Genomic DNA, 144,179 nt, shown 5'->3' on the forward strand with positions numbered 1-144,179 from the left:
CAAGCCTGCTGATTCTGCTGTCCTGTTGGCCTCGGTGACCTTGGCGGGCGTCCTCTTGCCCGTGGAGCCAGTGCTGGCCCCGCCTGGGAGGGAGCTGCCAGTTCCACAACTGGCATCTCCCCAGTTGTCACAGCCTCACCGGATGCTATGGTCACTGGGAGAGGGGTGGAGAAGCTGCCACCCTCATCTGAGTGCCCTGAGAGGAGCCCACAAAGACAACAGGCAGCTGCTGCACCAACGTGAGGTTGCTTCTGGCCTCCCTTCTCACCATGGATGAATGGGCACCGAGCTGGGAAACTTGATGCCCAGATCATCTCCCACACTGGCACTGACCAGCTGAGATCAATTCCGATGTGAGGGCTTGCTGGTCAGAACGCATCCCCAGGAAGCCCTGATGCGCTTCCTGGAGGAGCCTCTCCACGGGAGTCACCGCTCTCTCCATGGAGGACGCATGACAGTCGGACATGTGGCTCATTGCTTCGGCGATCGTCCCCGTAGACTCCTCTACTACAGAGACCAAGCCAAGCATAGCCTCATGTATCTCCCCCAGATGCTCCCACACACCCGGCCACATTTCCTGCACCTGCTGCATCGCGGACGACTCCAGAGGCATATCATCAGGCACTGACTGAGCATGTGCCTGGTCCCCTGCAGTCCTCCGACTGCTGGTGCCATGGGCACTCTCTGTCTCTGCCAGCTCCTCCAGTGACTGTGAAGTGCCCTCACTGCTGTGCCCTGGGACACTAGCCGATGTTCGAGTTCCCACCGAGGTGCTGGTATCTGCGCTGGTGCCTGCCTCGCAGAGATAGTGTGACGCTGGTGAGACTTCAGGCCCCTCAGGTGTGAGGGGAGCCTCTGCTGTTCTTCCTCCTGGCCCTGCTCCGCTGATGCTGAAAGGAAGAACAAGGACAGTGGATCAGTTAACGTGGAGACAATGTCAATGTGTATCCCTGTCTCCCGGATCATTATGCGCAGATCCTTCCATAAGCAATGGTCAAGCCATGTTGCAAAATTAAATCAATTAACATTCAGCACTGCTATGGCTGTTGGGAGAACAATGCTGACCTCACTGTCGGGCATAAATACTTGGCTGTGGCACCCCAGCCTCACCGATACTAATGGACCTGGGGCATGGCGCCTCTCCAAATCCAGGGCCTCTTGCTCGAAACGGCTAAGAATGGCGACCTGAGCCTGGCTGTCACCAGTCCTCACACACTCTGCCGCGTTATGAGCATTCTTCTCCAGAAAATGAGGGACGAGCATTGATTAGTAAAAATTGCACATGGACTCTCTTCGCGCACAGCCCACCCCAACCAGAGTGGGACATATCAGGGCTCCATAGCCTCCTCACCCCGCTGCTGCCGAACACTCACACAAAGATGCTTGGCCTGTTCCCCACTCCCCCATCCCCTTGGACATATGCTGCCTAAATCACATTCGGCACCACACAGTATATCCTTCCATAGCAAGGAGGCGCAAGCACGTGGAGCACAGAGTGCAGCAGATGGTTCATTGCCAATGCCACCTTGAAGCTCCTCTTCCAGCACTTCATCACCCTGACTTGGACATGTCCTGGAGTTCAAGCACAGCGCCTAGGTGCAGCTCCTCCAGGTTGCCCACACACCAGTCATGTGGGTCTCAGTGTAGCACATGCTGCAGGGGCAAAACACATCTCTTCATCACCCTCTCAGGGTAACCTCAATTTGGGCAATATCTGCTGGCCCACCCATCAAAGACAAATGCCATCAATGGTTCAATGCAGTCACTACACTCAGACTTTGGAGCGGTGGGTGGCAGCAGGAGGGTAAGCCGACCTGCTGGGTTAAATGCCCAATGCCAACATGGTACTCACCCTGTCAGAGCGCAACAAGTCATTGAAGCACTTGCAACACTGGATCAAGGTTCGCCGCCCCACGTCGTGGGAGCTCACCACCTCCGCCACCTCCTCCCAGACACGTTTTGTCATGTGGGGGGGGCCTCCTCCTCCCATTCTGGGGAACCAGCGCCTTCCACCGTGCTGCCACCCCCTCTAGTAGGGCAACAAGGCAGTCATCCGAAAAATGAGGGGCACACCTGGCCTGCCCCAATGGCCTACCCTCTGGACTTGCATGAGCTTCATTGCCCCTCTGCACAGCCCTTCGCCCAGCCATTGCATGCAGCCTTTCCGAGGTCAACCATCAGGAGGGTTCTCAAAATCAGGATGTCGGGCAAGGCTATATCCGACACGGTATAATAAACTTACTGTTGTGTAAAAATTAAAAATTAAAAAAATTCAGGGCCTTGTTCGTAATTCCACTTTTCCTTCCTATGTGTCTTCCTTCGATGGGCTTTCTTCTTGGCAGTGCTTTAATCTCGGCCTTCTTTTCAATTTCCCTATTGGCCAGACTGGGTTCAGGTAAAGGCTCAAATTCAGTGAATTCGGCGGTTGAATCTTCCAGCATTTTCTCATCTGTCAGCTCCTTTGAAAACTCAGGGGTCTCTATTTTTAAAGCTTCTTAGCTTTCACATAGCCGATTCTTCAGTTCTTCCATTTCTTTTTTATATTTGTTAGTTATTTCCTGGAGAATTAAGTATTGTTGTATTTTCTCGGCTTACTTATTCCTCATCTCGCCCAGAGATGTGCTGAATTCTTTCTGTTCTTCCTCATATCTTTTTAGTGGTACAAATTGGGATCTGAGAGAATCTTGCAATATGTAAAAGTCCTTCAGCAGGTTTTCTTTTTCTTTTTGGAAGTTACTGACTTCAACTCGAAATCTGTCCTGAAGCATCACCTCTATGATATCCTTTTGTTGAGTCTTTACATACTCCTTTACCAAACAGTAACATTCTCTGCTTCTGATTGAGATCTCAGTAGTCTCTCAAGATTAATCTCTCTTAACCAGTTTCTTCCGAGGAGATTCAGTCCTCTACCTGCAATCACTATTAGGGGTTGATTAACAGACTGATTTCCACACTTTACTGGAATCTTGCAAATGCTTCTTACTCGTATGTCCTCACCAGTAAACGTCTTTAATTTAGCATCTGAATTTTCCAGATTTAGTGAGTGGTCTCCTCCATTCAGATATTTGAACATATGTTCCTCTATTACTGTCGTGGATGTCCCTGTATCCACCTTCATTTGGATGGGTTCCCATTGTCATGTAGATTGGTTCTGTTTTACCCATTTTAAGTTGTGTAGTGAGTAAATATCTGACTGTTTCTTCTGATTCCCCTATTATGGTAATTTCACGATTTCTACCTTTTTGCTTAAAGTTCTGTCTTAAGCTGTCTTTACAATGTCATATAATGTGCCCATTATAATGGCAGCGGAAACACTCAATTATTTTCAATTGTCATTCACTTGCAGGCTGTCTGGTTCCATTTCTTCCATTATAATTGTGGGTTTCCTCGGTTAAACCATTGCTTTTTGCTGGTCTGTTAATGGTGGCTGTTTCCTGTCTTTCCATGATGCATGCCACACAGAGCCCTCTAACATGGCCTGCTCAGTGCGACCTCATTCCCCAGGTAGTCTCTCACCCTTCCCCTGACAGTCTCTTAAATATGCCCCCTGGACAGTCTTTCACCCTTCCCCCCTGGACCTTCCCCTCCTAGCCCTGCACCCACCCCCCTCTTCACCCTTCCATTCCATCCCCCACTGGTCTTTCCCACCCCTGCCGAGTCCTGCCTCCTTCTCAACCCTCCACGCTGGACCTCCCCCAATCCTGCCTCCCTCTAACCATTCGCCCACCGCCCGCCAAGCACTGCTGCCTGCTCACCCATGCCCCCCAAGTACTTTCCCACTCCCCCAGTCCTGCCTTGGACTCACCCCCACCACCCCCCCATCCCCGCTAGTCATGTCTCCCGTGCCCAGTCTTGGTGCAACTTGTGCTACAGGCACCCGATATATATCAGTGACAGCTTAAAAGAAAGATAAAAGCAGCATCTACTGACCTCAAAGTCGTGGATGAAGTGAAACTTGCCAGGTGTGCACCACTTATATACCGTCGTAAAACAGAACATTCTAAATTATCCATTGGTGCGGAACTTAATTTGGTGGAGGAACATGATTCCAGCGAGTTGGCCTTTTAATGAGATGCTAATGAATGCAAATTGGGTTCCCATAATTGTTCAACGGGAAACTTGAACCACCTTTAACCCTTCTTGAAAGTTGGGAGAACAAAATTCCGAACTATTTTCTCATCATCGGGAAATTGATTTTTTTGATTCATGCTGAATTAAGTGCCCCCGCACGCCACGATTCCCGCTAATCGCCGGTGTGGAATATTCCACCCCACATTTTAGTGCTGTATGAATATTGTTATTGTTGCTGGGATGGGACCCACTGTGGTTGACAGCTTGATGGGTAGAGTCTTCATTTTATTGAGTTATGTTGGCAGCTCCCTACCAAGGGTGGGGAGAACAATCAGGGTGTATACGAATTGCACAAACTTTTAAAAGCCTAAGGGTGGGATTTTCCGGCCCTTCCCATCGGCTGGATCTTCCGGTCCCACCGAGGTCAATGGAGATTCGAATGGCTCGCCACATCCTCCATGGGAGAACACGCCACTGCTGGAAAATCCCAGCCTAAGTAAGCTTAGCTGGAAAGAGTTAAACTAGCCTAAGTTTACAATAAGTGGTGTTTCAATTAAATTCCTATGTTTAGATTAGAATTTGGTTGTATCATTTATGTTTATATATTGCTGAGCGTAGGGATAACTGTCAGATCACTCTGCAAACCTTTGCATCATTGGTTCATCTGTATTATATAAGTAGAATTCCTTGTCGGCTCTCCAGCCTCCACGTCAATTCACTAAGTGAGTTTATCCAATCCACTACCCATAGAGTGAGTAGAAGTCATGTGGCAGAAGATGATACATTCTAGTAGCTGGTGTGTGGAACTAAAGTTATCCATTATGATTCAAAGTTATTGATTATCCAGATGTTTGGCAAAGTTACACTTGGATCTCAAGAGACTTGTAATCCCTTACAGGAGTGACTGTCCTGACAAAATTTATAACATAAAATAGCCTGATTGCTAAAGTCAAGACAATATTATTGCAGTGTCAGACCACCATTTTGGGCAGGTCAAACATTTTGGAGTCTATGTTGTAAATTGTGCAGAATTTATATTGGCAGAGGAGTATTGTGGCATTCAAATTATTTTATTTCAAGAATATTAGAAGCTGTATGCACATTGGCCCTGAATTTGCACAGGGCTGGTCTTGGTGCAGGAGTGGTCATGATTTTCCATTGTAACTTCCACAGTGGTTGGACAAGAACTCTTCACATACTGTGGGCACTAAAGTGTTAATAAGCCTGACAACAACAACTTATACAGTGTTGTTAAACAACCGGTAGTGTGATTTAGTTATCAGTAAATGAAGAAAATAACATCTGTAACTTAACCACTGACTTTTTCAATTTAGAGATAGTACAAGATTGTGATGAAATTGTCAGAATGCTCGACTTGCCGAGCATTTGCTATTACAGATGTTGATATTTTGATATTGATATTTTTGTAGCTTGTTTCTTTAATCCACAGTTTTGAAACAATTTATGTGTTCTCTTTGTTGAAGTTATACCAAAAATAATATTAGAAATTGAGCAACGTGTTTTTAGTGTATCACAAAATGGTTGCTTGGTGGATGGAGAGCTGATGGGAAGAAGGTTAGGTTGTGGACAGACAATGACCAGAAGAGAGAGAACATGCCCAGACATGTAGGTAGAAATGAATCAAACTGCACCTACACACACAGGACCCTGGAACAAAGGACCAGCCCAGTGTGGTTTGAATGCTGCAATCAGGATGCGGGCAGTTGTAATGACCCCAAGGGCCCATCATCTCATGGAGGGGGGGCGGGGGGGGGGGTGGGAACTTGAGGCTGAAAGCACTGTACCAATGAGAAAGCAACATCACTGCAAATGTAGTATGCAAGTCTGACGGAAGGGTATAAGAACCAGGTGTGCAGGAGACTCATGGCTGCAGTCGGAAGAGAGAATAATCTGGTCATCTGTCAGTATGAGTTACAGAACAGGATGGCTCGACCACCCAATCTTATTTGACCCTCAAGAAACCAAGCAATTGGATTGTGAGTATACATTAGCAGATATTTGTATCAGTATTTTTACATTGATATTGATTTAGGTCACTGAAAGCATTGCTTGTAACACTAGTAAAATATAAATTGAGTCATTGATATCCAGAGTAAAACTGTGAACCACAAGTGTTAAGTAGCTGATCCAGGGAAGGTGATAGCATACAATACACAGAGCTGCTTCCTGAGATTGGAGCTCGATTCTCTAACCATACAACTCAAGAATCTATTTGCTTTCTTAGTGGAAATCCCAAAGGCATGGCATAAATGGTTGGTTTTACCAGTCAGTATCCAAGGTGTACACCTGAAACTGATGTAAGTGCATGTGCAAATTAAGGGCTTATTTTCTGTTTCAGGGCCCCTTGAGAAATTGGTTCGTGACTTTTCGCAGCAACTTACAATCGGTTTCTTTGGTTCTCCGGAGTTAAAAGATTACTTAAAAATATTGCTAATGGCTGCAAAGCACAAGTTTAGTTTCATGTTTTCTATTTACCTTCCTGTGGAGCCAGGAGCAGTGCACATTAAAACCATGGGTCACTGTTAACCACTGTTCCTCGCCACTCCCTCCCGATTTCCATCTCCGAGTCATCTCATCTTTCACCGATTGTATAATCCTAATGAGGCCCATGGTCTCATTTGTTGGGTACAATTCAAGTTCTTAGAAAGATTGGTGACCTTGGGTTGATGGATAATAGATGTCATTAATATGGATAATTTCAGCTTTATCAAAGTGGGAAAGGGTATTAATCAATGTGATGCTGACTGCTCATGGATGATTGCATTTATTTTCTCTTGTTTCATATTTTTAGCAATTAATTGTAAATCCTTAGTAATCTAGGTTAGCATAGAAGCATTGTTTGCTTGATCTTGACATATTAATTAACCTATTTTTGATATCTAACTGAATTTTGAGTGTATGCCATTATTCTCATAATTCTCAGGTCTGAGCCAAAAGCAAACAGACTCTAGACTTCAGGCCCTTCAGCAACAGTAAAAATCCTTGGGTTCTATAGATAGACATAGAGCTCAGATCTCAGGAAGTAGTCCTGTGCATGTGTAGTGTTGTGGTCCAACCACAGCTGGAATACTGTGTACAGTCCTGGCCAGACATTGAAGAGACTGCAGTGAAGGGCAGCTGGACTGTTTTGTTTTTCCAATTATTTCTTGAGATATAAGCATCACTGACAAGGGTGCCTTGCTTCCTTGCACTTGTTGAATTATTGGTGAGCTTTCTTCCTGAGTTCCTGCAGTCAGTTTGGTGAAGGTACTCCTGCAATGCTGTTAGTTAAGGATTTCCAGGATTTTGACATAGCAATGATGAAGGAAAGCAATATATATCTGAAATAGGATGGCATGTGATGTGGATGACAACTTAGATGTGACAGTGTTCACGTGCACATGCTGCCTACTTAGCTAGGATTTGGTGCATTATCCATGAGGTGAGGCTACAGCAGCTGGAAATGTTTACACTGGAGGTCCAAGTTGATAAATGTTGAGATGTTTAACATTGTCATGTATTCTACAAAAGGGCATAGTCTTAAACTTACAAGAGGCAAGCAAAGGACAGTTTAGATTTAAATACTTTACACAAAGGATGATGAATTATGAAAAGAAAGAAAAATGGACTGTGAAGTGAAGCAAGTGCGGGTGGATTGCAACAGAAAATGTAAAAGCTCACATAATAGGTTTATTAGCAGAGTTCAACCCCATGGGATTAAAGGCTAAATGACAGCGTCAGTGTAAATTTGGCTGAGGGAAGGAAGTGGTGAACAGCTGTTTTTCAGGCTGGAGAGAAGCAGTGGTGCTATCCAGGGCCGGGATCTTCAGCTCGATGTGCGGACGAAGGCCCGACAAGCCTAAGCGTGAAATAGCGCATGATGACATCAGGCGAGTGTCCCGATTTCATTGCGCACTCAATCAAGAGGCCTATTAAGGCCTATGAATCAATTAGTTAACCTGTATTTTTCCATGCCCGTCCAACATTACGGTTGGTGGGCGGGCGAATCAGCCAGGCGGCCTTGCGATCTTTGAGGATACCTCATCCACAGACGGGATGAGGTTCCCCTAATTAAATAAAAAAAATTTTGGGCAGGATTTTTACAAGTCTCCATGTAAAGGTGGCGTACGTCCACACTGTGTAGACATTTTTTCTAGAATTTTAACATCTTTAATTTTGTTTTTAAAATTCTTCAGCTCCCTGAGGGAGCTCTGTGCCTTCAGGAAGATTTCAATTCGCGCTCCCCCAGGCATGCGCAGGCTTCCGCGTTGGCGCTCCTCCCGCCCCCTGCCCCCGGGAGCACTGAGGTCCTCCTTGCGCGTTTCACGCTGGTTGGCTGCTGATTGGCCAGCCAGCGTGAAATTGCGGCCGGGGCCCGATCGCGGGCGGCAGACTGTTTCGCAGCTGCTCTCGGGCCCGCCCGCTGTGCCCGCCCGACAAAGGGAAAATCCTGTCCCAGGAGTCATTGCTATGACTGTTGCATTTTGATACATATTAATGGCCTGGACTTGAGCCATTACAGGAGCTTCCCTGGCTGTAACTGGATAGAAATAATTGAATCAGGCGAGGCAGTCCTGTTTACCTGAAAAACACAGTAGAGTCTTTGAAGGAGGATGCTGGGCAGAATTTAGTTGTCCTGCCGCAGGTATAAATGGCGGACCCAGGATTGGCTGAACTTCTGCTTGTGGCGGGAATGGCTGGCCAGCCACGATTATGCAGCAGCCAGTCAATAAGCGTAGTTGACACAAAGGACCCGGTCAATGATGTGGTGAGGGCGGACAGGAAGTCACTGAACGAGGCATCAGTTCACAGGGCTGGAGGTCTGGGCACCATTTTTAAACAGCACCCAGACATACATTCAGTGCTTTCGAGCCAACAGCATCTCTTTTGCTAAGTCTGCCACAGGATCCCAGGATTACCATCTTCCCCTCCAGAATCAGGCAGCATATCACTCAGGTTCATGCATCCCTGCAGTTTTCCAGGCTGCTGAGGAACGTGTTGTGTTGTTATGATGATATAAGCACCAATCACTCATAAGGGATTGTGCAAATACATTGTGGGTTCATTTAGTTAGACAAGGCACATTGGAACTTTCATACATAGGCTGAAAGCTTGAAGACGTCAGCAGCAGAGTTCTGTGTGTGTGTGTGTGTGTGCTCTGTTCAAAAGCAAAAGTGAGACTAAGGCTGGGTCAGATGACACAATTCCTTTCTAGTGATGTCATGCTGCTATTCCTTAAAGGTATATTATAACACTCAAGGCTGTCCGGGAATGTCAGGAGGTGCCCTTCCCCACTGATGGAAGGAGGAGGCCCTCCTGCATGGCCAAGGATGCCTGGATGGAGATTCCAGCAGAGGTAAGCAGCCATTGAGTCCACCTGGGTGCACACAAATCCTACTGGAGGTGCAGCGACAGGCAAGGGAACATCTTTCGTAGCTGCCAGAGGCATTGTGTAGATATATGGAGATGATGGAGGAGATTCTGTTTTGAGTTCTGCCATGTCTCAGGTGGGCAAGTGCTTGTTTTCCTCCATGGAGGGGTAGGTGTTCACCATGGAGAGCTAGGCTGAACAGACTAGTTAGTGGCTGCTGGTTCTGTGCTCGGACCTTCGTGCCATCAGTCTGGCCATGGGCTGTAAACAGCGGTGGCCAGGTGGAAGTGGGACAAGGCGCCTGCACCTGCTGCCAGGTGCCCCTCCTTCTCCAGTAATAGTGAAGGTGCCATAGTGCACTGAGAGGAAGGAGGAGCACCAGGCTACCTCTTCTGGGGGCTCCTCTCAGGGGATTCCGAGGGTCAGCAGATGCTCCTCAGCCCCTCTGCCAGCGATCCCAGGGCCTCCACTAACTCAGAGTGACAGGAGCTAAATAGCATGCTGCAGGCCTCAGGCAACCAGAGGTCGGCTGCTAAGACTGGACAACACCAAGTGGGGAATTTGCAGGGGGTGGGCATGGTACTCGGAGCCAGTGACAGCTCAATCCTAGCCCAGCCTCATGGACAGACACAGGCTCTTGGTATCAACTGAGCTTGAATGAAGCAGCATGAGTATTATTAATTTTAATTAAATAACAAGAGCGGACATGATTAAACATATTTTTACGCAGCGAGTTGTGATCTGGAACACACAACCTGAAAGGGTGGAGGACATAGACGCAAATGTAATTTCCAAATGGGAATTGGATCTTTTACGTCTACCTGAGAGGCAAGATATGTCCCAAGTTTAACATCTTATTTGAAAGACTGCATCTCCAATGCGGCACTTCCTCAGTACTGTACTGGTGTGTCAGGCTAGATTTTGTATATGTCTTTGGAGTGGGACTTGAACTGGCAACCTTCTGAATCAGAGGTGAGAATGCTGCCCCTATGCAACAACTGATAAGTAATAGAGCAACGTAAGTGCACATGTGGGGAATTTGCCAAATAAGGCAGTGTGTGGGAATGCACACGCAAATAAACTTACTAGAGAGTGGTGTACCACAACCATGGTGGGCACAAAAGAAATACATGGAGATGGTTTTAACTTTTTTCCACCAGAGAGAGGACCAGTCACTTGTCTCACACCTGCTCAATTTTACTGATGTCAATTGGGCAGGGTGCAAAATGGGCAGTTGACCAAAAGCTGATGCCAACCTGTTAGGAAGAGTTAAAAGCTTCAATTGTGGACAAATGGTTTGACACAAATGATGATGTAAATTTAAATCCGACCTGTCATCTAATTAATTGGATTAATTTCTGCCCATTGTTCGTGAAAACTGTGTCCCAGTCTTTCTGAAAAGCAGGAAGGAACCATATTACCCTTACCACCTTCCACCTTGAAGATCCTTTCTTTTGTCATTTTTCCATTAACATTAAACTAGTAATAACATTATGGCATTTTCAGAATTTTATCCCATATCAGAAACTGCACTTTGCAATGGCAGGTAACATTCTCATACTGCTGAGAGGTAGATAATATTTAAACTCCCAGCAGGAACAAAGATAATTCTTTATTCCCAAATGTGACCCGATAGTAGATGAATCCAGTGCTCGAAACCTATTATAAAAGGTACTTACTGCTCGACAAGTAGCAATAAAAAAAAACACTTTCCAAATACTGTTACTGTGACTGTCAAACAGAAATTACACAGTAAAATAACACACCACACCTTCATTATAAATGAAAAGTTGATCCTTAAGCATTAAATTATAAATAGTGAAGTCCAGAGTTATTAAATGATTAATTCATAAGGCATCCCTGTTCGTCAGTAATCCTGTGGTTGCTATGATAACAGTCACCAATTTTCAACCTTTCTTGCATTAAATATTGATGTTTTCCTGATCTGTATTACTCATGTGAAGGGAGGTGAATTCCAGTGACCAGCTTTCCATTTATAACAAAGGTGCGTTTCATTCTTTTTTAGTAAATTCTGCTTAAAATTCACAGGAGTGATAGTTAGAAAGGGCAAAGTTTTCTTTCCTTTTCGTTTTCCACTTGTCAAACAGTAAGTACCTGTTAAAACATATTTTTGGTACTGGATTTACCTGGCAACATGTCACATTTAAATACTAAAGTGACCTTGCCTTATTCCTGCTGAGACTGTAAATACTGTCCACCATTCAGCAGTGTGATTGTGGTGGGCAGTCCAAGATTTCTGGTAAAATGGATCCCACCAGTTTAAAATCACCTGCGCCTCATGTTGGCAACACCAAGAGGTCTTACCGCTTGCTCTGCTTCTCATTCCAGGTTAAAATCAGGGGTACCACTTCTCAACATTTAAAGCTACTTAGTGTCAGCACGAGTGTCAGCACTTCCAATTTGAGTTTACTAATGCATACCAATCACTTCCTGATATATCTTCCCAAGATTTTTTTTTAGAGATAGAAACATTCTGTTGGGTTGTGAAAGTGCAAGAATACATTCAGATTAATTTGGATGAAGTACTATTCTTAATTTTGCTGCAACAATAATGTAAATGATATGTAAATGGCATCACCAATCGAGCACTTCCAAATGTAATGCAGTTGGTCAAATCTTGCAGGTACTGCCTAATCCACACCCAGCCAAGTCTAAAGATCCAGTCAAAACATCACAAATCAACTTCCAGGCACAGCAAAAGCTAGACGTCAAACTCCTCAAGAACCCTACTATTTCCTTAGACCTTGCTACGCAACTTGATATCGCTCTGCAGTTGATCATCCTCCCACACATAGAGGATGAATGAAACAGCTCCATGATCAGATTTTTAAGACGTCAGAAGATGTCCTGGGCTACTTCAAGCACAAAGATTGAGGCTGGTTTGATAGAATGATCTGCCATCTTCTCAAAGAGAAACAGTTCACACATGCAAGTCTTCTAATAGCCTTACAGTCAACAACCAAGCACCTGAAGTGCTTTATAAACTGAACCCCTCATGGGGCTATTCCAGATCGGGAGCATTTCTCTGGTAATTACTCTCGCTCAAGTTAGAAACATAGAAACAGGAGTAGGTCATTCGGCCCTTTGAGCCTGCTCCGCCATTGAATATGATCATGGCCGATCCTCTATCTCAATGCAATACTCCCGCTCTCCCCCCATACCCCTTGATCCCTTTAGGGTCTAGGAATCTATCTATTTCCTTATTAAATATGCTCAGTGACTTGGCCTCCACAGCCTCTGTGGAAGAGAATTCCACAGGTTCACCACCCTCTGCGTGAAGAAGTTTCTCTTCATCTCAGTCCTAAATGGCCCACTCCAAATCCTGAGATTGTGAGCCCTTGTTCTAGACCCCCCGCCCAGCCAGAGGAAGCATCACCCCTGCATCCAGTCTGTCCAGCCTTTTCAGAATTTTAAGTTTAGAGTTTAAGCTAGCCAGATCTCACGGACACTTGTTTGGGCCTGAATAACTGATCTATCTCTCCTTTAAGGAAGGGGATCAGCACAGAATATTACCTTTTCCAGATAGCCATCTTTTCAGATAGGTTACAAATATCCCTTAAATTATAACGGTCCAAGTGTCTCTCTTCAATAATATGCCTTCCCAATTAAGAGTATAAAGAGAGGGGTTCTTAGAGTTGTATACAGAATACTACGTGAGACGATGTATTTACTAACACATTTATAAGTTTATGAAAGAATCGAACATACAATACACTTTAAGTGGCTAATGTATATTGCAACATTAAATGTAATTTTAAAAATGGAAAACATTGGCCAGAAGTCTCCGCCCCCATTGGCATCAGGCATCATAGCGGAGGTGAGCGGAAAATATGGCCGGAAGGCCAAAAATCAGTTTGACGCTGTTGTGAAACCAGTTTGTGATGGTCCTCTCCGTCTGTTAATGACGGGTTGTGTTTCCCACCGCCACACGTTGGGAACATCTTTTTAATACATCTGCATTTAATTATAAGCCCTGCTCCCGGGAATCGTGCCTCCACACTGGATCATCCGGGCACGGGGACATGATTCATCAGGGCGGAGGGAAGCAGCCACGCGTTAGAGAAAGCTTCTATAAAGTGACAATGTGTCCGCAGCTGAGACAGTTCAGGCGCAGCCACATTGACATGCTTGGAGTCGGGCCTCCAGCTTATCTGCCCACTCAAGCAACGCAGAGGCATGAAAATGCCACCAAGTGCTTCAGAGACTTTCACCCCTTGGGCACAGATGGCAAACCAAGGGGCGCTTTAGTCGACTGCAGAACAATTCGATGCCTGGACAAGTTGTACAGTCTCCTTGCGAAATCTGGTCATGGAGCAAACACTGGTGGAGGCGCTCACAGCCCCTTGCAATGTCATCATTCATGGAGCTCGGTGACCTAGCTGTATGCCTCATGGCTTACAGAGAACAGAGGTGAAGGAAATGAAGGAGAAGAGAACGATGGAGGTGCCTGGCTGGGCAGTGGGAGGAGCAGCACCCTCAGGAAGAAGGGGCAGCTGAGGCTCCCACACATGCTGCTGAAGAGCCATAATGAGACATCGCTGGTCGGCACCTAGCTAGACCCAGGGTCTATAGATGGTCCTTGTCATTCCTGCAGATGACCGAGAAACGGTGTTGCCAATGACTGCACATGTCCAGGGAACTGGTTGGTCACATCTGCCACCTGCTGCAGGATTTGGTGCCACTAGCCATGAAAGTGACTGTGGTGTTCAATTTTTACACCAGTGGCTCCTTTCAGGGCCCCATGGGTGATGCCTGTGGAATATGGCAAGCCTGCACACACAAATTCACCCAAGAGGTCACGCCATCTTCGCGAAGGCACACAACTTTGCGCATTTCGTCTGGAATTAGAAAAGCCAGGAAGGCAGAGCTCTGGGATTTGCCCAGATCTCTGGTTTTCCACAGGTGCAGGGTGCCATCGACTGCACTATCATGGTGCTCAGATCTCCATGGCAACAAGCGGTCAACTATGTCAAACACCAGGCAGGGCCTCCACTCACTGAATGTTCAGGTGGTGTGCGACCAACACAACTGCATCCTACTGGTCTGCGCACGGTTTCCAGGGAGTGTCTACGACTCCTACATTCTCAGTCAGTCTCAGGCCCCTGATGTCTTCCAGGGTCCACAGGGAGTTCCAGGTTTGGCTTCTCGGGGAAAAGGGTTACCTGCATAGGATGTGGCTGATGCTGCCCGTGCGGTGGCCTCAGAGTGCAGCAGAGAGAAGGTACAGCGATGCTCATGCTGCTGCTCGCACTTTGGTGGAGCAAACGATCAGAATGTTGAAGATGTGGTTCCGGTGCCTGGACTGGTCTGGTGGAGCCTGGCAATATAATCCACAGAGGGTGTCGCGCATCATTGTTGCCTGCTGCGCCCTTCACAACCTGGTGCTGCAACAGTGGTGGGGGTGGGGGGGTGTGGGGATAGAGGAGTTGGCTGAGGTGGAGCTGCACATCTCCTCTGATGAAGATGACATTGATGTGGATAAGGGAGAGGAAATTCTTAAAGGTGAGGATACCGGCAATGAGGCCATCACAGTGGCCATATCAGGCAGGTGCTCGGGAGGCCTTCATGGCTGCTAGATACATGGAGGGTGATGACGACATGCAGTGAGGAAACTCCATAGATCCTCACATTGCATCTGTGAATATTTGACTCCTGTCTGGCTGATGGCAGCGCACATACCCTCTGTGATAAGGCTCCTGTTATGGGGGTGCAGAGGATGCCCATAGCCCCTACATTCCAGGAGGATGATGACAACATGCAGTGGGGACACTCCATAGATCCTCACATAGCTTATATGAATGTCTGACTCCTGTTTGGCAGATCGCTGGTGCTCTGTGACCAGGGTCATATCATGGATATGCAGTGGGGAAACTTTAACTTCTCCTAATCCTATGGTGTCCTTTGTGAGCTGAACCCTTCAGGACCACACTGTCACTGGACACAGATACTGATGAGATGGGGTCCAGCCACACCTCAAAGGTGCTGAGAGTACACAGAGAGAATGATGGAACTCTGTGCCACCGGCCCAGGACATTCTGGCAGCAATGACCAGCCAGATTGAGGTGCAGACATGACTGATGTGACCAGTGACTGTGAAGTGCATCATAAGTGTGCTGGGAAGGTTGCATAAGGCACAGGGAAGTGGCCCTGGACTGAGACACCTGCCTTTATCTTGTGCAGGGATCAATGTTTCACATCTGAGTGACACGAACACTGCTCATCAGAACAAGGAACCTTAGGAAAGGAGACATTCTTGGGAGTTTATTTATAATTGTGAACAGTGTGTGCAAGTTTTTAACACCAGTGCCCAGGCTGTGCAACTACATTATCTTCCTAAGCCTGCCGGTACATCTTGGTGCTCCCCCAACATCCACAGCAGAAGTTCAGGCAGCCTGCTGACTGCTGCGCCCTGTCTGTGATGACCTTGTCCCCCTCTGGAGGACCAAGAACTGGAGGACCCTGCCTGCTTTCGAGGTCCTGCTGTGTGGCAGTAGAATACTCCTCGGCCTGTGGAGCTGGAGCTGCTGGGGTCACAGGAAGAGGGGATTTAGATGGGCTCGACACTCCCGGAGTCACCTGGGTGGATGGCCCGGGGTGTGCGCCTCTTGATCCTCCTCCCTATGCGTGCCCAAGGGCCTCTGGCTGACTCCTTGAGGAGAAGGGGAAGCTGGACTGAGATGGAGCTGCCCGGCACCCCTCTCACGTTGACACTGTTTAGTCTCACAGATGGACCCCTCCATTGTGCCTTGCAATCTGAGGAGTGTAGTGGACATCCCTTCCTGATGTTCCCATGCTTGCCTTTGCAGCTGCAGCAACTGAGGTATGACCAAGTCCAGAGGCTCGTCATCTGACTCGGACACAGTAGAATTCTAGCCTCCAGCAGTCCTCCGCGTGCCAGACACCTAGGCAGTCTCTACTGCCACCTGTTATGGATCAGACAGTGCGATGTGCTCACCAGATTGTGGCTCCAATGCTACTCTAGAACTAGGTCCCACCAAGGTGTGTGTCTCTGCGCTGGTGGAGGGTGTGGGTGAGTGCTGTGATGAGTCTTCAATGAGGGTGTCAACAGATTCTTCTTCTGAGGTTTCTTCGGGTTTGAGCCCCTCGGGGTTCTGGACCCCCTCGGCTGCTTCCCAGATGTGCCTGTGAAAGCAAGGAGAAATAATTAGTGGATGGTAGGGGACTGCGGAACAGGGGAAGTGACTCACAGTAAGGTTGTCTGATGGATGTTGGACTGCTGGATCCTCACTTGGTTGGGCACCGCCGACCTCATCATCAGCAAAGGAATGGTCCAGATCATTGCCGGCCAGCTGGGTGACTCTATTTTCAAAGTCTGTGAGGATCTTGATGTCGGGCATTCCTCCAGCAGTCTGTGACCTTTCCCTGTTGTTGTGTGCAAACTTATCTTACATGAATACAGATGGAGAGAGTCTAAGAAGGACACCTGCCAGACCAGATAACAAGGATCCCTGACACGTGTGTGGGTAGTGAGTGATGCCACAGGCAGGGTGAGGACAGGATCCGCAGGGCAGATGAAGGTGTGTGTGTGAGAGAGTGAATGGTGATGTCCCTTGAACTGGAAGTGAATGAGATCCCTGTGGATGTGTGTCTCCCTGCCTGTGACTCCTTGTTCTGATGAGCAGTGTTCTTGTCACTCAGATGTGAAACCTTTCTGCACAAGATAAAGGCAGGTGTCTCAGTCCAGGGCCTCTTCCATGTGCTCTGTGTGGCCTTCAGACCACAGTGATGGTCCAGCCTCACACTCCCTGGGAACATTACTGATGCCTGCACCTCGGCGGTGCTGGTCATTGCTGCCAGAGTGTAGTGGGCAGTCGCAACAGGGTTCTCTCATTCTCTCTGTGTGCTCTCAGCACCTTTAAGGTGGGGCTGGCCCCCATCATATCACATCTGCGACCAGTAATGCTGTGCACCAGCTCCTGAAGGGCTGAGGTGTTGAAGGCGAACACAGCATCAAATGCGTCTAAAGTTTCAAGGCTGCATCTCTGAGATTGCCCTATGCATGGAGCACAAGTGAGCTGACCCAGTGACAGTTGTCATCATCCTCCTGCAATCGAGTGACTATTAGGGCCTCCACTGCATCTCCATGACAGGAGCGTTCTAACAGAGGGTATAGGTGCTGCCATAAACTAGACTGGATTCAAACGTTCACAACTGCGTTGTGAGGATCTATGGGGACACCTCACTGCAGGTTATCATCATCCCCGCAAATCTGGCAGTTTTGAGGGCCTCCCAAGCGTGCCTGCCTTGTCTATCCAGAGCGAGAGCCTCATCCCTGTCATCGTCACCACCGAGGACCCCTCACCCTCATCCCCGTCATCGTCACCACCGAGGACCCACTTACCCTCATCCCCGTTGGCGTCTTCCCCATCCAAGGAGACATGCAGCTCCTCCATTTCCTCGCCGGCTCATCTCCCCGTTGGAGTGCCAGGTTGTAAAGGGACAGCAGATGACGACGATGCGTGAACTCTCTGTGGAATGTATTGCAGCCCTTCACCAGACTGCTCCAGGTATTTTCAGCATCCCGATGGTCTGCTCCACCAAGTTGCGAGCTGCTGCATGAGCCTCATTATAGCGTCGCTCTGCTGCAGGCTGAGGCCACTGCATGGGTGTCGTCAGCCACATCCTCTGCAGGTAACCCTTGACCCAAGGAGCCAACCCTGCAGTCTCTGTGGGCCCTGGAAGACTGCAGGGATCTGTGAACGACTCAGGATGTAGGTGTCGCAACACTCCCTGGAAACCGTGCGCACACCTGCAGGATGCATTTCTGGTGGTCACATACCAGCTACACGTTCAGTGAGTGAAAGCCCTTGCGATTGATGAAGTCCACTGAGTGTAGCGATGGAGACCTGAGTGCCACATGAGTGCAGTCAATCGCACCCTGCACCTGTGAGAATCCTGAGATCAGGGGACTCCAATGGCTCTTGCATCCTGGCTGTCCCGGTCCCGGGCAAAATGCACAAAGTTGTGTGCCATGGAGAAGATGGCATCCGTGACTTCATGGGTGCATTTGTGGGTGGCGGATTGTGAAATCCCACTGAGGTCACCTGTGGAGCCCTGAAAGGAGCCACTGGCATAGAAATTAAGCACCGCAGTCACTTTCACAGCCACTGGCAGTGGATGCCCTCCATGTCCCCTTGGCGCCAAGTCCTGCAGTAAGTGGCAGATGTGAGCCATCAGGTCCCTGGATATGCGCTGTCATCAGCGACACTGGTTCTCAGTCATCTGCAGGCATGGCAGGCGGTGTCTATAGGCCCTGGGTGTCACTAGGCACCAACCAGTCACAGCTCACTGTTGCTCCAGGGCAGTGTGTGCAGGAGCTCCTGCTGCCCCTTCTTCATGAGGTTGCTGCTCTTGCCTTTGCGCAGCCAGGAGCCTCAGTCACTCTCTCCTCCATCTTCTCCGCTCTCTGTAGACCATCGGGCATACAGCTAGGTCACCAGGATCCATGATCCTGACGTGGTCCTCCGGCAGCATGAAAGAGAGAGAGAGAGGTCGTCAGCATGGCTGTACTTAGCAACTTTCCTGGCCCTGTGTGACCGCCCTTTAATGTTTTCCGGAGAGTGCCGGTCACCCCTTGGATGGCCAGAGATGAGTGCGTTGCATGGCTGCCCTGTCAACCTGCAACATGGGGGACACTGGTCCAAACCAGGATGCTGAGATTGTAAGGGGTTGTGAACGCCTCCAGCAGTGACTGCTACATTTTGTTGAGGAGATTGTACAACGTGTGCAGCCCAACTGCTCTGCTGTCCAATAAAGTGGTGGAGGATCGAAGTCTGCGCTAGGGGCAGAAGGGGGGGTGGGGGGGTGTGCTTGGAGCAGAGGGATTGGTGGTGGCTAGTGGGGGAATAAGGTATGGAGCGCTTGGTGGTCCTTTGGTGCCACCATGTTGCTTGCAAGGGCCGGTAGGCTAGGAGCCTGACCCCAATCATATCACTGTGGCTGCGCCTGATCTGTCTCAGTTGCAGAGGCTTGGTCAGTTTATACAGGTTCCCTAATGCGTGGCCACCTCCCCCGCTCACCCTGACCCCCACCTCGATTGACTGTGCGAGGGCTGCACCGCCAGGGCAACACTTGATGTCCCCCACCACCGACAACGTTCGCCTTTGAGGCTGGCCTGCACTTGCCCCGCACCACACCTCCCAGCGCCCCTGAGGCCTGTAAACAACAGGCAAGTTATGGAGAACGCTGTTGCTCACTCACCTCAGCTCCCGCAAAGTGAAGGTTACCAAGTGCATGTAACCTGATTGCTGTTGTGAAACATGTCGGATCAAGACAGAAAGAGGAGATACAAATAAGGAAAGTAAGAAATCCTAAATTATAAAATTTGGCATTTTAAAATTCTCTAACAAATATTTAATACCTGGAGGAATGGGACTCCACAGTTTTAAATTGTTCTATTTCTAGTCCAGAGAGGTTGAGTGGCATTGTTTTAATAATGATCATGCCATTAAATTGATACTTACACTGTTAACTACCAGACTTAAATTTCTGTAGTGAGTTTAATGCACAATTAATGTGCAAATCCAGCAAGTTCTTAAAAATAATGAGGAGGCTAAGGGTGAGATGCTGTCCGTACACAACAAGTAGAGCAGGGTAAATTAACCAGGAAGCCCTGGAAAATTTGAACTTTCGGCATATCTTGTAAACCCACACCAATAATGGCAATACTACTATTTTTGCAGCAAGATACGGGTCCATTCATTTCATTTTTCTTCACTGACTTTTTGTGCGCATCAAAGCAAGGAATGTCAATGTTAGTGAATGGAAACTGTTGTGTCCAATGGCTCGATTATGTGTGTCTGTTTGCTGCTCACTGTGCTGTGTGCTGTGGGTCAAGCCTGTGGGTGTGGTTACAGAGAAATAAACTAAAGAGGAAGCATGGAAAGTTGACATTTAAAAACCACTGCAATAAAGCCACTGTTCACACACGCAGCCTGGCGGGTGCCATCTACGCATATCTCCAAGGTGAAAAACACAATGGAAAAATGTTCATTTTCTTTCACTATTAGCTTAGCAGGAACATGAGCAGATTCAGAGGAAACTTTCCTCTTTGCCATCCCAACGATAGATTTTAATATTATCCTCAGAAGAGCACCCCTGAGTATACCTGCGAATTTCTTTTATCTCTCACACTGACCCCTCACATGAAGTTGCCAACTTAGGACCAATTTGTTGGCAATATTGTGCTCGCGCTTTTTAAGGAATTATTTAACAGTGCCCAAATCACTTTCTGTAGAAAACTCACAGTCAACAGTTTGGAAGAGATTCAAGCCAGGGTGCCACAGGAGAAAGGACGGAATGCAAACCTGCAATTTAATTACCAATCAGGAGGAACAGATTCGAGGCACTGAATGGTCTGCCTCTGTTCCTATGTTTTCTATGGTTGGAATTTTACGACAGCGAGATTTTATGGCCGCATTTTACAGCCCCGACCCCGCCGCGCTGGGGCCATAAAATTCTGGCCTACGTTCCACAACTGAATTTATGAATGGAGTGGCAAAAGTCATGAGTAAGCTAATAAAATCAGCACCAAAAGGGTCAAAACCTGCAATGTGTGCTAGACTAACCCGAAAGGTTTGCACTGCCACAGAACAATACCCACAGACAAAACTTTGCAACAGTGTGGCTCTCATTACCTGATGTTTACCACCTCAGAATTCCAGCATGGAGTCAGACAGCCACTTCAGTGCAGCACTGAGGGTGTGCTGCACTGTCAGAGGATACCAAACGGATCCTATGCAACCTTTTTGTAGAAGAGTTCTCCCCAAGGTCATGGTCAATTCATCAATAATGCCTCCAAACAGATGAATTGGTCCCACAGCACCATGCTGTTGGTGTGATCGTGCTGTAGTTACAATCCTAGCTGATGTTGCAAGTGATGGACCAGTCAGATTCCAGAGTGAAACCTGGCTTGATAGATCGTAACTTTCTTTTGAAGCCATGGAGGCAAGTAACTGAACAAATTCACAGGAATCTGCTGATGAACTTTTAACACAAACAATAAAATACTTAGTAAACAAGAAAAATTAACTATATTGCACCAGACAAAAAGGTGGGAAAGATCTCAGTACAAACACAAAGGAATGATTCAAATATTCACTATTTCTTCACCCCAGCTATACCTTTACAGACACATACAAATTCGGAAAGGTAAAACAGTCTAATATATTTATCTCATGCTCTAACATTCAGGGTAAGTTGGCGGACTGTAGTCAGACATACCACACTCCCAAATAAATGACAGATATGACCAAAGCAGATCCTATGGGTAGAATTTTCCCCTCTCTGGGGGTTGTGCGGGGGTGGGCGCATGTGTGAAACTCTCTGAGTTTCATCCCACTGTGCATAAGTTGACTGCCACGTTTACCTATACCTGTGGCTACACTGTAGAAAATAAAGTATTTGCAACAATGGACATTGAAAAGCAATTACAAATCTTTCTTTTTTTTCCCCCACAGTACCAAATGCTGAGTTCATTTACAAAGGTCAAGTGGTTTATATTTTCAACTAACTTACCGTTGGATATTTAAACTTAATTTATCACTACTGATAAATAAGGATATGGGTGATTCAAACCTGCTGTTTCAGCAGTTTCACAGTAAATTAATGAGATTGTTGCTCATTAACTGCCAAAAGTGACTTTATGCCAGAAAGTAAGCTTTATAATAATTTATGAACCAATAAGACTGTGGCAACATTGCTAGTTTTCAATTAGGCTAGTAGACAGTGTGTTCTACGGTCTTTCTGCTTAGTTGAGATCCATCTTCCTTCTAAAGTGGATGCAAAATAATTGATGGCTCTATTTTGAAGAAGGAACATCCTCCCACCTATTCTGGACAATATTTAACCCTCGACAAACACCTTTGAAACATAGGGGAGAATTTTCTCCCCATCAGGCGGGCCAGTTGGGAGCGGGCACTGCGATCAGCTGCGCGCCGCCATTTTCCATGGGTGGGCCAATTAAGGCCCGCCCAGCGTGACGCGCACCCGGTTAGCTCTCAGGGCTACCTGTGCAGGTGTGCGCAGGAGGGAGAATCGGGGCCTGCGCTCTTTCATGCATGCGTGCAAAAGAGCGCAGAAATCTCCCTGAGGCACGGACCTGCCTCAGGGAGAATAAGTTCAGCTTTAAAGTTTAAAATAAAGAAAGTTAAAAATCAGTTACACATGTTCTCTCATGTGACAGCGTCAGATGAGCTGGGACATGTTTATGAAATATTTTTTTAAAAATTTGATAATTTAATAAACCCTTCATCCCACCCGTGGATGAGGTTTCATGATAAATGCAAAGGCCGCCTGGGTTCTTTGCCTGCCCCCCAACCTTAAGGTTGGACAGACAGCCTTGTCAAATTGGTTAATTAGTTTATTAATAACCTTAACAGGCCTTTGACAGTTCGGCGGTGAGCAGCCGACTCCGGTGCGCGCCCCACCGAACAAAAGGTCAGAATGACATGTGATGACGTCTGGACGCACGTCCAGTGTCACCGCGCGTCTTTTTACATGTCGGCGTGCGGGCCGAACAGAAAATTCTGCCCATAAGGCCTGGTCAACGTTGTTGTTCGTGGGACCTTGCTGTGCACAAATTGCCTGCTGTATTTCCCAAATTGCAACAGTGCACTTTAAAAGTGCTTTGCTCTTTGCAAAGTGTTTTGGGATGTCCTGTGGTTGTGAAAGGTGACGTAAAAATGCAACTTTCTTATTTCTTTCTTTAACCTACCTCAGAGTAGGTCCAGTCAGGAGATAAGTATAAACTGACTATTTTTTGGGAGTGTGGAACAGGCCACTGCTTGCTTGCTCTGTTAGCTGAGTAAGATTACTGAGAGAAGTGCTGCACTTCAAAACAAAGGTAAATGTTTGGAAAGTGTCGAGAACAGGACCAGAGTTGAGAGGTGGGAATAAAAAGGAGCAGCAACCTGAGCCATGAGATCAGCTGCAGAGAGCAGGACCAGAGGCAAGAGGTGGACACTCACAAGAATACCAATATAAGGGGAAAACAACAATTTATACTGTATGTGCAGAAAGTGCTGATTGGTTGGCAAGTGGAGTTGCCATGATGAATGCACCACTGATGGTGACTGACAGTTAACTGCCAAGCATTGTTTGAAATTTAAACCAGACAGCCTGACCTTGATTGGTCCAGGCATTGCCCTGAGGAATGAATCAGCGAATGGCTGCCACTTATTTTGTTTAGCTGAAACAGGCACAATATATGTACATGTTCTTTCAGTCTGCAAAGAACAGGGCTTTGTACTTACATTGTATGTATCTACATCTCTATAAATAGTTGTTTAAAAAACTGATTACATTTATTCAGGCTATCATTAAGCAAGCAAATAAAAAAAAGACAAGAGGTAGCAGGGCAGCGACTGTGTCCAGATTGCAGGGTTTGTGGTTTAGGGCTTTTGAAATTTCAAAGGGCCTGGATGATTGACACCTTTATTAGCCTACAGTCCAGACCTTTTTTCAAGCATAGGAGAAAGCTATTAATGGATTACTTGTTTTTACTTCATACACTCCACTATACACATTGGGGTTCATTGGTTCTAGAAAGTGTACAGTAGCTCAATGGGCATGGAAGTGCCATAGTTTGGCATAGGGGCATTTGGGACCTGAGGTAGTGGGTGGAAGGGTAGAGCTTGGCATCATAGGCATGTGGCGTCTGAGGGGATAGGTGGAAGCATACAGCTTGGCATAAGGGCATGAAGGACTGAGGAGGTGGGCAGGGGCATTTGGAGGCATGTATGGGGCATGGGGAGTATTTGAAGGGCAAAGGGGTGTGAAGGATGAGGCCTGGAGGTCTTTTGTGCTTTTTACTGGGACAAAGTCCCATGTCACTAAGGTCGGCCTTTTTAACAGCCCAACTCCACACCCAGCTGACCATGTGGCTGACTCCACACTGCTTACCGGGTCAGCTGGTCCAACTCCAGGCCATGTATGACCCCCAGAAATGAAGATCCCACCTTTGCGGGTGAGTTGAGCCAGGAATTTTGAAGGATTGAGAAGGAAGCCCCCTCAGACTCTTATTCCTGTGTAGCATTGAAGATTGCTGGCTACCTGTGAGGACAAGCAGAATAACTATAGGGAGGACAACACAATGTAGACCAAGGTTTAGAAGGGTGTCCAAGGTGGGGAAGAGCAGAATAGAAATATGGGAGTGATAAGCTAAAGGATTCTATGATTATGGGAATATGGTGTCCTGTGCAGCCATGAACGAGAAACCCACGGGGAGTTTTGCCAACAGATGCCTAGCTGAGTGATAACGCATGGCAGCTGGAGAGGAATTTGAAAAGGGAGGGGGTAAATCCAGTTGTTTTGTTGGAACAAAGAACAGGTAGGAACAGGGAAGAGAGCCTGCTAAGGGAATATCAGTGTGTAGGAGATAAATAAAAAGCAGGACCTCGAGGGTAATAACCTCTGCATTATTGTCCAAGTCACGTGCAAGTTGGCATAGACGCAGCCAGATCAGGAAACTTAATGCTTGACTAAAGAGCTGGTATGGAAAAGAGGGTTCTCTTTTCATGGGACACTACACCAGTTCTGGGACAGGAAGGAGCTGCACCAAGTGAATGAGCTCCATGGGATGAGACCCATGTCCTAGTGGAAACACTAAATAGGGAGGTGACCAAGGCTTTACACTAGTAAGATGAGGGATGAATGTACAGGAAATGAAATCAGTCATTAAGACAGAAATAGAATCCATATAAGTACAATTAAAAGAAGATAAGAATCAACCACACTAATAGGGATAGCCAACAGCCCACGCAATAGCAGAAGAGAATGAAAGAAAAAGTATGTAAACAAATTAAGGAAATGAGTATAAAACAGAATAATAATCTTGGGGGATTTCAACTACTATGACGTAATTGGCCAGAAGAGATAGTTAAAGCAGATAAAAGAATGGAGTTCCTGCAATGTGCACAAAACTCATTTCTAATCCAATATGTAAGAAGCCCAATAGGGGAGGATTCACAACTGAACCTAATAATGGGGATAAGGAAGTAAAAGTAGAATAACAAGGAGGCGACAGTGACCAAAATATTGCATACTTTTAAGATAATAATTGAGAAGGACATATGAATGATGAAAGCCAGGGTAATGGATTGGAGAAAAGACAATTTAGAGGGGCTGAGAATAGAACTTGGGAGAATAAAATGGGCAATAATATGGGCAAATATTGATGTAGAATAGTTACAAAACATTTAAAATGTGCTCAACAGAAAGAAAATACATGCATTTATGTAGCACTTTTCATGACCACCGGATATTTCAAAGTGCTTTACAACCAATAATGTACTTTTGATGTGTAGTCACTGTTGTAATGTAGGAATCACAACAGCCAATTTGTGGACAGCAAGCTCCCACAAACAACCATGTGGTAAAGACAGATAGTCTGTTTTTGTGATGTTTATTGAGGGATAAATGTTGGCCAGGACAATGGGGATAGCTTCCTCTCCATCAAAGTAGAATCTTTTGTATCCACCCAAACAGGCACACGGGAGCTCGGTTTAATGCCTCAGCCAAAAAAAAGCACCTCTGACAGAACAGTGTTCCCTTAGTACTGCACTGGAGTGTCAGTTTTGATTTTTGTGCTCCAGTCCTGGAAACATAGAAACATAGAAAATAAGAGCAGGAGTAGGCCATTGAGCCCTTCAAGCCTGCTCCGCCATTCATCTCGATCATGGCTTATCATCCAACTCAATAGCCTGCTCCCGCTTTCTCCCATATCCTTTGATCCCTTTCGCCCCAAGAGCTATATCTAACTCCATCTTGAAAACATACAATGTTTTGGCCTCTACTACTTTCTGTGGTAGCAAATGCCACAGGCTCACCACTCTCTGGGTGAAGAAATTTCTCCTCATCTCAGCCCTAAGTGGTCTACCCCATATCCTCAGACTGTGACCCCTGGCTCTGGACTCCCCCATCATCGGGAACATCCTTCCTGCATCTACCCTGTCTAGTCCTGTTAGAATTTTATAGGTTTCTATGAGATCCCCCCTCATTCTTCTGACCTCCAGTGAATATAATCCTAACCAACCCAATCGCTCCTCATATGTCATTCCCGCCATCCCAGGTAAACCTTCGCTGCACTCCCTCTATAGCAAGAACACCCTTCCTCAGATAAGGAGACCAAAACTGCACACGATATTCCAGGTGTGGTCTCATCAAGGCCCTGTATAATTGCAGCAAGACATCCCTGCTCCTGTACTCGAATCCTCTGGCTATGAAGGCCAACAAACCATTTGCCTTCTTTAACACCTGCTGCACCTGCATGCTTTTCTTCAGAGACTGGTGTAGGAGGACACCCAGGTCTCGTTGCACATTACCCTCTCTCAATTTATAGCCATTCAGATAATAATCTGGCTTCCTGTTTTTGCTACCAAAGTGGATAACATCACATTTATCCACATTATACTGCATCTGCCATGCATTTGTCCACTCACTCAGCTTGCCCAAATCACACTGAAGCCTCTCTGCATTCTCCTCGCAGCTCACCTTCCCACCCAGCTTTGTGTCATCTGCAAATTTGGAGGTATTACATTTAGTTCCCACATCTAAATCATTAATATATATTGTGAATAGCTGGGGTCCCAGCACTGATCCCTGCGGTATCCCACTAGTCACTGCCTGCCATTCGGAAAAAGACCCGTTTATTCCTACTCTTTGTTTCCTGTCTGCCAATCAGTTTTCTATCCATTTCAATACACTACCCCCAATCCCATGCGCTGTAATCTTACACGCTAATCTCTTATGTGGGACTTTGTCGAAAGCCTTCTGAAAGTCCAAATAAACCACATCCACTGGCTCCCACTCACCAACCCTACTAGTTACATCCTCGAAAAATTCCAGTAGATTTGTAAAGCATGATTTCCCTTTCATAAATCCACTCTGTTCGATTCTGTCACTGTTTTCCAAGTGCCCAGCTATTCAATCTTTTATAATGGACTTTAGAATTTTCCCCACTACCGACGTCAGGCTGACTGGTCTATAATTCGCTGTTTTCTCTCTACCTCCCTTTTTGAATAGTGGGGTTACATTAGCTACCCTCCAATCTGTAGGAACTGTTCCAGAGTCTATAGAATCTCAGAAGATGACCACCAATGCATCCATTATTTCCAGGGCCACTTCCTTAAATACTCTGAGATGTAAATTATCAGGCCCTGGGGATTTATCAGCCTTCAATCCCATCAATTTACCCAACACCATTTCCCTACTAATACTGATTTCTTTCAGTTCCTCCCTCTCACTAAACTCTGTGTTCCCCAACATTTCTGGTATGTAATTTGTGTCCTCCTTTGTGAAGGCAGAATGAAAGTATGTATTTAGTTGGTCAGCCATTTCTTTGTTCCCCATTATGTATTCCCCTGTTTCTGACTGTAAGAGACCTACATTTGTCTTTGACAATCTTTTTCTCTTCACATACCTTGAGAAACTTTTACAGTCAGTTTTTATGTTCCACGCAAGCTTACTCTTGCACTCTATTTCCCCCCTCTTAATCAATCCCTTGGTCCTCTTTTGCTGAATTCTAAACTGCTCCCAATCCTCAGGTCTGTTGTTTTTTCTGGCCAATTTGTATGCTTTTTCCTTGGATCTAATACTATCTCTAATTTCCCTTGTAAGCCATTGTTTGACCATCTTTCCTGTTTTAGTTTTGCGCCAGAGTGGAGTGGGACTTGAACTTAGAACCTTATGATTCAGAGCTCAGAATGCTACCAACTGAGCCAGAAACTAACTGAGTCCAGGTAAAAATACATTCCACTAAAAAAAACAAGAATAAGCTAAAGACCATGGATGAATACAAGACACAAGTTTAGAATTGATGGTAAAGAATGAGACATGCACTAGTTACATGAACAGCAGAGGGGTGCATGAAAAGGGATAATATTAAGAAGTTAGAATGGAATTAAGACAAAAGAAGTGATTAGGGGAGCAAAGGGGAACTCTGAAATTAAATTGTCAAGGAACATAAAACAAAATCGTAAAGTATTTTACAGGCACATAAATAAAAAAAAGTCAAGATGGGATTAAGGCCACTTAATGATGAACAAGATAATATCACAGGCAACAATAGAGAAGCAGCAGAAATATTAAATGATTACTTTGTTTTAGTATTTACCAGGGAAACAAGACAGTTGGGCATGACATCGCAGGATCAAATTAAAGTTGAGCTAATTGCTGTTGACATAAAAAGTGGAGAAATATTAATAAGCCAATCAAATGTAAAGAGGATAAAACTCTTTGGCCAGAATATTGCATCCCCATTGGTGTCGGGCATCATGGTGGGTGTGAGCAGACAATATGGCGGTAAGGCCAAAAATCATTTCACAACGTCATGAAACCAGTTTGCGATCGTTCACTCCACCTGTCAATGGCGGGCCACATTTCCTGCTGCCAGACATCGGGAATGTCATTTTAATACATCTGCATATCATTAAAAACCCTCTCACTGGAATTATCCCCCCACACTGGATCATCGGAGCACGTTGGCGTGACTGCATGCTGACGTATTTCACAAAAACATATAAAAGGCGTGCGCGTGGCAAGCTGTACTTTGAGGGAACTCCGAGGTGAGTGCACACAACGCAGTGCAGTGCTCGCGAGGGTCATCCATTGGACGGCAGGGTTGAGGCACTGTGCATTCAGGTGAGGGCAGAGGCAAGTCACTTTTTCCTGGCTGGCTGACAGTGTGGTGCTGGGGCATGGGCTGCACTGCATCTGAGGTGAGTTGAAGGGCAAGGCTGCCCGGTCTGATGGTAGTGCACAATCACATACAGGGGTGGGGAAAGGGAAGCAGCTATGCATTAGAGAAACCTTGTATAAAGTGACCATTCCTCCGCAGCTGAAACAGTTCAGGTGCAGCCGCATTGATATGATTGGAGTCGGGCCTCTAGCTTATCTGCCCACTCAAGCAAATTGAAATTGGCATCAAATGCTCCAGAGCTTTTCAGCCCTCAGGCACAGATGGCAAACTAAGGAGCGCTTTAGTGGACTGCAGAACAATTGGATGACTGGGCAAGTTGTACAATCTTCTTGTGAAAGCTGGCCAAGGAGCAGTCACTGGTGAAGGTGCTCACAGCCCCTTGCAATGTCATCATTTAGATTTGGGCCCGTCTCCCCCATGGTTCCAGCTAACAGTGCAGCCTTGCAGTGTGGGTAAGGAGGATGCCTGTGCCTGAGCTGAGAGCACAGCATGCAGTCTAGTGGGCGAAGCTATTGCTAACCAGTCAGGTTGAGTGGGGTGGATGAGGGTGGGGTTTTGGGCAGCCATTCAGTGAACTAAACACTGGCCATTCAAGTGGTGGCCAGCACTGTCTAGGATACATTAAGGGGCCTTCATACCTAACCAAGGGAGGCTCTTAGTACACTCATGCTAACCCACACATCCCTCCCTTTCATCTGGCAGAATGAATACATCAGAAGCATGGAGCCTGGTGATCCAGCTGTATGCCTCATGGTTTACAGGGAGCGGAGAAGAAGGAGAAGAGACCGACAGAGGTGCTTGGCTGGGCAGAGGGACGAGTAGCACCCTCAAGAAGAGGGGGCGGGTGCTGGGGCTCCTGTGCATGCTGCTGAAGAGCCACAGCGAGCCATCGCTGGTTGGCACCTAGCTAGACTCAAGGTCTACAGATGGCACTTCTCATTCCTGCAGATGACCGAGAACCAATATCGCCAATGACTGCGCATGCCCAGGGAACTGGTCGGTCACATCTGCCGCCTGCTGCAGGATTTGGCGCCAGAGGGACATAGAGGGCATCCACTGCTAATGGCCGTGAAAGTGACCACAGCGCACAATTTTTATGCCAGTGGCTCCTTTCACAGCTCCACAGGTGACCTCTGTGGGATATTGCAAGTCTCCACACACAAATGCATCCAGGAGGTCACAGACGCCATGTTCGCGAAGGCGCACAACTTTGTGCATTTTACCTGGGATCAGGAAAGCAGGAAAGCAATAGCGCTGGGATTTGCCCAGATCTCAGGTTTCCCACAGATGCAGGGTGCCATCGACTGCACTCACATGGTGCTCAGATCTCCATGGCAACAAGTGGTCAACTACGTCAACGGGAGGGATTCAACCCGTTGAATGTTCAGGTGGTGTGCGACCCCCACAAATGCATCCTAAGATTTGCGCATGGTTCCCAGGGAATGTCCATGACTCCTACATTCTCAGTAGGTTTCAGATCCTTGCTATCTTCCAGGGTCCACAGAGGCTGCAGGGTTGGCTCCTCAGGCACAAGGGCTACCCACAGAGGATGTGGCTGATGACACCTGTGTGGTGGCCTCAGACTGCAGCAGAGAGAAGGCATGACAAGGCTCATGCTGAAACTTGCACTTTTGTGGAGCAAACCAGCGGAATGTTGAAAATGAGGTTCCAGTGCCTTGAACGGTCTGGTGGAACCCTGCAATATAGCCCACGGAGGGTATCACGCATCATTGTTGCTTGCTGCACTCTCCACAACCTGGCACTGTAACAGGGAGAGGGCCTGGCTGAGGAGTTCATGGGGGAGCTGCACATCTCCTCTGATGGGGATGAGGGTGATGAGGTCCTCCAAGGCAAGGATGCTGGCAATGAGGCCATTGCAGTGGCCGAGCAAGGCAAGCGTACTCAAAAGGCCGGTATAGCTGCTAGATTTGTGGAGGGTGATGACGACATGCAGTGAGGAGACACCATAGATCTTCACATTGCATCTGTGAATGTTTGACTCCTGTCTGGCTGATGGCAACACACACACCCTCTGACATAAGACTCCTGTCATGGAGATGCAGTGGATACCCATAGTCTCTACATTCCAGGAGGATGATGACAACATGCAGTAGGGACAACCCACAGATCCTCACATAGCTTATGTGAATGGCTGACTCCTGTCTGGCGGATGAGAGGTCACTTGCGCTCATGTCATATCATGGAGGTGTAGTGGGGAAACTTTAACTTCTCCTGATCTTATCACATCCTTTGTGAGCTGAATTCTTCAGGACCACACTGACGCTGGACCCAGATGCTGATGAGATGCGGGGCCAGCTGCACTTCAAAGGTGCTGAGAGCACACAGAGAGAATGACAGAACTCTGTGCCGCTGGCCCAGGACAATCCGGCAGCAATGATAAACCCCATTGAGGGGCAGGCATCACTGATGTGTCCAGTGACTATGAAGGCACACCATCCATGTGCTGGGGAGATTGCACCAACACAGGGAAGAGGCCCACGAATGAAACACCTGCCTTTACCATCTGCAGGGACCAAGGTTCACATCGGAGTGACACAAACACTGCTCATCAGAGCAAGGAACCATAGGTAAGGAGACAGCCTTGGGAGCTAATTTACAATAATGAATAATATATAAAAGTGATTAACACTCTTACTCAGGCTGTGCAACTACATCTTGTTAACCTTCCTAACCCTGCCACTAGGCCTTGGTGCTCCCTCAACATCCACATCAGAGGTGGAGGCAGCCTGCTGACTGTTAAGCCCTGTCTCTGATAACCTTGACAGGCGTCCTCTAGAGGGCCGAGACCTGGAGAGCCCTGGCCTGCTTTCGGGGGCCTGCTGTGTGGCAGAATCACCCTCCTCGGCCTGTGGAGCTGGAGCTGCTTGGTTGCAGGAAGAGGAGGTTCGGATGGGCCGCACACTCCCAGGGTCACCTGGGTGCATGGCCTCGGGATGTGCACCTGCTGATCCTGCTCCCTATGGGTGCCTGAGGGCCCCTGGCTGACTCCTTGAGGAGAAGGGGAAGCTGGAGTGAGTTCAAGCTGCCCCGCACCCCTCTCGCATTGACACAGTTGGAGGCCAGCTATGGTGTCAGCGATGGACGCCATCCTATCATTGTTGTCCTTGGTGCTTTGTCACGCCGGTGCTACCACCTCAGACTGAAGGCGGATGGACTCCTCCATCATGCCTTGCAGCCTGAGGAGCGCAGCCGACATCCCTTCCTGATGTTCCTGAGCTTGCCTTTGCAGCTCCAGCAACTGAGGTGTGACTGAAACCAGAGGCTCCTCATCTGACTTGGACTCAGCACGTTTCTGGTCGCCAACAGTCCTCCCAATGCCAGAAACGTGGCAAGTCCCTGCCGCCGCCTGCTGTGGATCAAACAGTGCGATGTGCGCAGATTGTGACCTCGAGGCTACTCTAGAACTAGGTCCCACCAAGGTGTGTGTCTCTGCACTGGTGGTGGGTGTGGTTGAGCGCTGTGATGGGCTTTTAATGAGGGTGTCATCAGATTCTTCTTCTGAGGTGTCTTCGGGGCTAGAGTCGAGGACCTGGCTCATGAACCCCCTCAGCTGCTTCCCAGATGTGCCTGCGAAAGCAAGGAGAGGTAATTAGTGGATGCTAGGGGACTGCGGAACAGGGGAAGTGACTCACGGCATGGTTGTCTGATGGATGTTGCACTGCTGGATCCTCGCTTGATTGAGCTCATTGTCAGCGCAAGAATGGTCCAGATCATCGCTGGCCAGCTGGATGACTCTATTTTCAAAGTTCATGAGGACTTTGATTTCAGGCATTCTTCCACCAGTCTGCTGTGTGCCAACTTGTCCTGCATAAATACAGATGGAGAGTGTGTAAGCAGGACACCTGTCAGGCCAGATGATAAGGATGCCTGGCATGTGTGGGTGGTGAGTGGCGCCATGGACAGAATGAGGTCACAATCCGAAGGGCAGATGAAAGTGCGTGTGAGAGAGTGAATGATGATGTCTCTTGAACTGGTAGTGAGTGAGGTCTCTGTGGACGTGTGCTGGGCTTGTGAGTTTGTGAGTTGAGAGTGATAAGAAGAGTGACTTACCCTGGCGGAACGGAGGAGATCATTCATCCTCATTTGGCATTGGGTGCATGTCCTCTTTTGCAGGGTGTTGGCACTGACCACCACTGCCACTGCCTCCCATGCAGGATTGGCGACCCTGCTTGCTGGCCTGCGCCCAGAGCAAGGGTAGAGGACATCGTGACAGGCCTCCACTGCACCCAGTAGGCGCTTCAGGAATGCGTCACTAAATCTGGGGGAACATTTTTCCTCCCAGCCATCAGCTCCCAGCAGCTTCCTACCCCTTGAAGAGTGCTAGGTCTTTGCAGGCGCTGTCTTCAAATATGGCGCCCGGTTTACTGAAGACCTGAGGTGACGGCAGGGAGGGTGAATCAGAGGAATCAGTGATTCAGCAATCTGGCATGTTTCCCAGGAATTCATCATTAATTAGGCGGGAATTAATTTCGCGATACGGCGTGAGACACACCATTGCGGTCAGCGGATAAAACATCCTTTTTTCAGCCCACTTACTGCCAGTCTGGGATGATTCCGTCCTTTGTCTGGAAAGATTATATCTGCATATTTTAAAGAAATCCAGGGAAGAGATAGCAGAAATATTGCCACAATTTTTTAATAATCCATTCGTGAAAGGTACAGTGTCTGAAGACTATATTTAATGTTATATCTATATTTAAGAAGGGAGATGGGACATGTCAAGCTGACTGATCCCCAGACATTATTGGTAGGGAAAAATAATGGAAGTCCTAGAATTAAAATTCCTGGAATTATAATGAGAGAATAGAAGGACAGTAAGGAACTAAAGATTGATGTGGAGCACAGGGTGATTGCGGGCTGAGTGCTTTATAAGCAGAGCGCTGAAGTAGGGAATTTGGTGCAAGTGGGAATTCATTGTGGATGAGGAAGAATGTGCTGCTTTTTATTCTTATTGTTTTATCTGCAGAAGCTGTTTTTTTTTTCCTTTTGTCTCTAAACTAGGAAATTGTATCATACTATTACATGTAGGTGAAATGGTGGTGTAGTGGTAATGTCACTGAAATAGTAATTCAGAGGCCTGGACTAACACCCTGGGAATGTGGGTTCCAATCCTGCCACGGCAACTGGCATAATTTAAACCCATTAATTAAATTTGGACTATAAAGCTAATCTCAGTAACGTGACTATCATCAATGTTTTTGGTATTGTTTTTAAAAAAATGGCTTACTAATGCCTGTTAGGGAAGTAAATCTGCCATTCTTACCTGGTCTGACCTACATGTGACTCCAGACCCACAACAATGTGGTTGACTCTTAATTACATGCTGAAACAGCCCAGCAAACTGCTCAGTTTGAAGGCAATTAGGGATGGACAAGAAATACTGGTGGCCTTGCTGGCAATGCCCACATCCTATAAAAGAATAAATAAAATTACTTCACTAAATTAGTAATGATGTAACTAATCAAATAAATATATCAAGTTTGTTAGACAAGCAGAGCAGGTGGTGTGCCTTCATTGCAATTTGTGGGAGTTTGTGGAGAACATTGTGATCTTGGTTAATCATATCTACAGTAAGCAGCTGCAGCTTGAGTAACATTGGTTCAGAGTTGTTGAGCTGAAGATCAAGCAGCAGATTTTGTGAGGCATCAGGGAGGGGGGAAGGGGGAAGATACTTGGCCATTTTGTTCCAGGAAGCAGTCACATGCCTTAAATTAGGTAGGAGTTTGGAGTTGGCCAATGGTCTGAGACAAGGAAATGTAACTAAAAGTCAGGCAGCTATGGGAATCCATGGTGTTGTGATGGAAAATCCTCAGTCCTTGACTTTGACCAACGGGTATGAGGTACTTGCTATCTGTGTGGGTGAGAAGAAAGACTGTAGGGTGGGTGGGAAAACTGGGCATTGCCTCAAGAAGTGGAGGGACTAAAAAGGAATGTGATAATGACAGGGAAAATATAGTCAGGGGAATAGATTCTGTTCCCTACTGCCCTGAGTTTGACTAATTTTGCCGAGAAAGGTCAAATGAAGCACATTGACAAGAAACAATAAGTTGGAAAATCCTCTCTCAGTTTTGGCACTTAACCATAAAGATCAAGAAAATGACTTTATCCTGATTTAAAATTACAGGCAGACTAAAGGAATTCTCTAGATCTTAAGTCAAGTGCAATAGATTAGATGAGTTCTTGGAGTTGCTGTCTATTTGTTATTTCACCATTTGAAGTGTTTACATACATATGAACATATGAATTAGGAGCAGGAATAGGCCATTCAGCCCCTTGAGCCTGCTCCACCATTCAATAAGATCATGGCTGATTTGAATGTAACCTCAGCCCACATTCCTGCCTACCCCTGATAATCTTTCACCCCCTTATTAATCAAGAATCTAGCTGTGTCTTTAAAATATTCAAAGACTCTGCTTCCACTGCCTTTTGAGGAAGAGTTCCAAAGACCCACAACCCTCTGAGAGAAAAAAATTCTCCTCATCTCTGTTTTAAATGAGCGACCACTTATTTTTAAACAGTGGCCCCTAGTTCTAGATTCTCCCACAAGAGGAAATATCCTCTCCACATCCACCCTGTCAAGACCACAAAGGATCTTTAGGGTTACAATTAAGTCACCTCTTAATCTTCAAAATTCCAGTGGATACAAGCCTAACCTGTCCAGCCTTTCCTCATAAGACAACCTGCCTATTCCTGGTATTAGTCTAGTAAACCTTCTCTGAACTGCTTCAAACACATTCACATCTTTCTTTAAATCAGGAGACCAGTACTGTACACAATACTCCAGATATGATCTCACCAGTGCCCTATATAACGGAAGCATAACCTCCCTACTGTTGTAATCAATTCCCTCTCAATAAATGATAACATTCTATTAGCTTTCTGTTGTAGGGTGGCCGAGTTGTACTATTAGTAATTGCAGACACTTCTTAAGTGGAAACATTAAGTTTATTTACAATATACTGAATACATGTGCTTTCAACTCCAACTCTATCTCTACACTGTCTGCAGGGGTAGCCCACTCCACCCTCCTATTGGTTATTACGGATCATGAGATCTTTCCTAGCAAGTATTATTCTTAAAGGTGCATTACACACTAAACAAACCCATAATCACTACACTTTCCTAATTACCTGCCGTACCTATCAGTTTAGGTAGTGTTCCTACTATAATGTTGCTATTAACCTATTGATTAATTCTTTTTGGTTAATGAGCCTGTTTCATATTTGAAACTTTAAGTGAAATCTATTGAGAGTCTCCATTTACTTTTGACAAGCATATGAAAATTTTATGGCACCATAAGATAGCCCGATACCTAATTGCACTTACCAGTCCAGATTGCTACTGGTTACTGAAACTTTTTCAAGAGTTTCAGGGGAACATCAACACACTTAAAGGTCTAAGAATTCAAATTGAAAAGACGTGCATTCTCTCAGTTCCTCCACCTCCGTTGCATCTGTTCAGATGATGACACCTTCCAAAATGACGCTCCTCACATGTCTTCCTTTTTCCTTAAATGAGGGCACTCCGCCCACCCCACTGTGGTTGACAGGGCAGTCAACCGTGTCCGACCCATTTCCCGCATCTCTGCCCTCACCCCTTCCGCTCCCTCCCAGAACGAGGAAATAGGACCCCTTGTCCTCACTTTTCACCCACCAGCCTCCGCATTCAAAGAATCATTCTCCGCCATTTCTGCCAACTCCAGTATGATTCCACCACAAAACACATCTTCCTCTCACCCCCCATCAGAATTCCGAAGGGACTGTTCCCTCCGTGACCTCCTGGTCCACTCTTCTATCACCCCTAAAACCTCATCCCCTACCCATGGCACCTTCCCATGCAATTTCAGAAGGTGCAACACCTGCCCCTTTACCTCCTCCCTTCTCACCGTCCAAGGCCCCAATCATTCCTTTCAGGTGTAGCAGCGCTTCACTTGCACCTCCTTCACTTTGGTCTACTGTATTAGCTGCTCCCAATGTGGTCTCCTCTACACTAGGGAGACTAGAAGCAGACTGGGTGACCACATTGTGGAACACCTTTGCTCAGTCCGCAAGCATGACCCAGAGCTTCCTGTCACTTGCCATTTCAGCTCACCATCTTGCTCTCATGCCCGCATGCCTGTCCTTGGCCTGCTGTAATGCAAACCAGAGGAACAGCACCCCATCTTCTGATTAGGCACTTTACAGCCTTCCGGACTCAGCATTGAATTGAACAACTTCAGACCATGAACTCTTTCCTCCATCCTCACCTCTTTTTTTAGTCCCCTTTTTTTTCCTTTTTTTTTCTTCTTAAATTTTATTTGTTTATGTATTCATTTTTATTTATTTATTAATTTTTAAAATCCTTTTCTCTCAATTCCCCCACCCACACCCCCTCCCCCTGCCCAACAGGACCATCTGTCACTTGTTCTTATGTTGTGCTTTTACAGAGGACTGACTCTTGTTCTACTATTAACACATTCTGCTTTCTTACCTTTATGCCACTATCAGCACCTTCTTTAGTCTTTACCACTACCATTAACACTCCCTTTGTCTTGTGTCCATAACATCTTTGTCAATCTCCTCAGCTGTCACCTATCCCTGACCTTCTTTCTTGCTCCACCTGCTCCGCCCCCTCTTAAACAGTGTAAAATCCATCATATTTCCACTTCTCTTTAGCTCCGAAGAAGAGTTATACGGACTCTCCAAGGGGTACCCTTGCTACATTAACTTTGTTTCTTTCTGAACAGATGCTGCCAGACCTGCTGGGTTTTCCAGCGTCGCTTGTTTTTTATTTTAATCAAACTGTGATCTTCTTTTAAGAAGCTTGCTTGAGAAAACCAGGCCTCTCATTCAGGCACCATAAGTGGGGTCTCACCATATGGCAGAAGACTTGACATGGCTCTGGTTGTAAATAATTAATTACTTTCTTCAATGCGATTCACATTGTTACAGCAGCATTATCCTTCCACAAATAAGCTGCAGAAAACTGGGCACATAGCAAATAAAAACAGAAAATGCTGGGAATTTTCAGCAGGCTAGGCTGCATCTGTGCAGAGAGAAGCGGAGGCCCAGATTTTCACTGATAGAGAGGCTCTTTATCGTGAAAAAAATCCCGGAAAAGACCAAAATTTCTAAGTTCTGCCCCCCGGATCTGGCATTTTCCATCTTCGTAGGGGCAGGACGGGAGTTGGGCTGGGGCTTGTGCATGAGCGATTAGCGGAGGCACTTGGCCATTTAAGCCGCCAATTGCCTCCACTGAAGCGGGACTTTGGTAGGCCAGGAGTGTAAACCAGAGTGTGCACATTAGGCCAGGTAAGAGGAGGCCTGAACTTGGTGGATTCATTTGGATAGCTAGGGTACCCCTTGGAGAGATAAGGTGCCCATTTGGGATTATTAAATGTGAGCATGATTATGCACTTTTTATGCACAAACTCATTGGAACTGTCAAGTAGCCAAGGAACTGTCCAACTGTCAAGGAAGTGTCAAAGCTGTCACAGAACTGCCCAAGGAGACTAGGTGAGTTGGCATGGAGGGGATAAGGGCAAAGGATGGTGGATGGGGGGCATAGGTTGCCATAGGTTGGCATGGATGGGGCATAGGAAGTGTGTGGGGGTGAGGGTTGGAAGGATTATTTTTTGTTTTATTATTTTATTTATTTATTTACAGAGTGCCAGAGCACAGAGGCAGGCCTTAAGCCTAGCCCACCTCCACACTTATTCCATGGTCACCTGTCCAAATTATTAGTTCAGCCTACCGCTTTTGTTCTTTTGTTCAGCATCTTTAGTATTTTGCTATTGAGCACATAGCAGAACTGAGCACATAGCACATCTTTGCTGGTGTCAAGGATTCAAAAATTCAGCCTAATGTTGCATTTGTTGAAGAACAAAACTGGTTTAATGATGCTCAATCTCTTTGAACTGGCACTGTTATTCAATTGTCAATTCTACTGTTGTGTAAATAAGGCATGAAAAGAAATCCAAAACTGCATATATCAAAGCTTTATTATTTTTTGCTATTTTTAAAATGGACTTTCTGCTGAACCAAAAAGATGTCTGCTACAAGTCACATGACCGCAGGATTGGCCTTTTGTTCTAAAAGCTACCCACCGGAGTTAAAAAGAACAAAATAATCCTCCTCTCATCATCATGGAATTTCATACCCAATTGTAGGGACATTATAATCACAAAACACAGATCGAAAATTGTTACCCCTGCAGAGTTGTTAACAGACCCATCTCATACCTGAAACTGTCTGGGTCAATTTCAAAAAGGGAGCATAGTGGGAACAATGGACATTGTTTACATCTTGATAAGCTTACCCATCTGCAGAGTCAGGGGGTCTGCCCTATGGGTGGCTTCCCGACACAAGATCCACAATTTGGATGGTAACTCTTTCAAAAGATAATGGCTGGGACCAAAAGCAATTCCAGACAATAGATAAGGCCACATGACTTGAGTGGCTATTTTTAAATCTCTTTATTCCTTTAAGAACTGAGTAACCCTCAGGTTGCTGTTTTAACACCAACTTGAAAGGACTCCAGCAGACATCCAAGAGAACCAAATAGCCAGCTACCATCTTTCAACTCCTCCAAGTCTGTTTGGTTTTTAAAAGTCTCTGATCATCACCTGCCAAACGGTCTGAGCACAGAAACTCTATCATGCTGCATCATCATTAATTTAATGGGTTCTCATGCCATTGTCTCCAACCATAAACTCATCTGGACTAAACTCCACCATGAAGGACACACCCTCTGGACTTAGGTTTCTCTGACTTTGAAAATCATGTGAACTAATATTCATTTCTGTGGTTCTTTAATTGTTGTTGCCCATAGTTGTAAATCTTCCTCTTTTCTACCCCCCCACCACCCTTATTGTATATGTGTGTGTGTGTATGTGTATATATGTGAGGATGTGAGTACAACCCCACCCCCCCCTCCCCCCACCACTGTTTGAATGTGAATAAACTAACCTTCCGCGCTAATCATAATGTAAGTTTGCTGCAAGTGATTATTAAATGGAATTACACAAATTGAGGGATAGGAAGAATACACCACAGCCTGCTTTAAAAATAATTCAAAAACACCTGCTTATGGACAGAAGGGGAAAGGATAAGGTAGTTCAGTTTCTCTCTCTCCTGTCCGTAACACTCTTCTTTCAGATCACAAAGGATGTTACAATGGTGAAACATTTTAAGCAATCTGCAGAAGTTATATAAAAAAAACCCCAAGTTTGGCATCAACTAGAGTATTGTATTCAATTCCAATATCACACTTTAGGAAGGATACTAACATCTTAGAGAGGGTTCAGGAGACATTGCTGGAATATGAAGCCAAACTAGTTAGTAGAAAGATAATAAGATGTTTATTGGAATCCATATACCTAAAAATATGAAAAGGCTGTAATCTCTTCCCTGGTCATCATGAGAACCCATAATGTATTTGCGTAATCATGGGGAGGATTTTTCCCTTGTTGGGCGGGCTCAGTGGGTGCGGGCGGGACAGGCAGGAAGCCGCCTGCCGCCTGCAATCGAGGCCGGACCACAATGTCACACTGGCAGGCCAATTAAGGCCCGCCCAGTGTGAAACGTGAGAGGCAGCGCTTAGCACTGTCTGTGTGGGGGTGGGGGGAAGGCAAGTGCGAACTTCACACATGCGCTGGAAAAGCTCTTTGAGGCACAGAGCTGCCTCGGGAAGATGAACATTTTTCAAAATAAAAAATAAAGATTTCTGAAATATTATGAAACATGTCCCCTCATGTGACCCTGTCACATGAGCAAGGACATTTTATTAATTAAATGTTAAAACTTTTATTTTATTTTTATTTGCTGTTGGAAACCTCATCCCGACTGTGGATGAGATTTCCTAAAAAATGCAAAGGCTGCTTGGCCTTTTCGCCTGCCTGTCAACTGTAAGGTTGGGCAGGCAGTGAAAAATTTATTTCAATTACCTTTTTAATGGCCTTAATAGGCCTGTTAATTGTCGGCGGGTGCGCTGTTCTTCATCAAAACAGACTGATTTGCTAATGAGTTTTGCTTATTACTTAAGAAAAGACCCAGAATACTTCTGGGGTATTCTACCCCAGAATACTTCAATGGTCTGTAAAGCAGTTGAACCACTTGGGGACAAGCTTTGAAAGCAACTTGTGATTTTGTTTCTATTCTTAGAATGGACAGCCCTTTGCGCTATTGTGTAGGAATTGAGTTGCGGACTTGCATCATCCATGTCAGAGCCATCGATTTCCATGGGGAAAGATAATAGTCAATAATGCAGGAATATCTTGCAACCCCAGATTGGAAGCAGCAAACTATAACCTTGCTAATTTTCCCAGAACTACCTGACCTTCTGATAACCCAACATGGCTGTCAAGAAGCACATGCTTATTCATGGGATGTGGGCGTCACTGGCTCAGCCAGCATTTATTGCCCATCCCCGATTGCCCTCGTTCAGAGACCATTTTAAGAGTCAGCAACATTGCTATGTGTCTGGAGTCACATGTAGGCCAGACCAAGGAAGGTCTGCGGATTTCCTTCCCTAATGGACTTCAGTGAACCAAATAGGTTTTCATAACAATCAGAAATGTTTTAATGGTCATCATTAGACTTTTTAATTCCAGATTTTTATTGGATTCAAATTCAACCATCTGCCATGGTGGGATTCAAACCCAGGTCCCCGGAGCATTATTCCTAGGTTTCTGTATTACTGGTCCAGTGACAATACCATTATGTCCATCACCTACCCCACATATTTCTGGGTGCTACCTCCACATTGCTGAGGGAAAGAAATGACATCCAATGTTCATGTCTGAAAAAGGCATCAGGCTCTATTAATTTATCAATTAAGGGGCCTAATGATTGTTTGAAGTCACCAGCTGTGATATCTGGCATATTTATTTACCTGAATGTGGAAATGGGGGAGTAGGAGTTTTTGCAAACTTGGTACCCTATCTTGAGTTAAACTTCAAAACCTGTACCCTATTCATCACTGAGGCTCCCTCTTTCTGCCTCCATATTATTGCTATTCTCTACTCTTGCCTCAGCCCATCTACTGCTGAAATGCCTCAAACATGCTCTTGCTATCTCCAAACTTGAATATTCCAATGCTCTCCTGATCTGCCTTCTATCTTCCACCCTCCCTAAACTTCAGCTCATCGAAAACTCTGTGGCCTGTGCTCCACATCTTAATCACAACAATTCCTGCTCACCCAGTACCCCTCTGCTCACTGACCTACATTAGCTCCAGGTTGACCAACGCCTCAAGTTCAGAATTCTTATTCTTGTGTTCCAATCCTTCCATGGCATCAACCTCCTTGTCTTTAAAACATCCCCCAGCTCTACAATCCTCATTAAGCTCTGAGTTCCTCCAGTTCTGGTCACTCCTGAATTTGCTTTGTCTAAACTTTGATGGCTGTCAGCTTCAGCTACCTGTGACATGAACTTTGGAATTCCCTCCCTAAACCACCCTGCCCCTCGACTCTCTCTCTCTCTTCCTTTAAGATATTCCCTAAAACCTAACTCTTTGATCAAGCTTTTGATCAGCATGCTGTTTTCCTTGTGTGGTTCAGTATGAAGTTTTGTCTAATAACACTCCTGCAATGCGCATTGGTAGATTTCGCTATCTTAAAAGCACTATATAAATGCAAGTCATTGTTGGCAGTCAGATTCTCCCACAAAGCACAAAATACAGCTCACTGTTCTCCTTACTGTAAGCTACACATTTGTATTCTTTGCATTAATATTAATGATTACAATGCATAATGTTTTTTTTATTTACAGTACAAGAATGTACATCCTTTTTGACAGAGTTAAAAGAGCAAAGTGTGTTTTAAGGTTTTAAAAAGTAGATGTTTAAAATGCAAAGTAGGTTGATCAGCATTTCAAAGAAATAAGCAGAAAGAGTAATGTTTGATTGTCTCCCCTCATGATACCTTGCTTTATTGATTTTGATGATATTAACACCTGAAGCAATTTGAAAATAAAATTTAAACCTACATATCCTCAAATCCAAATAATTGCCCAGCTATCTCTGGAGAGTTGTCATAGGAAATATGGACAAATGCAATAGTCAGTAAATTTTATTGTGCATGTTTTGCATGGAATCATATCTAACAATTCTGCAATTGGACAACATTTACTGAACAATCCTGAGTGTGCTAAGAATTAAACTAACAACCAATTTAAGATTATCTGTCAGGCTCTCAACAATGTGGCTCACTTAAGCTTGCTAGAAGCTACTTATATTCATTCACAGCGGCGTGTCCTCTGCAGGCAAAAGGAACATGTCCAGGCAGCACAGCTTTTTTGTATTAAATAAAAGCATGGGGGAACAAATTGTTCCTTGGTGCATTCTCCATGACAATGCCTTGACCAATCAGGGTCGACTTGCCAACAAATCAACCTTGTTTTCTTATGTAGCATAAATTGTCACTCCTTTTGAAATTTGGTATTCTGCCCTGATGAGTGCAGGAGGAAAAGCTTCAATAACATGTCTCTTTTCTTAGCACAGTTGCTTGATACTCTTCCTTAATATGTATGAAAATACATAATGCTGAATACGCTCAGTAGGTCAGGCAGCATCTTTGAGAGAGAAATGGAGTTAACATTTTGGGTTAGTGACATTACATCAGAACCATATGGTTCCTTATAAACAAATTCATATCACATGTCACAATTCACATGGACAATTACTCAAATACAAATTAAACCAAGCTTCTGCATTTTACGAATGATGATACGGTTGACATGGCAACTAAATTTTGGTTAGATATCAACATTCCACGTTGAAAGTACTAGTTTGACACAGCAAAAACATTTCCCAATTGAGGATTTTGTTGAAATGTTGTTCAAGTCTCTGTTCTCAGAACAGGCTCTCTTTTCTTCAAGATAACATGCAACATATTTTCTGAGCATCTTTATAATCTACTTATTTCCAGTTGATGGTGGCGTGTCACAGTTCACTCAATGGGTCCAAGTTGCTGTGGCAACATGCAATTTTTGTATGCATTTTGCAGCCTGGAGTTATGGATAGCGATATTAGAGGCTACAACATGCTTTCCATCACATGGATGACTGGGAAACAGTCCTAGTCTTACTGCCTGCCATTAGCATGTGTTTTACAGATAAATACCCAACCTGTTTGGCCACATTCATGAATGCAGCATTCCTGGCCATGAAGTCCTGGGTTGAGACTCTAACATGAAGCTTCTGGCTCAGATGCCTGAAGGCTACCTATATGCAGCCGGTACTGGGAGCTCAAACAGCTATTATAATATGAGAACACCTGCACCCCAGAGGAAACATTGCTTGATAGACAGCTCAGGTTCTCTGATCTCAGTGGTCAATTCACAATGCTTGCTTTCCCAAGTTAAGTGTTGTGTGGCACTACCACCATGCTAAATGGCATAGATTTTAAACAGATCTAGCAAGTGAAAACTGAGCATCCATGAGGTGATGCGGGCCATCATCAGCAGCAGAATTGTATACAACCACAATGTGTAACCTTATGGTCCGACATATCCCCCACTCAGTCATTACTGTCAAACTGGGTGATCAACCCTGGTTCAATGAAGAGTGCAGAGATATATGCCAGGAGCTGCACTAGGCATACCTAAGAATGAGTGCCTACATGGTGAAGCTACAACACAGGACTACTTGCATGTCAAACAGTGAAAGCAGCATGCGATAGACAGGGCCAAGTTCTGCAGACCTGCCATATCTAGTCCTGAATGGTGGTGGACAATTAAACAACTAACTGGAGGAGGAGGCTCCACAAGTATCCCCATCCTCCAGGATGGGGGAGCCTAGCACATCAGTGCAAAAGACAAGGCTGAAGCATTTGCAACAATCTTCAGCCAGAAATGCTGAGTCGGTGATCCATCACGGCCTCCTTCTGAGGTCCTCTGCATCACAGATAACAGTTTTCAGTCGATTCATTTCACACAATGTTGTGAAGATGTTATTGCTTTTAATATTTTGGGAATATGGTGGTATTCTGTAAAGAAGGCTGGGGGGGGCGGGGGGTGGTGTGTGTGTGTGTCTGTGCATTGATGATTAGGATTTACATTATAAGTAGAGACTTGGCTTTTCAGCTGTTAAATTTCAAAGGGGAGTTTAGAAGTGACAAGGGATTTTTATAACTCACAAAGATTTTGTAAGTAAACAAGGGAAGGTTATTAAATTTTATTTGACCCAAAAGTGGCGGCAATCGGAAAAAATGAAGAATTTTTCCACTTTTGAAAAGTTGAGTTCAAAGAGGTGCTTAGGACAATGGAATCTAAGATGAAAGGGGAAAAGGATACTGAAGGAAAAATGTTGAGCTGAGTTATGTGGCTGTGTATGAGAGATATCCTGAGACCAGATCTGCGCTGGGAGAAGGTCTGAAAGTTGTGAGTTTGAAGCAGCCACCGAGTTTTCAATCTTGAGAAGTCTTTGCTTTCAGAAAGCAACCTGTTTCTGAAGCTTTCTTTTGGATTTCCACAGCAGAATGCAAGAGAGGGAGAAGTTGTGTGGTATACCTTTTACTAAAGTGACATCAGTTTTTGCCCTGGGTAATATTACTGGATTTTTATAGTAAGAATCTATAAGGAAGGTGTTGCCAAGTAGTTTACTTGTGTGTTCTGACCAAGTGGTTTTTTTTGGGAAGAATGTTTTGTAGGACAGTTTTAACTCTGTAATTTTGATCTTGTATGCTTAATTTTTTTTATCTCATTAATAAATCTTTTAATGTTTTCATTTTAAAAGGTGGTATTGGAGTACTATGTTCCTGGGATCAGTAGCTTTCCCTCGTTCTCAAAATACCAAACAAAAGTTATGATCATGAAAGCAAGTTTCCATCTGGGATTTAGCTTGCTCAGCGAATAACATTGGCTGTGGTCTTAACAATATCAAGAAACAGCTGAAGGCACTGGACACTGCAAAGGCTATGAGCCCTGACAACATTCTAGCAATAGTACCGAAGACTTGTGCTCCAGAACTAGCTGCACCCTCAAGAAAGCTGTTCCAGTACAGCTAAAAAAACTGGCATCTGCCTGGCAATATGGCAGATATGTCCTGTCCACAAAAAGCAGGACAAATCCAACGCGGCTAATTACCACCCCCTCAGTCTACTCTTGATCGACAGCAAAATGATGTAAGGGGTCATCAACAGTGCTATCAAATGGCACTTACACAGAAATATTCTGCTCACTGATGCTCTGTTTGAGTTCCACCAGGGCCACTCAGCTCCTGACCTCACTACAGCCTTGGTTCAAACATGAACAAAAGAGCTGAACTCTCAAGGTGAGGTGAGAGTGACTGCCCTTGACAGCAAAGCAGCATTTGACCAAGTGTGGCATCAAGGAGCCCTAGCAAAACTGGAGTCAATGGGAATCGGGGAAAACTCTCTGCTGGTTGGAGTCATACCTAGCACAAAGGAAAATGGTTGTAGTTGTTGGAGGTCAATAATCTTAGTTTCAGGATTTCACTGCGGGAGTTCCTCTGGGTAGTATTCTGGTGCCAACCATCTTTAGCAGCTTCATCAATGACCTTTCCTCGATCATAATGTCAGAAGTGGGGATGTTCGCTGATGATTACACAATGTTCAGTATCATTTGCGACTCCTCAGATACTGAAGCAGTCCATGCTCATATGCAGCAAGACCTGGACAACATTCAGGCTTGAGCTGATAAGTGGGAAGTAACACAAGTGCCTGGCAATGGCCATCGCCAACAAGAGAGAACCTAACCGTTCCCCTTGACATTCAATGCCATTGCCATCGCTGAATCCTCCATTATCAACATCCTGGAGGTTACCAATGACCAAAAACTGAACTGGACCAGCCATACAAATACTGCGGCTACAACAGCACATCAGAAGCTGGGAATTCTGCAATGAGTAACTTGCTTCCTGACTCCCCAAAGCCTGTCCACAGTCAGAATGTGATGGATTATTCTCCATTTGCTTGAATGAGTACAGCTTCAACAACACTCAAGAAGCTCGACACTATCCATGTCAAAGCAACCTATTTCACTGACATGCCATCCAACATCTTCAGCATTCGGTCCCTCCACCACGGACGCACAGTGACAGCAGTGTATACCATCTACAAAATGCACTGCAGCAACTCACCAAGGCTCCTTCAACAGCACCTTCCAAACCCACGATATCTACAACCTAGAAGGACTTGGACAGCAGATGCATGAGAACACCATCACCGACTAATTTCCCTTCAGCCACACACCATCCTGACTTGGAACTATATCGCCATTCCTTCACTACCGCTGGGCCAAATTATGGAACTCCCTTCCAAACAACGCTGTGGGTGTACCTACACCACATGGACTGCAGCGGTTCAAGAAGGCAGCTCACCATCACCTTCTCAAGGGCAATTAGGGATGAGCAATAGAAATACTGGGCTAGCTAGTGACACCCACATCCCGTGAAAGAATAAAAGAAAAAGTAGTTTCAAGGGCTTATGGCTTGTGGTTTTTGAAACTTCTAAGGGCTTGGATGATTTGCACTCTTATTAACTTGCAGTCCAGACTTTTTTTTTCAAGCACAGGAAAGAGTTATCAATGGATTATTCCATTTATTTACACATCCCACTATACACTATGGGGTCCATTGGTTCCAGAGGGTGTACAGTGGCTCAATGGTCATGGAAGTACCATAGATTGGCATAGGGGGCATGAGGGGCCATGGGGTTGGGTAGAGGGACATAGGGAGTATGAGGAGCCTGAGGGTGGAAGGGCAAAGCCTGGCATGAAGGCATGAGGGGCCTGAGAGGATTGGTGGTTTCTTAGCATAGGGGACATGAGGAAGATCTTTTAAATTTATCTTTTAAAAGGTCTCCTCATGCAGAATAATGTTCATGACTCATCTGATGGGCCATGAACCACAACTCTTTTAAAAACCTGGCCCAACTCCAAGAAAATTGTGCAGGAGTAGGAGACGCTTATCTCCACAATGGAGCCAGCCAGGTCGGGAGTGCCGGATGCGGGCTTTTGGCAAGAACCAGCCTGCATCCTTTAAAGGCACTCCCGAAGATTGCACAGCATGGGAATGGAGTAAAGAATCTTGGGATTGGGACCACCCGCCATTTTCAAAAGGCTCCCGAGGCATCCCGACTTGCTGGAAATTCAGGCCTTAGTCTCCCCCTGTGAAAGTCAGCAGCCTTCAACAGCTATTTTGCAGCCATTTGAGTAGCGCTACAAAGGAGCACAGGGCCAGGCAAAAGTGCCGGCAAGTCTTGCACTAAGGGAACGCATAAAGGTGATTAGTTGACTTTTGTATGGTTTGTTTGATAAAGTTGATTTGAAATGTTTGTACTGTGGTGGCTTTTATTTCCTCATGGTTTCTAAGAAGACACTATGATGGTCAGTGTTGGTGGGATCATAAAGTGGCGAACGGTTGCAGAATTGGGAATTGAGGTTGTGTTCACAAGTACCGCAGTCAAATGAGTCATTCACTGACAGCCCAGGCGGTAAGGTGATGTGTTGGCTGCCTACCCCATTCTTCTTGCTCCTCCTATTTTCCCTCTTCCTTTTCATTGTTGTCCTTCTCCCCAACACTCTTCATCGTTATCTCTGGTAACAGCAGCTGTATATCATGATGGCGAGGTTATTCAGAATGCAGTAGACCATGACAAAGTGTGACACACGCTCTGTAGAACACTGCAGGGCTCTCCCAGAGTGGTCCAGGCAGCAGAAATGTTGCTTGAGCACACCAGTTGTCCGCTCACGGATGTTTCATGTGGGAACATGGTTCTCATTATATGCATGCTGTATGGTTGGGTTGTGCATTGGAGTCATGAGTCAGGTAGTCAACTAATAGCCCTCGTCCTCCTCTGATTTGCAGTGGTGACCCAATTACTGATAGGACAGTGGACTGGTGCAGGAATAAAAAGACACCATGACTACTCCCAGAATACACGGCATTCTCCAGCATGATGTACTGAGCATGGTAGTATGGCTGCTGCACCTTAAGGGTTGTGTGGTTTGGTACACCCCTGGATATAGATGTGGCTTCCGCAAAGCCATGTGTGTGCAGCCAATGGCATCTTACATTGTGGGGAGATCCATGATCCTGGTGAAGCTACGTACATACTCTGCTTAATTTTCTCTGGTCAGGGAGAATGCAATTTATTCCCCTCTCCTGGCATGAGGTGCATCACTCACCTCCTTTATACAACTATGAGTTAAAAATTGATTTGCACCCCATCCACAAACATTCACTGCCTCCACCACTGACGCACAGTGGCAGCAGTGTGTACCATCTAAAAGGTGCATTGCAGGAACTCACCAAGGCTCCTTAGACAGTGCCTTCCACGACCACTGACATCTAGAAAGAAAAGGGCAGCAGACACATGGGCCAACATTTTATCCCCCTCGGGGGGGGAAGAGTTAGAGCGGATGTGTGTGGGTGGGCCTCCAATCTGCACCCCCATTTGGGGGCGCACTGCCATTTTACGTGGGCGGGCAAATTAAGGACCGCCCAGCGTGACGTCCGCCAGGAAGCGCTATGTGCTCCCTGTGCGGGCGGGGGGAGGGGGTTCCCTCAGGCAGTAGCATGAAAGAGTGCACAGATTTCCCTGAGACAAATTGCTGCCTCAGGGAGATGGTCACCGATTTAAAACTTTAAATAAAGAGGTTTAAAAAATTTCCCTGCCATGTACCCTCATGTGACACTGCCATATGAGTTGGGACATGTCCATAACTTTTACTGAAACCTTTCGTAAAAATTTAAAGGTCCTCATGAAAACTTATCCCACCCGTGGATGAGGTTTCGCGCTTTCTCCGAGGCCCACCTGGGCTCCCGGCCTGCCCGCCAACCCTAAGGCTGGATGGGCAGGTCCATCAATGAGGTTAATTAGTTTTTTAATGGTCTTTATAGGCCGTTGAGAATTTGGCGGGTGTGCAGCCCAATCGGCTGCGCGCCCACCGAACTGAAAATCTAAATGACGTGGGGTGACGTCGGGATGCACGGCCGACGTATCCCTGCGTCATTTTACGCGTCGGCGAGTGGGCCCCACCCCCGCTGGCCGACCAGGAAAACCTGCCCATGGAAACACCACCACCTGGAAGTTCCCCTCCAAGCCACTCACCACCCTGACTTGGAAATATATTGGCATTCCTTCACTGTCACTGGGCCAAAATCCTGAAACTCCCTCCCTGACAGCGCTGTGGGTGTACCTACACCACATGGGCTGCAGCGGTTCAAGAAGGCAGTTCACCACCACCTTCTCAAGGGCAATTAGGGATGGACAATAAATGCTGGCCTAGCCAGCAATGCCCATATCCCATGAACAAATAAAAAAAATCCAAATTAGTAACAATTATTGTATTGTTTATGGATACTATGAGATACTACGTACCCAAAAGACAGGTAAAAAATGCATTCCACTGTTGCACTGACTCCTGCAAAACCCTTTTAAATAATTGGAATAATAAAATACAATGAAATACATATGCAGGAGCTCCTTTTCATCAAATCTATTTGCCCTCATTTCATTTCAGTCACGTATCCCCAGTGCGGTGTCAATCCAGATGACAAAATGCTCAGAGGGGCACTGTTGAACTACCTGAACACTTCATAAGCTTTTGTTTTTGTCCCATTAATTGAAAGTGCTCTTGCAATTTCAAAACATTCCGGCCTGGGAACTGAGCTCTGAATTATGCAGTGGGCTTTCCCATGGTGGAGGGGGCAGCGTTTTGCAGCCCCAGGCAGTCTGCATTATAATTCTCTTACTACCAACTGCCAATGCGTCTTTAAACCACCTGTATCAGACCAGTTACACCAGCAGTGTAATCTCTGCTTTAATCTCTTTAAGGTTCAACATTAAAACAAGAAAAAATAATGGAGAGGGCATAGAGTAACCAGAGCTGGGATTTGGGAGGGTGGGGTAGGTGGGGGGCAATTTAGGTGACCCGACATTTTCACTAGGAATGTGGAATCCTCCAATAATTATGTGCCACTCGATAAGTACGGCTCAGAGGCAAGATTACAGACAAATGGACACTAACTGACTGGTCGAACTACACAATCTGTCATCCCAAATACTGCAGATCGTATATCAAATGAAAAAAAAAGGCAGTAATCAAAAATCTGCTGATAGAATTCAAGTGTTGCTTAGATGGATATAACCACTGTCATTTGTAATGCCTCTAAGGGCTTTTTTATGCCTCAAAAGACACAACAAAATAAGAAAGTAATCTCCCCTCATTCTATGTCGATTCCGAAGGATGCACATAAAGAGAATAAGGCTGACAAGATAAATTGTTATGTAGATTTGGACTTTCCAAACACTCCCTATAAAAATGTCAAAAAATCAATTTTTAAATGAGATTGTATTTTTTGACACAGTTGTTGATTTTTTTTTCTGCTGGTCCCTTTTTATTATTTATCCATCAGAGGAGATGTTACTATAGGAACGAAGGAGGGCTAGTTTAAAAATAATCTTTCATCCATGAAACTGCCATCACCTTATTTTCTGAGACCTGTCACACGACAGTTCAACACATACAAAATCAATGCTCAATAATTTATACGCTTACTAGCATTTTAACTCCTGTTCTTTCCTTGTAAAAGTCTATACAGAACATGCATATTGGAAAGCATTGACAAGATAGCCATTTCCCTTTAGCAGATACAGATTCTGTTCATAGACAGTCAAGGCAATGAACAGAGTATATTAAAATCACATGCCCAGTTTCTCAAAATACTCTGTTGGTTAAAGACACTATTTGATGTAGCATTAGGTCATACAGAGCAGATCCTTTGTGAGAGCAGTCCAAATCAAGCCCACTGCCTCATACTCCTTCCACAGGCTTGCATCTTCCTCTAGTTCAAATAAGTATAGCATTTATCTATTTTTCTCTTGAAAGATGCAATAGAAATTTCTTGCTCTCTTAGTGACAATTTAAAATGAATGACCCCTTGTTACTGACTCGCTTAACAGTGGCAATAACTGTGGTAAAGTGAGGCCCCCTGTCCCTTTAAGAGAATGCAAGTGTACTGCTCATGTGACAGCACTGACAAATCACTGTACAGCACGGGCAACTGGGAACTGTCAGTCTGGTTCTGGAGGTTTCTGAGTGAGCACGTATGATCTGGTGCTCTGCCTTGTGTCTCAATAAACCATCACTGTTTATTCTTATATCAGTCTCTCCCCATTATTGATTGCTAGCAGCAATTGATGAGAACATAGGAAGGCATGACAGGAGAAGCCCAGAGAAGTGTTACACCAGGACAGAGTTCAAGCTGAAGTCAGCATCCTTCGAAAGGAAATGGAAAATCTATTAAAGGACTTCCCTGAGCTACAAAATTCAATCAGTTCCTAATTTGTGCCACGAAAACGATATGAAGAAGAATTGGAAGAGCTGAAGCAGCAGCTGCGTAAAAACCCTGAAGTTTTAAAGCTAGAAGGCCCTGAATTCTCAGAAGAGCTGTCGGAAAACTCAACTACTGAGCTCATTCACGTTTAGCTCGCACTTGAGTTTAGTCCAGCCAACAGAAAAATTAAAATAGAGGACAGAGATACAGGTCAGTGCTGCCAAGAAAAGGACACACAGGAAGAAAAAGGGAAATTATTGACAGTCCTCAGAAAGAAAAACAAAAAGATTTTTTTTTTCCTTTCCCTCTTTCTCCTCACCCACCCGTATAGCTCATCGCTGTATTGCTTTGTGCTTGTTGCCCTTTATCTGTTTCAGCTTGGAGGGGAGGGGCAGCAGGAGTGAATGTGACTGCATCCGGAAGATGGTGAAATCATCCATTGAGGGGCATAGTGGGCAACTGCCCCTGAAAAGGGGGTCTCGGAAATACCAGCCAAGGTTGCTGGGCTACGACGCTCAACCCGTCAAAGAAAGCCTCCTGAGAGACGTGACCTGTAAATAGTTATTGTGTAAATAGTTAATGTTTTTAAGCTTATTGGCTGTACTTTTAAGTAAAAGGGGAGGTATGTGGTAAAGCGAGGTACCCTGTCCATTTAAGAGAATGCAAGTGTATTGATCATGTGACAGCACTGACAAATCACTGTACAGCATGGGCAACTGGGAAATGTAAGTCTACTTCTGGAGGTTTCTGAGTGAGCACATATGATCTGGTGCTCTGCTCTATGTCTCAACAAACCACCACTGTTAATTCTTACATCAGTCTCTCCCCATTTTTGATTGCAAGCAACAATTGATGAGAACGGAGGAAGGCGTGCAGAGTTCAGTTGGCCAACGAACTCATTTATTCAAGGCATAAAAACAACCTTTCTTAATCACTATCAAAATCTTTATTCAATCTCAATTTAGCCTTCTTAACCCAGTGGAAATAGCCTCAGTACCTGAAATATCTCCTCATCATGATAGTTTCCAAATCTTAACATCATCCTTATGAATCAACATTGCAATGTTTATAAACGTAATGCCCTTTATTTAAGGAGGCATCTGAAACTGCTCTAATAGTGAACTCACTGTTGCTTTTTCAAGATTACTAAGACCTATGTCTCTTTATGCTATTTAGAAAGTCCAAAGCCCTTGCTTGACCATGTTTATAGTTTTATCTAACTCCCCTATCAATTTCATGGAACCATGCATTTGGATTTTAAATCTTAGATCTTCCTGTTTAAGGGTACACTTCATAGTTATTCCTCCCAAATTATATTGTCTGTCCAATCTGTTGATCTGTATGCACCTTTCTGGAGTATTTTGATTTGGCAGCTCCCCTATTTTGTGTTGTTTGCAAGTTTCAAGATCATGTTCTTTATATCCATGCGTAAATCATTTATGTATACCTAGAGTTGAAGTGGAGGTTGCACTGAAGAAACATGTCAAGTCTTTATCCAGTCAGGAACACAAACACTTTGTTTACCATGCAGTTGCTGCAGCCATGATCTAAATAAGTATCAAAACAAAGATCAAAATTGTGAGTTAAGGTCACACCAATCACTTTCAGGAGAACTTTCGCTATTTGCAACAAAATTGTAAGAGCCTGCCTAATCACTGAAAGCTAGTATGCAGGTACAGCAGGTAATAAGGAAGGCAAATGGAATGTTGGCATTTATTGCTAAAGGAATAGAGTATAAAAATAAGGAAGTGTTGTTGCAACTGTACAAGGCATTGGTGAAACTGCACTTGGAGTACTGTGCACAATTTTGGTCCCCTTACTTGAGGAAGGATGTAGTTGCATTGGAGGTGGTTCAGAGGAGGTTCACTAGATTGATTCCAGAGATGTGGGGCTTGTCTTATGAGGAGAGATTGACCAGTTTAAGCCCATACTCACTAGAGTTTAGAAGGATGACAGGAGATCCAATTGAGATATAAAGGATGCTAAATGGGATGAACAAAGTAGACGTGGAGCAGATGTTTCCCCTTGTGGGGCATTCTAGAATGAGAGGCCATAGTTTTAGGCTAAGAGGTGGTAGATTTAAATCAGAGATGAGGGGGAATTACTTTTCTCAAAGGGTCATGAATCTGTGGAATTCACTACCTCAGAATGCAGTGGATGCTGGGATGCTGAATAAATTTAAGGAGGAGATAGACAGATTTTTAATTAGGAACGGGTTGAAAGGGTATGGGGAGAGGGCAGGAAATTGAAGTTGAGGTTGAAATGAGATCAGCCATGATCGTATTGAATGGCAGGGCAGGCTCAAGGGGCTGAATTGCCTACTCCTGCTCCTGGTTCTTATGTTCCTATGTTATGTTCTTATAAGCAGCAAGTATTTACCAGTCCCAAATAATGGAAAGTAGCACCTCAGATATGGCCAAACTGAAAATTATAACTTCCTTTGATTCATAGAATTCAGTTCTTAAACATCAGTTTCTCATGTCTTTAGTTCTAGATTAGGAGAGGAAAATAAAACAGGATAAGTTTACATGTGCAAGATTCTGAAAAAGACCATGCATTATACAAATGCTGGAAAAACTCAGCAGGTCTGACAGCATCTGTGCAGAGTAAGACAGAGTTAATGTTTCAAGTCAGTGTGACTCTTCTTCAGACTCTTCTTCTTTGGCTCTGAAGAAGAGTCATAAGGATTCGAAACGTTAGCTCTGTCTTTCCCTCCACAGATGCTGTCCGATCTGTTGAGTTTTTCCAGCATTTTTTGTTTTTGTTTCAGATTTCCAGCATCCGCAGTATTTTGCCTTTATCCACACATTATACATTACTGTTTTTACTGCTGCTTGGTAGTGCGGTACCTCGAACTTGGTATTTAAAAACCATATATTATGGGCACAAAATTCATTCATGTAGCGGTGCTACGAAGGGTTACTTGAGTTTCCCAGATGGAGGCTGCACCTCCAGTCGCTGCCTCCCCTGCAGCTGTACAGGGCCTTGATGAGAGCACCTCTGGAATACTGTGTACAGTTCTGGTCTCCTTTTTTGGAAAAAAGGATATAGGGTAGAATTCTTAGGTTGGCAGGCGGGCGCGCGCCCCACCCGATCGGACGCGAAATTGTGCGAGATGACTTAGGGCGAGCGTCCCGTCCTCGCGCGATATTTCAGTCGGCGGGCACAGACAAAAGTCAGAAGCGCGCCCGCTGGCAATTAAGAGCCCTATTAATGTAATTAAAGTTGCAATTGTCTCTGACTTTCCATGGGCCGTCCAAACTTACGGTTGGCGGACGGGTGATTCTGCCAGGCAGACTTTGCATTTTCCATCCAAGGGTGGGATGAGGCTTCCGTTATTAAATTTAAAAAAAAATAAAAATCAATGGGCAGCATTTTTACCATGTATATGTTCAGGGGACTGATTGTGACGCTTGGATGCTTTTTCCTGATTTTAAAAACTTTATTTAATTGTTTTCAAGTCTTCAGCTCCCTGAGGCAGCTCTCTGCCTTTAAGGAGCTTTCATTCGGTGCTCACCCACGCTTACGTCAGCGCCCGCCCTCCTTCCGACCCCACCCCGGCAGCGCTGAGCATTTCAGCGCACGCTTCACGCTGGCTGGACGTTAATTGGCCAGCCAGCGTGAAATCGCAGTCAGGGGCTGATCATTGTCGGCGGTCCATTCCCCAGCCGATCCCGGACCTGCTGATTGTGCCCACCCACCGACCTAAAAATTCTGCCCATAACTGCATTAATAGCAGTTCAGGTAAGGCTCACCCGTCTCATTCCTGGGGTGAGGCGCTTATCCGATGAAGAAAGGTTGAACAGTTTGGGCCTATACCCATTGGAGTTCAAAAGAATGAGAGGTCATCTTATTGAAACATATAAGGTCCTGAGGGAATTTGTTCGGGTAGATACCAGGAGGATGTTTCGATTGGTGGGGGAGACTAGGGCAAAGGGACACACTTTAAGAATAACAGGTCCACCGTCTAGGACAGAGATGAAGATAATTTTTTTTCTCTCAATGGGTTGTTAGTATCCGGAATCCTTTTCCCCAGAAAGCAGTATAGGCTGGGTCATTGAATTTATTCAAGGCAGGGTCTTACGACTAGTCCCCAGGTGAGATCCGCCAATTTGTTAACTTTTTGAACGGGACCCCTATTTTGGCATGCACCCGGGTAAGGAGGAATGAGCTGGCTGCCCTTCTTTATTCAACCCCCTTGGTCAGTCAAAAGAAGGTTAATTTAAAAGGGATCCATTCCCCCATGGATACCTTTTCCCAGACCAAATGTATTTGTTTTAGAAGGAGCCAATTTAACCAGGCTTTCTTGGGCCAAAGAAAGAGTAGTTTTATTAGTTACTAAAAACTTAAGAAAAAGAATGAAAATGCAACACACATACACACAGATCAGAAATGAGAAGTTCAGAGCCCAAATAAATGTTTAAAAAAGATATACAAATCAGTCTTTTGCTTGTCCATGAGGGGTAGATGGCAAAGCACTGCGGCCGTTAAGTTGGGTGATTCGGTAGAGCTGACTTGGGCAGTTTCGCAGTGGGTTTGGAGACACTTGGTTCTGCAGGTTAGTGGTAGAAGCTATCCCATTTCCATTAGATTCTGGCTTCTGCTTTAAATGCCCACAACTCCAGCAACACAGAGACAGAGAGACTTTGCCTGCAACTGTAGGGGTGACTAGTTGGTCTTCATCCTGCTGTAACACACAGCACAATAGCACACTAGCACACACTGCACTGCTCATCAGCTAGCTTTTTAACCCATTTTTCCGTGTCTTCCTGTAAGGGCAAAAAAAAAACAAGATTTATGTCCAGAATCTGTTTTCTTTGATCTCTAACCATTTTACACATTCTGAGATATGAATCAACAGGAGATGGATTTTAGCTGACTGCTGAGATGTGTTAATCAGTCTTTTGTCTCTGTAACCACAGGAGATTAAAGTTCAGTCTTTTGCATCTTTCCTGTCTCCCTTTTAAATGTCTCTGCTTGAAGAAGGCCATGACACCATTTCAGGTGTGACATTCCATGGGCAGAATTTTGTCCTCGTTGGGCGGGCCTGACATGGGTTGGGTGGGTGTGGTCAGGAAGCTGACCACCGTCCGCGATCGGGACCGGGACCGCGATTTCACACTGGAGGGGCAATTAAGGCCTGCCCAGTGTGAATCGCGTGCTGCATGCAGTGCTCAGCGCTGCCTGTGTGGTAGGGGCTGGGAGGGGGAAGAAGGCCTCAGGGAGATGAGCAGTTTTCAAAATAAAAATTAAAGAATTTTAATGTGTAAAAAAAAAATGGCCTCTCATATGACTCTGTTACATGGGCAGGGACAGACTAGAAATTATGATGATTTTTTTTAATGACGGGTCAAAACATCATCCCGCCCGTGGATGAGGTTTCGCAAAAAATGCAAAGGTTGCCTGGCCTTTTCGCCTGCCATAAGGTTGGACGGACAGCAAAAAATTTCAATCAGCCGGATTGTTATTGACCTTAATAGACCTTTTAATTGTCAACAGGTGTGCTGCCAACTCCTGAGCGCGCCCACCAACCAAAATATCACACGAGTGCGCTCGCCTGACATCATCGCGCGCCAACTTACACTTGAGCAGGGTCGGGCATGCGCCCGCCTGGTCAGTGAAAAATCCTGGCCTATGTTCTTTCAGGGCAGGTTTGTCAGTATAATTCACATAGGAATTTTCCAGAAAATGGTCACTTTACATTATCAGCCATCTTTTGCTCAGTGTCCTTGCTTTTACGTATTTAAAAACATGAACATCTTCCTTAAAAAGTTCAATATGCCTGTAAATATTTTGTGGCTGTAATCAGCTTTTCATGACAAGAGTTAGGCAGATTTTGATAGACAAAGGAGTGAAGGGTTATTACAGAGGTTGAGGGGGGAGTGGAGGGGGAGGGGGGGTCGGGTTTGGTGGGGGTAGGGAGCAGACAGCAATGTAGCAAAGTAGAGTTCAGACCACAATCAGATCAGCCATGAGCCTATTGAATGGTGGAGCAGGCTCGAAGGATTGATTGGCCTATTCCTGCGCCTAAGTCCTTTGTTCCTATGTTCCTATTCCCCAGTGACACAGGCACATGCAGCTATGTCCCCTGTGTGCTCCCGAGCACATTGCGTTAAGCTCTTTCCCATTGAGCAGAAAGTACCTACACATCAATCTTATGCAATTATGCGAAACTATCATCTCATTGAGTCATTAAAAATACCTATTAATTAAAAAATAAACATCTCTGACCAATTTATACAGATAGTGGTAGTGTAGGCAAACTGAAATATTCACCATGAATGTGTAGTCTGCAAATCCAGCACACAAGCCTCATTAATTCTTATTGGTGAAAAGCGTACAATCTAGGCAGCTGATGTGACGCCAGGATCCCAAAGTTGGACAGTGCAGGTCCTGACAATTTCTGTGTTGTCCACTCATGAAATAGTAAGTGTGAAGCAGCCAAGGTGGGCCCTGCAGGAGCATTATTCAAAAGTCCAAGTACACAGATTGCAGGTAAGTTAAATTTTTGAGACATTTTCTTTTGAAATGTGTCTGAAAGGGCTCTGGAATGTATTTTGGAGGTGGGATAGCACTGTGGCAGTTGACCTACTCACACGAAGGCTGCGGCAAATATGGGTGCAGTAGTGCTAGTGCCTCTGGGCCTGCAGCATGACGGCGATAGAGCAAAGACTGTGGCGAGGGCAAGGCCCGTGCCATGCCCTCTGCTAAATTGGAGCTAGACTCCTCCCTCAACAATGGCAGGAAACTGTCAGGTAGGTCAGGCAATGCACCCTGCATCTCAATGTCCATTAAAGAAAAATATTGCGGGTGCTGGAAATCTTGAATAAAAAACAGAAAACGCTGGAAAAACTAACTTTGCACCAATGCTTTAGTCTTTAACACTATCATACCACTCCTCCTGTCTTGTGTTCCATGACATCTTTGTCATTTAATCTCCCCGCTCTCTTAACTATCCCTGACCTTCTAGTTTGCTTCACCTGCCCCTCCCTTCTTTATCAACAGCATAAAACCCATCACATTTCCACCTCTCTTCAGTTCCAAAGATGAGTCATATTGGATTTGAAATGTCAACTCTGTTTCATTCTCCACAGACCTGCTGAGTTTTTCCAGCATGTTCTGTTTTAATCTCAGTGGGCAGAAATTTTTGCACGCCCGACCCACTTGAGCGTGAAGTTACATGCGTGACGTCGGGTAACGTCAGTGCATAGTTGGCGGGCGCATGCAAGAGCCAGCAGTGTGCCCGCCAACAGTTAAAAAGGCCTGTTAAGGCCATTAAGTTGTCAATTAAATTAAACTTTTCGTTGCTGGCCCAACGTAACGGTTGGCGGGCAGGCGAAACTGCCACGCGGCCTTTGCCTTTTTTTGGAAACCTCATCCTCAGCTATCCACCTCGGGGACGAAAATCCAGCCCATTTAAATGTGAAGCACTCTGGCACGTTCCTGAAAGAAATGGTAGAACAATATTAAACTCTATTTAATTACCTTTCTTCGGTTCAATAATTAAGAGGCCCATTAAGGCCTTTAGTCAATTAATTAAATCTGATTTTTCGCTGCCCGTCCAATTGTTTGGCAGGCGAAAAGGACAAGAGGTCTTTGGATTTTTTGTGAAACCTCATTCATGGGTGGGATGAGGTTTCCAACAGGAATTAAAAATAAGATAAAAATGTTGAAATCTCATTTATAACATGTCCCTGCTCATGTGACAGAGTCACACGAATGGGGACATGTTTTTTAAAAAATTCTTAAAGTCTTTATCTATGTTTTTAAAAATGTTCAGCTCCCTGAGGCAGCTCTGTGCTTTCAGGGGGTTTTTTAGTGCGCGCACCTGCGTGCATGCACTAACGTCTACGCTCGCCCTCCTCCCGCTCCTACACTGGCGGCACTCAGCGTTGCAGTGCGCGATTCATGCTGGCTGGCCGTTAATTGGCCAGCCAGCGTGAAATCGCGGCCGAGGCCCAATCGTAGGTGGCGGTTGGTTTTGCGACAGCTCCCAGCCAGCTCACCACGCCCGGCCGGCGAGGTAAAAATCCTGCCCTATGCTTAATAGATGCAGACTTAAAACAAAACCATGGATCAGACAATAGAGTCTGGGCTTCACTGAGCTACTGTATCTTGAGCTTAATTCCTTGAAGCTATTTGATGTATATGATATGCTATATCATTTTAAATGCCTAGGACAAGGAAATGTCAAGAGGCCCAAGCATACTCAACTCATCTTTTGCTGGATTCATTGCCATGCAGCTACCCTTCATCCTCCAATCTTCATGAGTGGCAAAAAAACAAGCCAACAGAGACTTGTGTCATCAGTTCAGCAATCATTTGTCAAAAATTCCCTTGTTCCCTTAATATGTACATTTCCCAGGCTGAATCACAGCTAATGTTGATCAATGTAGAACTGATGGCTTACTCTAGCTGAAAAGCCCTCTGATTGGGTGTAAGACTCCATATCAGTCTTAAGTTTTAAGTTTTTGTGTGGACCTGAATTAGCAAAATAACTGTAGAGAGAAACTCTACATGAAGAAACCCTGCCTTGAAGAAGCTGTAAATGGCTCAGTGCCAAACATCACACTTTGTGCGTAAAGAGTGGTGACATTTTGGATGCTTTAGACTCAGGGCCTTGCTCTATGCGGCCTCTGTCTGCTCCCTGATGCGATTTCAGACAGCACTGAAGGATGGATCTACAGCAAGGGCCTTGTTTCTAGAGCCACAAAGTAGTTCACCTCTGGTCCATTTGACAATTTCTTGACAACTGTCATCTCCAATTTGATGAAAGCTTTTTTTTCATTCCCTTTTAAAAGCTGGAACAGAACTTGTACTCAGCTAGTTGTGATCGGGGGAGCAGACTGTTTTGAAATGGTATTTGTTTAATATGTGTGCTACAATTAGAAAGAATATCTTGAATAATAACATTGCTTGTTATAGCTAGAGTTAAAAGGATGTCGGATATATTAGCCTGAGTTCATAAGAAGTAAGGAAAATCTTCCAGCTACATAGAGTCTCAGACTATTATGCAGTAGAAATAAACAATTCAATGGAGAAAAGAAGCAGTTGTGTTTATTGGATATAAGAGGGACAGCAAATGTGTGACTATCAGAGATTTGCATTACTGTTTGCAAAAGTATTCAGAACAGGTTGTTCTCTGTATTTTAAATCTGCCATTTACAATCTGTAAATAATGCTGTTTTGAATACTTCTGGAAAATATTTTTTGACATCAAAAGGGGCCAAGCTTTTGAAAAAAGCTTTCTTTTACATTGGGGTAAACATGATGATGAAAGAAAGATAACAACATAGACTATCCTGAGTGTGAACATAATGAATTAAGGATAATTGGTCCAGAATTTGCTAGCATAAATGCACACGGTGTTATTAGTGCACTAAAAACTCCAACAATTTGTGCTGAGGAAGTGCAAGTTGCAAAATACTACAAAGTGCTGAATGATTTACACTGCCCGCAAACTCACTATCAAATTCCTCATGAGTTTCAAGACACTGTTGGATTTCCACAGTAAGTACCAATTAAACTTACCACAGAGAGGTAGTGCTTGTATCTAATAGAGTAAAGACCCTTTTAGTGATGAGATTTATTTTCCTACAACGTCACTCAATCTTAGAAGCCCAGAAAGGGAATAAGTGAAACTGTGTAATCTAATTCCTGCAAAGTACATGCAAAGATATGAATTAGAAGCAGGAGTCAGCCACTCGACCCCTCGAGCCTGCTCCACCGTTCAATAAGATCATGGCTGATCTGAATGTAATCTCAACCCCACATTCCTGCCTACCCCTGGTTATCTTTCACCCCCTTGTTGATCAAGAATCTATCTAGCTCTGTTTTGAACATATTTATGACTCTTCTTCCACTGCCTTTTGAGGAAGAGAGTTCCAAAGACTCACAACCGTCTGAGAGAAAAAAATTCTCCTCATCTCTGTCTTAAATGAGCGACCCCTTATTTTTAAACAGTGAACAGATTCTCCCACAAGAGGATACATCCTCTCCACATCCACCCTGTCAAGACTGCTCAGGATCTTAAAGGCTTCAAGTAAGTCACTTCTTACTCTTCTAAATTCCAGTGGATGCCAGCACAACCTGTCCTCTTCTTTTTAAATTCATTCATGTGGTGTGGGCATCACTGGCTAGGCCAACATTTATTGCCCTACCCAAATTGCCCTTGCTCAGAGGGCATTTAAGAATCAACCACATTGCTGTGGGTTTGGAGTCACAGGTAGGCCAGACCAGGTAAGGATGGCAGATTTCCTTCCCTAAAGGACATCAGTGAACCAGATGAGTATTTACAACAATTGACAATGGTTTCATGGTCATCATTAGACTTTTAATTCCAGATTTCAAATTCCACCATCTGCCATGGCAGGATTCAAACCCAGGTCCCCAAAGAATTACCCTGGGGCCCTGGATTACTAGTCCAGTGACAACACCACTACGCTATCGCCTCCCCTGACAACCCACCCGTTCCTGGTTTTAGTCTAGTAAACCTTCTCTGAACGGCTTCTAATGCATTTACATCTTTCTTTAAATAAGGAGACCAGTACTTTACACAGTATTCCAGATGTGGCCTCACCACTGCCCTGTATAAGTGAAGCATAACCTCCCTAAATTACTCATGGAGGTGTTTCAAAATTTAAATTTGGTTTCTTCTTTTACTTATTTTTACTTTTTGTATCTCTTTTTTTAGCTATCAGTCAAATATTTTCCCCTCTGTGCACCTAATTTGAATCTACTGTAATTCACCCTATGTCCTTTTCTGCATTTGCTCTGCTTCTTTCTTATCTGTAAATCACCTTAACTAACGAGAAGTAAGTATTGCCCCATCGTTCAGCAAGGTCTCAGACACCCATTACTCTCACCGTGCTGTTATCAGCTCTCACTTCCACCAATTTGCAGCCAAAAATAGCTTTGAGCTGAAGGGTGAAGAAAAGATCCATTCACAGGCCAAGCCTCGAGATGCTCCACTCCAGCAAACTCTGGGCTATTATTTGCGTCCACCAAAAAAAGAGATGGGAGACTAAATATGATATTTAATAAATGGTTCAGAAATTGACTATGAATGAATGAAGAGTGTATTTTGTTTAATTCTCAAATGCTTTCTCTTTAAAGCACAGCTTTGAATTTAGTTTCATAAATTAATTGGCTTCATTTTAACCTTTTTGCTGCTGCTTTGCTTGATTTAGACTCGCTGTAATGCTATTTTGCATTAAACTGAAGGAGCTAATTTTTAAATAGCATTATTATCCTGACCTGGCTATCTTGTCACAAGGTATTTCCCCAAACCCTCCTGATTACTATCACGGCTGTAATCTTCTGTTATAAAATAATGTTTTGATTAATGAAATCACTCTTTTGGCAAGCTCTGTACGCACATTGATTTAATGCTAGTATTCCTCTATTCTGCCCTCAAAGTGAATATTGCACCTTGGATATGTTTGCCATATGACACACTTGCATTTATTGACTTACCTTCCACAGACATACTGACTCCGTTTCTTGCTGATTCGGTTACCAGCTCCCAATGGAACGAGCTCCAGTCAGGGCTGAAATCCATTTACTATTTTGCTGAATCATTAGTGTTAGTAACACAGAAGTTCTTTGATTAGTATTTATGTGACCGGGGCACTGAGTAGTTAGTCAGACAGATAACCCTTCCGAAAGGGAAAGAAAATGAATTAAAAGGGAAACGGTTAATTAGTTAATGCCTCAGTTGAGACAATGACTGAATCTTGTTTGATGGAAATATCTTTTCTTCTAGCTTTGTTTCTTACTCATTATCCTTTGTTTATTAATCAGATGCCATGTGACACACTTCATTGTCTGGATCCTAATCTGCAGATTTGATATACTTTCGTGTCCAATGTAACTGCTTTTCAAACTCATTTAGTTCCCTCGCTCAAATAAGTTGTGTGTGTACAACGCCTTTGGGATGAAAAGCACTCCTGCAGAATCTATACCCTTGGAAATGCAGTTGGCACAAATGGTGACGCTGGCAGAAATTGAGTGAGGGGCAGCAGTGTTGCTCGGGTAACACACATTTCCTAATCCGATTGTTGCCAGGGACCAAAAATCAAATGTGGACAGTAATGTGTGCAGAATTGTGAGGTCAACTGCTTAAGGGGGTCAGTTGGGTTGGCATTCAAACGCTTTTTGCACCATAATGCTGTTGGAATCATTAGCACAATATAATCACTTCACTCAGATTTAATGTTAAGGCAAAAGTCTTCACTTAAAAGTAAGGTGACTGAATATGTTTTGCCTGGAGATTTTTAAACTTCTATCTGTCACAGGGGCGACATTCCCAGCACTGATACAGAGCAATATCCACACAAAAGCGCTGTCACAGCACATTACATAAGTACAGCACTGCCAATAGTAGTCAAAGTCAGCATGGTACCCAAAGCACCAGGCACACCTCCATCTAGCACAGCCAGGACAACTTCAGTGTCAGGCAGTTTGCTTCATGCCAAGGCCACAGATGCCTTAAGCAACATGACCAATTAATCTTCCCACCTATTTCCATTATTTTTAAATCTACAACTAATACCTCGTTAGTCTTTCCACCCCACCCCCACTAGAGCTGTACCTTGAGTATCCTGCCATCCATTCTTAATTAGCACTTTTCTTAGATAATATCACCACCTTCAACACCTCTTTAATCCTTTTGTCTGTGACATCTTTTGATTATCTGCTCCTATCACTGCTTGCTTGTCCCCACAACCACCCCACCCTCAACTTCTCTCTCCCCCCTGCCCCCCACCTTAAACCAGCTTATATTTCACCCCTCTCCTAACTATACTTCAGTTCTGTTGAAGGGTCATGTTGGACTCGAAACGTCAACTCTTTTCTTCTCCACCGATGCTGCCAGACCTGCTGAGTTTTTCCAGGTAATTCTGTTTTTGTTTTGGATTTCCAGCATCCGCAGTAGCTTTTTGTTTTTATGACCAATTAATTAATTGCTTTTGTAAGTAACTAGAAGCAGGAATATGAGAACAGAGCATAACTCTGGTTAACTACGGCTTGCTCCTGAGTCTAAAGGGCCACTGCCTGGACCCCTGTTGGCATTTGAGCCACCATTGGCATCATGCAGTAATAACATTTTTGTTATCTGAATATTGACATAGAATCCACCAATAAAAAGTCAAGCAGGACAATTGATGTCTGTTTTCTCAAAAACGCTCATGATGACTTTCAACATTGCCCAACTATGATTCCCTTATTTGAAAGAAGAATAAAGACTGCAAAGATGGCACAAAGGCTTTTGTGGTTCATGATACGTATGCATTAACCACAATCAGAAGCACACATAGCAGGTGAAATAGTGCCTCTGTCCTACCAGAATCAGCAGACATACTATTGGTATCTGTAGTGTTTAATATGGTTTGATTGATTGCGGATAGTGTTACAATACATCCCCAACTGAGACCGCAATGCCCCACCCCACCCATTGAAAATTTCAGAATGACTGCCATCTGCTACATGTTTCTGAAATGAGCCCTCAGCATATATCTTTTGGCCAGGATGTCACAGATGATAATAACGCCACTGAAGAATTAATAGCAACACCAGTAGCAAGGACTAGTGCCAATCTCTTACACAGGGTAACAAATGCTGTCCCATTTCTTAAAGAGACAGACTTCATCTGCTTAATAACAGTGCTAGAACCGTGTTATATTAATTTATATTCATATCCTTCTGATAAGACGTTAAACCAGCATCCTGTCTACCCTCTCAAGTGGATGTAAAATATCCCACTGCACTTCAAAGAAGGGCAGGGGCATTCCCCCTGGTTTTCTGGTCAAATATTTATCTCTCAACACAGATAATTAAAGAAGGTTCACTAATCATTATCTCATTCTTGTTTATAAGGAATTGCTCTGTGCAAATTGGCTCCCATAACAGTGACAATACTTCAAAAAGGCACCTTTGTAAATGGCTTTGAAATGTCCTCAGGTTGTGAAAGATGCTATATAAGTGGCAAGTCTCAAGACTCTCTACACATTCAGTTCTTCAAATGCCAACTGAAGCTGATGCTGATCTAATCATGAGCAGGGCATCTATTTCTTCTCTATAAGAATGATAGTAGCTGGAGTGCATCCAGTACTGCCTTTAGCCCTTGTACTTTGCTTACCTCTTCCACATCAAAATCACATTCAAGTTCCACATTCATGTGGAAGGAATAAGTTTGCCAGCTGGTGGCAGGCTGGGATTCCAGTATCACTAGATCTCTCCCTGAGCAAACCCATTCTTTTTCTCACCAGTAATATCCAACCCGTGGCAATTCAATAAATAATCACTTAGCTTCGTCTTTCCAATGTTATACCAAATATTTATCTGCTTTGGTGTTTCTCCCCAGCATCTAAGTGATCTTGTCTCATCGCAAATGGTCAGCAATGAGAAACCATTTTTATGATTTAGTTATCAGGCTCACTTTGTCCAGTGAACACGAGCTGCACCCTTCATATTAACACCTTTGTTGGTGCTTGAAACAATATAGGCAGAGAGACTGATTAACTGAACAAAGACTGGTGGTTTATTGGAACTAAGAACAGAAAACTAACACCATGTTTAATCACCTCCAGCTCTAGACTTACAGGACAGAATTTTCTGCCCACTGGGCGGGCAGGCCCGATCCAATCTCTGGCGGGCGGGGAGCCGATCCCCACCAGAGAAGCAGGCCCTGCCGCCATTTTAAGTGGGCGGGCCAATTAAGCGTTATGCGCTTCCTGCGCTGCCTCAGGGAGATTGCTGACAGTTGTATAAACATTAAAAATAGAAAAAAAAATCCTTAACATGTCACATGAGATGGGACATGTTAATAAATTTCACTAAAAATTTATTAAACTTTTTAAAACCCTACATGAAACCTCATCTTGCCGGTGGATTAGGTTTCATGTTTTTTCTATTCCCTGCCGGAGCTCCTGGCCTGCCTGTCAACCTTAAGGTTGGACGGGCAGGTTCTTTAATTGTTTTAATGATCCTGTCAATGGCCTCAATTGGCCATTGACAGGTCGGCGGGCCCGCAGCTGAGTTGGCTGGGCCCCCGCTTTCCTGAAGACTTAAATGGGGCGTGATGACGTCGGGGGTTCCGCCCGACATCATCCCACGACATTTTGCGCGTCGGCGAGCGGGCCCCGCCCCCTGCTCGCCGACGGCAAAATTCAGCCCACAGTTATCCAAGTAGCCCGCGTTGTGTAGCAATTGGTCGATACAGTCATGTGGTCAGTTAACTACATTCTCTTAAAGGTACATAGCACTTCACTTTACCACAACCATGGAGCCTTTTCCAACATTGGTTTCAACTACCAGTCTATGGATGACAAACCAAGAAAAGGTGTAGCTCCAAAGACCACTGAGAACGTCCATGTATTGCATACTAAAGAAATAGGTGAATGCTACAAAGGATCAATTTTCCACTGAGTAATTCCTGGCTTTATGTGTCAGGGTGAATACTTTACAAATCTCAATCGTGCAAGTGGCAGGTCCATCTATGGCAACAAATTTGAGCATGAGAACTTCATATGTAAACACATATAAGATATTCATTTATCAGGTAAGAGAAACCCAGGCCCCATTTACCATCTCAGGTGAATGAGGAAGGTTCTTGGGTCCCATTTGGAATAAGAGCAGGGGAGTTATACTTGTTGTCCTGGTCAAAGGTTATCCCTCATTCAACATCACAAAAACAGATTATCTAGTCATTATCATATTGCTGTTTATAGGACATTGTTGCGCACAAATTGGTCACAATGTTTCTGACATTACAACAGCGACTGCTTTAAAAATACATCATTGGCTGTAAAGTGCATCGGATGTCCTGAGGACGTGAAGAGTGCTATATAAATGCAAGTCTTTCCTTTACACATTGGCCAAGTTTGGATGAAAATGGGTTTTTTTGAACGTGTTGTGGAAAAGGCATGTATGTCGCAAGAGAAATGGGAAAAGATAAAGTTCAGCTTGCAGCTGAAGTCGGTGTTTAGTGCTTCTCAGCTCTCACTTGCTGGCTTACGCTGTGGGAGAGAATTCCCAAAGTTGACTGAAAAATGCAACAATGTGAATAAACCAGGAGGAATAGATTCTCCCAGAAACTAACAGCAATCTGCTGTTTATAACTGACAGTTATTTTTAGGTTGGTGTGGATGGTTTCTTTCCAAATAAGTGCTAAAGTTGAAAGATGAGGTTCACAATTCAGCTTGCATGCCTAATTAAAATCATTGTTGGCGTCCCTCCATCTGCTGTTTTATTGCCTTCCACTTTGGAAATGTCCATTCTTTGAACCTTGCCGTTCTGCATAAGTATTACTATTCTGTGTCTCCAAGGCAACAAGTAACTTCCCTAGACTGATCACCTTTCCTGTGCTCCAAGTGATGACACCTTCCCAAGGCAACAGCCCCTATTAATTAAGCAATCTGTTCGTTATTAAAAGAAAACACTGTCTAAACGCTTCAGCTTAACAATTCATGAGATGGCTTCCTTAGAAACCTTCTTCAATAAGAATGTCTTATTGGTACACATCATGCGTGCACTATCAATTATTGTGGCATCTGAGAGTGCATTTGTATTTCCATTGTGAACGAAGGAAGCACAATAAAAAAGATTCCATATGCAAAATAAATGCACTGGAGTAAGCTAGGACACAGTAATTGGATGCATTGATGCATTGATGTAGTGTACAGTGGAATGTGCCTTTTGGAAATGTATGCACCGATACATTTTCAATGAGTTTGACGCCTTCATTAAATAATGGGCAGAGGAATTTCATACAAATGTATTGATGTACTCATTCATGCTGCACAGCACAATGTCAACCCTATTTGCAAGTTCATTTGTATATTCTCATGAGCCACAAACTGCAGTAAATCCCTTAGGAGATCGGGCAGTGTAATGAACTTGATGTACCGGACAGGTTTCTTCTTAAAACAGATAACTTTATTACAAAGCTCTTTTAGAAGCTACATGCTTGATCAAGGTCCGCAACTAGAAAGCTCTGCAAATTACACACAATACTCCAGGGGCAGAATTTTCCCATCTACATGTGGGGGCGGGCCCCGCACGCCCATGCGTAAAATGACACGCGGTGACATTGGGCGAGTGTCCTGACGTCACCACGTGCCATCGCAATTTTTCGTTGGGCAGGCACGCGTGGATCTCCGATGCACACACGCCTTTAATTAACTGCCCACTTAAGGCTCTTGAGGCGCCAATCAACGGTGATTTCTCAGCGCCCGTGAAATCTTCGGGTCGGCGCACGGGCACAACGGGCAGGTGGGTAGGACACATTTGTATAAACCTCATCCACGGGCGGGATAAGAGGGCTCAATGGGGTCGCGAGTGTGTTCTGTCAAATATTGATGTTTCTAAGTTACTGATGCTTGCCTGTGTGATCTGCAATACTTCAAAACGCAGACCAGCTGCTTGGTCTGGACTCACAACCTTCAGGTCAGCGCTCTGCAGTGAGGATTATTTTTTGGCCTGCAGGTTTCAGGAAGCCTTCCCTTAGCCTGGGAATGGGAGCTGAACTCTCCACTGGAGGCACCTCCTCTGAGGAGGAAGGGAGGGCTAGAAGGGGGAGGAGGCCAGGAGTGCACATTCAGCCTCCAGAGGAGCCACCTTTGGGAGGACAGGCGCAGGCACAAGGGGTGCATGGCCAAAAGGTAGCCCAAGGTGGAAGGGACTGCAAAAGACACCACTATCCTGCTGCCAGGGTTTACTGGCGACGAAGCAGCTACCTCAATATGTCTGAGGTGCAGTGCCGAAGGAGGCTCCATCTCTCAAGGGAGACAGTCAACTATATCTATCAGATGATTGCGCCTGAGATCTTTGCTAACTGTGTGGGTGGACACCCAATGCCAGTGACTCTAAAGGTCACAGCTGCCCTCAACTTCTATGCCTCTGGCTCCTTCCAGTGCTCGGTGGGTGATCTTTGCGGTGTCTCCCAAGCAGCTGCTCATACTTGTGTCAAGCACGTTACAGACACTCTGTTCAGGCGTTCATTGACCTTCATCCACTACCATTGGGACCAGGAAACCCAGACACTGCGAGCCAGAGGCTTCGCAGCCATTGCTGGCTTCCCCCGTGTCCAGGGTGCTATAGACTGTACACATGTGGCCATCAAGGCGCCTGTAGGCGAACCCGGTGCCTTCGTCAACAGGAAGGGCTTCCACTCCATGAACGTGCAGATAGTGTGTGATCCCAGGATGCAGATTCTACAAGTCTGTGCAAGGTACCCAGGCAGCTCCCATGATGCCTACATCCTCAGACACTCCCAGGTGCCGGGGATCTTCAGTTCTCCAGCCCGGCTTGATGGTTGGCTGCTGGGTGACAAGGGCTTTCCCTCAGAAGGTGGTCATGATGCCTCTCTGCCATCCAAGAACCAAAGCTAAGCAGCGGTACAATAAGAGTCACACCTCCACAAGGGCTGTGGTGGAGAGAACCATTTGTCTTCTCAAGTTGCGCTTCCGATGCCTGGATGCTGACCCGGGCATACTCCAGGGAGGCAGCGACACCCCTGGAGGCTTTAATCCAATGAACCTTCAGCGAGCAAACCACATATGGACCTCCAGGACAAGCTTGGGCTGTATGCTCCATATTCGAGAGCTAAGTGCAAAATCTGCCTGGTTAGGAACATTAACTTGTTAATAAAGCTGAATGTCCCACCAAGCACGCATCACATTATTGGAAACCATCCAACTGCAGAATAAAAGAGGCAACCTCAGCCATGGTGACATGTCTGAATTTATTTTTGCAACCAAAGCAACTTAATGGGAAGAATTCTCACCCCACTGGGGGGGAAGTGCAGGAGCAGGCGCGGGCAGACGCGCCTCCGATCGGTGCCCCCAATTGGAGGCGTGCCGCCATTTTACATGGCCAATTAAGGCCCACCCAGCGTGATGTCCGCCAGGAAGCGCTATGCGTTCCCTGTGCAGGCAGTGGGGGGATTCCCTCAGCCAGGAGTGCGCTCTTTCGCGCATGCGTGTGAAAGGGCCCATTCATCTCCCTGAGGCTAAGTACTGCCTAGGTGCAGCTCCTCCAGGTTGCCCCCACAACAGTAATGTGGGTCTCAGTGTTCCACATGCTGCAGGTGCAGAACCCATCTCTCCACCACCCTCTCAGGGTGACCTTGGCATGGACAATATCTGCTGGCCTACCCAGCGAAGGACACATGCCGTCAATTATTCAATACAGTCACTACATTCAGACTTGCTGTGGGTGGGGGGGGGTGGGGGGTTGTGGCAGGGGCAGGGGGGGCACCAGGGAGGAAAGCCGACCTGCTGGGTTAAGTGACCAATGCCAACATGGTACTCACCCTTCTTGAGCACAACAGTCGTTGAAGCGCTTGCAACACTGGATCCAGGTGCGTTGCACCACATCACGGGAGCTCACCACCTCCGTCACCTCCTCCCAGGCATGTTTGGTCATGTGGGGGGGGCCTTCTCCTCCCGTCCTGGGGCACAAGGACCTCCCGCTGTGCGGCCACCTTCGAGGAGGGCAGCAAGGCACTCATCGGAAAAATGAGGGGCACAGTGCCCCCTGCCCTACCCTCCTGCCTGGCCTGCTCACCAGCAGTGCCCTGGGGAGCCCTTCCACTGACCATGATTCACAGCCTTTGAAAGGCTGCAGCAGCTTTTTAAAACAGGCCGTCGGGTCACCATGGAACCCGGTGGTCGTTGCAGACCCACCGCCGCCCACCCACTCCCACTGTCCTCGGGAGCTGCAATTCACACTGGGCGGGCCTTAATTGGCTCGCCTGCGTAAAATGGTGGCATGGACCGATCGTGGACGGCGATCGGGACCGTGTCCGCCCGTGTCCTCTCCCGCTCCGCCCCGCCCTGTCAACCAGAAAATTCAGCCCCAGGTGTGGCCTCACCATGCCCTGTACAGCTGCAGTAAGACATCCTCGCTCCTGTTCTCAAGTCCTATGAAGGCCAACATACCATTGCCTTCTTAGCTGCTTGCTACATCTGCATGCTTGCTTTCAATGATTGATGTACAAGGACATCTATGTCCCTTTGTACATCAACATTCCCCAATCTATCAACATTTAAATAATACTCTGTTATTCTGTTTTTCTTACATAAGTGGATAACTTCTCACTTTTCCACATTTTACTGCATCTGCCATGTATTTGTCCACTCACTCAACCTGTTTAAATCACCTTGAAGCCTCTTAACCCCTCCTCATTGCTCACATTCCCACCAAGTTACGTGTCATCAGCAAACTTGGAAATATTACATTTAGTTCCCTCATCCAAATCATTGATATATATTGTGAATAACTGGGGCCCAAGCACTGATCCCTGCAGTACCCTACTAGTCACCACCTGCCACTCTGAAAAAGACCCCATTTATTTTTACTCTCTGTTTCCTCTCTGCTAACCAATTCTCAATCCATGCCAATATATTACCCCCAATCCCATGTCCTTTACTTTTACACACTAACCTCTCATGTGGGACTTTATCAGAAGCTTTCTGAAAATCCAAATATACCGCATCCACTGGTTCTCCCTTATCTATTCTGCTGGTTACAATCCCCTTTAGAAGCTACAATGCTTGAACCAGGTCCACGACTAGAAAGCTCCGCCCCTAAGATTATCTGCACTTGGGGTTTATTCGTTAGTACAATCACGTGACCTCTAAAGGCAATAGAAAAGGTTATATCTACAATCACTACAGGCAGCCAGGATCTTCCCCTCTAAATCCTCTAAATCCTTTTTGTTGCAAAGAAAATTCCCAAAATATACTCATGGCAATCAATCCTATTGTTTGACCAGGAATTGGACTCAGATTGCAGTTTTCTATGCCTGTTGTCCTGCATATGGGCATTGTGTTAGTCCACTTCCAATCTAACTGTACCTTCCTGTATCCTGTGACTCCCTGATAGTAATTGACACAGCCTCAAAAAGCTCATCCCTACACTCTGGTGTTTCAGCTGAATTTGCCTCAGCTCAATCACAGCTTTGGTCAGAGCTAACCTTCTTCAAGCTGTTAATGGGCTGAATCATGTCTTGTGGCTAAGATGGGACAGTAATCAAGGCAAAGCTGAGACTATGGTATGGATTATGAGGGTTCTCGTGTTTAAGGAGGATGCTGTTGCATCATTAAAAAAATAGAAGTGGTAGAAATTCATCTGGACACATTTTCAGGCCCAGAACGAGCACCTCAATTTCTCGGAAAACAGCTGTTCAACCCCGCAATAGAATATGCAAATGGTCTAATGCTTGTAGGAGGCGGCCACCCCAGATACCTGAGAAGTGCTTCAGGTCAATATTGCTTGGACATATATCAGGTGCCTTTGGGTGCAAGGCATGACCTTGAGAAATTGGTCATTTTTGCTCCTACTTTAAATAGTTTCGACAATAACCAATTTCTACCACAAAAACTGGAAATTTGATACAAAATAAAAAACAGAAAATGCTGGGAACATCCGGAAGTTCAGTTAACGTCTATGGAGAGAAAGGTTAACATTTCCCATGTAACTCTTCTGTTTCTCTCTCTACTCCAGATATGATAACATACCCATGCTATGTCACCTACATCAAATAAATTGGGAGTTATAGTTAAGGTTTAAAATCATTAATAGTGAATATTTAAAGCCACAGAGCTTCAAAATGCCAGATAGAAGGAAAAGGCGCTGTTCCTTGACCTTGCACTGAGTTTCATTAGGACAGTATCAAAGGCCAAAGACAGACAGATCAGAGACGGAATAGGATAGAGATGGAGTTCAGGGTCACACCTGCAGACAGAATGTTTGCCAAAGCAGGTGCAGAATCTGCAATTGATCTCCCCCAGTGTACGGCAGATTGCACTTGGGTTGTGGATTCAGTAAACAAGCAACCTTCAAATTGGCACCATTAAAGGGGTACTTAGACTGAAACCTTGTTTTCTATGATGTGTTTAGCTTGTATCTACTATGCAAGTTCAGACCCGTCAATATGTTTACAATGAGTTAGCCAGTGAGCTGCTGTTTTCATGAAGCTCACAGCAGAGCGGCACATCTAGGACAGCAACTTCCTGACTTTCAAGGTTAATCACACATCTGCTCCTTGTCTGAAGTTGCAGTGTGATTGTGCATAAATTGTGCATAAATCAGCCTCATTATTATTTCAAAAGTAATTTCTGGCCCAGTGTTCTAAAAAAAAACGCTCCTGAAAATATTCTAGAAATGTCCCTCCATGCAAAAGCCCACTACTTAAAGGCAGCCTCCACCTCATAGTGGGAAAAAGCAAAATGCTGCGGCTGCTGGAAACCTGGGCCTGAATTTTGGGCTCGTAGGGCGCGCGTGATTGGTGGGTCCAGAGGCGGCTGTGGTGTCCACTTCCACTCGTGAATGTTGGAATTACGCAATTTCACACTGGCTGGTCTGTTATGTGTTGACCAGCACGAAACATGCCCAGACATTGGCGCAGTGCTGCCGGTTGTGGGGGGGGGGGGGGGTGGTGGAGTAGTGGTGGGCACCAGGTGGAATGGTGACCCGGGGAGTATAAATCGAGCCCAGGCAGCTCCCTGAAGGCTGCCTGGTGTTGGGGAGGAACCTAACTGAGCTGCTGACTAGGGACTTGAACATTTGGCATAAGTGATGGCCTCAGCCCCCAGCGGGCACGACAGGCAGGATGCCAATGCTGGTGTGCACTCTGCCCCGTGATTCTCAGACGGTTGTCTGCGCGCCCTAGTGGAGGCAGTGAGTGCCTGGCATAAAATACTCCTGCTGTGGGATGGCGAGAGGAAGCCACCCCACCAGGCAAAGAAGGCCTGGTTGGAGGTGGCTGCCCAGGTGAGCGGCAATGTGTTGTGCACCACGCATGGATCCAGTGCTGAAAACAGTTCAATGATCTTCTGCGCTCCGCAAGGGTGAGTAAGAACTTGGAATGGGACTGAGTATAGATATCTTGGAGGGTGGCCGTAAGTCATGGTGCTCAGAGGTGTGAGATGCATGGTGCCAAATGGCACGTGTCTCTGTGCCTACCAAGGGTGAGAGATGTTGCCACTCCCCTTACGTGTATAGAAGGGTGAGGAGTGCCAATCTAACAGGCACCTCAAGCTGGATCTCTTGGGGGGGTGGTCAGGAGGGTGGAGTGGGGGAGTGTTGGGTGGTAGTGGGGTGGGGGGGGTGGTGTTGGGTGGTGGTGGACCACGAGGCTGGAATGGTGTGACAACCCTTTGAAAGGTGGTATTCAGAGCCATGAGGGCAACCAGATCAGAGGCTGACACTGTGTATTTTAAAGGCTATGATAGAGGAAGGATTGTCATTTGGTGGGACACCAGGTCTCAGAGATCTGGAGGCCCAGGATGCACCAGTTCTGCTACAGTGCAGTCACATAAGGACTTTGATGGGCCGTGTTACAGAAGGAGCCTGATGGGTATACACAATCAAATGCTTGGTGCACTGCTAAACATGTCAGAAAGCCTACACACAATGTAAAGGAGGATGGAGGGTTCCAGCAGCAACTTTGCACATGGATTTGTGCAGAGCTTGAAGCCCATCCTTTCCAACATGGAATGGTTACCTCCGTTCACCTGTGGAACCTACCATGATGCACTGTCTGTTAGCTTGCATCACAGCTTGCACTGGAGCACAAGGAGCTCCCATCAAATTCTCAGTGCTGTACTGGAAGCTCAGACTGCTACCTTGCAACCTCAGCCTGCTGCCTTCATGGCTCTGAATAACACCTTTCAAAGGGGTGTCACAGCAGTCCAGCAATCTGTGCTTCAACCGATCAGTAGGATTACTGAGACCTGCCCTAAGAGAGTGGCAGTGTCTTCATGTAGCACCAACCTGCCATCCTCTTTCAGAATGGCAGCATTCCTGCTCCCACCCTGTCACTCTGCCAGTGCCCTTGTTATTACATACCAGCACACCAAGTCAGACTGTTGTACCCCAGCCCAAGGAGGTGCAGTCTAAAGCCTGGCTTTGTAGGCCTAGAGATGCTTGAGATTACCCTCCAAGGCCATCTGCAGTCTCCTGAACTGTAGGTCAGCAGCCTTCCAACACCCATGCTGCAGACACTGGGCAAGAACTTTCTGGAGCACCAGGATAGGCAAAAGCATAAAGAAGGCAGGCACTAAGTAAATGAATAAGAGTGACTAGGTTTTTTGTATGCATTAAGTAAGGGTTGCATTTGTAAAATTGGATTGAATTGTACATTTTCTGGCATTTTTTGTTGTCAGAAAATGGACATTTTGATGATCAGTAATAGAGGAAAGGTATGGTGTGTGGGACCATTGGCGAATGGAGAGCTGTGCTCGAGGTTACTGGTATCACAGAGGAATTGTTTGATCGCTCAGTGCCCGTACAAATAGGGTCTGTCTTCATTGTAGCCGCCCTTCCTCCTCCCATTCCTTCATTTCCCATTGCACTTCATTCTCCTCCTCCTCCAACTCCTATGCCTCTTTCTCTTCTCCCCCTCCTGCTTTTCCTTATCCTCAAGGTGGCAAGAATTGTTCCCTCATAATGGCCATGTTATGCAGCATGGAGCATAGCACTTCAAATCTTGATACCAGCTCAACTGGGTACTTCAGGGTTCCTCCAGAGTGGTATAAGCAATGCAAGTGTTGCTTGACGATACCAAATGTGTGCTTTATAATATTTCTTGCAGCAGCATGGTTCTCATTGTAGGTATGTGTGTTCTGGACAGGAGTCATAAGCCACATCAGTAGCGGGTAATCCTTGCTGCCTGCCTTTTTGACTTGTTGTGGTGGGTCAGTGACAGCTGCAGAGAATAGAAATTGTGACTGCTGCTGTCAGGATAATGGACATTTACCTTCACGATACATTGACTGATCCCACATTAAGGGAGTTGGAATCCCTTTCGGCACATGAAAATGGTTGAGTTGACTCTACATGAGACACACACAAGGCAATGTGTATGCAATCAATGGCACTCTGCACTCTGAGACCTGCAATCCATGCAATCCCTGATGCTCGCTCTGCTTGTCTCTGTCAAGATGGAAAACAGAAGTGATTCTCTGATTATAGAAAACTTCAGTGGCATCCCTTTTGCAGCAGTGCATTGCAAACAATGAGATATTGCTTATACTTCCAACAGTGGTCTGAAAGGAACCAGATATACAAAAATGAAGAGCCACAGTCACATTCTCAGTCTCACGCAATGCTGTCCTTGGTGAGCTTTGAAGTTGGAGTTGTGACTGCAGCAATTGAGGAGTTGTTCACCAATTGTTCCCCAAACACCCTGGGCAGAAATGACCTCCTGTTGAGAGCCCTTCTTCCCCGTTTCTTCGTCCCTCTTCCAGCACCTTCTCTTACTCTGCATGGCCTCTCTTCATTCCCCCAGTCATGCTCAATTTGTAATGGAAACTCTACCAGTCCACCCACGTCTTGGAAGCTAATTGTTTCAGCACAAGCTTTTACATGAACAGAGAAGCACTTCAGCACCACAGCCAAACCACTCCATCTAGACAAATCAAATTTTAGCCAAATATAGAGAAGATCACAAAGGAAAAGCACATGCTATGGATCTTTAAAGCTTGGGGAACTCCACTGTAGTTCTGTTTCAAAAAATTTAAATTTGTATATTACAAAAGTTCATTCACAAACAATATGCTCCACCAAATGTTCTGAATGTGGTGCAGCGGAAAAGTCCGAATTGTAGCAATGCATTTTCTTATTAACCATACAAGCATCAAAACCATTTCTCCTTCCTGAATATTCCGTGTTGCGTGACAACATTGTGTTTAAATTGCACATTCCGTGGTAGCACTGTAAAGTTTCTGCTTATGATTTGTACACGCAAGAATTTAAAGCAATGTTCTTATTATAATTTGAAACCAGGGCCGGGATTTTCCGGCTCCGTCCCGATGGGACCCACCACAGAAGATTCGGCGACTGAGCCAAAATTCCATTGACTTTTGAAGGGACCGGACGATCCCCGGAAGGGGCAGAAACTCCCAACTGCATAATTCAGATTTAAATCCATAGTTTACCACTGCCTTGAGAGCTTTTGCATAATTATAACAGAAAAATAAACTTTAATCTGCTTATTGAATAGCAAATATAAAGTTTGGGATATAAGTGCCTGATGCTAATTGTCTGGAAATAGATTGATTTCTGAACAATCTGGTTACAGAGTAGGCACGTAGCTCTTAAGCATAATTTCAACCTCTCTTGACATTCTAACACATGACTGACAAGTGTCAGTGGTGCATCATTATACACATCATACATTAGCATATCCCATCTGTTAGCCCTTGTATATTCATACAAGTTTCAATTAAAATAGAGGGTGTGACATTAGTGAAAAGTGCCTCTATTGCACAAATCACCGGTAGAAGTGGAATAATGAGCACATTGGGGCAAATCCAATTTATTGATTAAGTGAATTGTATATGTCATGAAAGATACATAACCCGTGCAGATTAATCAAATTTACATTTTTCGCATGGTTAAAGCATTGTTTTGTTATGTGTTGCAAATATGTTCTTTTGTACAAACAGGATATTTTCAAATTACAGCTACACCACCATCCAGAAGACATAATACTGTAATGAACCACTAAGTGGTTCATGATTCCCTCAGTTGTGCGAATCTAAGACAGGGCATTGGCTGGAGTGTGTAATTGGAAAATTGAGGCACTGGTGTCAAATCAGCATTGCACATTAACTTGAAACATGACCTCACTGATTCTGCATGCTGCCGGCACTTCCCGTAGTGTCTGTGCATCTCAAACCCAATTTTTGAGCATCAGGTGGGTGCTTCACATCTAGAGAACGGGTGTTATGCAGCCCATTTTAACCCCCATAGCGTTTCCACTGCCAGACCACGTTTACTGAAATCCTTTCTTTCCACGACCACAATTGTGTTTTTTAGCAATGGAGCTACTGACTCTCCTTTCTCAGTGCTCCACTCTTTTCTAAAGATCCTGCAGCCTGGAATATGTAGCTTCCAGTCATACCCTGCTTGTAGCCCAGTTACTACATCATACCATGAAGTTGAATTTGTGCTTCTAATTCACTTACTTTATTTCTTATGCCACATGTATGCGCGTGCTTTCTAGTTGACTCTACCCTGTCCTATGTCCTGTTGGGCCTTATCTCACACATTTTGACACACAGGGCTGGATTTTTCACTAGGCAGCCGGGTCTCCGCACCTAAGGCGTACAAGTCGCGGTCTTCATGAAGAACTGACACTGCTCAGCACTGGAGAAAATGGCGTTTCCACAACTCCCTCTGCTGGCCTCTCTGTGGGCCCTTGAGGGAGTCAAAAAAGCTGGCAAGGACAGGGACTGCTCACTAGGTACGATCATCGCTATCTCTCTCCAGTGTGCTTCTTTCTACTGCCAACATTTCTCAACCTGCTTTCAAAGATTTATTCGCTCTGTGGTTCCTTCGATAAAACTAATGTCCTTTACATCAATATCGCCAGTGCTGCTATCATGTTATGAGATGGATCCTTCTGTCTTAATTCTAGGTATGGGGCTTGGTTCTTAGACAGACTATAGATAAAAACAAAAAACAGAAATATCTGGAAAAACTCAGCAGGTCCAGCAGCATCGGCGGAGAAGAACAAAGTTGACTTTTCGAGTCCTCATGATTCTTCAACAGAACTAAGTAAATATAAGAGAGGGGTGAAATATAAGCTGGTTTAAGGTGGGGGGGGGGTGGGGGGAGAGAAATGGGGGGGTAGGTGTGGTTGTAGGGACAAGCAAACAGTGATAGGAGCAGATAATCAAAAGATGTCACAGACAAAAGAACAAAGAGGTGTTGAAGGTGGTGATATTATCTAAAAGAATGTGCTAATTAAGAATGGATGGCAGGACACGCAAGGTATAGATAGCTCTAGTGGGGGTGGGGTGAAATAAGACTAAAAGGGCATAAAAGGTATAGATTTAAAAATAATGGAAATAGGTGGGAAAAGAAAAATCTATATAAATTATTGGAAAAAACAAAAGGGAGGGGGAAGAAACGGAAAGGTTCTTTGGGCAGGAGTCCTCTCCCCGCTCAATGGATCCTTTTACCCACCTGCAATATTCTCCCTCCATCTGGACCCCTCCCTCTGGATTCTTACCTTCTCTTGATCTTTTCATTGAGAACTGTCGGCATGGCAGTAGTCGTCTCAATTTCTCTGCTCCTCTCACCCATTCTAACCGATCTCTCTCTGAACTTACTGCACTCTGTTCTCTCAGGTCCAACCCTAACATTGTCATCAAACCCGCTGACAAGGGTGGTGCTGTTGTTGTCTGGCGCACTGACCTCTACCTCGTGGAGGCTGAGCGTCAACTCGCAGACACTTCCTCCTACCTCTCCCTGGACCATGACCCCACAACTGAACATCAAACCATTGTTTCCAGGACTGTCACTGACCTCATCTCCTCTGGAGATCTTCCTCCCACAGCTTCCAACCTGATAGTCGCCCAACCTCGGATGGCCCACTTCTACCTCCTACCCAAAATCCACAAACAGGACTGTCCCGGCAGACCGATTGTATCAGCCTGTTCCTGCCCCACAGAACTCATTTCTCGTTATCTTGACTCCCTTCTCTCTCCCCTTGTCCAGTCCCTTCCCATCTACATCCGTGATTCCTCTGACACCTTACGTCACATCAACAATTTCCAGTTCCCTGGCCCCGACCGCCTCCTCTTCACCATGGACACCCAATCCCTCTACAGCTCCATCCCCCACCAGGATGGTCTGAGGGCTCTCAGCTTCTTCCTCGAACAGAGGCCCGAACAATCCCCATCCACCACTACTCTCCTCCGTCTGGCTGATCTTGTTCTCACACTGAACAATTTCTCCTTTAACTCCTCTCACTTCCTCCAAATAAAAGGTGTGGCTATGGGTACCTGCATGGGCCCCAGCTATGTCTGTCTCTTTATGGGGTATGTGGAACATTCCTTGTTCCAGTCCTACTCCGGCCCCCTTCCACAACTCTTTCTTCAGTACATTGATGATTACTTCGGTGCTGCTCCATGCTCTCGTCGGGACCTGGAAAAATTTATTAATTTTGCTTCCAATCTCCACCCCTCCATCATTTTCGCATGGTCCATCTCTGACACTTCCCTTCCCTTCCTTGACCTCTCTGTCTCAATTTCTGGTGATAGACTGTCCACCATTATCCATTACAAGCCTACCGACTCCCACAGCTACCTCGACTACAGCTCCTCACACCCCGCTTCCTGTAAGGACTCCATCCCATTCTCTCAGTTCCTTCACCTCCGTCGCATCTGTTCTGATGATGCTACCTTCAAAAACAGTTCCTCTGACATGTCCTCCTTCTTCCTTAACCGAGGTTTTCCACCCACGGTCGTTGACAGGGCCCTCAACCGTGTCCGGCCCATCTCCCGTGCATCCGCCCTCAAGCCTTCTCCTCCCTCCCAGAAACATGATAGGATCCCCCTTGTCCTCACTTATCACCCCACCAGTCTCCGCATTCAAGGGATCATCCTCCGCCATTTCCGCCAACTCCAGCATGATGCCACCACCAAACACATCTTCCCTTCACCCCCCCCGGCAGCATTCCGTAGGGATCGTTCCCTCCGTGACACCCTGGTCCACTCCTCCATCACCCCCTAATCCTCATCCCCCACCCACGACACCTCCCCATGCTTACGCAAAATATGCAACACCTGCCCCTTCACTTCCTCTCTCCTCACCGTCCAAGGGCCCAAACACTCCTTTCATGTGAAGCAGCATTTCACTTGCATTTCCCCCAACTTAGTCTACTGCATTTGTTGCTCCCAATGCGGTCTCCTCTACATTGGAGAGACCAAATGCAAACTGGGCGACCGCTTTGCAGAACACCTGTGGTCTGTCCTCAACAAAGACTCAAACCTCCCTGTCGCTTGCACTTTTAACCCTCCACCCTGCTCTCTTGCCCACATGTCTGTCCTTGGCTTGCTGTATTGTTCCAGTGAAGCTCAACGCAAACTGGAGGAACAGCATCTCATCTTCCGACTAGGCACTTTACAGCCTTCCGGACTGAATATTGAGTTCAACAACTTTAGATCTTGAACTCCCTCCTCCATCCCCATCCCCTTTCCATTTCTTCCCCCTCCCTTTTGTTTTTTCCAATAATTTATATAGATTTTTCTTTTCCCACCTATTTCCATTATTTTTAAATCTATACCTTTTATGCCCTTTTAGTCTTATTTCACCCCACCCCCACTAGTGCTATCTATACCTTGCGTGTCCTGCCATCCATTCTTAATTAGCACATTCTTTTAGATAATATCACCACCTTCAACACCTCTTTGGTCTTTTGTCTGTGACAGCTTTTGATTATCTGCTTTTATCACTGCTTGCTTCTCCCTACAACCACCCCCACCCCCACTTCTCTCCCCCCACCCCCCCACCTTAAACCAGCTTATATTTCACCCCTCTCCTATTTTTACTTAGTTCTGTTGAAGGATCATGAGGACTTGAAACGTCAACTTTGTTCTTCTCCGCCGATGCTGCCAGACCTGTTGAGTTTTTCCAGGTATTTCTGTTTTTGTTTTGGATTCCCAGCATCCGCAGTTTTTTTGTTTTTATTAGACTATAGATAAACTCTGGTATTTGCTTAACACTTGTTAATTAGTACCACTCCTAAACAGGTTACAGAGTAGGTGCATAGCTCTTAAGCATGATTTCAACCTCTCATGAGAGTGTAACACATGACTGATTAGTGTCACTGGTACATCATTATCCACATCATACATTAGCATATCCCATCTGTTAACCCTTTATACTACAGCTGCTGATGGCTTTTCCACTTTGGTTAAAATGGTCATATCTAGTGGATGCCAGGGATTCATCCTCGGCCTCCTCCTCAAAATTAGCTACATGCCACGCCTCAGTGAATGTATTTATCTTATATGTGTATGGTAACGAAGCTCAGATCTGCCTTGCTGCCCCCTCCGGTGGCCCAATGCAGTTGTCAAATGCCCAAATTTATATCTGATATCAAAGCCTAAATAAGACAAAATTTCCTGCAGCTGATTGTTGGCAAAACTCTTTGTCTTCTATCACTTCCAAGTCACTTGTATTGAGTTTATCAACCTCCTTGCCTTGTTAAGCTGTCAAACCATAAAAAATCTTCATATTCAGATTTAGACAGATCTCAGCTTTTGTCACCAATTTCCACTCCACTACCAAAACTGTTTTCTACCACCTTTTCAATATTGCCTTCATTGTCTCTTTTCCTCCCCTTCTGCAACCAAAATCTTTGTCTATGCTTCATAACCAAGGTTCAAATTTTCTAGCATACTTTAAGTTGATTTCCCTCCATCAGTCCCACCCAACAAGCATCAAAGACAGCAAATTTATATTTGCAGCTGCAATTAGTTCCACAATTCCATATTCCCCATCAGCCCCAAGCTCCACCAGCTCCTGGTCCAAATTTCTACCTGGTTTCAAATCTCTCCAGAGCCCAGCTGACCTTTGCAATCTCCTAACACTGGATTTCTGTTAGCCTGTCTATCCTTCGATTCCACCATCAGCCACAGTGCTTCTGTGCTCTGGCATTCTCTATTTACTTCCATCGGACCTGCCACTACTGTTCCTGCTTCCAATAACCTTCTTGAGCATTTCTCTTTTTGTTTAAGGTTTCTCATGCTATTGTTTCCATTCCTTCCCCTTGATCCACATGTGGTGCTCACCATATTATTTTCCTCTTTATAGTAAAAGGCTGGCAGACGTTTTCCTGAATATGAAGGCCTGAATTTATGAGACGCCAGTTTCCTCGACCCGCGACTAAAAAGTCGGTGAAGGGGTGGGGAGGAGCCCACCCGAAGGGAACACCCGCTGTCCTGCAGCAATTCAATGACCAAGTGGTTGTTAACAGGCTGGAGGGGGGGCTTCCACCCATCTGGATCGAGAAGCCCTGCCTCAGAGAACTTCCAGCTAATCAGAGGCTGATCGCTCTGCATCCCTTTGGGAGTGCGTTACTGGATCATTTAGATAGGGTTGGGGATCTTGCGGGGTGCCAAGCTGGAAGACCCAGGTGAAAGGGTACAAGGGAGCCAGGAGTTGAGAGGCCTTGGAGGGAATGCAATCTTGAGGGTGGGTGGGGGGAGGTGGAATTAAAACCTTTGGGCAGCCCTCTAATCGGCCGAGGAGGCCTGCTAGGGAGGGATGTTCCTTGCTCGTCACTAACCCGCACAGGGAAACAGCCAGACTGCAAGCTTGGCGTGGGCTGGCTAAATTTCAGCGGCAGGGGGGTGAGGTCCTTTAGTGGGCATTAATTGTCATCGATTGGCCCACTGTCAGGCTGGCCACACCCACTATTAAAATGGTAGTCAGGACACAGCGGGTAGGTGGGTGGTGGGCAGAACACCTGCTGTCTTTAGCAAGCTCCCCCTGCCTTCACCCCGTTGGCCGGACACTGTTAAATCCAGTCCGAGGAGCGCTTAAGAAAAATAGATTTCCAAATCTTTGCCCACAGCAACTTATCCCATTTGGCTGTTGTGAGGTCATCTGTTCATTGCTATTATTCTTCCATTCAGATAAAATTTGAATTAAGCTACATTTATTAATTCTCAAAGGGCTGTGCAGTATTGCCACTTATTTGAACAGCAAGTAAAGAGTAGCACATGAAGAAAATTGGTTATAACCACCAAGGATGCATTTGGTCAGCTGTAAACATAAGGGTTTTGTCAGTGACATGTATATTGTTATAAATATATATGAGATTTCAATGTCATATTGTTGCAAAAATGATTTGATCCCCCCTTCCTGTACTTTAACTGCTGTCCAACAATTCTTAAATGCACAGCAGCCACATTGATGTTTATAACAAACCATTGTGGCAATGTCAGAGCTTAAAATTTCCTGGCAGGCTACCCTTGTATATATCACAGCCTTTTAGGAAGAACAACATAGTAAAAGCCGAGGTTTCATCATTCATACCTGCCAGCTGAGCGCATAAAAACTTTACTGTCCTCACTTGCAAAATAACTAAGATGAGTCAAAGGCGACTGAGGGAACAATTTCACCCTCGGTGCAAGCCACGATCTGTGTTCATTTGTCAACATGCAGAAGGTTAAAAGGTTATTGAGAACTGGTAAGAAAAAAAGTCTGAGCAATAAACAGACATTGCAAAAATCAATGGTGACTTCCTGATAACTAGCCTTAGAGTTAACTTAACCCAAGTCACTAAAGACTATTTTTAATGTGACTTACCAGGAAATGCATTGAAGGAAGTGTAAAAATGTGTCAGGCTTTCAAGTTCCCTTTTGTTTACCATAACAAGGTCATTCTGTGTCTCCCCACTTCAGTCCCAGCTGAATACATGAAAAGTACACAGCTGCTACTAAATTACAAAATCACTGGAAAGATCTTCATCATGAACCATGACCAAAAAGGATGCTGACTCAATGGAGTTACTCACGGATGGAACCTATTAATTGATGTCAGTTGAGTGACTCTTCTGACCCAATTGTCAGATCTGAAGGAGACCATGAGGAGGGTATTAAAAGATTTATTCGTCTCAGCAAATAGAGGATTTTTTTTTGAATGAATTGGTGGAATAAAGCAAAGCATTACATGCTGAAAGTACTTTGCTTTGCAGTCGCGTTTTGATTCTGTTGGCTGGATCCTATCTCCCACCAAGTCTCACTCGTATATCTGTTTTGTCCTCATTGACTCATATTAATTCACAGTGCCCCTTCTTCTCAAATTAAAAATTCTCATTATTGTGCTTAAATCCCCTTGCCTGTCCATATTTATTATACCTTCTCCAGCCCTACAAATCAACTCCCCTCACCCGGCCATTAACTCAGTTCATCTGACTCTGCCCTCTTGTGCATCTTTGCCTTCCTTTGCCTCACCACTCTTAAATTCGCTCCACCTTTCCACTTCCCTCTCCTCCTTTAAGACTCTCCTTTCAACCCTATGTCTTCAACCAAATTTTTAGTTACCCCTCCGAACATCTCCTCTTTTGGCTCGGCATTCATTTTCGGCACCTAAAAAAGTTTTTTCTTTACACAATAAAACTGCTATAAATGCTGTCAATGCTGACCAGGTTAGGAGTATCCAGGTTGGTATGGATTGGCTTAGCTGTATTCTGTTTCTCCTTGTTTGGGGTTTGACTGTAAGCTATGCCTTGGGTCTATTGTGTTCGCAGAAACACAGAATCACTGAAATGTTACAGCACAGAAGGAGGCCATTCAGTCCATCATGAGAGCACTGTGCTCTCCAAATGAACAATTCACTTTAGTCTGTGTTTTAGGTTTCAGTTCACTAAATCTCTATATTGTATGCTAAGCATAAACCTCTGTTTATATCTGTTTGTATCTTATCTTGCTATTGAAATGAGAACCACCTTTCCGGCTATGGGAAACTTGGAGATGTCCGAAAACCGGTTATTTTTATAAGTTGCTATGCGTGAATTTTAATCCTTATTAAATGAATAGCCTATCAACTTGTTTGCTAGGTACTGCATTGGCATGGTGGCATACATGGTCTAGTTATCAGCTTTCTGCGCCAGTCTTTTCCTGCACTCCGAGTGGTCTGAGCGATGTTAACCCCACCTGACCAGTTCCTCCCAACACAAACAGACAGACTCAAAAACTGACAAGATCTGAAATCCAGCACAGGCTTGTCCCAAGGTTGCCAGTTTTGAGACACTGTGGGAGGAATCATCCCAGATTTGCATTAAGTGCGGTAGCGGGCAGGAAAAAGGATGTTTTACCCGCCGGCTGCATTGGCGGCTTTTCACGCCGTACCATCCCGCTTCCCGCCTCATTAATTATGCAGCCACAGGAAACACGCCATCTTGCTGGTGGGCGGCCTCTGAATCGCCTGCCACACCGTTACCACACCGTTTCTTCACTCCTGGGGCCATATCTAAACAGCAGCCACGCATATAGTTCTCAATGCTTGCAGCCCAGGACTGCTCCAGTGAAGAGATGGCCCTGAAAGCCAAGAAGAGTTCAGTGACCTGTCACTGGAATGCCTTTTGAAGGCCTGCAGTGATTTCCTCCACTCCCACTCTGGCCGCAGGAGTTCCAGCAACTCTGGCTTGGGAGGTGTTGGCTGTGGTGGTCAGTGCCAACACTGCACTGAAGAGGTGGGCCATCCAGTGCAAAAAGAGGATGAATATCTTATCTGTGTTGCCAAGATAAGGCAACCGCCTCATCACTCTAAACTCACACACTCATGGCCCATCTCACATTCACTGGCATCTCACTCACTGCCAGCTCAAGGGACATCACCACTCACTTTCTCACACACACCCTCACGTCTCCATCTGCCCTCATCTCCTCTGGAGACTGCCTCCTCATCCCTCACCATCTTGAGGCCACTTTCACAGATCAACATGTACCCCCACACACACCCTGGGATACCCTCCTTCCCCAGTACAGCCCTTGCCCTGCAGCCTCTTCCCTTGCATAAGGCCACTTCTTCCCCTTCCCCAAGAAAGCCCTAGTCCATTGAAAAGCCTCCTCTGATTTACGGCTGGTCTCGTAGATAGAGACCTGCCCATGAGCTCCCCTAAAAGTGATGTGGTGCTGTCTGCGAAGCCTGGCGCTGGTGACTGCGAGTGCTGCATGAAACAAGGTAGGCAAACAAACCTTGAAGTCCTGAGCGAAGTGCAGCTCACCAGGTGCACGTGGCTTATGTACAGTTGTGAAACACGTCTTTGTGCAATCACACCAACGTGCTTGGATAATCCAGCGTGGGGGTATGATTCCAGCAAGCAGGACTTATAATGATTTGCAGATGTATGGAAATGAACTTCCCGATGTCCGGTGGCGGGAAACGCGGCCCACCATCGACGGACAGAGCTGACGATTGCAAACTGGTTTTGCAATGGTGCAAAACCAATTTTTGGCCTTCCTGCCATCTTGTCTGCTCATGCCTGCCATGACGCCTGACGCCAAAGGGCACAGAAAATTCCACCCTTTACCTGTAGCGAATGCAATAGGCACCTAAAGACTACTGAACGGTTGCAGCCCTTTATTAATTTTTCCCAAATATTTTACTTTTTTTGCAGATACACCATGCGTTGCAAACATTTTAGGAAAGCAAAATGCTATGGACACTGGAAATTGGAAATAAAAACAGAAATGCTGCCAATACTCAGCAGCTTAGGCAGTATTTGTGGTAAGAAAAACGGGATTAATGTTTCAGGTCGGTGGCCTAGCATCAGGGTTGGAAAAATTGTCGGGTACTGGCCTGAAATATTAAGATAAAAGCAAAAATTGCGGATGCTGGAAATCCGAAACAATAACAAAAATACCTGGAAAAACTCAGCAGGTCTGACAGCATCTGCGGAGAGGAATACAGTTAATGTTTCGAGTCCGTATGACTCTTCACCAAAACTAAGGAAAAATAGAAAAGAGGTGAAATATAAGCTGGTTTAAGGTGGGTGGGACAGGTAGAGCTGGATAGAGGACCAGTGATAGGTGGAGATAACCAAAAGATGTCACAGTCAAAAGGACAAAGAGGTGTTGAAGGTGGTAATATTAGCTAAGAAATGTGCTAATGGTGACATTAAGGGTAGAGAGCAAGGGACAGATAGCTCTAGTCGGGGTGGGGTGTGGGGAAGGGATCGAAATAGGCTAAAAGGTAGAGATATAACAATGGATGGAAATACATTTAAAAATAATGGAAATAGGTGGGAAAAGAAAATTATATATAAATTATTGGAAAAAGGGGATCGGAAAGGAGGTAGGGATGGAAGAAAGTTTGTGATCTAAAGTTGTTGAACTCAATATTCAGTCCTGAAATATTAATGTTTCTCTCTCCACAAGTGCTGTCTGACCTGTTGAGTATTTCCAGCATTTTCTGTTTTTAAATACTGAAAACTGCAAGTTATTTAGAGAAATATCTCCAACTAAACATAAAATCAAAATGTTCTGTCTCTATTTAATATCATTATGGAGAGATTGTGAGTCGAGCACATTTCTGATGCATGCAGAATATGGTTTGTGAGTTAAATATTTATTCAGGTTTAATTTCAATTCAAATCTAGAAGGAAGAGCAGGTGACTCTAGCAATTCTATGCAACATGTATCTAACATGTAACTGCAATAACTAAGAATCATTTTTATGCAACCTGTTCACGTCTGTCTTGTATGCTCACTTACCTATCCTAGTATTTTTAAGAGAGAGGTCTTGTGATGCTATGGGTAATGTCCATATATCTGAGCCATTAGCTCCCGGTTCAAGTTCCACCCTAGGACTTGTTGGCCACAGAAGGTACATTCATAACGTAGACAAACAGGTTTATTAACAACCTGTAAATCCTTCCGTAACAACTATGGCAGGCAGAAGGAGTGCAGGGTTTCCTGGTCAGTCATCTGTAGAAGTCAACAGCAAACCACTGCAGTACTTTGCCAAGCATAATCATGGGCCAACATAGAAGCCCATGGTCACCAACACCCTTTCAGGGCCTGGTACCTGAAGGAAGAGAGAATTCTTAGGAGGTGCATCCCTAATCACTATGGTGGGTGAGGTGGAAGGCTGCTGAGCTTCCATTCAGAATATTTCTACTGAGGACAGAGAGCAAAGATTATACTTAGCCTCCTCTGATTGCCACTTCCTGCCAAACGTTGGACATAATCTTCGGCAAAAAAAAAATTAGTGACAGGCATATGCGGTATTTGGAGCATGTCCTTGCCATGAATAATGCAGATATTGTGCGTAAGATGTTGGGTGCAGGGAACTGATAGTGGGGTGAGCAGAAAGTGCGGTGTGTGGGAGTAGATGGGGAAAGGGACGGAGTAAAGTGTGACGCAGCGATTGTAGCAGAGTGACAGAAAGTAAGGAAGAGGAATGGAGAATGTTCAAAATAGTGCAACTGCAGGTGTGAGGAGACAGCTATTGGGGTAAGAGGTAAGATTCTTACCTTGATAACTCTGATGAGGTCATTAAACTTATTTTCTGCATAGCAGCCTTGTCCCAGAAACTAAGCTCCTGGCATTGATTTCCTCAGAATCCTCTGCTCAATGCAGAGGATTTGTTGTACGGCGGGTTTTCAATCCTTTGAAAGCACAAGATCTTTTTCCTCCCATTGTCAACAGCATCAATGAGGACCTCAAAATATACACCCAAAAAATATGGGTGCTCTCTTTGTACCTTTTCTGCCCATTTTGTCCTTTTGAGAAAATTTCCCTGCTGTCTGCAGCCAGAGTGCACCTTCCCTTTAAGAGGTTCTGGCTGCCTTTAAGTGAAACCCAAATTTCCATCCTTCTTCCAAACAGTCAATACGTTGTATGGGTATCTCTGGGCTGCACAACTGTTTCACGGTAATAAGTTGGCAGCACCACCCACTGTGGGGCTGTTTTCAGGTGAGATTGCATTTCGAAACATATGGCTCTTAAATTAAATTAGCTTTAGCGGTCTCAATTTATTTCTAAGTAACTCTGAATCAAACCTAAAAACTCAAAACATACAGCCCAACAGAGGAAGCAAGTTTTAGTAATTCCAGTCACAGAATCAGTAAGTGTCAGCACCGTGGGAACTGAGCATCACATATGAAAAATTCTTGTCCCAAGCCTGATTAACACGCAATGCAAATTCAACCTATTGCATTACATCTAGTTCTACTTCATGTCTAACCAGCATGTGTTATTCCTTCTCAGAATGTTGATGTTTATACTAAATAGGAAAATACCTCATTTGTAACGTGTAAAAAACAATATTCAATGTAAATTAAAAATGTTACCAGCAAAATGTGAACTGTAACGAAAGACCTTATAATTGGGTAATATGCATGACTACACAGGCGCAATACTGAATAAATCAGTTAATTCACTCTGATCGTGACCTATGGCTACACATTAATATGCCGAATAGCAGGCATTGCTCTAATTATTTTTCTATATAATTACAAGTGCCACCTAGCTTGTTAAGTGTATATGGGACCTGGTTGGCCCATGCTTCCTGAACACACATGGCTGCAGTTTGGAAACTCCAGATTTAAGATACACGCGGGTGAGATTATTGTCTTCGCTTTCAGAAGTCAAAGACAAGAGCAGAATATTTAGGAAAGTGTGTACAAAAAAAGGTAGAAATTTAGAGAGTAAAATTACCTTTCCTTGTTTTCAAATCCCCCCATGATACTGGCCGTCCCTAACTCTATAACTTCCTTCATTCCTGCGGCCCTTTGATGTCTTTATGCTCCTCTAATTCTAACCTTCTCTCCATCCCTAATTTTCATCATGCCACCATCATTGGCCATGCCCTCAGCTGCCTAATCCCGAAGCTAGGTTTTTCCTTCCTAGATCTTCAGCCTGTCTACCTCTTGCTATTCCTCCCAAGATTTTCCTTACAATCTACCTTTTTGATCAAGCGCCTGACCAAATAGCTGCTTAAAAGACTCATGCCAGAACCTTCCAGCTGGAGGTAGGGAGTCAGAGACGGGATCAATCCTGACATTGCAATCAAACCTTTGTCTGATAGAGCCATTAGGTGGTATTCTCATCTCTTGGGTGGCAGAACTGCCTGGAGTCAGGCGTGTCACCTCTGCCAGCAGACCCAAGAAGGAGGCTGAGGCTGGCCGATGCCAAAGCAGACAGTTTAAAAGGCACGCCTCCATTCCAAGCCCAGTTCGTCAGATCAGTGTAAAGCATCCCCGTTCCCTCACCTTCCAACTCCCCACACCCCTTTAACCTACCTTCACCTCCCTCCCCCCGATACTCCCTCCCCCCCCACCCCCAACCCCTCTAACTCCTTCACACCCCCAATGCATCACTCTCTTCACCATCCGCACGCTCCTATCCCCCTCACACCCCCTTCACTCTCTACATCCCCAACCCATGAACCCAGTGTCTATTTTAGAAACAGAATTCATAAGCTCTACAATAAAATACAGAAGTTGTTGAAAATCTCAGTAGTCTGTCAAAGAAAACAAATATCACTTATATAGGCATCTGGAAGACACTAACCTTTACAGAAGCTCATAGGTCTGCCAAAATGAATGATCATCACTTGTATAGGCACTTTAAAAACAGTATCCACTTCAGAACCCCATAAATATGCCAAAACAAACAAACATCTCTTGAATAGGCATTTGACAAGCTATTATCCTCTTCAGAAGCTCTTGAATCTATCAAAACTAAAAACTCACATTCCCCAGGACAGCTGAATAAACCTACTGTGCACTATAGAATCCATTAGTGCTTTGGAAGGAAGCCAAGCCATCAAACTCACATTCCCCAGGACAACTGAATAAACAGAGTCTGTATCACAGAATCCATTAGTGCTTTTGAAGGCAGCCAATAACTTAGACATCTAGCAAAGTTGTCAAAGAGGCAAACAGATGGCTGATCTGCTCTACAAAAATTGAATGAAACCAATGTAGAGAGTTGAAACATTAGCTCTGGATCTTGCACTAAGCAAGCCTTTCAATATTGTACAATGCAGAATAGCACTTTATCCAGTAGCTAATCTATTCTAATGCATTTGAAATCGTTTCCACTTTTACAGTGCTGTTATATCATTTGACAGCTTACAAGTTATCAGGAGTAGCAACCTGGTAACCATGTTATTTAATGGTCACTTACATTTTCCAATCACACCACTGTCATCACCCACTTTAGTAAACACAGGTATAACTCGGGTTACATTTCATGATGAACAGTAAAGGAGGCACCACCAGTTTTATTCACTTTTATACTTTTCTCACACCTAGCCCGTGATTCACACCTCCACTCTACATTTGTGATTTAGGAAGGCTTCCAAAATGTGGCTTTGATGAAAATTGCAGAAGCTCTGAAGTGCCCACTTCTACAATGGTGCTAGCAACTTCTAAATAGCAGCCTGTGGAGTTCCCGACCTGTCCCTTTCCAAATCTGCTGAAAATGGCCAGAGATGGAAAGGGAGGCGGGATTTCCACCTTCACCACCATTTTTTTCTAAATCCCAACTCTGTGTAGTCCTGAAACAAGTCTGCAAAATCCCAGCTCTATAACACTTCTGTAATGTACCTTGGGAGGTTTTACTAGAAAGAGATAATATATGAATGCAAGGTGTAGTTGTTATAATTCAATAGTAAATTCAATAATGTAAGATAACAGAAGTAGAAGCAATCCAAATTTGGATCTGACTGTTGGAGTTACAATAAACACCTGCAGTGTCTGTGGGTTTGATAGCAGTAATATTGAAAGCATGGAGTTGCAAGCACGTAATATTTAATTTTTGTACATTGTTGAATTACTGATGGATGGAAGTGGCTTGTGAGTGTTATGGTGCTGAAGATTCATTAGGCTTGTTATGACAATTATTGCTAGTTTAATAGGAGAATAGGGACAACAGTACTTCTAAATCTGCAATCACATCTGCCAAGGAACTGGCATCTCTACACCATTTCCTTCTGCATGTTGCTACGGAAATACTGCCTATTTCTAACTTCTTTTCTGTTGCTGCTTTATTCTAATATTATAGAATTGTAAAGCCATTGAAGTTTACAGCGTAGGAGGAGGAAGGATTCAGTCCATCATGTGTGTACCATCTTATGCTGAAGCAATCCAAAGCTAAGCTTACAGCATTTCCCTTTCTATCATACTTCTCTGTATCTTTCTCTGCTGTAAATATTTTACCCTTAAAAGATGCACAGGGTTCTACCTCCACCACACTGTGTGACAAAGCATTCCATGGTTTAAGAACTCACTGCATGATGAAAATTCTTCGAAAGTTGTTCCTCACCCTTTAAAATAAATTATTGACCCTTCTTTATCCCAACTAGAGGATATAGTCTTCCTCTTCAACCTTTTCAAAACCTGATAAATTTAAAATCCTCAACTATTTTTCTCTTAGTCTTTATTACTCCTATCAAATAATCTCATCATCTCTAGAAGCAATAATTTGAGACAAAATTAATAGCCACTTAGGCAAATGCAGCATAATTATGGAAAGTCAACATGGATTTGTTAAGGGCAAATTGTGCTTAATGAACTTGCTGGAGTTTTTTTGAAGAGGTAAAGCTGTTGATGTGGTCCACGTCGACTTCCAAAAGACATTTATACTATGCTGCACAACTGGCCTTTGAACAAAGTTAGAGCTCATGGAATAAAAGGGACAGTAGCAACATGAAATTGGCTGAGCAACAGGAAGCAGAGATTAGTGGTTAATTGAAGTTTTTCAGACAGTAGGAAGATTTGTAGTGGAGTTCTCTAAAGGTTGGTGTTCAGGCCCAAGCTTTTCCTGATATATATTAATGACCTAGACCTTGTTGTACAGGGCATACTTTCAATGTTTGCAGATGATCCAAAACTTGGAAGCATTGTGAACTGTCAGGATGATAGTGTTTAATTTCATAAGGACAAATGAAAGACGTTTGTGGAATGGGCAGACAAGTGGCAGATGAAATTCAATGCAGAGATGTGTGAAGTGTTTTGTTTTGGTCAGCAGAATACAGAATCATAGCCTAAAGGATAACTGTCCAAAGTTGGCACAAGGATGACGTACACACTGGAAGGGTTCAGTGAATAGAAAGATTTGACCATTGTAGGGAGAGCAGGGAAAGCCACTGGCAAATTCACAAATGTCCAAAAGGTAAAGTCCATGAACTGTCAAAATGAGGTGAAACAGTGGAAAGAAAGGAAACAAATTGTGAGTTCACATAATGGAGCTGGGAGTGATTCTGGCATTAGGAAATGATCAGGTATTGGCGACAGAACCTCTGATCTGGGGAGGGAGATATCCCATAGCAGTAGTCAAGAAAGACATGGAAGGGCAATTAATGGCTATGACTTAACTATACTATGCAACAGAATAAGGACTACAGAACAATCTAGGAATACTGAAAGGAATAAAGGCCCTTATGTTCAGCAAGTTTTGATAGCTGAAAACAAATTAGAAGATAGATTAATAAGAGTCGCAAAACAAATATAGTTGGATAGTAGGAAGGAATTTGGGTGTCTACTCTGAAGTGCCAATTATAGGGACAGCCAGCCTTATCACACAAGGGCAAAATTCTACCCATAGGCTCAGACATTGATCAGTAAAGGCTGGGAGTAACTTTGAATCAACAATCATATCTCAAAAGTCTTGATTGTATCCCAATAAATCGGGCTAGGTAGACACAGAAAGATGATCTTACATCCAAAAACACAAACAGAATAGTTAAGTGGCTTGATTGGACAGTTAAATTGGCTATGTATTCAAACAAGACCCAATGTCAGTTATGACGTGCTGGAACTTAGTACAATTATGAAATACACTACAACTGAGTTGGATTTGAGAGCAAATAAAACATCAAAGAAATTAAATGCAGAGAAATGCATACTCGATTTTCCAGTCTTTGGGAACTCAAAGGCATGAAATTAGTTCTTCATAGTGACACTTCTCATGGCAAACTAGCTTCCGGATGAATATTCTATAGGAATGGGCTTATAATATTCTTGGTGGATGAGAAAGGAATGTGTTGTTCCATGGCCTGAGAAGTTAAGAAAATAAAAAAAAAGTATGGTTAAAAGTGTGGCTCTCATAGAAACAATAGTTATGGGATTTTACTTATCAAACATTTTGAGGGAAATCCTATATTAGGGGAATTCTGAAAAAAAAACATTTGCCCATTGAATGCTATGTGGATAATTTTTCCCTCTGGGTTAATGTACATTCAATGAAAAGTTTGATCCAGCAAAGTTTAAGGATTGACCTTGCTAGTGCAAAAGTAATGTTAGTGAGAATAAAGATCTCTAAGATAAGATGGGTAGGTGCAAGTCACCAATTATCGGTCTGCTTTACCAAAAGAAATGCTTGCTGGAAAAAAAGTGTTGGGGATCCTAGCCCTAGTAGATGGATATCTTGTATTATAAAAAATGGAAAACAATTTTTTTCTCTTTTTTATTTGTTTTGTAATTGTTTCAGTGTTTTATAACGTTTGTGTTTAAAGAAAGAAAGGGGAATCCGTTGAAGGCATGTCCATTGTATTGTAAAGATACACAAGTGAAGGGCATTGTTTAATTAAGTTACGAGAGCAATTATAGCGAGGGACAACTGGGATACTGGGGTATTAGATAGAAGGCAGACATATGCCTTGCTGCATTCTGTAAATAAACCTATTATCAAAAAAAGGATTTGCATCTAGTTTCATACTTCATCATCTGGCCTCGGATCCAATTAACACAGTGTAGGGAGCAGATAGGATATTGGGCCATATGACCAGATGAATAGAGCACAAATCTCAGTAATTCTGAGTTTATATAAATCAATTTTAAAAATTCATTTATGGGATGTGGGCATCGTTGGCTAGGCCAGAATATTTTGCCAATCCCTAGTTGCCTTTCAGAAGGTGGTGGTGAGCTAGCTGCTGGAACCGCTGCAGTCCCTGTGGTGTAGGTACACCCACAGTGCTGTTAGGGCGGGAGTTCCAGGATTTTGACCCAGCGACAGTGAAGGAACGGCGATATGTTTCCAAGTCAGCACACATCCAACCTCCATCTGCAGTACTTTGGTAATCTTGGTCATTTTAATAAAAGAAAGAAATGTGGGCACTTGAGAAATGCAGCAAAGGGCAATTAAATTGATCGATTAGTTTAGGTACCTGAGTTATGAACAGAGGTTGCTGAAGATGGGACTGTTTACAAAGAAGGAGTGATCTTATGGAAACATTAAAGATCCTAAGTTCCAAAGATAAGATAAATGTCAATAAAAAGCAAAGTACTGCCAGTGCTGGAATCTCAAACAGAACAACTAACCCATGTGCATTTACACAGAGAGGAGATGGTCAATATTTTGGCTTTGTACCTCCATAAAAATGGAAAAATTGGATGGAGTGGAGATAGGGAAGGAGATTAAGAAAAAAACAAAATCAAAGAAACAGAGAGAGGAAAGTGGTGAAATCAAAACAGGTTTGAAAGTGAAGCAGTAGATATTGACAAAGTACAGTGGATTTACTGGTCTTGAAAAGGTCGAGGAGTTCTACAGGGTGTTTGCAGACGCGCTGCCAGCATTGTGTTCATAAAAAGTGACAGAACACATCCAAAATGACAACCCATTCTCCCCGGTCACCCAAAGATCCACTCACATCACCAACAGTAGATGTGGTAAAGGAAATGGAAGAAATATCTGAAACCTGAAGTTACTGAAGTCATTGTTCAGCTGAGGGCCCTGCAGAATGACCAGATGGAAGATAAGATTATTGGTAGTACATTGCACTCTGAATGCTGGTGAAAACTGATTGTGGTGAATTACCTGTCTGCCATAAATCATCTTCCTTTTCAGTGCAAAGGATGTTCAGGTTGGGTGTATGAGGGGCAGTCTCACCACAAATTTTCTTTCCATGTCCAAAGTGAATGTTGTACCATTATTCCAGAAGCTTGTATTGAACTTTGTTGGATGCTACATGAAGAAAAAAAGAAAAGGCTGAAGGTGGGAATAGGACGGGGTGTTTAAAGTGGCCACAGAGAGCTCAAAGTCACACTTGCAGTCAGAACAGAGTTCTCAGGCTTCATCTAATCTGAGTTGATCTCTCATTATAAAGGAAACTGCAGCATGAGCCATGAATGCAGTATACTAAACTAGGTTTACATTGACAATTCAATTATCATTTCCTGTAAACTAAAATGGTGGTTAGTAATATATCAAATTGTGCCCTAACCAGCCCTTGATATTTAGGATCGAACTCTGAGTTAAATGGTATTTCAACCTATATTATGCCATGTTCCTACTGAGTGACAAGTGTGGCTGGATCATTTTTAATTTGAGTTGATATATGCAGGATGACCCAGCAGTCAAATTCGATATCACAATAACACTCTGATTCACTTTCCTGTACTGGCAACTGGATTGAGAAAACCCAGGCTCATTTTATTTCAGCACCTTTCCAGCCATCAGAAAAATCTGGTTTTGATTCAATTAATTTAACTCACCCCAGGTTACAGAGGTGAGAGGAGGCTGCCCTAACGCAGTGCACTTTCTGTATCTCGCGATATTGACATTACAATTGCTAATCATTAATAAAGTGTTTATGGAGAAAGAATTGATGTCATGCTTTTTAAAATAAAATCTGATTTATAGTAATGCATGATTTATTGGCCTCTCTTACTCAGTTGGAGTGGCAACGCTTCTCATTTTACTTTAAGATCAGTAGTCTTTTTCACCAATCAACAGGGAATAAGTAAATGGTTGTTGTTTTTGGGATAAGAAACTGATACTCAAATTCGCCTGATGATTTTAACCTACTTAATCAGCTTGTCATTGTAAGCTTCTCTTAAACTCGACACATTTCAATAAAATTGAAAAGTCGGAGTTGTATTTTTGAAACCGTGGGGGTTAATTTTGCTTATTGACACACAGACTTTTAAATCCAAGATACAACTGGGGTGAAGTTGGTATCAGCAGGCACACAAAGTAATCCGTAATGAATAGGCAGCCTATTTTTAAACCCCATTGATTTTCTTTTGCATTGAAGCCATCTTGCCACCTACTCCATTCCCTTCCACTATCTATTGCACTGTATTATATCTAATTCACTGTGTCATAAAGAACCTTAGCTTGGGAATTACCGATGGATAGCCAATCAAGGGTTAACTGAAAATTCGTTCAGCTGTTTTGAGCAGTATAAAGGAGGCTCTTTAATTCCTGATCTTACTAATTTCAGTAAGAGAAGATCTTTGAAATCCACATAGTGAGACATTGAATGAAGAAGCTCATTAATTAAACAATGTAAAGTGCATTAAGCATCCTCTTAAGCCCTTGAAATAGCACAAGAGGAGATCAGCTATTAATGTAGAAAATCTCCACCACAATGTTACCTTCCAAGCAAAGGGCAGTAAGGTTCAGCAATGAGATACTAGAGGCCTGACTAAGAGAGATGGCCATCTCTCTAGTTCAACCCCATTCTACCCTGAGCACCGAGTGCAGCAGCAATGGGGAAACGGATGAAAGACATGGTGAGAGCTGTCTGCTGAACCTGCAGAATTGGAATGATGGCAAGAAGATCATGACAAGCATGAAGAAATCTGATAAGGCAAGGATGCATTTCTGCATGATAAACACCTGCCATAAATAAACATGTAGCATATAATCCATATTTACATGTTCCTCTTTTCATGCTGATGCTAATAAGTGGTAATGGAAGGTTATCAAATGCAACACTGGGATAATAGATCAACACCAAACAAATGTTTTCTATGATTGGAGTTACTTGGGGATGAATTTTAATGTGCAAGTGCACTGAGAATGCTGGAGGTGGGGGACAGGGGGTGGTTGTGGGGGTTGTCAGATAGTGCGTGGGAAATGCAGAAGTATACTAAGCACATCTGTCAGTGGCTTTTCAGCTCAGCCAACTCATTATCCCTTTCCTTCTGGGTTTTACACCCAATCAGCAGCAGCAGCAGGCATGATGTGGGCCTGCATGATACAATCCCAACTCCAGTATTTAAAGGCACAATCCAAGGATGCAAGCTGAAGGAGTTGGAGTCGGCAGTCAGAGATTCGAAGTATTGCAATGGAGTCGAGACAGGCAATGGCTGCATCCCGCTTCACAGGCGTCTCCCTAGGTATGAGGGCTGTGAGGAGCTGGAGCGAGATACACTTCCTTGGCAATGGGAGAAAGAAGTCTGTTCCTGAGACAAAGAAAGTGTGGTTGGAGTTTACTATGAAGGTCAACAGCCAGTGTATGGTGCCAATCTCTTGAATTTAAGTGGTTCAATAACCTAAGCAGGACATGAAAGGTGAGTGCGGAGCTGGATTATGCTACATCGTGTTGTGCATATCGCCCTAACTCTACACTCTGCCTTCATAAGCCTACTCCATCAAGTCACTCCTCACACCCACTGCCTTGCAGGTCCACCCATTCCGCTCTTCCTATCTACCCCTCACATTCCCATCTATCCAGATGCCGTGGCCAATCACACTCATCCTCCGGCAGTGTCATTTCTCCCCATCATAGCCTCATTCACTATCTGTTGGATGACCACATCACATTACTCTCACTTATGGGTCTCTTCTTTCTTTGCAGGCGAAAAGAACAGAGAGCACCAGGGAGAGGAAGGGACAGGAGGGGCTTTCACAGATCATGGGACTGAGAGCGAGGAGGAAGCACTGGAGATCAGTGGAGATATAGGGCTAAATTCTCCCTCCGTCGTGGGGGTTGTGCGGGGGCAGGTGCAAACCCGATGGATGCCCCCGACCCCCGATTGGGGACACGCCGCCATTTTACGTGGGCGGGCCAATTATGGCTCGCCCAGTGTGACACTGCCTGGAAGCACTGAGCAATCCCTGTGCGGGCAGTGGGGTGGGGTGGGGTGGGGGGAGGTGGGGGGAATCCCTGAGTCGATCCCTGTGCTCTTTCGTGCATGTGTGTGGAAGAGCGCAGAGATCTCCCCGAGGGAGGAGGTGCCTCAGAGGGATCAGTTTGACATGTGTAAATTTAAATAAAGGAAATAAAAACTTTTGAAACATGTCCCCTCATATGACACTGTCACATGAGCTGGGACGTGTGAAATAATTATTTTTAAAATTTTCATTGACTTTTAAAGCACTTCATGAAACCTCATCCCGCCCGTGGATGAGGTTTCATGAAAAATGCGAAAGCTGCCTGGGCTCTCCGCGTGTTAATTGAATTAATTGCTATTTAAATGGCTGTAATAGGCCTTTGACAGTTCGGGAGGCGTGCAGCCAAGTCAGCTGCGCGCCCGCTGAACTGAACATCTAAATGACGCACGGTGACGTCGGGATGCCTGCTCGACATCACCCCGGGTCATTTTACCTGTATTCGAGAAAGCCCCGCCCCCACTCGCTGACCGGAGAATTTTGCCCATAGTGACCATGGCTGTCAGATATTGGAAGATGGGGAGCTCCCAGCCACCTGGTGACAGAATTATATAAAAGCCACCACATGTCAAATTGCATGCAGTCATTTTGTTTTTAATCTTTCATGCAATGTGGGCCTTGCTGGTAAGACCAGCATCTGTTGCCAATTTCTAATTGCCCTTGAGAAGGTGGTGCTGAGCTGCCTCCTTGAACCGCTGGAGGTATACTCTCAGTGCAGTGGGAATGGAGTTCCAGGGTTTTGATGCCATGACAGTGAAGGAACGACGATATAGTTCCAAGTCAGAATGGTCTGCAGGCTTAGAGGGGAACTTGCTGGATGTGGAATTGCCATGCATTGCTGCCCTTGTCCGTCTAGGTGGTAGAGGCCACAGGCTTGGAAGGTCCTGTCGAATTGGTGAGTTGCTGCAGTGCATCTTGTATATGGTACACACTGCTGCCACTGTGCATCGATGGTGGAAGGAGTGAATGTTTACGTTGGAGATGGAGTGACAATCTAGTGGGCTTCTTTGTCTTGGATGCTGTCAAGCTTCTTGAGTGTTGTTGGAGCTGCGCTTATCAGGCAAGTGGAGAGCATTCCATCACACTCCTGACTTGCGCCCTGTGGACAAGTGGACAAGCTTTCGGTAGTCAGGAGGTGAGTTACTCACCACAGAATTCTCAGCCCCTGCCCTGCTCTCATAGCCGCAGTATTTAAATGGCTGGTCTGGTTCAATTTCTAGTCAATGGCATCCCCCCCAGGATGTTGATAGTAGAGGAAACAGTGATGGTAACGTTAGTGAATGTCAAGGGTGGATAGTTAGATTCTCTCTTGCTGGAGATGGTCATTGCCTGGCACTTGTGTGGCACAAATGTTACTTGTCACTTATCAGCCTCAAGCCTGAATGTTGCTGAGGTCTTGCTGCATATTGGCACACACTACTTCAGCATCCAAGGAGTTGTGAGTGGTATTGAATACTGTGCAATCATCAGCAAACATTCCAACTCTGATGTTATGATGGAGGGAAGGTCATTAATGAAGCAGCCGAAGATGGTTGAACCTAGGACACTACCCTGAGGAATTCCTGCAGCAGTATCCTGAGACTGAGATGATTGGCCTCCAACAAGCTTTGCAGGTATACTCTCCTCCTCTGTGCAAGGTATGACTCCAACTAGTGATTTCCCTCTGGTTCCCATTAACTACATTTTTGTTAGCGTCCTGATGCCACATTCAGTCAAATGCTGCCTTGATGTCAAGGGCAGTCACTCTCACCCCCACCTCCTGACTTCAGCTCTTTTGTCCATATTTGGACCAGGGATGTGTTAAGATCAGGAGCCAAGTGGCCCTGGTGGAACACAAAATAGTGTATCAACAGCCTTTCTTCCCAAGGACAACCCCACAATGGAACAAGCTGCGAAAGGAAATAGTCACAGCCCCATCACTTGAAATCTTCAATACTATCTTTACATTATTTCCATTTAAAAGTTTTCATTTTCAGGAGAACCATTTCAGCAGATCATGTCTGGTTCAACAAGCACTACCCATATAAATATTGGCTGAATACGGATATTAGTCTGTGATGCCAACAAAGCTAAAACAGAAATGAAATTGAGCATCAGTGAACAGGTTTTGCTGTTTAAGTGTTGCTTTGTAGCATTGTCGACGACTCCTTCCATCACTTTGCTAATGATCAAGAAGAGCTTCATGGGGCGGTATCACAGAATCAAACAGAATCACAGAATTGTTACAGCACAGAAGAAGGGAATTCAACCCATCGTGTATGTGCTAGCCTCCGAATGAGCAATGCACCTAGTGCCATTCCCTCGCCTTCGCCCTGTAACCCTGCACATTCTTGCCATTTAGATAATAATCAAATTCCCTCTTGAATGTCTCGATTGAACCTGCCTCCAACACACTGTCAGGCAGCACAATTCAGATCTTAACCACTCGCTGTGTGAATAAGTTTCTCCTCATGTCTCCATTGCTTCTTTTGCCAACTACCTTAAACCTGAGCCCTCTCATTCTCAATCCTTCCACCAGTGGGAACAATTTTTCCCTATTTACTCTGCCGAGACCCCTCATGATTTTAAATACCTTTATCAAATCTCCTCTCAACCTTCTCCAAAGAAAACAGTCTCAACTTCTCCAATCTATCTATGTGATTGAAGTTCCTCATCCCTGGAAATATTCTCATGGATCTTTTCTGCACTGTCTCTAATGCCTTCACATCTTTCCTAAAATGTGACGTCCAGAACTGGATGCATTACTCCAGCTGAGGCTGAACCAGTGTTTTATAAAAGTTTAATGTAACTTCCTTGCTCTTGTACTTTATGCCCTTATTAATAAAGTCTAGGGTGCTGTATGCTTTATTAACCAGTCCTGTCACTTTCAATGACCTTTGCACATATACATCCAGGTTCCTCTGCTCATGCCACCCACCGCATCCCCCCCACCCCCTGCCTCCAGTAGAATTATACCCTTTATTTTATATTGTCTTTCTGTGTTCTGTTAATTGCAAAAGTGGACGGTTTGAAACCAGCCTCCCAGAGTACTGACATGTTTCCTGACTTTACCCACCACCCACCCCCGACCCCCCACAGCCTGCACCCAAGCCTTGGTGCTTTATAGGTTAAAATTCAGCTTTTGGTATGTAGATTCTTCTGACAATTAACAGGTGCTTATAGCTACAGGTGTACATGATAATAGTTCTTTAAGGAGCTTCACACAAGGAATTTATAGCTTCCATTTACATACAGCATGTTGTATGTTCCTGCACAATGCAACTGTATGGTAACATCACTGCACGGTGTACTTTGCTAGCAAGACAAGATGGCTTATAATTCCAAACCTCTGACCTGTTTGGAGAAGGCCACCCTTGACATCATTGGCTGGGGAACATTGCAAAAGTGGAGGGCAGCGCAACCTTACCTGCAGGTTATAACTCATACCATAATGTAACCCCCTGAGAGACTGTCATTCAGACACATGATGATCTTGAATGTCACATTGAGCAATATGCGAAGTGCTTGGAGATGCTTCTACATTATGTAGAGTCACTTTGAACTTACAACGCAGAAACAAGTTATTTTGTCCAACTGGCCCAGGCGATGTTTCTGCTCCACAAAAGCCTTCTTCCCACTTTATTTCATCTAATGCCACCTGATATTCAATTATTTCTCCTTCAGGCACTTCACCTTAAGTCATGTTTTAACCACTCATTGTGTAAAGGAATTTTATCAGATTTATTGCTTTATTAGATTTACTGGTGCCATATTCATAGCCTCTAGGTTTTGAATCTGCCACAAGTGGAAACATCTTCTCTGCATATACCTTATCAAATCCCTGAATAATTTCAAAGATGTCTATCAGGCCACTCCTCAGCCTTCTAGACAAAAGAGCTCCATTCCATTTGGTTTCTCCCTGGCAATTATAGCCTCTTTTTTCTGGTATCCTCCTTATAAATTTTCTTTGCACTTTCTGTAGTTTTTTTTGTAATATGGAGACCAGAGCTGTACAGAAAACTCCAATTGTGGTCTAACCAAGGGTCTATACAAGTTTAACATAGCTTTCCTGTTTGCTAAATCTATTCCAATAGGATTAAAGCCAAGTGCTTTGTTTGCAATTCTGCTACAACAGTGACTGCACTTCAACAGCACTTATTTGACTTTGAAGAGCTTTGGGCCATCCTGAGTTTGTGAAAGGTGCTATGTAAGGTGAAGCCTTCCTTTTACTTCAAGCTGCATTTTGATATTTTGTTCTCTTATGTTTTTTGAGAATGGAACAACAGACTCTTGCCATAGTTAATGCCCCCAGACATAACAAAATCTAACAGCATCCTGTTCTGCCATCTTTTCATCTGCCAAGCTACACACCCCTTGAAGGATGGAAATAACCATGCTAAGGAAACAGCTTAAGGTGAGCCATACTGCATGGATTTGGACGAGCAAATAGCGTTGGCTGCTGAAGGGGCACCGCGCTGCCATAGGCCCAGGACAGTTCTGACCTCTGTTCCAATGCCAACTAATTTAGACCTCTCATTGCCTGCATAGAAATGGACATTACTGTCCAAGCAGGTTCATCTATAAAGCTTCCCTGTGCCAATGCAAATGGTCCGACAAGGGTAAGATAGGGGCTGCTACTGGACCTGTGTAGTGATGGGTGAACAGTTGTTTCTTGTCTGTACTGCAAAGAGTAGAGAGGAATCTCTACAAATCTGCAGCGGAATCTCTTAGTGGCACAGGACTTAGGCATAAGTGGGAACATCTGTCACGGATGCTCACACTGCCGCTATAAAGACGTTGGGCTCTAAACCTAAATGCACTCTATGGACTGGTTTTAACATGGATATTGAATAGAGACAATGATGAGGCAGGAATAGATCTCATAATTGTCCAAAAAGTGCCTGTTAGACAAATCAGTGGAATTATCAAGGGATTGCTCAGCAGCAGGGCACGCATGCAATAATAATGCCACATTCATCTCATCAAGCATCCCAGTTCAAGTAACAGAAGTGCCAGGAAGTGAGCAGCACCAGCCAGTTGCAGGAACACTGAATATAACTGATTCAGATACAGGGCATCGCAATATGCACTTAACTGGAAGGTAAAGTGTCACCAAGCTAGAATGAAAACTCTGTGGTCAACCAGCACATTATCTCTTTCCAATATTGATTCTCTTGAGGTAAGTAATGGATTTGATATCATACTTTGCAAACAAACCACAAGCCAAAAGAAAATGATCAACTGAAGATCAATTATGCAGGTTCATCTGTTACTGCCAAGTAAAATTCTACCTCTGCTGCAACCTGCAGTTGATATGGCCAGTTGAAAAGCATTTCATGCATTAGTGTTGCAATATGGTTTAATTTGCTAGCAATGATAAGCTAAACTCACCGAATGCAAGTGTTCACTGAAACTGAGCAACATTCAAAATGTGATCAAGAAATGTGCAGTGCTCTGCACTCCTGATATCACTACTCGTAATACTCAAATAACTCTAATGGCAGAACTCATTTGGAGATAATATGCCATCAAGATGGAATATATTATAGTGTATTCGCTCATGTGCTTCTTTTCTACAAATTGTTGTGATTCTCTTGCTCATCTTAAAATTAATCAGTAAATTACATTTTTTTAATAGTAAATTATACTGATGACAACTTCAGATATTAACTGTATTAAATCATTTTGAAAGATAGAGTCATGGTGCTTACAGTGGACGTTATTAACAGCCTTTTAGCAACGTTTGAAAATTAATTGCTATGGAAATTAATTTTTAAATATCTTTAATTATAATTGGTCTCCTTTCATGTTACAATATCTGTGACTTGCTGGTGATTCCACATTCTTTGTTGCACTTTTTTGTGGCTCAGTGCCTGGAGTGTATTTCACCAGTGAATAGCAATTTTCTTTTCATAATTTACAAATCCTGATGGAAGCATTTGATGGGAAGCATCAGTGCTCACCATTGTGTCAGCACACATTGACCCAGTGTACGATGAAACAAATCTCATTTGTCAGGTGCAAAGAAGTTATTGAAAAATTGAGAGGAAGAGTGGCATGAAAGACTTGTAATGAAGGTGTAAGATAATACCAGATTACATCATTGTAAGTGATGGAGTGTGAAGTTTCTCTGTAGGGCAGAGTTAACACAAATGCTAAATATGTTTTAATGTCTCCTAGCTTTGTAAGTTGGCGGTAATGTAATGTTCACTAACATTTGGCCACAGTTCTAAAATTACTCCTCCCCATATCCTGGGCACTTGGTAGTTGCACTTTGTTGGTTTGATAATTTGTTCATACTTGCCTTCCATTTTATTGATGAGCGCACATCATATTGAAGAGGTCAGCCATACAGGTAGTAAGGCAAAGGGGTCCAAAGGCCCAGCAAGGGTCAGAGCAGGAAACCGTGGAAGAATCTTAAATGTTTCAGTTCACACAGTAACATAAATGCAGAATCAAGTTTCGCCATGCTGAACATGTTGGATGATGGAAAGGAGCATCCTCTAAAGATTTGAAGGAGGGCCACCAGAACTACTTCCCAGGCATGTTGTTTACCACAGATAAGAGAGCTGCCATGATCTCCTTAATGGGTGCGGCATAATGAGTCTACATGGGAATTTCCTTGAGCATTGTCTCACTCAGAAGGAGTAACTACAACGCAAGACTGACAGAAACTCTGTTCATACATTCCCTCCATGGTTTTGCCAAAGAAACATCCCTGATTGGGAAACTCCTGTGAAACTTCCTAAAGTATGAGACAGGAAGAAAGCCACAGATTAGTTACCTCATCCCCTGGAATAAAACCTGTAATCAAATAGTAACAAAGGCACTGGTCTCTGAGTTAAAGTGCAAGTGTTGACGTCACATGAAATTCTGGATGAAAACTGGTGAATATGTTTCAAAAATAAAAGCATGTGGCCTTTCCAAGGAACATGAAAGATATCGACTACATTCATGTGGGCGTTCAAACAGTTGTGCAACATGCCAGGTTATTCATCAATATAAATGCTGTTTGATGAACCTATCATTGGTGTGCAGCCACTGATAAAAAAATCTCCTTATCAAAGATAAGATTTTTAGGGAATGTTCACATAGGAACAGAGGAGCAGAAGTAGGCCATTCAGCCCCTAGAGCCTGCCCTGCTATTCAACTAGAAAAAGGCTGATCATCTACCTCAACACCACTTTCCAGTGCTATCTCTTGATGTCACTAGTATCTAGCAATCTATCTATCTCTGCCTTGAACATACTCGATGATTGAGCTTCCTCAGCTCTCTGAGTAGAAAATTCCAAAGATTCACTATCCTCTGAGTGAAGAAATTCCTCCTCATCTCAGTTCAAAATGGCTTGCTCCTTATCCTGAGACTGTGTCCCCTTATTGCAGTTTGCAGCCTGACATCATTGGCTGCTTGGATTCTCAGACAAAGGAATCATGACATCTCCCTTATCCTTCAGCAAAACAGCCTACACTAAAATGCATGCAAGAGGCAGAAACCACATTGAACACATATTTGCATATTTATACAACGGTTGGGAATTTTAGATCAAACTGGGTGCATTGCAATATGCCTTAGAGAGAATTAGTGCAAAGAGAAATATGTATCTTTGTGAATGAGTAGTAACAATGATTCTCAATAGGAGAGGAAGAGGAGGATATCAAGGAAATTCCAAAGGCAGAGCATTTTATGCAGGCTATGATGCTCTGATTGTGATGTTCTACTTTTGATGAATGCCTCAACTTTCTGCTCCTGCCCCATAAAGCCATCTTTATTACAATAATTTATTGCAGTTTCATAGTAAATTATGAAAAAATATTGTAAAGTGTGTGCCCAAAAGAACCAGTTTAATTTTAGAGCCTGATTGAAGGGTCACAAATAGATGCAATTAACAGAAACTTGCAATGCTGATGAATTTAATCCGAGGACATGGACAGTTATTTCGGTGAGGCCAACTTCTCGCACAATGTCTTTTAAAATAATGCAAAAAAAAATCACAGAAGCTCAATCTGCACTGAACGTAACTTAAAATTCTGTAACTTTTTGTGTAGGTTATGCTGATGTTGATGAATTGTGACAAAAACAACACAACCAAACAATCCAGCAGGTCTGGCAGCATCGGCGGAGAAGAAATCAGTTAACGTTTCGAGCCTTCATGGCCCTTCGGCAGAACTGAAGCATACCAGACCTGCTGAGTTTTTCCAGGTAATTCTGTTTTTGTTTTGGATTTCCAGCATCCACAGTAGCTTTTAGCTTTTTGTTTTTACAACCAAACAATCTCCAGCCCTCTGCAACTATGCTTCTCATTTACATGACTGAAATCTTCTCTGTAGATTAATGATGCTGTATGTTGCATAATGTGAATTTGAAGAGCGGATAGCAATTGTAACAAATGTATTTTGCACTGTGTTTTGGAAAGAGGGATGTAAGTGATGTTCCCGTTCCCGGTTTAAGAAGTACCCTCCAATTCACATTTAGCCCTGAGGTTATGAATGCAAACTCAACAGGGATGCATGGCCTTCTTATATGCCTCCAATGAGGCAGGCAACTTTTATTTAGTCCACTTCTCCCCCTACAAGCCAGTGGGAAGTTAGGCATTCACTATTTTTTCTAAACCACAAGTGGCCTCTAGAGCATGAATCTCTGAATTGTTGCCTGCTGCAAATTGTGATGGTACGTAGCACCATGGTGAGGTTTATTAGAGATGAGGCCTAGTCTTTTTTTCTTATGAGAAGTAACAAAAGAAGAAAAGAAAGAAGGGAAGGAAGTAAATTAATTTATATACTAATTTACACAACCTCAGGTGGATTTAAAATATTCCATGACACTATTTCAAAGATGAGTTGGGGACTTCTCCCAGTGCCCTGACCAACATCAATCCCTCAACCAACATTACTAAATCATGTTATCTAGTCATTGTTGCACTGCTATTTGTGGGAGCTTGCTGTGTACAGATTGGCTGCCCAGTTTCCCACATCTCATGATTCATACCCTTGCTACCTCTGGACCTGAATATTCTAATACACGCCTTCCTGGCTGGTCTCTCACATTCTACCCTCCATAAACCTGAGGTCATCCAAAGTTTTGTTGCCCATGTCTTAACTCGCGCCAAGTCCGTTCATCTATCTTCCACATTCTCGTAGCTTGCTGGACCACAAAAATTATTGTGGAGTTCCATGTCACTTGCTGCCACTCTCATGATGCCTAAGGCCATAAGACCATAAGACATAGGAGCAGAAATTAGGCCATTAGGCCCATCGAGTCTGCTCTGCCATTCAATCATGGCTGATAAGTTTCTCAGCCCCATTGTCCCGCCTTCTCCCCGTAACCTTTGCTCCCCTTACCAGTCAAGAACCTATCTATCTCAGTCTTAAATACACTCAATGACCTGGCCTCCACAGCCTTCTGTGGCAATGAATTCCATAGATTCACCACTCTCTGGCTAAAGAAGTTTCTCCTCATCTCTGTTAAAAGGTCTTCCCTTTATTCTGAGGTTGTGGCCTCAGGTCCTAGTCTCTCCTACTAATGGAAACATCTTTTACACGTCCACTCTATCCAGGCCTTTCAGTATTCTGTAAGTTTCAATCAGATCCCCCCTCATCCTTCTGAATTCCATCGAGTATAGACCCAGAGTCCTCAAACGTACCTCATGCGTTAAGCCTTTCATTCCTGGGATCGTTCTCGTGAACCTCCTCTGGACCCTGTCCAGGGCCAGCACATCCTTCCTGTGATACTAGGCCAAAAATTGCTCACAATATTCTAAATGTGGTCTGACCAGAGCCTTATAAAGCCTCAGCAGCACATCCCTGCTTTTATATTCTAGTCCTCTTGAAATAAATGCCAACATTACATTTGCCTTCCTAACTACCGACTCAACCTGCAAGTTAACCTTAAGAGAATCCTGGACTAGGACTCCTAAGTCCCTTTGCACTCCAGATTTCTGAATTCTGTCCCCATTTAGAAAATAGTCTATGCCTCTATTCTTCCTACCAAAGTGCATGACCTCACACTTCCCCATGTTGTATTCCATCTGCCACTTCTTTGCCCATTCTCCTAACCTGTCCAAATCTTTCTGCAGCCTCCCCACCTCCTCAATACTACCTGTCCCTCCACCTATCTTTGTATCATCAGCAAACTTAGCCAGGATGCCCTCAGTTCCTTCATCTAGATCATTAATGTATAAAGTGAAAAGTTGTGGCCCCAACACTGACCCCTGCGGAACTCCACTAGTCACCGGCCGCCATCCTGAGAAGGACCCCCTTATCCCCACTCTCTGCCTCCTGCCAGACAGCCAATCTTCTATCCATGCTAGTACCTTGCCTCTAACACCATGGGAGTGAAGAACTCTGTGCAGATCTCTTAAAACAATGGTTACTCGAATATTTTGCAGTGTAAAAAGGTACCTTGCTTCATGAAGCCCAGTTTGAACAGTACGAGTGCAAGACCTAAATTGCCATTTATTTAGCCAAGCAGCAAGAACAATGAGGAGAGAGCATCCAAAATGTACGCTGACATGGTGCAATGTGACTAATATTAATTGGATCTGGTATCCAATAATGACCTTTTATGGCATGTTGGTCATCCAGTGTTGACATTATTGTGGTCCAAAAGATTACTCACTTAATCTAAATTGCTAGGAATGTTGATATTCCAGTGACTGAAAGCACATTCTGAAGTTAAAACAATACATTTTCTTTCTTTAATGGCAGCAGGGGAACGATAGAAGACAATCTCTACTGCTTTATTATAATTTTTTATGCTTTTCCACATTTCATTTTAGACTTTATAGATTGTTTAAATGTCAACTGCTTGTTACATTGGAAGCCTTTTAATTTTAGCCACCCATTGATTTTTGTAATTTCGTACAGAATAGCTATTGACTGATTATATTATCATATTTTTCTTTAATATTTAGCATAACCAACTGTGAAATGTCTTAAGGGCTTGTCTTAGATTTTAAAAACAGATGAATTATCTGTGAGTTGACTGCTATCACTTGAGCACTTCTGTGATCAATTTTCTGATAACACTTTAGCTGCATAAGACTGGTGGACTTGGAATTGTATTGCAGCTCATAAAATCCACTGAAGGAGTGCAGCTAGTGTGATACAATCAGTGTATGGCTTTGGTTGTAGTAGCTCATCATCTTCCAATTCAGTTAGATTGGTAGACTTGTAATATAGTTACTTGAGTAAAGTTAAATATCACATTACCATTGCAGTTGATGAGGTGTCGATGCACTCACCATCTGAAAATGCAGCCCAGGTGGAATACATTCATTGATCTATCGTGTCTGTGTTAGTGCCAGCCCTTCAATTGGAGCTGTATATTCTAATCAAATGCCACCACCCTTTCCCATAATTAATAATGAACAATATTTACATAGTGGCCAGAATTTTCAGGTTGGCGTGCGGGGGCGGGCCCGACACACCGACACGTAAAATGACGCGCGATGACGCCAGGTGTGTATCCCGATGTCATCGCGATATTTCGTTCAGCAGGCGCGCGCCGGAGTCGGTTGTGTGCCCGCCAAAATGTTAAAGGCCTATTAAGGCCATTAAGGGATTAATTAAAGTACGTCAGAATGCTGCAGGCGAAAAGTCCAAGCGGCCTTCACGTTTTTCAGGGAACCTCATCCACGGGTGGGATGAGGTTTCCTGAAGCTTTTGTAAAATAAATAAATTAAATTTCCCACCTTTACAAAGATGTCCCAACTCATGTGACACTGTCACATGAGGGGCCATGTTTAAAAAAATTTTTACATCATTTATTGATCTGTTTTATTATCTATTCAATCTCCCTGAGGCAGCTCCGTGCCTCAGGGAGATTGTTGCGCTCTTTTGTGCACATGCACAAAAGATTGCAAGCCCTGACTCAGCCCTCATACCCCACCCGCACAGGTAGCGACCGGCCACGCGTTACGCTGGGTGGGCCTTAATTGGCCCACCCACATAAAATGGCAGCGCACAGCCAATCAAGGGCGGCGATCGGCTCCATGCCTGCCCCCCCACCCTCTCCTGCCCAGCCCGCCCGCCATAGGAAAAATCCAGGCCAGTGTCTTTAATGTATGTCTTAAGATACTTCAAGTGATTTTCAAACAAAATTGACGTGAGCCACATAAGGAGATATTAAGACAATTGACAAAATCTTGGTCAAAGAAGTAGTTTTTAAGGCGTGTCTTAAAGGAAGAGAGAGGGTCAGAGAAGCTGAGAGATTTAGGGAGGGGATTTCAGTCTTTAGGGCTCAGGCAGCTGAAGACACAGCCACCACTGATGGAGTAATTAATATTGGAGATACGCAAGGGGCCAGAACTGGAAGAGTACTGAGGTCTTGAAGAGTCGCAGAGTTGGAGAAGACAAGAGAGATAGGGAGGGACCAAATTCCAAAAAGTAAGTTGAAAACAATAATCAGAATTTTACTCTCTGAATTTCTATTCTTTTAAACACCTTTTCACAACTGTGTGCTCATGCATGTCATATCGAAAGTTATTTATTACTTTTTTCTTATAGGTAATGGTGGCCCATCAACATGCAAAAATATTTATTAGGACGTCATTTATCTCAGCAGGGATTCATCACCATTATTTTGTATCATTATTGCTCCATTGTGAGCCAAAAATCTTTTAAAACAAAATTGTTTTCTTCAGGAAGACACCTCAGGCATAGTAGCAAGGCACGACTCCTTGCACTGTTCCTGCATCATGCAGCAGAGGGTGTTTTTGATACAAGCTTGGGGGTGAGAGTAGCTCACACCAGAAATATAAATGGCCCTGTTCCCAATATTTGGGATGGGATTTCCAACATGGAGCCAAGGGTATCAGAGCTTCGTTCTGTCACAATTATGCCACTTACTTTCACTGCCGACTTTCAGTCTGGTGTAGAATGTGCAATGTACACAAGATTGTTTCATCCAAATCCGATGAGAGATTAATTCAATATGATAATGGTAATGGAAGCATATGTACTGCCACATTTTGTGTTAGAATAATGGTGAGTTCCTGAAACACAGTTGAAAATGGGCACCTAAGAATGCAGAGGGCCTAAAATTTGCAAGCAGCCGTCATGACAGAAGTTCCCTGTTCGCCCCATTGGGAACCCCCACCACTGACCCTATAGATCATGAGGGAGTTTCCCTAATTTCAATATTACTGATGAGCATTCATCAATGAAGTGTGCAGAGGAATTAACAGTGGTCAATTGCCCAGTGATTCTGCAGCAGCTCTGGCCTTAAGCTCTTTTGAAAGGGCCCCTTGGGGCCATTTAGACCGTGACACGGAGACCATTTTCAGGGCCCAGGCCAAGATCCAATCTGGACATCCAGGTGAGCCTCGCATATGGCCAATGGGAGTCCAATATGTCTCATTTCTACCAATGCATCAGCCATCTGGCATAGCCCTGGTTGGGACCGAGAAAATTTCAGGCCTGGGATTTCTTTTCTCCGGCCATGCCCTCTTTTCCATCTTTTGCCATGTTTAAGACTGGCAAAAGTTCTAACCCAAACAGGGAGCCTTGAAACTCCCTGGCAGTCTAGAGTTTGCAGGCCTTGTGATATACTTTCTCTCTCAGTGCACCAAGATGGTCCATGGCTTTTTCAGCCCAAAAAGTATAAAAGAGTGCAGTCTTATTTTATAGTTGGAATTTCCAATTTGATATTCTTAAATTTTGAAATGGAAAACTGAAATATTTGAGAAGGTGTTGTCTTGTTTTTTGATTTTGAATTACATTTTGCACACATTTCATTACATTTTGATTTAAGATGCTAACAATGGGTTGTCCATAGAAAACCCACCGTATTTATCTTTCCTGGAGGAAGAAGAGGAACATAAGTGAGAGATGCCTTGCTTAGGTTACGCTACAAATATGTTTACTACACAATTAAGTACCCTCCTACACTGCACCCATCGACAGAGGAATTCATACTGGCTGGAATCTTATGGAGGTGACAGGGGTCTTGCCCACTGGCTGGAGAGTCGTTGGGATTCCCGTGGAGGCTCTTTTTGGGAAAGCCACTGCACCTTATGTTACTCAGGCACATAACAAGACAGTTGCGGCTTCCCCCGGGGGGGGACGAATTCCCACCCACTAGGAGCTGTTGGCCAATCAGAGGCCGGCAGGCTTTCTGTGCTCATCAGCACCGCCAGGTCACCTGAGGCCTTGGATTGAGGAGGGAGCCAGGCATATATGAGTGATTGCGGGAAGAGTGTTGCATTAAACGGATCGTGGGGAGGGGTTTGGCAGCAAGAGCAGTGGGGTGGCTCCCAGGCTTCCCGAACACTCCTGTTCGCCCCCGCCGATCCCGCCAAAAAGAACAAAATCCTGGTCCATGTGATTTATGTGCTCTTTCAGCAGAATTGACTCTCCTTCTGTGCACTCCCTTAGTAACCGAAGTCAGTGAATTGGCACCTACTCAGCATCAGTGAGATATTCTTTGGAGTAAAGTGTCTTCTTCAAGTTGGTCTTGAAATTTTCAGCCACTGACAGTCACATGACTATAGCTGTGGGGTCTGTCTGCTGCTGCCTGTTTTCTGGCATGGCTAGAATCAACAAAACCTGTAGACATATTAGGACAGATGACCTAAGCAGCCTTAAGGAGAGGCTTAAAGGAAAAGAGAGAGGGAGAATTAAGCAAAGAGATTTAGGGAGGGTGCTTCAGAGATTAGGACCTATGCCACTGAAGCCATCCATTGATGGAGTGATGACATTTGGGAATGCACAAGAGACCAGAATTGGAGAAATGCAGAAATTGAAGAGGGCTGTAGAGCTGGAGGAGATTACAGAGATAGGGAGGGATAAGGCAATAGAGGGATTTGAAAATGAAGATAAGAATTTTCAAATCATTGTTTCCAGGCAGGGTGCCAGTCAAGGACAGTGAGCATCTCAGCTCACTTTAAATAGTTGGCAAATGATCTGCAACACACATCTTAATTACCAATATGCTCTCCTGGCAGTTGAGGTTCCACGCTGTTAGTGTAAAATTGGAAAATCACCCCTACAATCTGAGACCTTGAATGTGTTGCGCAATGTGCTATGCATATTATTTTTATAATACCTAAGAGAGTGTAAGAGCTCCTGGGCCTTCTTTTGCAAACTTGAAGAGATCACCAAACATCTTTCCAACAGGCACCAAATTCTGAATGTATATCACTCCGGTTTGATATGCATAACCACCTCCTCCCAGGCATTTTGCTGCATCATCTTCTGAGGCCTGTGCCCTTATATTTTCTAATCCAGCAAAATGGAGCCACACTTGCTATAACGGTCCCTGCAAGCTACCATCAGAAAATTTCTGCGCCTTCCAGCTGCTCCTTGGTTTGCTTCTATGCTCTTTGCCGGCTTGACATAAAATTAATCAAAACTTGCCTCCACAAAACAATATTGCTCTATGGCTCTCACAGAAGTTATGAAATGCTGTAGAACCTCTATCTCCCACCTTTACCTTTGCAAATTCACTGGAGCCTCGCTTCTTAATAATGGTGAATAGAAAATTATGGGGATCATGCCCCTTAAAGATTCCTGGCTCAGGTTCCACAATTGGATTCACCACTACCTTCTCAAGCACAAGTAGGGATGGGCAACAAATGCTGGCCTTGCCATCGACACCTACATTCCCGTGAAAAAACACAAAAAACAACAGCACATTCAGTAATTTTTCTTATTAAAGGGTTTGTTAAAAAATAACTTTACAGCATGGAAGATTAATTTGAAATGATCTTGATGTTATGTTAAGGGGAATAAATTCATTGAATATCAAATTATCATTTGTGATTACACAGGAGGCTAAACATTCAGTAAAAAATAAGGTTGTCTTAATTGGAAACGGCTTTGATGTAAAAAAAATAGGAAGACCTCAGGAACAAATTATTAAAAAGAAAACCATCAGAGAACAATCAACTATCCTTCCAGGGACATGATAATAATTGTAAATTACATGCAATATTTAGAGATTAACATTTTTAATGCATGTGGGCAATTAGACTTGTATTATAAACAGATTTTAAAAGCAATATTCATGCTTTGTTATTCTAAAATGACAAATCAAGAAACACTTACTGCGTTGATATAGTAAGAGAAGATATTGTACTGAATTCTATTGGTTTGCTTCTACTTTGTGATGAATATATATATAAAATATTGTTAACAATAATTGTTTTCCTTTTCATTGTCACCATCTTAAAGATTTGGACTTTCTGTAAGATAAAACACTGTATGATCTTTTCGCAGCTTCATTTTCAATTCCAACACCCTCCCCCTCACTGCAGATTGCTAATTGGGAATTAAACGCAATGCCAATTGTGAAGAAAGTGATTCACTACACGCATATACATCTCTCTACTGTTCACCAAAGAAAAGAATATCTCCGAGCGGTTTACAATTATTGAAGAGGTAGCATTGAAAAAAAAAAGGAAGAAAAAGAGCTATTATTTTAAAAATCTACCCCACGATTTTAACTTCATGCCTCTCTCTTTTCTTCCCTCTGGTCCTTGTATTTTCTTTTTCTGACACCTCTTTCCCTCCCTGCTAATCCTTTACAGTTCCAATACTAATTGGCTCAGCTTAGCTTGCCTTGTCTTCTAACTTGTCATCCTCTCCCAACTGACCTTTTACACTCGGCTTAAAATCTTGACAAAACATAATCACCGATATAGTGGTGACTAGAATTATATTCCATACTATGGCTGCTACAAATTGTATCCTTGGAGCAATTTCAACATTGCTGGCATTCATAATTAGGATAACCTGCCTAGAATTAAAGCAACCAAAGGTAAAAGCAAATTGCAACTAAGAGAGATCAGCCAAGAAATGGAACGCCAAGTACCAATGGATCCGTAAGCTCTTTGAAGGGTAAACAACAGGCAGAAAATTAGAGGCAAAAGGAGGAGTAAGCAGAGAAATATCCAAGCAACATTCAGAGGAGGAATATTTAAGAGCCAGAAGGAAGAAGGAAACTAAAGTGCAGAGAAACCTATCAGTCTTGAGATAAATTTAATGATCTGTGAAAAACAAATGGCATCACCATAAACTAAAAAATGCTCAGACCCTGAAATTACAGTGTGGGGTGTTAGAGTAACGTGTTGATGTGTAATTATCTTCTTCACTATTTTAACACAGCTATCAGCTCATTTATTTTAATATGGTTAATGCCAAATCTAAAATAGCAGAGAGAGGAAATTCCAATGAACTCGTTAAGTGTTCCTTTGTTAATAGCCCATAATGTAATTTTAAGGCTTCAAATAGAAAACTGCAAATTATAATGTTTGTAGACAGTACAGGTATGTAAACAGGGTTGTAAATGTTTGTACCATACATTGCCATTGGAATATGCTAATATATGTACTTATGGCCTGAGGACTGAATACATGTGACACAACCACAGGAAGCACACATTTTGAGCAGTTATTACTTGTCTTTACTCCCTAAGTCAATTGACTTTGATCTCTTCCTTTAACTTCCCTTTCATTATTTCTGACGACTTTCTTGCTTTTCAAACTTACTTCAACCTCATATCAACTCCACCAGCCTGAAGCTTTGCCACCCTTGACGGCTTTATCACATGGCACCTCAAAGCCTCTGAGATCTCCATGACTGATAGAGCTCTCTCCAATCTATTTTATTATCTTCTTTCTTCAACACATCCCCTGGCAGCTAAATTTCCACCCAGGGGGAGATTTTACTTCCTACTCTTAGGAAAAAACAGCCTTCCAATTCACACATTAAAATCATCTCAAATTTGATTGCATTCCTTCCCTAGTTTGTCATCCAAGACAATACTGATGCCTGTATTTATCTTCTACATAACTGCTTCAGAATTGTACCACAGGGTTCCACTCTTGTTCCCCCACCATTTAAACATTAATATGAAGCCCCCAGTGGCACTCTTCAGAAGCACAGGACTAAGTGTCATATTTATGACGATGACTACCATTTTTATCATTCTGCCTCTGTTTATGACTCCACCGTTGTTGTATGGCTTTCCAATTATCAGTCTAAATTTCCTTTCGAGTACTGTAGGCAAAAGAGAAACAATACTAATTGGCTCCCTGCAATATTGCTGCTGTTAACATCAAATTCAACATTTCCACAGCAAGGGAGGGTTAGGCTTTGATTTCAAGCTGAGATTCACATCATCCCCCTATCTCCAAGTTAAGATTGACTTCTTAACATTGCTCCCTTCTGATGCAATTTCTTTCCCACTGCCACTGACTTTCTATTCGAGCCTCTATTACCTTGATGCTCAGTTTCTTTAATACGTTCTTCGCTGGCACCCTTCCTCCATCTGCCACAAGCTTTATTCACAATGCTTCTGCTCGTGTCCTGCACTTCCACTGCTCCAACCTTCGCAAGGTTTGTAAGAATTGGTCCCCTTAATTAAAAATCTTTCCTTTGACAGATCCAGTGTGTGAACTTTCACACATTTCCTGATTGGTTGGAGAACCCAGAAACGGGATGCTAATACCATAGATCAATATAAGAGCTAGCTGAAGCGCACCACAGGCTCCTGACCCATTACTGGTCCCGTCATTACAATAACAACTAGGCTGAGAAAATTCCACCCTATGTCTTCGTCCTCTGGAACTTCCTCAAAGGCGTTAAACTTTACTTGCGCCCCCAATTTTCAAAAGCCTATTTTTTTTTCTTTACGGGCGGTGATCGGCTCTGCGGCCGCCCCCGCCCACTCCCACTGAGCCCACCCGCCACCTGAAAAAGTCAGGCCTCTATATCAGAGCACAAGCAACTCTCATAACTGGCATCAATGAAAGGAAGAATAGGCATGTCAATGGCAACAAAATGAATAAAATGCACAAGGTCCTCTAGAATTTGATGCACTTTGTTAATAGGTTAATCGTTTGGTTTACATTTTAGTAATGGTAAACCTGAACATTTCTTACAACATTTCTATAATCAAAATATGTGATTGCCATTATTTTCAAGAAAATAAAGAAACATTTGCATTTATACGACATCTTTCATGATCGCAGGACATCTCAAAATGCTTATATAGTCAATGAAGCTCTTTTCTTTAGATGTAGTTATTGTTGTAATGTAGAAAATGTGGCAGCCAGTTTGCACATCTTCCATGAAAAGGAATGTGATTATGACCAGATAATCTGTTTTTGTCATGTTGATTGAGAGATTTAAAAATAGCCAGAATATTGGGGATAACTCCCTTGCTCTTCTTTAACATGGTGCCATGAGATCTTTCATGTCCACCTATGAGGGCAGACTTGGTTTAGTGTCTCATTCAAAAGATAAATAAACCCAAATAAATAAATATATTTAAATAACAAATAAGCCAAGGGTATTTTTATCTACAGGTCTATGTGATCTATACAAAGAGTAATTACAAATAAAAGTGCCCATTCATTTGCATTGTAAACTTGCACAGGATATTCTGTGCCTTTATTCTAAGCCTATCCTTTATCCTAAGCCTATATACTAAGCCTTTCATAACATTCAAGAGCATCTGCATTGTCAGTTGATAACTGCTCTTTAACTGGCAATATTCCTGTGCTCTGTCACTTGTTAAAATAGTTAAGTAATTGTGCATTTGCTTTTTGATTAAACTGCCATTGAATACCGATGCTTAAATGGAAAACTGCTGCTAATACATACGGATTGGTGTTAACAATTATTGTCACATTGCTATCTGAACTACACAGCCCAATTTGTCAGAAAATGTTTCCAAAGCATTCTAAACAAATTTTCTGCCAATCTCCAAATCATTTTCATATTCTAATTCAAATGTTGAACATTGTGACCAAGTTGTTTCACTTATATCGATGATTATTACAAGTGTATCCAGACCGATGAAACACATTTGCAAACATTAGTGGTTGCATCAGTTACAGAACTTCTAGGGAAAAAAAACAGCCTCTGGAAGGTCAGAGACCCAATGTAAGATTGTTTCCTTCAGTGCCTCTGAAGGTTGCACTATTCAGAAAACAACAGGGTATTTCAATCAAGGCAAAAGTCATCATACTTGCTGTTTCCCAGTGGCTTACCAGAGAAAGTATTTTTCTGCACATTTTCTGAATGGACCCACCCCCAGCAACTGGGGAAAGCACAAAGAGAGGGAACAAAGATGTGGACTGCAACTTTAAAATGATGTGCAACTTTTTAATTGTGCACTTGTCAGATTCTTCCAACCCATTATGAAAACGAGTAAATTTTCATCTTCACAGGCTGAGCGGGAGTGTGGTAGAGTGGATTTTGCTCCTGTTGAAGAACTCACCCAAGTTTCATTCCATCTGGGACACTCATCTTAAGTCATGAAATATGTTATGTGAAGATATGCAAATTAACTACCTTATTAAAATTGACTAATTACTAGCTGGAAAAAAATGGCATGCTAATGTGCTGAAGTGTGGTGTTATTCATTGGTCCATTAAATCTTGTACTGCCATATTTCCCCACTTCTGTGTGAAGAAGAATATCACAGAAGATAACATTACTGATGGGTAAAGCTGTGATAGGAGCTGTTAGAATTCTGGTTAAAGTTGTAATTTAAGCTGTTGAAAGTGATGCTCTACGAGAAGTCTAATTGTCCCACAACATCGATAGATTTAGGGATGAGAATGGCTTATTCTGTGCCGATAAATTCTTCAAAATTACGATCAGCAAGAGTCTCTAAAAGGTTAGAAATGAGGAAATCCACTGCATATCTACTACAGTAGGGGTAAACCTCAATTTCAGGGGATACAAAGTGGGCAGTAACAGGTTGACATCTCATTAAACACCGTAGCCAATTTTTCTTGATGTTGACTTCATTGGAAAGTAAAATCAGACAGAATATATAATGGACTGCCAATCCGCATTGGCTGCTGTATGCCCGTTGAAGTTCAGTTTTACCACCTATGAATGTTAATGTGTCTGGGAGGGCACTGCAGGGTGGACAGTAGTTGCTCAGCCATTTATTGTGCCTTTTTGTTGCTTCCTCTAATTGTTCAGCTTAACCAGCTGCTTTGTTTTTTTTTATGTGGTTTTGATGTGCCATTATCATCTGTTAGTTCTGTTGAACCAAGTCCTAATTTTGCCAAATCAGCTTTTGGATGTGCTGTTGTTTTCCAACTTCTGAGCTTCCTCTACCAGCCAGCTTAAAAATTTCTGGAATGCATCCCAGACATCTGCTAACAAACCGATCCCATGTTCATCAGTGTACAGAAGTCTGTCAATCCATGGACCATATGTATAGTTTATTTGAGGGAAAAGAGATCCAGCATTTAAGGAATGGGTGTTCTGTACAGTTCAGGCCAGGCTTTTACCACATTATCTGTCTTCAGGGAACTCTCTTTGGAAACAGTTTTTTTTTACGAAGAGCAGTGCAAAAAGTTGCACAAAAACATAATTGACATATTGAGCACCTTCTCAAGGGCAATTAGGGATGGACAATAAATTGTGGCCTAGCCAGCAACATCCACATCCCGTGAATGAATTTTTTTAAAAAATCAAGACAAGCAGGTTTTTCAGTTTAAGTGGAGCACTGAACAGATATATACTTTGGGCAAAAATTTTACCTCAGCAGGCGGGTGTGTGACCGACCCGTTCGAGCATAAATTGACGCGTGTTGACATCGAGTGAGCGTCCTGAAGTCAATGCGCAGTCGCGCGATATTTCGGTCAGTGGGCGCGCATGGGAATTGATGCGCCTGCCGACAATTAAAAGGCCTGTTAAGGCCATTAAAGTATTTATTAACTTTCATTTTTCACTGCCCATCCAACCTTATGGTTGACGGACACGCAAAAAGGCCAAGCGGCCTTTGCACTTATTAGGAAATCTCGTCCACGGGCGGGATGAGGTTTCCAAAAGCAAATAAAATTAACATAAAATGTTTAACATTTAATTAATATCATGTCCCAGCTCATGTGACAGAGTCACATGAGGGGACATGCTTTATAACATTTGATGAGTTTTTATTTTTCTGAAAATTCTCCATCTCCCTGAGGCAGCTCTGTGCCTCAGGGAGATTTGCAAGTGTGCACTCGCACTCATGTGTGAAGTTCGTGCTCACACACCCCTCCTCGCCCGCACAAGCAGCGCCAAGCGCTGTCGCTTGCCTTTCATGCTAGGTGGACATTAATTGGGCCACCAGCATGAAATCGTGGTCCGGCCCCAATCGCGGGTGGCGGCCAGCTTCCTGACCTCCTCCGCTCGCCCCCGCCAATGCCTGCCCGACAAGGGCTAAATTCTTCCCTTTATCCTGTGTTGGGCACCATCTGAACAATGCATCACAACTGATGCATCACAAGATCACAAATATGATGGAATACACTCCACTTGCCTGGATTAGTGCAACCCCAACAGCACTCAGGAAGCTTGACACCACCCAAAACAAAGCAACCCCCAATGATTGGACTCAACCTATCCCCTTAAACATTTACTCCTTCCATCATAGGCTCACAGTGGCAGCAGGGTGTACCATCTACAAGATGCAGCTCAGCAACTCACCAAGACTCGTTCCACACATTGTAAACATGCAACCTCTACTACCTTGAAGGACAAGGGCAGATACATAGGAAAACCAGTAGCTGCAAGTTCCCCTCCAAGCCATACGCTATCCTGACTTGGAGCCACATCACCGTTCCTTCACAGGGCGGGCTTTTCTGCACCCGTCCGCTGCCATGATCTTCCGGTCCTGCTGCAAGTCAATGGACTTCCAGCTGGGGCGCCACCCTGCCCGTGGCGGGTCCCACTTATGGCGGGGCCGGAAAATCCCAGCCACTGTCACTGGGTCAAAATCCTGGAACTCCTTCCCTAATAATGCTGCACGTGTACCCACACCAGACAAATGACAGCAGTTCAAGAAGGCGGATTACCACCACCTTCTCAAGGACAATTAGAGATGAACAATTACTGTTGGCCCAGCCAGTGACACTCACGTTCCAAGAACAAATAAAACAAATACAGGTACGGTAGGCCATTTAGTCCAGCCAGTGCCTCCACCCGTAAAAGTTACACAGAGAGATATAATTATAGGAAGAGCAGTGTGTGACTGATAGTCAGCTGGGTAAAGGTAACCTAGTTCAGGAAGAGAAGGAATAACTGAAGAACCTGGGAATAAAGAAGAAAGCTGTTTGGAGACAGGGCCTAATGTTAACCAAGGCAGCATGGATCAGGAGGTGCAGGAGCAAAATAAAAATTTAAGCATTTTAGGAGCTTTGATAATTAGGGGGACAGATGAACAGAGGGTATGCTCTGCAATCACAATCAGTAGTCCAAGATGTTGTTCCACCTGCCTGATGCTGGGAGCATATACCCTCCTTTATGCTTCAGAGACTTGGACAACCTACAGTAGGCACCTCAAAGCACTGGAGTAGTACCACCAGCAGTGCCTTTGCAAGATCCTCCAAACAAAGTGGCAAGAAAGGCAGTGGCACAACCACATCCTGTCACAAGTCAACATGGCATCACTGAGGTGCTGGTCACTCAAAACCAGCTCTGCTGGGCAGAGCATGCCATTCATATGTCTGACACCAGACTCTTGAAGTAACTGCTCTGTTCAGAACTTGGTCATGGCTGCAGACACCCAGATTGACAGTGGAAACACCTTGAGGATGTCACCAAAACTTCCCTGAAGAGGGCAAACATCCCTGCCGAATCATGGGAGTCTCTGGGATGTCACCAACCAAAATGGAGAGGGTTGATCTGGGACGGCACCAAACACATTGAAAGACTTTGTTGGGAACATACAGAGGTGAAGTTCAGGTGCTGGAGAGAGTGCACTAATCTCCAAACAACCCACCCAGAAGGAAAAACAATAAAAACTGGGAAATAAGAATACTGGTCCGTACTGGTCTTGTATACTTTAAAATGGAACACCAGTAAAAACTGGGAATTAAGAGTACTGGCCTGAACTGTATTGTCCCTCTGGGCATCTACCCGACCTTTCAAGCACCAGCTGCCCTGCGTGTGACAGTGTCTGCAGATCATGCACTGGACAATTAGAATGGCAATTACTTCTCAAGCCACTTGCTAATTGATGTAAAGATAAATGGATTAGGAGATAAGGAAAGTAAGTGTGTAGTTGTAATACTGATGTGGGAATGAAAGGTTCCATTTCATGATATCACAAGTGGTACAGGAAGGACTTGTGCTGCTGGCGTGGGATGTATCTGAACTAGGTTGGAACCTAGCAGAAGAGATGAATGGGACTCTAGAAAAGACTTCTTATCAATAAAGAGAAGATGGTCCAGCTGGATATAATAGTAACAGAAAGATAAGAAAACAAGGTATGAGCAAAGGCCAGAGTACAAAAAAATGGTATAAACAAGTGGAGCACAGCGAGCGGGAAAAGAAGTGCATTTTAAAGAGACAGCTGAAGTCAGGAATCTGTTGCAAGTGGGAATTGAGTGCAAAGTGGGAAAAGGAGCTCCTTTTCATTCTTCTTGTTTTATCTCTATACCAATGGGTGTTTTTCTCTTGCCTATAAGCTAGGGCAATGTAACTTACTATTGCTAATTAACTAATTAACAAATACAATTGGTAAATAAGTAAGGTTATATAGACATGGCAGAGCAGCACATGGGAGTTTATGGAGAGCATTGCAGTCCCAGACAACACTACCTACGGTAAGTATCTGTAGCTCAGAGTTGCTGAGTTGGAGTCTGAGCTGCAGACATTGCAGGCATCAGGGAGGGGGAGAGTTAACTGGTCCCTATGTTCCAGGAGGCAGATTAAGTAGAACTTTACAATTGGCCACAGGTTACAGGCAGGAGAGTGTGGCAGTAGATCCCCATACCCACCTGATACTCAATGTAAAGATGGAGGACCCTCAGCCCTAGACTTTGACAAACAGGTCCAAGGTACTTGCCACCTGCAAGGATGAGAACAAGCACTGCAGGGTTCATAGGCAAACTGACCATATCCCCATTGTACAGGAAGCCATTCAGATGGAGAGAGTTCAAAGAAACAAGGTAGTGATGAAGGACAGTGTAGTCAGGGGAGCAGATACTGTTCTCTGCAGCTATGATTGGGAGCTCCAAAGGTTGATTTGCCTGTCCAGGCCTTCTAAGGATTAAAGGCCTGAACCTTTCCCGCGTTGGGCGGGCTCAGTGGGAGTGGGCAGGGGGGGTGGTCGGGAACTCGACCGCCACCCGCGATTGGGTCTGCACCGCCATTTAACGTGGGTAAGCCAATTAAGGTCCGCCCAGTGTAATGCACAAGTCCGGCATCAGCGTGAAGGGGTGGGCGGGGGGGATGGAGCTCAATGTCCGCCGGGTCCAATGGCGACCCGGCAGCCTATTCAAAAACAGCGCAGGCAGCCATGCTGAAGGCCGCCATTGACTTGGAGTGCCGTCATCATGCTGAACATGGCAGGCGAGAGGGCAGGTCGGCGGGGCAGCCGGCCCTGCAGTTTTCTGACGAATGTCTCGCTTCCCTCCTGGAGGAGGTGGCAGCACGCTGGGATATCCTTGTCCCCAGGGAAGGGAGGAGGAGGCCCCTCCCACCTCGCCAAAAATGCCTGGGAGGAGATGGCATCCAGGGTGAGCTCCCATAATGTGGTGAGGCGCACATGGGTGCAGTGCCGCAAGCGCTTCAATGACCTCCTGCGATCGGGAAGGGTGAGTACCGTATTGGCATTGGTCACTTAGCACCGCAGTTAGGAGCACACCGTTCCCTCGCCACCCACTCCCAGCGCCCCCAGACCTCAGAATCCTTAGCGTGTGAGTGGCAAATGTCAATGAGGCAGCGTCTGGGCAAGGGGGTGAGCCCTGGCTGCTTGGAATGAGTGTCTTCTGGCTCCAGTATCACAAATCGGCTGAGCCCGGCGAGGTGTTCCTCGGGTGGGGTTGGCCAGGCTGCAATGGCGCTGCAGGTAGAGAGTGGACTAATCAATGCTCCTCTGTCCATTCAGGAGAAGACAGCCCACAATAATGCTGAAAGGTTGCAGACTGGCGGAGGAACGCCCCACCTACCAATCCTGCCCAGGTACAAGCTGGAGGCCCTGGAGCTGCAGAGGCGCCATGCGCCTAGGTCAACTGGCTGCGGTGAGGTTAGAGTGCCACAGGGAGGTAAGAGTGCAGTGCACTGAGGTCAGAATGTCTGTCCGAGTGCCAGGCATGCACAGTAACAGTGTAACGACTTCAACTAATGACCTGTCCTTGTTCTTCCTTTCAGCCTCACCAGAAGCCCGTTGCGGTCAGGAGCCTGAGGGCCCGCTGCTCACCCCAGAGGACACAGATGATATAAACACACCAGTGTCACACCCTCTTAGCCAGGTAGGCACCAGCGCAGATACCAGCACCATGGTGGGCATTAGATCGGCGGATAGTATCTTGGTGCACTGCGGTGAGGCCACTTCACACTCGCTTGAGATGCAGGCGGAGGCAGAGAATGCCCAGGGCGCTAGCAATCGGAGGACTGCAGGGGACCAAGACATGTTCATTTGGCAGCTGATGATGTGATGGAGTCGTCCCTGAGGCAGCAGATGCTGGAAGTCCAGCAGGATGTGCGGGAGGATCTGGCAGAGATACATGAGGGAACGCGTGCCATGGTCTCCGTTGTGGAGGAGTCCATGTGGAGCGTGAGCAATGCAATGACCCTCATGGCCGAGCGCACTGCCTCCTCCATTGAGAGAGTGGCGACTCTCATGGAGATGCTCCTCCAGGAGCTGAATGAAGGGTTCCTGGGGATGCACTCGGACCTGCAAGCCCTCACACCGACAATGACCTCAGGTGGTATTTGTCATTGTGGGAGATGGATTGGGCACCCAGTATCCCAGCTAGGTGCCCGTCCATCAATGGTGAGCAGGGAGGTCCAAAGCGACCTGACATTGGCGCACGAGCTGCTTGTGTCTCTGCGGGCTCCTCTCAGGGTGCTCCAGATGAGGACAGCAGCTCCTCTGCCCCTCTGCCAGTAACCGTGGCATCTGATGAGGCTGTGGTGACTGGGGAGATGCCAGCCGTGCCACTGGCAGCTTCCTCCCAGGCAGGGCCTGCACAGGCTCCACGGGCCAGAGGATGCCCGCCAAGGTCATCAAGGCTGACAGGACAGCAGAGTGAGCAGGCTGTCTCCAATGCTAGTGGCAATGAGAGGGGAGCACCTAGATGTAGCACCCGAAAAAGTAAACTTAAGGCACCTTAGGCACAACACGGGCTTATCACTGGTGATATCTTTTTGCCTCACTTTTAAGTTATTTATTAGTAGGTGTGATGGAGAACACCTTTACATTTAATGTGTTTTATGTATGCCAGGTACCACACCAGTAAATGTGTTTGTGTTCAACAAGCCTCTGGGTACTTCATTAGTTCTGTAGGTTCAGGGTAACCCATGATGTTATGAGTGACTTGTTTGTCATTGAACTTTATTGAAATAGCATAGTGTGCATGTTGTTCACCGAGCAAATGTTCCTGTCAGGTAACGAGTATGGAACCTGGCATGTGGTGATGGTTCACCTTTGGTGGGCTAGCTGAAGGAGCATTGGATCAAAGCCTCCTGGGTGTCCCTGCTTCCCTGATGGTTGCCCACATCAGTGTCTATCCCCTTAGCATTCTCTTGACCGTGCTTGTCCTTGGACTCACTACTGGGCTCATCGTCTGCTGCCAGAGCAGCTGCGTCAACATCTTCTTCCTCCACTGCGTCCCCCCTTTCCAGTGCCAGATTGTGGAGAACGCAGCATACAACCACTATCAGCAATACATGATCTGGGGGGTATTGGAGTGCGCACCCTGAATGGTCCAGGCATCGAAAGTGCATCTTGAGAAGACCTATGGTTCTCTCTACCACCGCCTTTATGGAGGCGTGTCTCCGATTGTACCGCTGCTCAGCCTCTGTTCTTGGATGGCGGAGAGGCATCAAGAGCCATCTTTTGAGGGGATAGCCCTTGACGCCCAGCAGCCATCCATCCAGCCGGCCTGGAGCTCTGAAGAGCCTCAGCACTGGGACTGTCTGAGGATGTAAGCATCATGGGAGCTGCCTGGGTACCTAGCACAGACTCGTAGAATCTGCATCCTGTGGTCACACACTATCTGCAGGTTCATGGAGTGGAAGGCCTCCCTGTTGACGAAGGCACCCGGCTCACCCGCTGGCGCCTTGATGGCCACATGTGTGCAGTCTATAGCATCCTGGACACGGGGGAATCCAGCAATTGTTGCAAAGCCTCTGGCTCGCTCTGCCTGGCTGGCCTCATCCTTCCGATAGTGAATGAAAATCAATGCACACCTGAACAAAGCGTCTGTCACCAGCTTGACACAACTGTGGACAGCTGATTGGGAGACTCCACAAAGATCACCCACCGACCCCTGGAAAGAGCTGGAAGCATAGAAGTTGAGGGCAGCTGTGACCTTCAGTGCCACTGGCATGGGGTGTCCACCCAAACAATCGGAGCTGATCTCAGGGCTGATCCTCTGACAGATGGAGGTCACTGTCTCCCTTGAGAGGCCTCCTTCGGTATTGCACCTCAGACATATTGAGGTAGCTGCGTCGCTGCCTGTAAACCCTGGTGGCAGGTTAGTAGCGTCTTCTGCGGCCCCTTCCGCCTTGGACTTCCTGTTGGTCCTAGCCCCATGTGCCTGAGGCTCTCCTCCCACAGATGGCTCCTCTGGAGGCTGAATAGAGACATCTGGCCTCCTCTCCCTTCTGGCCATTTCTTTTTCCTCAGAAGAAGTGCCTCCAGCGGAGAGCACAATCCCCATTCCCAGAGTAAGGGGAGGCTGTCTGATAGCTGGAAGGATCCAAGTGGTATGACTCCTCCGGAGTCCTGAACTGAAGCCTCTTATTTGTGTTGAAGCAGCTCTGAAGCGAAATGAAGCTGTCCTTTTCACACAAGCAAGCAGCAGTAAGTTATAAGCTAAAGCACCAACAACTCACATTAGCGAGCCCACTCACCGCTCTTATTCTTGCCGCTGATAAGGTTTTTGAAAATGTGACCTACCCGCCTGCCCATTGCGACAGTGCGGCATCCTGAAAAATCGCACGGGCTTCGCAAAATCAAACACAATTGGTGCCTCAAGGGCCTTGACTGGCCCATTAATTAATGGCGGGCGCATCTTTGTCCTCATAGTGCACCCGTCTACCGAAATATTGCGACGTCATCGCATGTCATTTTACATCCTGGCTTGCGTCGGGCCTGCCCCCGCACGTGGAGTGTAAAATTCTGGCCAAAGATATTTTCTCATTGCTAGAGATATACATGGAGTGGAAGGGGGAGGATCCAGTTGTGATATTGCACTGAGGAACCAAAGGACATAGGTGGAGCTGTTAATAATTGTTTGATGAGTTAGGCCTGAATTTTTTGGATGGCTGGGTCTTCTTTCTCACCATCTGAAGAATTGATGAGGAACACATCTCTGCCGACTCTGAGTGCCCCCGGAGGCATTTCACGCTCGAAGGAGCATTAAAGTGACTGCAGGCGGGACTTCTACCCTCACTCTGGAGGAGGCCCCTAGCGCCTTAGAGAGCTGCTAGCCAATCAGATTTGCCAGCAGCTCTCCTGCCCCTGCAGCAATGAGAGCTGCAGTGGGCTGAAGAGGAAGTGCACCAACATGTCTGAGCATGAGTCCCGGGAACGGAGGACAAGGTAAGTTTAAGAATCCCAGGGCAGGGAGGGTAGGGAAGGCACTGAGGGGGTGCACAAAGGGGGAAATCGGGGTGTCAGAGGAAAGGCCATGAGGGGAGAGAGGCCCACCAGCCACTGGACATAAGAGGGGGGCTGCTCACAATCACAAGGGGGCTTCTGATGGAGGTGCCCCCCACCCCAAACTTCCTGCCCAAAATCTAGGTCTGTTCTTATTTGGGCCTCCCCCATGCCAGATAAATCCTCCCACCAGCCCAAAAATTGGCCACTTAAGGGCCTCAATTTGGACAAGGGCAGTTACCCGTCCTAGGCCTCGACCACCCCAGCATCAAATCACTGCATGGTCAAGGCAGGGGGGAACCCATTCTTTCAGTTTCACACTAACCCCTTTCCCCGCCCCGCCCACTTGAAAATCCGCTAGTGGGGGAACATGAAATCCTGGCGTTAGAGTCCAAATTAAAACATAGCCTCTGGATACAGATTGTTACCTGAGACACACACCAATTACCACCAGGGTCAAAGATAAAACAGATTAGAGAATGAAACGTGTAGAAGAGTGGTGTGGGAAGGAGAAGTTTTGACTTATCGGGCATCGGTACCAGTACTGGCGAAAGAGGGAACTGTTCCTGTGGGATTGAATCCACTTAAGTTGTGTGGGATCAGAATCCCGGATAATCATATAACTAGGTATGTGGATAGGGCTTTAAACTAAAAGGGACTGAGGGTGGAGGAGTGTTCAAGTGAAGGGAGACTTCGAAACCTACAGCTAAAAGTTGAGTCAATATAGCAGTGTAGTAATCTGGATAAACACAAGCTGAGTAGGACAGGAAGGGGCAGAGAGTTTCATGGCAATGGTGCTCCAAACGCATAAGGTCCTTGTGAAGAATAATGGTAAAAAATTTAAATGAAAGGGTTTTTATATTAACGTACCGAGCATTGGCAACTAGACGAACTAAGGGCATAAATGGAGATAAATGGGTTTGATCTAATTGCCATCAAAGAGACACGTTGCAAAGGATCAAGGTTGGGGAATAAGTTTTCCAGGATACCTAACATTTTGAGAAGACAGACATAACAGAAAAGCAGAAGGAGAAGCGCTGATGATAAAGGATGGCATTAGGGCAGTAGTAAGAAGGGACCCTGCCTCAGAAGATCAGGAAATACAATCAGTATGGGTGAAAATTAGGAATAATAAGGGTCATAAATGCTCGCAGGCATAGTTTGCAGATCACCTAATTGCAGTTATTCTGTTGGACAGAGCATTAAGCAAGAAATAATGAGAACTTGCAACAAAGCAAATGTAATAATCATGAGGGACTTTACTCTTCATATTGACTAGACAAATCAAATTAGCAAAAGTAGTGGAAGATGAACTTGTAGAATTCTTTCGCAAAAAGCTTCCTAAAACAATATGTTGTGGAACTGACTAGGGACAAAGCTGCTGTAGGCCTAGTATTGTGTCATGAGGCAGAGTTCATTAGTAATCTCTTTGTAAAAGGTTTGCTGGGAAAAAAGTAGATAATACAATTGAATTTCACATTAAGTTTTGGAATAACATAGTGAAGTCTAAAACAAAAAACTTAAACAAAGCTAATTGAGGAGAGAACTGGTGAAGGTTGATTGATTAATTGGACCGAAAGGTATGGGACAAATACACAGTGGGGAACATATAAAGAAGTGCTTCAAAATTTTCAACAAAAATACATTGCACTGAAAAAACGAAAACTCAGTGAGAAAGATTGTTATGAAATTATAATGATTTTCATATTATTCTGGTTTCTTGTAAAGTAGGTTTATGGGTGTGAGTGTAGATGATTCTGCCTGTGTGATTTAATTACACTTGGAGTCAGGTTGACTGCAAGCTTGAAATTGTGAAAAGAAGTTAGGTATAGAAATGTACTTGTAATGCTAATGAGTAAACATGGATGGGATCTTAGCATGTAGGGTGTGAAGGAAATTTGCATAATTAGATATGCGAAGGGGTTGTTTGGATTTCAAAGGGATCTTAGGTTGTTTACAATTAGCCAGATAAGCAAGGCTAAGCAGTGTGTTTATTTTCCCCAACGGTTACTGATAATATTGGCAACATGAAAGATTTTTATTTTACAGGAAGGGTAAATTTCCAAAGACAAATGGAACAATGGAATTTACCTATTAAGGAGAGAACAACATATATAAAGGAGAATGAAAGGCTATGTTGGGGGGCCATGTAAGATCTAACAGGAATATGTGAATCAGCTTTGGAGAAGTCTTCAGCCATGTTTGCAAAATTCTGCAGTGTCCAGTAACTAAAGTTGGAGAAAGCCTTTTGGAATTCCACTCTCAAGTGGGTACTGTGGCAACTTGCTGGCTTTTTTAAAAATGTAAAATCTATTTTGGACTGTTGCCTCAAAGGAGGTGTGTAATTTAGAGTCAGGTTAAGTAGGAAGTTTAGGATTTGTTATAGTATTAAGTAAGTGTAATCTTATATATGTGCTTGAAATCTTTCCTTTTATTAATAAATATTTTAATTTAGTATTTAAAATCTCCAAAGGTCTTAGTGGACTCATTACTTCTGAATTCAGTGCACAAATCTTCTCGTAATAAATAAAAGTTGCAAAACCATTGTGATGGTGTGGCCAAGTTTCCCTTGTGGATTTGGTCAGCTTGGCACACATCATCTGCCACGTCATAACAAAAATCTACCTGTGGTTTACCAGGGAAGGGTCTTTCTCCTTGGGCTTGTCAGGGTAGACACAGGAAAGCTTTTTCCCCCTAGCGGGGGAATCTAGAACACAGCAGCACAGCCTCAAGATAAAAGACTATGCGGGGGGGGTGAGGAGTGCGAACCAGGCGAGCGTGACCTTCGCGCATGCGCACGAGTGCGCACTACATAATCTTCCTGAGGCAGAGAGCTGCCTCAGGGAGATGAAGGTATATGAAAAAAAATAATTAAAACAATAAAAATGAAATGAAACATGTCCCCCCATGTGACTCTGTCATGTGAGCAGGGACGTGTTATTCATGAAAAATTAAAGCTTTCATTTTATTTTTAGTTGCTTTTGGAAACCTCAGCCCGCCCGTGAAAGAAGTACAAAGGCTGCTTGGCCTTTTTGCCTGCCTGCCAACCGGAAGGATGGACGGGCAGTGAAAAATTGATTTTAATTAACATTTTAATGGCCTCAAGAGGCCTCTTCATTGTCGGTGGGTGTGCTGCCGACTTCAGCGTGTGCCCGCCGACCGAAATATCGTGCGAGTGCGTGATGACATCGGATGCACGCCCGCCTGCCGAGAGAAAAATTTTACCCAATGTTTCTTTCTGATTGGCAAACAGAAGCTGACCCAGAAGAGACTAAACCACCTCTGTGAATTCCATCGTGCAAGCTGTAAAGGTAATCAATACCTTGCACTGATTTCAAGCAGTAATCCGATCTCAAGGTTCAGGCAAGGCTATAAAGCTCCAGGCATCAGGCTGTGCTGCTTTGATATCACCTGTATCCCTCGCTGAGATTATACATTACGTTCACTCTAGTGGTTTATTAAACTCCACATATTAGAAATGCAAAAATCAATTACTGTTAATATTCAAAAGATGGAATGTGGTACAAATTATGGCAGACAATTGAATTAGTTTAACAGCTGAGACCTCCAAAGCAAATTATATCTTTTAAAATTTTATTTTAACTTCTTTCTATTGGACTTAACAGGTCGATTTGAATATGTTAGAGGAAAAAAAAGGTTTATTACTTGTTATTGGTATTTTTATTCTAAGACACACGGCAGCATTTTGAAAAAAAAGAATTTAATTGCCTCCGTGCCATAATACTGGCAATTTCTTGGTGGGATGGGATTTCCACCTGCTTCTTGCAATTTGCCCTCCAGCCCACTTTCAGGGCATTTTATATAATGAATGGGACCCCTCATACTTTTGGTGTAACTAATTGCCTGCCTCACGTGATGGATGAATCCTCAACATAGAGTATGTGGATTGATTAGGGGAGGGAAATACAGCTTTTAAGTTTGAAATATTCCTTTGATGTCCTTAACAAAATTGGTGTCCTATGACGTTTTACATGGCAAGATTTTACAGTCCGTTTTGTCATTGTTGGGCTTAGCCTTTATTATATTATCCAGTTTAGCAGGAGTGATCACTTGGTTCCAAATGTTGACCTGTTTTCAGGCTGTAAGTTGGCTCTGGTGGAGTGGTAAATCTTAAACGCAATGTCACAGTTTCCTGAATACTATGCATCAAGAAACAATCTCTATGAAATTGCCTGTTTCCTTTGTTTTAATTTTGTGGTTTTCCTTTGTCGGTCTAACTCTTTCTTTCTGGGATACTAAAATCCCCCATGGAATACCTGGTGTAAGATGTCAATGAAATCATTGAACCTTTTAGAGCTAAGAGCTTTCCAGATTTTGCCAGTTGAAGGTAATGGTGTGTCAAATGGTTGGTTGAATGAGCACAAACGACTTTTCATTTTTGTCAAGGATAATATGGGGTAATTATTTACAATTGTAATCCAGTTTACATTGTTTTAGTAATGTTTCATGATCAAAATGTTATATGACTCAAAGTCAATGAAGAAAAATAAAATTAACATATTTTATTACAATTTATTTAAAGCACAGAAACAGGTCATTCAAATAACCAGGTCCATGTCAATGTTTATGCTCCAAATAATCCACACTATCTAATCCTATCAATATATCCTTCTGAGAACATTTTCAAATGTCAATGGCATTTTCAAACTTACAAGCCTTTATTTTAATTCTTGGAGCATTCAATGGTTTGATTGATCTGTGTTTGATTATGTTGGTTTGTTCTCTGAGCCATGTAACTGTACTGGATTGCTTAAGCCTGTGGGTGGATTTAGAGAGCAAAGAAAACTGAGAAAGTTCCAGAAAGACCTGGCATCTGAGCTAAGCCCATGTGTGTGCTGAAATCCTATAAGTTGTGAGGTGTTTATGAGTACTGTAAATAAACTGGTTGTAGGTTTAGAGATGGTGTCATCTCTGAAATGTTCTGAGATACATCAGATATTGAAGATATACTGCTGAATGCATAACAAGGAGGATGGTTTAAAAAAGTTTAACTTTACCAGCTCCAGTCCATTTCTTTAATTACTACAAGATGTTTCCTTGTCATGTGAGCAATGAATTTTGGGGTACAAAACTTACTTGCTCACTACTGGAATAGAGAGTTTAGATATAGCAGTTATCCACAAGAAGGTGCTACTTGTACATTGCCTCAGAAAAGAAGGCCAACAAATATTGGAGTAAGTAGCTCACAGAAGATATGTCTACATTTGATATAACAGTTAGTGCTCTCTGTCAGGGATCCCAGGGAAATATTGAGCCAATCAAACAATACATGATAGAACTGTAGAAATTGATTTTTACACTTAAATTTGATACGCTAACTAATTAACTAATTTGTGATCAGTTAATTGAAAAGACTTCAATTCCACAAATTAGAAAATGTCTCCACATGGAGGACGATGAATTAACCTTAGAACAAGCCACGACCTTGGCAGTCCAAATCGAATCTGCCATGTTAGATTCAAAGAGGTTACACAGCAATGCACCCTTAGACTCAGGCTTGCAGACACAGCTTGCCCATCAAAGTCATAAACCTTCAAAACTGTGCCCAAACTGTGGAAATGCTCATCGAGTCAGAACACATGGTCCAGCTTGACAGAAAATGTGTAACTCATGCTTTAAGTGGAGCCATTTTGAAAAGATTGGCAAGCCGTTGTAGAAGAAGGTTTCATTGGTTTGACCTGTAGAAGAATCTCTTCCTGAGAGTGAGGTACAACATGCATATACCATCGCAAAAGGGTTTGCTCAGAAAAATGTGTACCAAAAGCACAAAAGGATGCACTGGGAAGGAAGAGAGACCATTCTATATCCTGGTGTGAGGCGTGTAGGGCTTTGTTTTGGACTCCCTTCTCCCTGCAGAGACATCTATTGATACACAACAGAGAACAAACTTTCAAATGTGATCCATGTGATAAAGGTTTTGTGAGTCTATCTCTGCTTAAGAGCCATAAAAAGACACATACTGGATAGAGGGAGAAGACTGGTCCCCATTGTGACCAGAAACTTGTCAGAAATGGAACACTACAGGCGGAATTTTGCCCCCGTCGGGTGGGTGTGGCAGGTGGGCCTGGGAGTGGTCGGGCCGATGACCGCTGCACGCGATCGGGCCCCGACCACAATATCATGCTGGCTGGTCAATTAACGGGCAGCCAGCGTGAAAGGCGTGCTGCAATGCTCAGCGCTGCCAGAGTAGGGGTGGGAGGAGTGCGACCGCTGAAGTTCCCGCATGCACGCGGGTGCGCACAGTAAAAGCTCCCTGAGACACAGAGCTGCCTCAGGGAGCTGAAGATTTTCTGCACTCAAAATAAAGAAATAAAACATAGTGAAAACATATTCCCTCATGTGACTCTGTCAAGGGCATGTTAAATAGGAGTGCAGATGTTTTTAATTCTTTAAAAATCACTGGTCGAAACCTCATCCCACCAGTGGATGAGGGTTCGCCAAAAATGCAAAGGCCGCTTGGCCTTTTCGCCCGCCCGCCAACCGAACGGTTGGACGGGCAGCAAAAAATTTCAATCATTTAATTCATTAAGGGCCTTAATAGGCTATTAATGGTGGGGAGGCGCTCTCCACCAACCAAAATATCATGCCAGTGCGCAACGACATCGGGACACTCGCCCGACATCATCGCGCATCATTTTACGCTCATCTGGGTCAGGTGCACGACTGCCCAAAGAGCGAAATATTCTGCCCTATGTGTGCAGATTTGAAGCCATGCAGCTGAGTGCCCCTTACCAGCGTCCCTATTGTGACAAAGCTTTCAGCAAGAATGGCTGATTAAAAATGCATATTAGAACACACGCACAGGGGAAAAATCTTACCAGTGCTCGGAATGTAATAAGGCTTTCGTCACAAAAGGGATCGACATGAACATTTGCGGACGGTGATTATGAGAATAAATTTCCTTTTCCTGTGAGGGATGTTGATTATCTGCCTCATCAAGCTGATCACAAAGAACCACATCAAATGTGTAAATCTAATTGCAGATCGAAGCGGCTTTTGTACCTGAAAGGTTATTTTTGTGCTTAAAACAGGCAAGTCGAACTCTAAGAAATGACTTGATATATGTAACATATATATGTGTGTGTGTGTGTGTATAAATAAACATATCTGTCTGTATATGTATATGTTTAGAATGATTTGATTAAAAATAATGTCTTTGGTTAAAGGAGGAATAAGATATAGGGCGGAATCGTCCCAGATTTGTACTAAGTGCAGTAGCGGGCATGAAAAAAGTCGCTTTACCCACCAGCCACAGTGGCAGCTTTTCGCGCTGTATCATCCCATTCCAGGTGCATCCCACCTCATTAATAATGCATTCACAGGAAACACTCCGGATCGCTGGTGGTCTGAATTGCCCACCCCGCTGTCACCTCAAGCCTTCAATAATCTGGGTGCCATACATAAAGGGCGCCCCTGCACAGAGCAAGCACTCTCTAAGGGCTCGAAAGCTGCTGGAAAGTCATGGCTGCCAAAGAGAGGAAACATGTTGCCCCCAGATTTGGCAACACCTCCCTCGGGCACCAAATGAATGCAGTGGAGGCCTGCCGCAAAATCTTCCACTTCTGCTCTGTGCGAAGATCAACATTAAAGGTCACCAATGCAGCATGGGAGGCAGTGGTAGCAGTGGTCAGCACCAACACCCTGCAAAAGAGGACAGCCACCCAGTGCCAAAAGAGAATGAATGATCTCTGTTCCGCCAGAGTAAGTCACTCTTCTCATCACTCTCAACTTGCATTCTCACAAACCCATCACACATCCACAGGGATCACACTCACTGCCAGTTCAAGGGACATCGCCATTCATTCTCTCACACACACCCTCATCTGCCTTGTGGATTGAGACCTCATACCGTCCATGGCAACACTCAGCAGCCATACATGCCAGGCATCCTTCTCATCTGGCCAGGCAGGCATCCTGCTTACACTCTTCCCATCTCTATTCATGCAGGTCACAGACTGATGGAGGAATGCCCGACATCAAGGCCTTCACAGACTTTGAAAATAGAGTGAGCCAGCTGGCCGGCGACAATCTGGACCATTACTGTGCTGACAGCGAGGTCGGTGGTGCTCAACTCAGTGAGGATCTAGCAGTGCAACATCCATCAGACAACCATACTGTGAATGAGTTCCCCAGTTCCTCAGTCCCCTGTCATGCACTAATTATCTCTCCTTGCTTTCACAGGCTCAGCTAAGAAACAGCCAAGGGGTCAATGAGCCAGGCCCTCGACTCAAATCCCGAAGACGCCTCGGAAGAAGAATTTGATGACACCTTAATTGAAGACTTGTCACACCACTCACCGACACCTTCCACCAGCGCAGAGACACATGCCTCATTGGGACCTAGTTTTAGAGTAGCCTTGGAGTCACAATCTGGTGAGCACATTGCACTGTCTGATCCACAGCAGGCAGCGGCAGGGACTTCCCAGATATCCGGCAAATCGGAGGATTTCTGGAGGCCAGAAATCTGCTGAATCTGAGTCAGATGATGAGCCTTTGGAATCGGTCATACCTCAGTTGCTGGAGCTGCAAAGGCAAGCTTGGGAACATCAGGAAGGGATGTCGACTGCACTCCTCAGATTGCAAGGCACAATGGAAGAGTATGTCTGCCTTCAGTCTGAGGTGATAGCATTGGCATGCCAATGCACCGAGGTCAACTCAGGTCGGATGGCGGGCGCCATGGAGACCTTGGTCCAGGACAGCGGTCCTGCACTGCTGCATAAGCTGAACTTGTAGCAAACACCATAGTTGGTCTCCAACAGTATCAATACAAGAGGGGTGCGGGGCAGCTCGATCTCACTCCAGTTTCCCATTCCCCTCAAGGAGTTACAGCATGTTTCCAGCACGATGCCACCAACAAACACATCTTCCCTTCAACTCCCCCAGGAGCCATTGGGTACGCATAGGGAGGAGGACCAGCAGTTTGACACCCTGAGGCCATCCATTCAGATGATTCCGGGAATGTCTGGCCAATCCTGACCCTCTTCCTTTGCCCCAAGCAGCCCTGGCTCAAGAGGCCAAGGAGGGTGCAGCTGACTCACAGCAGGACACCCAAAGCAGGCCGGGGCCCTCCAGGTCTCAGACAGGTCCAGAGGACACCCGCCAATGTCATCTCAGACAGGGCATAGCAGTCAGCAGGCTGCCTCCATCACCGCTGTGGGGGGCACCAAGACGTAACTGCAGGTTTAGGAAGGTTAAGTAGATGTAGCTGCACGGCCTGGGCACGGGTGTTAATCAAGTAAGATAAAGGCAAAATACAGCAGGTCTGGAAACCTGAAGCAAAAACAAAAAATGCTGGAAAAACTCAGCAGGTCCGACAGCATCTGTGGAGAGAAAGACAGAGTTAACGTTTCTAGTTTGTTTGACTCTTCTTCAGAGCTAAAGAGGAATAGAAATGTGGTGAAATATATACTGTATAAGGGGGATGGAATAGGTGAAGCTGGACAGAAGGCCAGCTATAGGTGGAGGCAAAGGAGAGATTGCGAAAGATATCATGAACAAAAGATCAAAGGGTTGTGAATAGTTGTGGTACTGGCTAAAGGAGGTGCTGACGGTGACATTAAGAGTGGAAAGCAGAATGTGATAATGGCAGGACCAGGGTAAGCACTCTGTAATGTGACAGTTGGCCTTAGTGGGGATGGGATGGGGGGAGGGGACGGTGGTGGGAAAGAAGATCGACAATAGGCTAAAAGCTGAGGATAAAATAATGGATAAAAATGGAAATTAATTTAAAAAAAAAATAATAATGAAAATAAGTGGGAAAAAAAATAAAAAAATAAAAATGAATATAGAAAAAGGGGGATCAAAAAGGGGTGGGGATGGAGAGAGAGTTCATGGTCTGAAGTTGGTGAACTCAATGTTAAGTCCGGAAGGCTGTAAAGTGCCTAATCGAAAGATAAGGTTCTGTTCCTCCAGTTTGCGTTGAACTTCACTGGAACATTGCAGCAGGCCAAGGACGAACATGTGGGCATGAGAGCAGGATGGGGTGTTGAAATGGCAAGCAACAGGAAGGCCTGGGTTATGCTTGCCGACAGACCGAAGGTGTTCTGCAAAGCAGTCACCCAGTCTGCACTTGGTTTCTCCAATGTAGAGGAAACCGCATTGAGAGCAGCGAATGCAGTAGACCAAATTGAGGGAAGTGCAAGTGAAGCAGAGGGGAAGTAAAGGGGCAAAAGTTGCACCTCCTGCGATTGCATGGGAAGGTGCCATGGGAGGGGGTTGATGTGTTGGGGGCGATGGAAGAGTGGACTAGGGTGTCCCTGAGGGAACGGTCCATATGGAATGCCAACAGGGGGAGTTGAAGGGAAGATGTGTTTGTTGGTGGCATCATGCTGGAAATGGCAGAGGATGTTCCTTTAAATGCGGAGGCTGGTGGGGTGAAAAGTGAGGACAAGGGGTTCTATCATGGTTCCAGGAGGGAGAGGAAGGTATGAGGGAAGAGGTGCAGGAGATGGGTCGGACACGGGTATTAATCCTGTATAATGTTCACTATAGTAAATGAACTCCCAAGAATGTCTCCTTGCCTATGGCTCCTTGTTATGATGAGCAGGGTTCATGTCATTCAGATATGAAACCTTGGTTCCCGAACAAGATAAATGCAGGTCCCTCAGCCCAGGGCCTCTTCCCTATGCAGTGTGTAACCTTCAGAGCAAATGATGGTCCGACTTCACATTCACTAGACACATTAGTGATGGCTGCACCTTGAAGGTGCTTGTCATTGCTGCCAGAATATCGTGGGCAGGAGTCACAGAGTTCTGTCATTCTCTCTGTGTGCTCTCAGTGCCTTTAAGGTGGGGCTGGCTCCCCATCTCTTCAGCATCTGTGACCGGTGATGCTGTGCTCCTGAAGGGCTCAGGTGCTGAAGGCTGATGAAGGATCAGGTGCTTCTAAAGTTTCATGAATGCGTCTCCACGATATGATCCTGCTCATAGAGTGCATGTGAGCTGCCCTCAGCCAGACAGGAGTCTGACATTCTCAGAGGCAATGTGAATATCTATGGAGTGTCCTCACTGCATGTCGTCATCATCTCCCTGGAATCTAGTGACTTTTAGAGCCTCCTCTGCATCTCCATGACATGGGCCTAAGCACTGAGGGTATGTGCGTGGCCAGGAACCACACAGGAGTCAAACATTCACAGATACATGGTGAGGATGTCAGGACTGTCCTCACTGCATCTTGTCGTCATCCTCCACGAATCTTGTGGTTATGAGGGCCTCCTGAGTGCAGCTTCCTCATCTGGCCAGTGCGATGGCCTCAACGCCGTCATCCTTGCCATCTATAGGTCCTGGGTCTACCAAAATGCCTATGAGTGACGGCTCCCTGTGGATCTTCAGCTGTGTGCACAGCAGGTCCTATCGCCTCCTCACCCTAAGTGAGGTGCTACCCCCTTTGCCAGGCCAGGCACCTCTGCCCTCTCTTCTTCTTCTTCTCTGCTCTCTGTAAGCCATGAAGCATACCGTTAAATCACCAGGCCCATGATCCTGATGTTCTCCTCCTGTAGGATCAAAGAGAAAGATGCATGGGTTAGTATAGGTGTATTAAGAACCTCTTTGTGTTAAGTCTGAAGGCCCCTTCACTCATGCAGGAGAATGCTGGCCACCACTTGGATGACCAGTATGTGGTGCATTCATGGGCTGTCCAAAGCTTCACCCATCTCTACCCCACTCCACTTGACCAATTGGTGGCAGCTTCAGCCAATGGACTGCATGCTGTGCTCTCAGCTCAGACACAGACATTCTCCTAACCCGCACTGCAAACCTGCGGTGTTAGCTTGAACCATGATGGATACTGGTCCAAACCTAAATAAAGACATTGCAAGGGGTTTTGAGCACCACCACCAGTGACTGTGATATGGCCACCTTTCACAGGGAGATTCTACAATTTGCCCAGTCGTCCAATTGTTCTGCTGCCCCATAAAATAAACGTTAATTTGGTCTGTGCCTAAGGAGCAAAAAGCTCTGGAGCATTTGGTGGCACTTTCATGCTTTTGTGTTGCTTGAGTGTGCAGAAAGGTATCAGAGGCCCGACTCCAAGCATGTCAATGGAGCTGCTGCTGAATGGTCTCAGCTACGGAAGAATGCTCACTTTTGACAAACTTTTCCACGTGTGTGGCCACTTCTCTCACCCACCTCTCCCCCCACCCCCCTCCCAGCATGTGCTTTTGTACTTCCTTTAGTCTGTGCTGCCTTTCCCCCCCAAGCCCATGACCTGACCTACACTGGAGCCCTTGCCCTGGCACCACATTGAAAGCCAGATAAGAAAAAGCGACCCACTTGTGCGCTCCCCAACATATGCGTAGCACTCCTGCCTTGATATCCTACGGGCGATGCTGGCGAGTGCTGTGCAAGGTTGTGTGCAGTCACCTCCAAGTTCTCCTCCAAGGTCACCAGGCGCATGCCTTTTCAAGGCAGCCATGAAGCATGCCGTTTTGAAGTCATGCCGATGTGGTTGGTAAATTTGACATAGTGGGTGATTCTGCTGAACAGGACTTATAATGAGATACTAAAGTTTTGAAATTAGGTTCCCAATGGGCGGTGGCTGGAAACCGCCATTGACGGTTGGAGTGGACAATCGCAAACTGGTTTCACAACGGCATAAAACTGATTTTTGGTCATATCCCCCCATGCCCCCCCACCCCCGACATACCATGACATCCGATGCCAATGGAACCAAACAATTTTGCCCGGTGTATTCAATGGTTTGATTGATCTGTGTTTGACTGTGTTGACCTGTTTATTGAACTATGTAACTGCACTTGATTGCTTAAGCCTGTGGATAGAATTAGAGGGCTAAGAAAATTGAGAAAGCTATGAAAGGACCTGGGGATCTGACCTGAGACGATGTGTGTGTTGAAATCCTATATGTTCTGAGGTACTTATAAGTACTACAAATAAATCAGTTGTGAATTTGGAACAAGTATCTTCTCTGCACTTTTCTGAGCTAAATCAGACATCAATGATATACAACATACTGATCAGTACAGAACAATCCCTTCCATGAGCAATTTTGTGAGTTTGGTATATTTCGTGTTAATTAAAGAATTCAACATTTGCAGCTTTTAATCAAGGTGCTGTGACCACTAACTTGATAGGGTCCTTTGATGAAGTAAAAGAGGGAATTGATAAGGGTAGTGTGGTAAGGAGTGAGGAGGATAATAACAGGCATCAAGATGACAAGGCAGAAAGATGAAATGGGTGTACATATGGCAGATGAAATTTGATACAGAGAAACATGAATTGATTAATTTTGGTCACTAGAATGAGGAGATAAAATTTGAATTACATGGTACCACTTTAACAGGGGTGCAGTAATGCAAAGAGCTGGGGCTGTACAACTTTGAAAGTGGCAGAGCAAGTTGAGAAGATTGTTAAAATATCACATGAGATCCTTGGCTTTATTAATAGAGAAATAAAGAAAAAAAAAGCAAGGAAGTAATGCTAAACCTATTTAAAACATTGGTTTGGCCCAAGCTACAGTGTCCAACCCTTGGCACCATACTTTAGGAAGAATTTCAAGACCTTAGGGAGGGTTCAGAGGAGGTCGACTAGAATGATACCAGGGATGAAAGACTTCAGATCTCTGAGGGGCTAGAGAAACTGCGTTTCTTCTCCTTGGAACAGAGAAGATTAAGTGAAGATTTGATAGAGGCGTTCAAAAGCATGAATAGTTTGGCTAGAGTAAATTTGGAAAAATTGTTCCCAGTGTCAGAAGTATCAATAGCCAGAGGAAACAAATTTAAAGTATTTGGCAAAAGAACCAGGGGTGACTTGATCCAGAATGCACTGCTTTAAAGGCTGGTGTAAGCTGATTCAATGATAACTTTCAAAGGGAATGGATAAATACTTGAAGTGGAAAAAATTGCAGGGTTTGGGGACAGAGCAGGGGAGTTAGACTAATTGGATAGCTCTTTTAATGAGTTGGCACAAGCATAATGGGATGAATGACCTCCTTCTGTTCTGTATCATTCGTTAATTCTATGA

The sequence above is a fragment of the Cetorhinus maximus genome, chromosome 7 (assembly GCF_964194155.1).
Source record: "Cetorhinus maximus chromosome 7, sCetMax3.hap1.1, whole genome shotgun sequence".
Classification (NCBI taxonomy): domain Eukaryota; kingdom Metazoa; phylum Chordata; class Chondrichthyes; order Lamniformes; family Cetorhinidae; genus Cetorhinus; species Cetorhinus maximus.